This window comes from Papilio machaon, chromosome 8 (genome assembly GCF_912999745.1).
Source record: "Papilio machaon chromosome 8, ilPapMach1.1, whole genome shotgun sequence".
Classification (NCBI taxonomy): Eukaryota; Metazoa; Arthropoda; class Insecta; order Lepidoptera; family Papilionidae; genus Papilio; species Papilio machaon.
This window is the reverse complement of record NC_059993.1, coordinates 4,925,644-5,069,822: the sequence shown is the minus strand read 5'-3', so window position 1 is coordinate 5,069,822 and position 144,179 is coordinate 4,925,644. Positions and strand designations below refer to the sequence as shown.

General features: G+C 32.4%; 5 protein-coding genes across 6 annotated transcripts; 2 read left to right on the top strand and 3 right to left on the bottom strand.

The window, feature by feature from the left end:
* Positions 1-6,491: 6,491 nt before the first annotated feature.
* LOC106717764 (serine protease nudel) lies at positions 6,492-13,437 on the bottom strand. The gene is made up of 20 exons (XM_045679074.1): positions 13,299-13,437; positions 13,051-13,208; positions 12,835-12,962; positions 12,585-12,765; positions 12,160-12,461; positions 11,587-11,885; positions 11,366-11,481; positions 11,119-11,278; positions 10,051-11,026; positions 9,814-9,983; positions 9,621-9,734; positions 9,087-9,264; positions 8,558-8,977; positions 8,275-8,463; positions 8,047-8,197; positions 7,811-7,979; positions 7,526-7,744; positions 7,134-7,365; positions 6,928-7,056; positions 6,492-6,807 (listed from the first exon to the last, which is right to left on the bottom strand). The coding sequence occupies exons 1-20, from the start codon at positions 13,420-13,422 to the stop codon at positions 6,492-6,494; spliced, it is 4,731 nt and encodes a 1,576-aa protein (XP_045535030.1). The 5' UTR covers positions 13,423-13,437.
* Positions 13,438-18,462: 5,025 nt separating this feature from the next.
* Positions 18,463-21,951, top strand: LOC106717753. Its single transcript, XM_045679073.1, has 5 exons — positions 18,463-18,624; positions 19,762-19,955; positions 20,571-20,695; positions 21,007-21,182; positions 21,514-21,951. The coding sequence occupies exons 1-5, from the start codon at positions 18,463-18,465 to the stop codon at positions 21,949-21,951; spliced, it is 1,095 nt and encodes a 364-aa protein (XP_045535029.1).
* Positions 21,952-25,881: 3,930 nt separating this feature from the next.
* LOC106718394 (corticotropin-releasing factor-binding protein) lies at positions 25,882-41,868 on the top strand. The gene is made up of 7 exons (XM_045679004.1): positions 25,882-26,252; positions 33,674-33,776; positions 34,676-34,836; positions 35,282-35,477; positions 36,682-36,857; positions 40,680-40,788; positions 41,662-41,868. Exons 1-7 carry the CDS (start codon positions 26,184-26,186, stop codon positions 41,814-41,816), a joined length of 969 nt encoding a protein of 322 aa, XP_045534960.1. The 5' UTR covers positions 25,882-26,183; the 3' UTR covers positions 41,817-41,868.
* Positions 41,869-46,961: 5,093 nt separating this feature from the next.
* LOC106718777 (acetylcholinesterase) lies at positions 46,962-86,403 on the bottom strand. 2 transcript variants are annotated; one of them, XM_014512951.2, is made up of 7 exons: positions 86,227-86,403; positions 58,595-59,914; positions 55,995-56,137; positions 55,032-55,184; positions 48,229-48,392; positions 47,697-47,854; positions 46,962-47,113 (listed from the first exon to the last, which is right to left on the bottom strand). In XM_014512951.2, the coding sequence occupies exons 2-7, from the start codon at positions 59,778-59,780 to the stop codon at positions 47,001-47,003; spliced, it is 1,917 nt and encodes a 638-aa protein (XP_014368437.2). In that variant the 5' UTR covers positions 59,781-59,914; positions 86,227-86,403; the 3' UTR covers positions 46,962-47,000. The 2 variants fall into 2 exon arrangements, with proteins under 2 accessions (XP_014368437.2, XP_045534991.1); XM_045679035.1 differs by lacking the exon at positions 86,227-86,403 and adding an exon at positions 81,984-82,055.
* An 8,953-nt stretch (positions 86,404-95,356) lies between these two features.
* LOC106718783 lies at positions 95,357-126,475 on the bottom strand. The gene is made up of 7 exons (XM_014512963.2): positions 126,287-126,475; positions 109,619-109,779; positions 107,277-107,468; positions 106,048-106,687; positions 104,841-105,040; positions 104,373-104,459; positions 95,357-96,599 (listed from the first exon to the last, which is right to left on the bottom strand). The coding sequence occupies exons 2-7, from the start codon at positions 109,757-109,759 to the stop codon at positions 95,439-95,441; spliced, it is 2,421 nt and encodes an 806-aa protein (XP_014368449.1). The 5' UTR covers positions 109,760-109,779; positions 126,287-126,475; the 3' UTR covers positions 95,357-95,438.
* Positions 126,476-144,179: the final 17,704 nt, after the last annotated feature.

The following is a 144,179-nucleotide window of genomic DNA, read 5'->3' as shown; positions in this document are numbered from 1 at the left end:
TATATAAATATACGACCACACTGTTATAATAATATTGTTATGTATCACTCAAATGAATTCTGAATACAAATTCAATCTCATAAATATCCTTTAAAAACTTATAAGAAATAGTTTTTAAATATTTATATATTATAAGGTGGCAAACGAGCAAGCGGCCACCTGAACTCGCCGAAATAGCGAGGTGATCGCTGCGTATTGACAATTGCAATTGCAGTGGAGGAGGGGAGGCATAGGAAGGGCAAAATCCTCTTTCAAATCAAAAAGGGACAACGCCACTTCCTCTTTCCATCATTTTATTATAAAACAAGGGGGTTTAGGTAACTTAGACTAAAATTGAGGTCTAATTTTAGTCTAAGTTCGGCACGTACTCTTATCAAACGAAACGTGGAATTGCTTTTACTTCACGCCTGTCTTCTGGTGGTCGTGGTATTTCACCGGTCGACCTGGCCAATTCGTACACCCAACAAATATTGTTATATGTTCTTATTGTTTATATGTAGGTGCGGGATTTACCACTTTTAAAAGTTTAGTAGTAATTTAAAAAATCCATTAGATTTAATCTCAACTTGTATTTGTAAATAGCAAGAAGGAAAGTATTTATCTCATTAAAACAAAACACAAAACTAGTGGAAATACAAAATGACTATGAAAAATATATTTGTCTAATCATCTAAACGATGTTCTATTGTCTAATTTTAAACATAAAATACAGTCATTTTAATTGAAATTTCATTGTACACGAATGAATAGATTTAACATAAAACATTGTTGTAATATCTTAGTCAGTGAAAACAGATTGATGTTAGTTAAGTGCGAGAAAAAAGCTAAAAGGTTTTTTTATATACATAAAACATAATAACTGTAGCTAAAAATAAAAACCATTTTCTTTTATTTTATTGTTTGATGTCTTAAAAACCACAAAAAAAAACTTCTGCTGTTTATAAGTCCTTTTCCACCCTGATCTGATGTTACCAGCAACTTTGAGCGTAAAGACAGTCCATATTATCGGGACCTATCTATCTTTAAACATTTTTTAGTTTATTTATTGGTTTTCGTAAATTACTGTTAATACACTAATTACCTCTATGTTTCGGCTATACTCACTTCTACGAGTAGTATGTACCAACATAAACTAGTTTCAGACCCGGAGTTATTTTGACAGTGATCACTGGAATGGATCTGCGGTATTGGTAAGCCAGTAAACATTTATCCTGATTCAGGCTCACGATGGGTCTGAAACTAGTCGATACAAACTTGAATACATAATAGTTTAGCCGGAATTTTATTTGTTAGTTTCGGTGAAAATTTTCCTGGATACTCGTATCCATGACGTAAGTAAAATTTAGTGAATCAAATAATTTTAAATAACTAGGACCACTTATGATTAAGAAAATTATTAAGTTTCTAAATTGCTACAGACTAATCTGTTACTTCTAATTAAAAAAATGTACCCTAACTTGGTTAGTGGACCCACCAATATTGTCAGTTGAAAAATTATGGTACACAAATTTATATATAACTTAATAAGAAGTCAACCGATATTTATAATATGTGTTTAATAAAAGATATTTATCTTTAACAATTCTACACAACTTGTTATTTTAATTTATGATTATCTTATAAAAAAATATGTAAGTAAGCTTGTAACAATTTGTCTTGCTAGTGTGTTGCACGCAGGGTTTTGTTACATCGAAGACTGCGCAGCTCGTTTAAGCCTTGACTTTTAATTTATCATCAATTAAAAGTTTTTTGTACGTTAAATTCTTATATTATTAAGATGATTTATAATTGCTTAATAATTATCCTGTTTATAACTTATATTTCAGATAACATAAATAATGTCCGAGACCCAGAAATGGCTGACATTTATATATTAACATATATCTATGCATTCGTCCTTAACAAGTATTTGTTGCCTTTAAAATATACAAACATAGAGTATTTATACAACATACAGTGAACAAATAGTATATGTCATAACAGTATTAACGGTCAATAAACGAGCACATAAAGCGCTGCTGTTTTGCATTATATTTGTATAGTTTTGTATTCGATTTATGAAAAATAATATAATAAACCAAAAATTTACAATACTGTTTCAACAGTAAATGTTAGTCAATAGTAATATGTTTTTTCATCATGTCTAGAATAGTACAGTATATTATGTATTATGTATGTGTTATTCACCAATAGCGTGTCGGTGGCACAGAAGTTAAGCACTTGACTTGCAATCTGCAGGTTCTGGGTTCGAATCCCGCCATTTACCAATGTGTTTTTCGATTATCGATTTACATATGTACATTTATCAGACGTTCGCACGGTGAAGGAAAACATCGTGATGCAATCCGCATGTTTGTGTAAATTCCCGGGTGAAAAAGACGGCGACGCGGATCGCCACGCGTCATGTTTCATCTCCCGAAATGGCGAAAAGTGTATTACGGAGGTTCATTTGACCCCACCAAATGGAGTTTCGTGATCTCTGCCTACCCCTTTGGGTTACAGCCGTGAGTTATGTATTCACTAATATTTTATGCTAAAGTGAAAACAAGAAAAGGAAAATTTATTCACCCGGAATCATTCACAAATTAAATGCATTATAAAGAAGTCTTAAGTTCAAAGGGCGCCGCCGCACAATTGAACCTGTGTTTCATTTGGTTGTCGACATAGCACATTACTCACAGCACTGGCTTATTAAAGATATATGTGTCTACTAGATATAACATTATTTATATGTATATTTTCAATTTACCTTGACTAAAACTACAACAACTTCATAATTTTTGTATACTTAAAAAAATAGTTGTGTTTCTACTTGACTAATAAGTCAGATTATTTTTAAAAATCATCAAAGATTTTTAGTTAGTTAAGAATTAATAAGTAATTATATTTAATAAAAAATGTCGGAGCAATGAAAATAATAAAGGAAATCTATATATATAAAAGAAAGTTGTGTTAGTTACACCATTTATAACTCAAAAACGGCTGAATCGATTTGACTGAAAATTGGCGGCAGGTAGCTTAGAACCAGGAAACGGACATAGGATAATTTTTACCCCGTTTTCTATTTTTTTTTATTCTGCGCGGACGGAGTCGCGGGTAAAAGCTAGTTTAATATATACGGAAAAGTAATGTGTATTTATTTTCAATTTTAAAAAGAATTTTTAAAAGTTGTCATGTCTGATCGATTCTTATTTCTTCGAAAGAAACTGAGCAAGCGACTCATTGAAAGGTCAGGGTAGCTTAAACTACACAGTAATTAAAGGTTATTTTTGGCGATAACCATCGGTTAAGCAGTTACCTACAAGAAGCAAAAACTCCGATGATACCACGTCAACAGGCCTCGATATGAAGGACTGCAAAAAGTCAACCCATTTAAAATGATATTTAAAACGAAAAGTATGTACGCGGATTTGCTGACAAGTGTAGATATTTGTGTGTGAGTGTGTGTGTGTGTGATATTATTTATATCGAATTTATTCTCAACACATTCAATTTTACCAATAAGATTAATAATTCCTTAGTAAAATTTAATGTTGCCAGTCGTTTTTGGTATTAAAGTATGACTTTTTTAGTTGAACTGTAATTTTGAAAACAATCCTTGCGGCAAGCTATTGATTGATTTCACTCGGAAGAGCGACGAAACTGATCAATAAATCGCTTTTCCTATCAGAGGAGCCATACCAAGGTAACTTAATATAATTCCCTTTAAGGTGTTATTCATTGTCTGGTATATGTATAAATTACAACAATTTTCAAAGTTACATAAAATGTTTTTTTTTTAAATATTTATTTTGGACTTTTGTTATCAAACATGATGAGGGACTTATTGAACTTGACGTTAAGTGTACGTTTTATAGTGGTCTTTCATACAACAATGTGTTCGTCTTCGTTGAAAACTCACAAAGAAACTGCTTTGTCACCTTTGTGGACAATACCATTTGCCTCGTTTCCAACAATAACAACTCATAAAACCTTAAGTCATTCAAAAAAACAACACTTAACGCAACAAATCAAACAATAATCTTTAATTCAATATTTCCAGGCGAAATAATTGTACTGATTTCTTATGAAATAAATATGATTGTAAAAACGTATTTAAACATTATTTAAAAAAAAACAAAAAATGGGACCCATCTGCAAGCACTTCCTTTCGATCAAAATAATTTTTATCAAAATCGGACCACCAGGGGCGGAGATTCGCAGTAACACACATAAAAAAAAATCAGTCGAATTGATAACCTCCTTCTTTTTGAAGTCGGCTAAAAATAGTTAAAGTCGAAATAATAATATTGAAAAGTTTTATGTCCAACTGCCGCAGCCAGAGTCGTGGAATGGTGACTCATGCTCCTGTAGTGTAAATTTCGTATAATAAAAGACGTGATTATAAAGTTATCATGAGATAATTTATCATTTCTAATATTATTTGAAGTTGTAACAGTGGTAGACACCAGCAACAACAGCATCTGTAGCACGAATGGATGCTCGCCCGGTGTAATACCATGACCCCACAAAAGGCAGGCGTGAAGTGGAAGTAATTCCGCCTTTCGCCTGATGAGTGGATTAGATGGAGAAGGAGATGCATATTAAAGGGAAATATTCTCTTTTTGTGCGTCTCCGACGATTACAGGTAGGCAATAATTGGCAAAAAAAAGTTTAATCTAAGTATGACGAAATATTCGTTGACTGAAATAACAAAGTGCGAACAATAATGCTTAAATTAAAGCATCATGTGTGGCGAGAACCGAAACTCGTCTCACGTTCCGTTATCGGTCAGTGTAAATTAAAAGAAACGAATATAAATACTGATTTATTACCAGTATTACAATGAAGCGCTTATACGACAATTCGCGTGTCAAATTGCTCTGTGAAAAGGCTCATATAACGAATAATTTTATATTCTTTGATCGGTCTTGTATGTAAAAGTTTTTAAATAGAGATGTCATCATCGCTAAAGAACGACCTTTTACTCCGTGTGTAACACTTTGGTAAAATTAACATAATTATCGCCATTTATAATCTATTTTAATGTTTCAAGTTGATTAGGCGGTTCATTATCTCGACCAGACTCTATGGCGTCGAATTTTTGCATTTATAAAAAGTGAGAACTTTATTCCCTATTAGTTTTTGTAAGAGATTACATTTTTTTTCCCCAACAAAGATATTTTTTCTTTTATAATTTCGATCGGTTTTTCTTATTCACAATATAGAGACATTAGATAAATGGATATTTTTAAGTAATCTACTCTATCTACTAATAATAATATTTGTCCTTCGTTCCTCATTATATTGTCTGCTAGTGTTTGCTATTTTAAAAGTCTTGCATAAATACCATGAAAAACAATGACAAGGGTTACAAATTTTGTAATTTTAGTTCAATCCTTTATAACACTTTAATATAAAACAGTAACAATAATGTCGAAGCTTATCTAAAACTTTTTTTTTAATTAAACACTTTATTTTATAAACGCAATAATTTGAATTCTATCGCTATTAAGTTCGATATTTTTTTTTATTCGAGCGAACCAGTTCCATAGTTTGTTTTATCTAATACATTTACAAGAACATTATGGTAATATGTCATTCCTTTTTTGTATATCAATTTTCTAATCTTAGACAAAATGTATGAATCATAAAAGATTTAATGATCATGATGCAAATAAATGAACAACCTAGAGGTGACATTCTTGACCCGTGATAAAACTTTTTGATTTTTATTTTAGTGTGTCTTCACTATATACCTTGTATTACCTCTTAAATATTACGTGAAAATCTAAAAAAATATTCATTCTTTACTTAATTGTCTTACAAATTTTTATTGGATTCCATTGCATTCTATTTTTTAAATATTATTTATAGGTAAATTTAAACGATTTTACAAAAAAAAAAAAAAAAAACTGCGTTATGTGTATATCCAATCATAAAGTAAGTAATTTTTATATTAATGAGCTTTAGGATATTACTGCAGTTTTATAAGGTCCGGCATTGATTTGAAATCCAATTTTTATGTAAATATGCTATGGATCAAAGCAATGGTTATTAAAAATACGAATGTGACTGGCACTGCAATGTGTAACGCTTGGTAACTGTGAATTATAAAATGTCAGATATTACTACGAGTACTAGTGGATAGATGCAAAAAATATTATACCACACAATAAATGAATTATTGTGTTGTTACGAACAAGCTACTAAATAAAATTACAAGCTAAAAATTTAAGTTAAGAAATAAATATTACTTTAAACGCCATCTGTTATATGGAAATCGTAAAGCAATCCGTGTCGAAAACCTTCCTTCACCGTCTGGTTTACTTTAATACTAAAAGATGACAGCATTTACACATACATGAATAATTATGATATTAAATAATAATAAATCAACTTTTGTTAATAAATAACTTTAATCTTTAAAGATGTTGGTTAAACAATTTTATAACTTACATTAAAGTTAAAGTCCAATTACCTAAGTTCCATTAGATATAATATAAATTACTCTAAAGACATTCAATAAAAACTGGAATGCATTCTTCTAAATCATCAATTACTGCTTTAGCTATTGGCGCGTTTGTATTTCTTAGCTTAATCTTTGTTTTATTATTAAAAACTATTTCATTGAAGGAATCCACAACATATTTATTGTGAGGTGTTGTGATCAATTTTTCTGGCATTGAAAGCTGCTTTGCGTGGCCGCTGATAAAGCCTAATTGTCTACAGATAGCTTCGAGATCAGACTTTGTATGTACTTTTGTATTGTAACATTTTGTATACCAAACTCCGTGAGAACGAACAATTACCTTCCCTGTGCCATACCTAAAATGTGAGCAATAATTTTTACATGTACGTATTTTAAAATAAATTAATGAAAATAAATGGCATAAAGCTTAACGATAAGCATGGTGACATATTATCAATATAAAATGAAACACTCACGGTGTACGTGGAGGAGCACTTAAACCAATGCATTTCTTTTCATCTTCCCCGTCAGGACAATCGTTTATCCCATCACAAACCATATCCATAGCGACGCAGCTATCACTTCCCTCGAAATTTCTGCCACACCTATAATATGAAAATGTAGATTTTATCCCAAATATATAGTAAAAAACTTCAAACATCTTTTCACTTGTAAAAATTACCTGAAGCTATTCTTTGCGAAACATTTGCAAAACTTAGGATTCTCATCACTTCTATCGTGACAGTGAAGCACTCCGTCACAAAGTCTTGAAGGCATAACACGTCCCAAATAATCAGCGCAAGTTGTCTCACCTGGCTCATCACTGCCGTCATCACAATCTTTTTTACCGTCTCTAAAATATTCCTTTGGTATGCATTCACCGTTTTGGCATTTCAGTTGATCTGTTGTGCAATCTGAAATTTAAGCAAGAATAACAAATTCGTTTACTTCACCCTAAGTAAACCATATTTTAAAACTAGTAGATGGACAGAAGGTCTGTCTGTCCATTTATGTATCTTCTTCATCGTTGGGACTAATTGTTACTAATTGCATTATTTATGTATAAAACGTTACCGCATCCATTATGAAGAGGATCGAGGGTGCAAGTCTGTTTCTTTTTGTAACACGCTTCATAGGATTCGTCTTTTCCATCTTCGCAGTGTCTTATTCCATCACATATATTTCTTAAATTTATGCATTTCCCTCGTCCACATCGTTGACCATTACAATCTTCGGATAATCCTTTTATTGTTCCGTTGTTTGATTGTTGTAAAGTATCTATTAAGTAATTAACTGATAAATAATAGTACACGATACTTAAATACTCATGCAATATGTAGCTTAATAAATTTTTCCTACCTTTGATAAGTTTAATTTCATTTTTAATGTTCCCAATATCAGTGCCTATTATTGTTTTATTAAGACCGCACTCTCCTCTGCTGTCTACGAAGGAGGCAGCGGGATACCATCCTAAATTTGTGTGACAGCTAATAATTCCTGACCATGGACGTTGTAAATGGACATTTTCCTGCAAAAAAATAATAGTTACGGATCGTTTGTTTGAATAATTATTTGCAAAATATTGTTATGCTTACAGCACAAATAGAGGAATTTGAAGACCGCATGAAGCATCTATTATTCGAGAGGCAGTTATGACTAGTTTCTTTCAAAAAGATGCTTATTGTTTTATTATGAGCGTCTTCACCTATCGCAATACAAACTTTTTGATTATCTTCCGGTATATACCTAAAAGAAAAAAATATTTTGATAAATTTTGTACATATTATAATTAATTCAATTTAAAAATCTTCATTTTTACATACGTTTGTGTTATCGACATTGGTTTTACCATACTTGAATATGTGGCATTCCCGTTCAAATGCAGTATAGTTACTTTCCTTAAATATAAGTCCTTTTTGAAATCGACTCGAAATACTTGTTCATACGGGCCACTTGTTGATGACAATGTTTTATGTGATCCAAGTACCACGGATACAAATTGGCGGCTGAAGCTGTGATCAGAAAAATTAGTTTATAAAGTTTAGAAATTAAGAAAATTATGTAATAATATATATTTTTTTTTACTTTAAAACAAAGAATACTTACATTGTATTCCATAAGCAAGAGTCACTTATAACGACCCAAGAAATATCAACTAAAACACCAGTGCATTTATATACACCATCTACATAAATTTTTGCAATCCAAGGCCACATAATAGTTGTGTTGTGTTCAGTAAATTTTTTCAATGCTTGGTTAGAGTTGAAATTTGTGAAAAGTGATTGATCACAATAGACGTAGACGGTCATGCATGTTTTCGTTACATTTGGTACACATCGTTCCTTTAAAACTTCCGGTTCTTTAATAAACATTTCTGATTTTGCGTCGTCTTCAATATTGGTAGTAAGGTAAGTAAAGTGTATGGGAGATTTGGTATTTCTTTTATTTCTTTTACCGTCTGTTTCTATTGGCATTAATTTATCTTCATTTACATTTAAATATTTTAAGAGATATCTATTTGCAGAACTGTAAATAAATTTTGACTTTTAAATCAAAGGAGCGATTCCAATAACGCCACATAATACCGTCAAAGCTTTATTTAGTTATTTTAGTAATTTGCTATAAAATGTTATACCTGAATCCTAGGTATTGACAAATATCGTTAGCTTTTTGTTCCTGTTGCTGTAATGTTAAATTATCTTCACAAAAAATATGCCAATTGTTTTTGTATCTTACTGATACATATCCGTCTAGTCTTAATTCCGGTCGTCCATCGAAATCGAAAACAATATCTTTACCATTTGATAAAGCAACTAAAATTGGAAAAAATAATAAATATCAGGATATACAACGTTTTAGAATACATATCGCACCACTAGATGAAAACTCAAAAAAAAGATGAAAATTTGGCGTTAATAACCTTTTCGAATTCCCGTATCGAATACCGACACGGCGATAAAACTCATATTATATAACAATACTGCCAACCTTTTAAAAAGTTAATATAGAAATAAGTTAATCCAACACGCTCTAAAAAACATTTATCTTTGATTATTGTTATTTTTCATAAATATTTAGAAATTAGTTTTTCTCCAATTCTGTAAAAACTTATTATTTGAGTTACCGGAGTTTTGATCTAGGGGTGCACTATCTGTAAAGAATGACTTACAGCAATCCTCTTCATCTTCTCCATCAGGGCAGTTCATTTCTCCATTGCAAACAAAGTTGGAAGGCAAACAAAGCTTACTTTTCTTGCAAAAGAATTCATTCTCTTCACAAGCGACTGGAAAAACAAAAAATCTTCGTTTGCCAAGTTATGCATGTTATTTAAAAAATAATGTTTTTATTTATTCCATACTTACAACAATCCACTTCATCTAGCCCATTTAAACAATCGAAATTCCCATCACAAATGAGATTTTTATGCAGGGTGAATAAATAATCAAAACACGTACAATCTTGCTCGTCAGTACCGTCCTCGCAGTCAGCAATGTGATCACAACGCTTATCAAATGATATATTTTGATACATCCTAAAAATAATACATAGGTAATTTTTACAATATCTTACATAATAAAAGACGAAAAATTTATAATTACCTTCTGCACTCAAATTTTGAAGGCACTTCAAAGTTTTTCCTTCTCTTGGCAGAATGTAGTTGCAAGGTTTCTATTCCATTTGTTACTTGACTAGTTTCATTGCTTTCGAATACTAATTCAGTTGCTTCTTCGGGAACAGCACTATTAGCAAATTGAGATGTAGTAAAAGGTTCTGTAATATCTTCTATAAAAACATTTACAGTAGTTGTATACTTTTCACTGATTAAGTTGAAATTAGTAAAGTTGTGATATTGATTCGAAACATTGATTATATGTTTATGTAACGGATCATTTGTGAGAATTACATCTGTAGTGGAATTTAGTTGCGTATTGTTTGTGTTATTGATCTTCATGTCGCTATATGATGTTGCACTATCATTTTCGGTTTTATTCTTCTCTTTCATTTGTGAATAAACTGATTCGAAAATATTTTTTGGTGTATTTATTAATAAAGTATTTGTTTCTAATATTAACTCGGTGGTTTGTGGAATTATCGGATCAAGGGTAGCATATTCATTAGAAGTGGGTTTTATAACTGTTTCCTCGGATGCACTGTCAGTAATCATTTCAATAGTCGATGCATGATTGAAATCAAAGTTCAATTCATTTTTCTCAGAATTACTAATGTCTTGTATTGCCGATAAAGTTGTAGTAGTGTAATTCAATAACCCTTTTTCCGAAATATCGCTACTTATTTCTTCATCTGAAATGGTTGTTATAAAGACGTCAGGATTCTGTTTATTAACTATTTCATTGTTTTCCTGTTCCACGAAGGAAGCGACTTCTTCTTTTTGTGATGTTTCCCGTTTCTTTTCCGGTAGCGTCTTAAGATCACAATTCAATTCATCTTCACCGCTAAGACAGTCTATTATTCCATCACATATTCTTTTTTTTGGTAAGCATTTTGTAATTCCTGATTCGCATCTGAATCCTGGACAGTCATGTTTAGGCTGTATCGATGGTAGATCTTTAGAAACTGTAATATAGTAATTATTAAATTATTGTTTAATGTGACTGTAACGATAACATTATGTTGAAATTGTTTGAGAAAAAGTTATCTGTACTTACAAATATGAAACTTAATCCAATCGACAAAAATGCTAACTCTAGTATAAACGCCAGGTTCATTTTCTCGTGCACAACCGTCTCCATGACTGACTATGCCAGCTACATACCATTGCTTAATATTAATTGGATTTGTACACAGAAGCGGTCCTCCACTGTCACCCTATAAGCATTAATAATAATTAGTTACCAATTTGTAAGAACCACAAAAACATTTATAATTATAAGAAAATATTATTTTATTTCTTACTTGACACGTGTCTTTTCCTCCTTCTTTTAGTCCAGCACAAATTTCTTTACCAGCTTCATCCTGTTTGTGTTTACAATGGCTCCAAATTGGCACTTCTACTTCTCGCAAATGATCAGCTTTAAAAAAATAAAGTAATGGTGTAAAGTTATAAAATATCAATGTTAATATACCTTTCATTTCAAAGCTCATGAAAAACTACATATTACACAATTACGACTTACGATCTAGTCCACGTTCAACAGTAGCTCCCCAACCAATAGCGGTGCATATAGTACCAGGTTTAGGTTCTTCTCTCCAATTAGGGCCTGCTGTTTCGGGTCCTGGCAAGCAAATCGGACGAACCCATCTACTAAATTGAATGGCAGGCCTAACCCGTAATAAGGCGAGGTCGTTTTTCATATCTTCTTGATTATAATTTTGGTTAACAATGACATGAGTTACCCGATGATTTTGTTCTTGCGGCGAGAATGAAAATCGACGAAGCATTCCCACTTGTATTTCGTAATAATGCTGCCAAAATCTAGAACCGAAATCAATATTAAATGTTCCTGACTGATGTTTTTTTTTACATATATATATATGCTGTAGCTTGCTTATTATCTTAAAGGATGAGTTAAAATGTCTATGACTTAAGCGGGAATGTAATTAAATCCCTTCTATCCGTTACTTTGTACAGTGACAAGCACCGCCTGATAATTCACGGAGTGTTACATATTTAAATCTGCATTATGAAGCTATCAAACCCTTACCTACACCTACATATCAAATCATATAATATTAATTTTTGAGCTTACTTATGCACACAATGCGCTGCTGACATTACCCAGTGCTGGTTTAATATGACTCCACCGCAGTGAAACATTCCGTCCCTGTATAAAGCTGCCACCCAAGGCCACGCCGCTGGCTGGCTCGGTATTCCGCCTACAACTCTAACATCTGTTCGTTTTTCTCTACTATTGCTCAATTTCTGTTGGTATTGAGCTTCATCGTTGTTTATACCAACATGTCTTTTGTATCGATTACCAAGAAACATGAAAGGTCTATTAAATGAAAATCTTTTATTACGGCCATATAGATCGCTCTCCATGTCAATATTCTGTAAAAACAGTTAATTTTAGTGTTAACTTTGGTTTTATTTTACTACTTTTATGTTTAAATATATGACAAAATATTAATCATTTCGCATATTTTTTTGCGATGTACATAAAATTATACTCACTTGGTCCAATAACTGGCCGGCTGACGGCATTCTGGTGCCACACAACAAGGTTGCGCATGTGACATAGACCGCAGATGAATTGAAGCATGTCTTGCTCGTATGTATAAAGCCACCAGGTCCAGTATTTATATATTTAATCCTTTTTAAAGGATCTATATCCACTAACTGAAAATAAGGTGGCCTGAAACAACAATCAAAGTAAAAAAAAAATTCTAGGCAATGCAAATTTTTAGGTTAAAATTTTGTAAACCTTATGATTAAACCCGTTTCTCTACGACATGCATCGTGGGCCCACATGTAAGGGTTTTTGCACACTGGATACCAAGTTCCTTTATAATTTCTGTGTAGGAATCCTTCAATATTTGAAACAGGGAATAACTGAAAACAAAGGTTTATTTTATTTTGTCTGTAAGCAGTAGTAGATAGTTGACATAAATACAAAATTTCCTATCTTCATGCTTCATACCGGTTTGTTATGCAGGCTTGGCGTGAGTAAACTGCAGTCAATTTCGTCCTTACGATTAGGGCAGTCGGCAACGTTGTCACATCTTTGTTCTTTTGAAAAGCATTTAATTCGAGATATTTCATTTGGATTTTCGCAGCTAAACATATTCTCTTTGCAACCTTTTAAGCGATGTGTTATGTAATAAGATATTTTGTTGATTATTAATAAAAAGTACATAACTCATTAATTTAATGATTTCAAGGGCTTACCATTACATCCCATTTCATCTTCGCCAAAAGGACAGTCAAAGTATCCGTCGCAAATTCTAGATTTATCAACTCTAGACTTACAACTGCATCGCGCTTCGTCGCTTACATCTGTACAGTCAACCATTCCATCACACAATTTGCTGTTATCAATACATGCTTCACCATTTAAACACGAAGTAGTTCCTGGCGCACAATTTGTATTCGTCGGTAATGAAGCATTGAAAACTTCTGTAGAACTCGGTTCAGATCTGTAATTATATGTTTTCATTTTACAATATGACTATTATTTAAGACAAATAATATTAGTGATGAATCGGACCACAAAATATTTTTCATGTCATGATCAATCTTACTTAGATAGAAACTGCATCGCAATTTCAACGTCTTGTGGATGTAAACCATGCCTTCGTCCTATTTCACCGTGTTTATAAACCGGATGGTTTAGATAAGGACTAACGTATCTGTAACAAGTGGAACAAAACTTGAATAATATATTTTTTATGTAATTAACGTTATTTAGGTATCGATAATTGTCAAACCTTGAGTACTGCAAGGGTTGTGACGCACGATTGAAATCTGAATCGTCATTTACTCCTAAAACATATAAAAAAATATGTTTATTTGATTTTTCTTTAAAATTATCTGTAATAAGATAAACATACCTCCTGGTTGCGGGTAGCTTGTTTTCAAAAGACTTCCTAAAAGACAGCTGGTAATATGTTTATCATGAGGATGATTATTTTGTAGAAGAGATTTGTCATTACCAACAGGTATATGTTCTAATGACTTCTCATGACTTTGGTCTACAGTTTCTCGCTTACTAATTTCTGTTGAACTCGTTTCTATTTTTGATTTACTTTCCTCAATTTTTGTTTTGTCATTTTTAGTTAACTTTTCTAGCTTTTGAATTAAATCTTTGCATACTTCTTTGTGATTTTTTTCATTGCAATGCATATTATGTTCCTTGATTATTCGTCTAGCTTCCCAAATTTTTGACTCGTCGAATGTAACATGCCTTTTGTGACCATTACTTGGCGCCGGTTTTAAAGCCTGCCTCTTTTTACGTTTCCCAGCATTTATTGTTTTGTTTCGAAGCCTGAGATAAATTTCTACGTCATCTTGTATTAATGTTATGTTTGAATTATCTTTCATTTCAGATACCAAAATTATTTCGGACGTTGAAAAGTTCGCTAAATAAAGCAATAAAAATTTAAATTTGTTTATTTATTTATTAAATTATGAGATAAACTCAATATATTAATTTTCCAAATATTTTTATACTTACAGTCACATTGCAACCATTTCAGTATGAAGAAATATGTACAGGTTATCATTATTGATATAACAATTACAGCAATAAACTTTTGTATTGTTGAATAAATGCAACGGTAGTCGATTTTTCGACCTGCGAAATAAGCGTAAAACATCAGTTAATCGTAGTTACATTGTATTCAAATTTCCAGCACACATAATTTAATGAGAAATGTTTTAATATTAGAGATATTTAAATATGTATTCGTTATCACATGTAAAAAGAATAGTAGATTATTAGTAAATTGTTTTGGTCAGTGTTCAAAGCAAGGCATTAATCAATTGAACGAAACTAAATAGAAAAACACGTAACATATTTTATATTTGTTTCAGTAAGTATGTAAACTTAGGTCAGGTGCTAATGTCGTGCGAAAAAAATCGAAATATTTGCATTAAATCATTTAAAAAAATAAGCCCATGACATTTACTACCTCTTTCATTGGACTCCGCTAATTCCATTGGAAGTAATCCGGCTTGAGTATTACTTGGTGTTATCTTATTGTCCTCAACCATATTTAAAGAAAGCCGTAGCCTTTCTCTCCTCCTCTCCTGTAATATAATTTATATTATACACTAAAATATGTCGAAGACGATTAACCATGTAGATACAACATTATTGTTATTAAAGTCCGATGTAGTTCGTTTTAAATTACTTGCAACTTGAAAATTAAGGTTGAAATGTGATTAAATTATATTTAAAATTTACACTATTTTTGTATCGAAACATCTTACTTAATGATTTTAAAACTATTACATTACAGTACAAATAATATGGTATTAGAATCAAATAGAGGCAGCACAATATATAATAATACAGGGTGTCTCTCATTCAGTTATTGACAATGAATTAGAGCAATAACATTCAACATGATGAAGCTCATATCAATAACTTATCGCTTTATCATATCGCATTTTCTTCTAAGAATTGTTCGTACGTTATGACGTAATACACCAACCATTGTTGAAATCCTACTATAACCAGTATAGCAACTAAAAGTCAAATGTATATAAAAAGCGTCATTACACTATAACCATTTTTTTCTAAATATAATTGAAACAATCTAGCAGTACCAGTATTATTTTTATTTGGACATATTCTATATGGATTTAAAATGGTATTGTGGTATTCGTAAAAGCACGCGGCTCGACTTGATCAGATTTTTGGAATAATCGAAAGTTGGAATCTTCAGAGTCACAAAACTTAAAATGATAGTGACAAAGAAAACTACCAACATGTCTTATACTCGTATTACATTTAACCAAACCGTTATATATAAATAGAATTTTTCTAAGAGAAATTAAACTTACTTAATGGTCCAATAGAATTTAACAATTTAATATATTGAAGTACATTGTCAATTGAATTAATAACGGTCACTGCACTGCACAACTTCACTGTAATAACTGATGCGCTTTCGCTAATTGTAACACTACAAAATGCTAAAAGCGCATTGTAAGCGTTTTCGTTAGTTCGCAGTAATAATGCACATTGTATTTGCTGATTAAACCAGAAATATCAAGGTATGCGTACCAGCAATTTAGAAACTAATAAAAAAAATATTTTGTATTTATTTTACATTGAATTACATGTAAATAATAAAGAATTTCACAAACTAATAATCCCGCTCCCCGCATTTCTCATCCCCCGCTCAATGTGATTATTGAACCGGCAAAGGTCAAGATTTTCACGAACTCTTCAAAAGGACTATGCATAAATAGAGCAAGCTATTCAATAATATACGTACCCAATTATTGAACAGATTTACCCTTAAACTGTTTGTGATAAAAATATTAATATTTTAATAAAACAATATAATATAGTTACAGTATAAGAGATGAGTCTCTATTGTGAATATAAACCGTACTTACCGTTGGTTTCCGAGACCAAAATCTCAACACAAATAACAATATGTTTTAAAGGGGGATTTTGTTCTCACAAACACACTATTGTGCATTCAAAATATTGAATTTTTCTACGAAATCAAAATAATATATTTTAATATTACTGGATTTCGAGAATAATCACTGGCTCTAAAATCATGACCCATCGTTTGAAAGGGACCTCTTGAAATGCTTTTAGAATTATAGATGAAAATAGTAGGTCGTTATATTTATAATGTCTCAAAATATCAACAAATTTCATTTAAATTGTCACTTCTTTTGTTTTAATTTCTTCTGTATTTACCCTCACACCGAATGGTTTAATTTTATTAGTAGGGTTTGAATTTTCGCTAATGCTGTAGACAGAAGTGACGCATGGACTTTGAAGAAGAAATAACATAAATTAGAGTTCAGTAGTGCATCAAGAAATACCTACGTATGGTCATCAATTGACACGATTTGCTTCACGGTCACTCGGGCAACGCTATGCTTTCTATATCAATGGCCACCATATAAACAATAAGATTAAATCACGCATTTCATTTATGTGTAAACCTTGTAACAAGTAGTTCCTTGTATTAGCAAAGTTTGTTATAGAACTTAATTTGTTTCAACTTACAACTTTGTTTAATTTAGCGGTAAGTTTAAGTATAATCATAATTAAGGTATTTAACGTATTAAAATACTTATAATAATGAAGATTTTCATTCATTTTAGTTTACATGCTTGCAGTCATTCTATAACGTAATGAGTTTAGTCAGCGAAATTTCAAATCGAAAACTAATACGAGTAGTAGATTAAATGTACATAAGCTTAGTTCATTAATAATTTAAATACTTTCATTTTTATGTATCGTTTTTTTAAGAATTACCATTCAAATATAATTTACTAAGTATAGAGTAACAGTCTCTACCTATATAGGGATGTCAAAGCGTATTCCAATGTTAACAGAAAGCAAATACGCGACGTATTGTTTTCAATTCGTTGGCAAATATTCCAACGTTAAAGATTTAAATAAAGACATTGTTTCTTGAAAAGTAATTCCAGAAAGAACGAATTCATCATTTTAATGGAGTTATAAACTCGACTAGAAATTTTGTTTACAGTAATTATTTATTTTCTTTGAGCTGTAAGGTTGAATGCTGGCTGCTTTGTTCTTTTGATGTGTATCTTTTTAACGCAGATATATTTTTTAATATAGGTCATACTTGTATTTAAAAGAGTTAAATGACCCCTTACATATCTAAATCAGTTGAGCCATTTCAAGCACAGGCGGTTACAATAAAAATGACATACAAATTATCCAACATGCTTAAGTAATAAATAGTTACTCGTGATCATTATCACCCTGCCAGTAGGGAAAATGTTACAGAGAATTAAAATCAGTTACAGAAGCGAAATTTGTTGTTTTATACATAAAATTTCTTTACCACCTCTATATTTAATGAATGTAAGGTACCATACTTTTCATGGATAAAAGAACACTTCACGAAATAAGGTTACAGAATTTTATCGACACCCAACAGTTTCATATCAATATGTGAAAAATGGAATCGTTTCTTCTTACATATGATAGTGGAGTGTTTTTGAATCAAGGGTAAAAGACATTTATCACTTACATTTCAGCTATTGACAGATGAAAACGCTTTATTCTTGTCATCTATAACAATTTATTAAATGAAAAGAAACCCTTTTTCAATATCTAACTGAAGATAATTTTTACTACATCTCCTTCTTAATTGCTCTGGTAATTAGGTATGTCTAATCTTGGTACAGGATTATAACAGTAATATGACCTTAAAAACTATTTAAGTTACATTGAAATGTACATAAGTTATTTAAGTATACATAAAAAGTTATTTACGGTCTAGTATTTATGTTTTTTGATTTTAGCTTGTATCATCGTAGCCTGCTGAGACATGTTCCATAACATATCTTTATGAATTACGTGACAAAATAATATCCATTTAATATGAAACTACATTTTGGTTTGTTTCTGGTGTTAGTTTTATTGGGCAGTTGTTATGGTAACAAAACTGATGATTCCGAAACATATTTAAGCCATTTCATAGCAGATTTATGGCTTGAAGGAACCGATGTTTTAAAAATTATTTGGAGAGATTGTTCTAAAAAGGTACGTAGAGAGAGCTTTGCGTAGAGATTATTAAGAATTTTTTAATGGTTCTTTTGTAGATTTTATGAAAAACAAGTTTTTATAATAGAATAAGTAAGCAGTTCTCGAATTTTGTTATATGATCATGAAAAATGAATAAAAAATTCGTCCTTTGTATTTTCAAACGGTAAGGCGCAAATATTAAAATTCAGAACAAATGTTTTCATATTGGCCTGCTTAATAATATACAAAGTTTGTTAAAGATTTTTACAATTTTTTTGAATTTAGATTTCGTTTTTATAAAATGAAGTTATATAAATTGTACTTTTTATTATGTTGCTGAATTTAATTTTTGTATTACTTTTATCGTTTTGATTAGACAAGATAATTCTTATAGTCTCTTTTATGAGACGTAAATGATGTTTATTTCTGCCATACATACGTTTCGTTTAACTCTAATAATTAACGCTTAGTTATGTAATAATCTACTTGACCAACAACCAACTACTAATCTCAGTACTAATCCTCAACAGAAAGTATTTTTTTAACGTTTATTTTTTTCATAGATAAAATGCTTATTAAAAGCTAAAAAACACATACTTGTATTAATTGTTAATTTGGAATATTGTAAAAACAATTTATAAAAAGGTAATTAAATTCGAATCGAATTCCAATGGTAAGATTTCTGTTCCCCGTCATACAATGATATTTCCCCATCAATCGCTAATAAGAACTCCTAGACTTGTGCGTCATTGCTCAAAAATAACTTAAAATTTTAATCCTAGCAATTGTTTTTAAGGATTCCTTGCGACATCGCTAAGCCGCAACTTCGCTAACTTTGTGAAGACCTTCTCGTTTTCTATTGTACAACTAATTTGGAGTCAACGTGACTTTAATTTAAAAAAAAAAATCCTTCCGAGGAATTTCGAAACCTACTAAAGTCTTAAAGTCTGCTAAGTACTTAATGGAAATTGCCAATTTCATTAAAGTTACTGGTTATAAGTTCATTTTGAAATAGTCAAATATTTTTAAGGTTACCAATATCTGTTCCCATCGTGACCTCTATAACATAAATTTGACTTACAAATTCGGGTCATTATTGATACAGCAATGTTGACTTTGCCTTAGTTAATGTTGAATTATTAATAAATCTTTTAGTTGGTGGATGTAAAAGACGTTGTCGACCGTAAAGAGTACTTTCCCAAATTCCTAAGATGCTTGAAGAGGAAAACCCTAAGGGCTTTAGATTGGTGCCTTAGTTCAGATATCATACCGATAGCCGATGGTGTAAATTTAGTTAGATTTGAATTGGTTGACGGATCTGGAAATACGATGCCCATGAACAGTACCAGGTAAGGGAACTTTTTGGTTATATTCCAAAGATCAGTACCAATATCTGAAGATTATGGTCAACATTATGCTTGTACCATAACCTAAGCGAATGACTTGCTTCCACCAGCAGATATAAGTTACATGCTCATGCAGCACAATATACCCTGACGTTTCTTTGCGAATCGTTGAAACTATAGATTGAGTAATAGATCAATCAACGTAATATCCTAGTCTATTTTGAACGGTATCGTAAATTATTTTCTTTAACTAAATTATCTTTCATAAACAAATTGTATTCACTGTAAGAAACATTAATAAGTTTAGTAAGACACCTTCAGTATGAAGTCATTGACCTACACGTTATGCTTATGTCGCTTATAATGTAGGTTTCATATTAAAGTTGCGCAAACGAGTGCTCCAGTTACACAACTGCGGTGAAACAATGACGGTAGGTATTCAAAACGACCATATAAATAAATCAGTCAATATAAATAATTTTAATCAAGATATTTTTTGTTAAGATCAACATGAAACCAACATTAAACGACAAAAGAGGATTTTCCTCTGATTCGCATTTTGTACTGTTAAATAAATCTATGTATCTATGTAGTAACAACTTTATCTTTTATTTACAGTCCATGGACCGACAAAGAATTAGAAGCAGGGGAATGGCGTACACTTGCTCTTAAACGTATTGCCAAAATACTTCGGACACATGTTGTTAAATTTGATTTTGATGATTCAAATATATTTGATAAAGGTACTCTGATTCATATTAGATAAGTAATCTAATATATAAAATTCTCGTGTCGCGGTGTTTGTGGTTAAACTCCTCCGAAACGGCTTGACCGATTCTCATGAAATTTTGTGAGCATATTCAGTAGGTCTGAGAATCGGCCAAAATCTATTTTTCATACCCCCCCCCCCCCATTTAGATTTTTTTAACTGCGCGCGGACGGAGTCGCGGGGGACAGCTCGTAATCAATATATAAATCTTGAAACTAAAACAGTGACAAATGAATTGTACATTTAAATCATCAAGTTGTATAAGATTTGAATTTTATTTTTTAGTTGAGTCGCGCGGACGGCGTCGTCATCATTTGATGACAATGATGATGTTTGGAATTGTGTCAATTGGAATGGTACTTGTCCCAATGGGATTTCAATTTCTTGCCGTATTAGGAGGCAAAGCCCTCGTTCTAGCAAAAATGGCACTCATACTTGCATCCATTCAGGGATTAAAGAAGGTATTTTTTCTTGATAGCTATATTTAATAACAACTTAACATTAATCTAATAAATAATTGACTAACGAATGAACACATATGCGATCTAACAAAACTAACCCTTAAATAAAAATGTAACATTCTCTTTTAGGTAGACTCTAGTTTTGATGGGTATCATGACAGAGGAAAGGTATGAATTTTCTTATTATCGGTGTTCTATAGCCATTTAATCGTTTAAGCTTATTACAAATAATTTAAAATAATTGAATAAACAAAGAATACACATTAACTAATGGTTTTAGCATTTATTAAACTGTCGCGATGATAACATGTTAACAGATGTTCTGTTCCAGATTTCTTCTAGTCCGCTGAACTATGGATTTTATCACACATATCCCTACGAGCATTACGAAAAGAGAAGCTTGGATAATTGGCCTTTACCAAACATTGTAGCAACAACCGCACAAAAGACAGTGACAAATCAGAGTCCGTGGCCGAATTCTGAATATACAAAGTTAGATGAAATACATCAAAATAAAGAACAGCATAACAGAAAACGTATAAATAATGTCATACAAAATCCAAATAATATTAAAGAAGAAGAACAAAATTCTGCAGCAAAAGTTTTCCCTATTTACCCTGGAAATCTGGCAGGAGAATTTAATTTAGATGCTCCTAATCCTGTCGTAGATTTATCTACCAGGCCAGGGGAGGTGCAAGCGGATTATGCTTTAGAGTTACCGTATAATAGACTTCGTTTTCAAAGTCCCTCTCCTGTCATTTCATCTTGACGTCTTCGTTAGATTATTTCAAGCGTTAATTAATGTTGTTTCTAATATTTATTCATATTTTACTCTAGTGTTATATCCGACTAGACATGTGTTTTATAATATTTATTAAATGTTAATAAAATTAGTCTAGCTTTGCTGGTTTTTTTTAATAAGAAGCAGTGCTTTTTTACATTTTTTATATCATAAGGTGGTAAACGTTTAAACAGCCACCTAGATTCGTTGAAAAAGCGAAGCGACCGCTGCCGATAGACATCTACTATTTCAGATACGTTGCCTACCTTTAGTGGAGGATCAGTAAGAGGATATTTCCCTTTCCTATGCGCTGCCTCCTCTGCCAAATTCACTTTTCCTTCCCATCATTTCCTTAGTCTCGTCAATCTCGTGAACTTAAATTTGGCCTTCTACACGCCTTACTTATCAGAACACTTATCAGAAAAAACGCGGAATTGATTCCACTTCACGCATGTCTTTAGTGTGATCGTAGTATTTCCTAACAGATGTTGTTGTTGAGGGCCCTACCACTGTAAAACTTATGTTATACATCTTATACCGTTCTATATTTTGCCATTTTTCTTACATATTGATCAAATGCATTGCAACAATGACAGAGGAAGCTGAAAAAAACTTAAAAACAAAGGAATACTCATACATCAAATCAATAACAAAGACTATAAAACCAAAGTGCTCAAAGATTATTATAGTCTGGGAGTAAATATAACGTTATCCATTATCGCCGATAGTAATAAAAGACCTAATATTCAAGAAACAGTTTAAACGATCAACTACACGATAGAGGAGAAATCATAAAATTAAGTAACATGGAAAATTAATATCAAGTACTCAAATCCTTAAACGTTATTGCTTAGAATACTAATTGAAGAGAAAATTGTTTGAATTCGTCTTCAGAATCAGCAAAATTATGAATTGACTAATTAACATTAATTCGTCCAGAAATAATTATCTGTTTGCAAAGGCAATAAATTCAATCTACTTTAATAGTAAGCAATTCTCCAAACCTTTAGAATTTTAATAATATTATTTATAGAAACTGTTTGGTCGTTATATAAAATCTAAAACTGTTTTTTTTTTTTATATATAATAACTTATAACTGCAAAACAAATTATGCTTAAAATTTTTTTAGGGATTATTTTCAGAAATTTTGAGAAATTCGTTACTAAAGACTTATAATACTTTACGTTCCAAACGTTATTCAGTTATAGCGAAGTATAAGTTGAGAGACGTCAAAAGAAGACACGTGTAATTTATTCATTATTACTAACTTTCTTAATTTATCCTATTAATATTAGCAAGAAAGTTGTAAAGTTATCCGCACCAAAGTACGTTGCAGTCGCAATTGCAAAGTGAAATCACTTTAACACAAAACTTTATATTAAATTGAGAAAGTTCCATATATACTTTTAAATTAATAAACGTGTTATACGTAGATATATTATTGTAATAACGAGTATAAAATTAAACCCTTGAAAAGGTTACTAAAATATATAATCTAATCAACTAGAGTTAAATCTTACTAATATTATAAATGCGAATGTTTAGATGTATGGATGTTTGTTACAGTCTAGAAGAACACTACCTGTGATCCCAGAAACGGTATCACGGTTTATACGGTTCTTGTTGGATACGTTTAAGGATACGGATACGTTTAATTTATATATTTACCAAATAACTTCACAACAATTCAATACATCTTATTGGAATTTCTCACTTATATAGAACATAGTCACATGAGATACATTTCACTTTTTTTTTTAATTCAGCCCAGATCAAGTCGCGGTCAAAAGCATTACTTACATAAAGACTTTAAAAAAATGTTCTTGATCCCTAATCCCTTGATTCTTGAAGTATAGTAGTTTGTACATTGTGATGTGATGTTGATGTTGTGATGTGAACAGATATGTTGATGGCCTTTGCTAAATGAGTACATTGCATTAACTAGTGTTCAATGACGCGTTATGCAATTAAAATCAAGATGCATCACAAAATTAAAGCGACATAACTACGAACGAATAACATAAATCAAAACAAATCTTATATCCTATAGGTAGTTTAATGACAAACAGATACATAAATATGAAACATTAAAGTTAGAGAGAGAAAATATTTTGAAGATTTTTTCAGACCAGTTTTGACAAAAGATAAAATGATTTTAGAGTAAAATTATCTAAAAGGCGGTTTTATTTTTTTAGTATTCAAAAACGATTAAATCGTATGCTTTTTTAGTTAAGATGTATTTTTAGCCGACTTCAAAAAGAAGAAGGTTATTATTATTAGATTAGATGTAGATTTATTATTATCTATTACAGAACAATAGCATCTTTTTCATTTTAGTAGTTTCTTTTTACCTATAGATAATAGAACCAGAACGTCCGCATGTTAATTATGTGCGCCGAGTTGTGTTGTACGATCTGCGGATTACGCTACCAGAGAGCTTAAAGCTTGCTTTGTTGATTTTCTCGAGCGCACAAACTTTAAAGGACCATTGTTTTGATATTTAAATCAGTAAGTCTGCAATCATTGCTTAAGAAGATATTTAAGTTATAAGAACTATAAAGATTTTATTTTAAAATAGCTTTTGGCCGAGACTCCGGCCGCGCGCAATTAAAAAAAAAAACCTTTAATTAGTAACCTATGTGTTCTTGCATGATCCGGTGAGCCGTTCTGAAATAAACATTCGCATTTATAATATTATAACGAATTACGATCTCTCAAGTACAAAAGTGTTTCTGTGTTCGCCAATTTGCCACGCAAATTCTACCCTTCTACATTAATTAATAAATTATCGATCGCCTGCACTAAGTAAATTGTAATTTATAAGTAATATTTTTTAAACTTGGCAGAATCGTATATTTGTTTTTCATATCGTTTAAATTCTTTTGAAACCTTTAAAATTATTTATTCTATACTAACAATTTGAACAAAATTTTTAATTTTTAAAAGATTTTCCTGTCACTTTTGTTCGTAAAGAAAAATAACATTTCGTATTAAAAATTTCCTCATGTCACAAAGAAAAAGCCGGCACTATATTATTAAAGAAATTTCTAGTTTCCAAACAATGGTCAGGTATTGAATTTTAAGAGACATAAATTTTTGCAAAATTGTATATTAATGAATATTGAATATATTCAATTTTCTAAGTAAATAAAAATTAACCAAACAAACATTGATAGTTTCCGAATCATTTGTATGGGTTATAAAGTATACAGTCTTCTGCTTTTTAATCTGACCTTTAAAGGTTTTATGTGGCCTTTTATAGGAAATAAATCCAGGACTATGAATATATTGGAGTTTTTGTTTATTTACTTTTACTTTATGCATATGTAAATTTATAAAAAATGTTTTTCAATACCAACTTTTTTACTGAACTATACCTGAGTATTTATATAAATTTTTGCTGTCCTGAGGATACAATAATTTATAACTTTACTGTTTCTAAGTTGGTTCGCTACTGGTTACTTTACTATATTACCACGATGAAGTGGTCGAAAAATTAACTGAGACACCTACAAATACATTATCCGGTAATTTTTCCTCCATTACAACAACTAAGGAGAGAAAACTTATTTAAATCCAAACTAACAAAGTTTTTTAATAACTATTTCTAAGAAATATTCTACGATTTAATTATTTATCATACTAGCGGTAAAATTTAATTAGGTTTAGTGGACTTACTTAGTACATATTCAAATCCTTGAAATAACTAATTTGAACTATGAATACAGTTAAAGAATGTATAAACTCCCACATATCTTTAAAGTGAATACAATGGTTATAATTTATCGGTTACATCCAAAATATTTGCTAAATAAATACTAGATAATGGTATTACGTTCACTAGACTAAGAAATGATAACATAGTCACGAACTACTTATGTGAGAGATGTACTAAATTAGTGTGTCCATAAAAAAAATTAGTTTAATTCAACTTAGAAAACAAAGTGCGCAAGAAAATAATTCTTTTTGCAACTACGAGAAACTCGAACTCATTTAAAATGTATAAGCGCGTTAGGAAGTGAAATAAGAACGTGGAAGGAAACGTGAAAGCGCATCAGAGGGTGCGCAGTAACATTTTCTGGGCCTATAAAGGCTCGGGTAAGCCCGCCCCTACTCACAACTTACCCGGACCTCGCCGCAACAGCCCCTACTAGCAACCCTCGACGATTTACGAAACTTTTGCTAACATAGTGGAGTGAAGTTGTCGAACTCTATCAAAATGCGAGTAATACTTTACGCACTGGCGATGGTTGCAGCCTGCGATGTTATAACTGGCCTGTATTTACCGGTAAGTTATTTTGATTAAAGTAATTATCTATCCAAAAATATTCCGATTCTTAAAAAATATTTTATTTTATGTTTTACGAATTATTCGTTTGAACTCTTTTTTTTTTTAATTTATACTTTTGGTTCGTAATTATAACAAAAAAAAAATTATTACTTAATTTAGATTTATAAAAATCTTAACGAAAACTATAAATCCTAACACAGTATTCCACTTAATAAGTCGTTAATTTCCAATTTTTTTTATTAACCACGTATATATACATAATCTTAATGTCAGCAACTCTTGAAACCAAGAGATTACGACTTTTTTATATACAGTTTCGTACCGTTTCACTGATGTGTAATTTTTGATTTTAAGACAAAAGTTGAATTACACTATACTATACTTATTTACAAGACGTTTAAGTACCATTTTATTGTTCCAAATGTTCGAACAAAAAACGCATGTTATATTATTACAATAGGCGTCTTGCTCACAGGATTTAAATATGTTTTTATTTCTAATAATAAAACACACTTCCCGAAAGCGATCAAATATACAACGCATATTTATCGGAACAATATTTGGCAAATTATACACAATGATCGCAATAAAATTTTCATGACACAATGCATAATTTTTTTTATTGTAATCATATCAGCAACATATAAATTCAATCACATCGCTGTAATATTAGAAGCAATAAAATAGGTTTTTTAATTTTAATTTTAAAATTACATTCGTGAATGTGATATTAAATTGAGACAAATTTTTAATATTTTTTTCCTGTAAGTACTAATATTAGATATTTTCTAATAGGTCTAAAAAATTGAATTTATTTAAACCCACGTGGGGCCGACTCCCATGATGTGTTTGGTTTTCGGTTTCATTGACCAACTATTTTCTGATTTATAACTAATGCTTGCCCGTGATTTCGTCAGCTCGGAAATAGAAAAACTACTAAGCAACGTCTTATAGAACAATCAAACCAAACCAAATATCATGATTCTGAGTTTACGGGAAGTGCCCTGTAGGTTTTGGTTCCCTTGAGAGTGACAAAAATTTGCAGCATAAACTGCTATATTTTTGCATTGCGTTGTCTTAGAAGTTTGATTTTATGACACCTCTAAGAGACAGTAGATCTGAGTATTTGGTTATAATTCCAGCTTGATACCTCCACGCGTTTCTGAAAAAAAGATCCTATAAGGGATACGCTTTTTTCCTTTCGAGGTACAAAACCCTAAAAATTGACAATGAGGAAATGGAAGAGTTAAATGCTTCTAATTTTCTTTACTTCGACTTTATGAAATTCTTATTTAGTAATGATATTAAGTTAATAAAACTAATTTAGCTGGTGAAAATGATAACAGAAATCACGTAAAGTAGAAAAAGATCTTTTCTCTTGTGTCTTAAACATATTAAGTCTACAATACGCGCTTAAAACTCAAGTAACAAGCCAACTACCACCAATATGAACATCTGTATTTATTTATAATTATATCTTTTTAATTTTTTCTTTTATGAATTGTAATATAAATGCAATCCGCTCTTAAATCCGCCCATTTTAATGTAGTCAGACCTATGGAATTCATGAAAAAATTTAAATTATAGAAGTATGATAAAATTAAAAACAATTAATTTCTTCCTTTGAGATTTTAACACGTCACAGCTTTTAAATCAGACATTATTGTAAGGTTTGATTAAGACAAACAATTCTAATAAAATGATATACCATAAAGTTGTAGTTACTCTTATATAAACAATATCGCAAAGTAAACAAGATCATATCTCCGCAAGAGATAAAAATTGAATTCTTTCAATGCAATGAACATTAAAAGTACTCTCAACAGTTTTTTTGTTTTCTCCATTTAAATGTTATTATATTTTAAAAAGGGGCTTTTAATATCGTTTTATATTGTAACATATGAAAAATACTAACAATGCATGTTACCTAAGAATACTCGCGAAATAGACACGTTGCGTTTCGTTCGATGCTTTCACAGCAATTATTCAGAGAGCTAGTAGAAAAGACTTTATAACTTGTTGCTGGCCGATGCGAAATAGCATAGAAGAGTTAATCTCTAATTTGATATGTATACTTTGATACTTGTGATTACTATTTTTTAACAAATGATAATTAAATAATTGAAATGAATGAACTAAATAAAAATATTCTTCAGAACTTTTACCCAACTAAAACACATCATATTTAAAAAAATAGTTGAGTAATAATTGCAGGTTTTCGGAGAAATTAAAATAATTAACCGATAAAATTATAAGTCCGTATTTTTTTATATTTTACTATACTTAAACATATTTATAAATACCAATATTTTTTAAATATCGAACATGCTTAATTTAATTACATATGTAAATGTTACTTTCGTCACAGACGTGTTAATTCTCGATAAAGTACAGTAAGTGTTAGCGCCACACTAACCTTCAACTTAATTAACAACTTTTTAATTTAGCTCGTAGCTTAATTATTTTTGGGTTGTATATATAAATACTATCATAAATGTGAGATTAAGTTGTCATCACGTGTTTATATCTCGTTTTATACGTTTCTAACATATATAGTACGCGACTGCCTTATAATGTTCTTGATTACATATATGCCTTATTGACGTGGGGTGTTGCTGTTTTTTTTTGCCTTAATTTCTATGAACGGCTACTACTGATCTTGTCTACTTGAAAAACAAATCATATTATTAAGAGAGAAAAAAATAGAGAATTAAAGAAAAAAAAAATTTTACACTAGTTTTTCGGCTGTGGAAACCCACGGCTAGAAACGATCTTTAATATCGTATAAACCTTAACATACGTAAGTTTCTCAAACTTTGATTAAAAAAGTTTTTTTTAACTACTGCTGTTTTTTTCGAGTTTAACAATTAAAACTTACTTTCCCCTCAAGAAACCTTACAAAATGTTATGAACACAAAACTTGGTGGGAGTCTTAGCTGGTTACTGGTATTCGATGTAAACATCTGCCGAAGAAGGAACGAAAACATTCTGAACTTTGACTGACTTTAATATTAATTTCGAAGTTTACATAATTTTTATTTAACTAGTTAAGAATATTCAGAGAAATTAATATATTTGAATTACAAAATTACATATATTTAGTATACTTGTCTTTTTATAATAATAATCTTACTAATATAATACATACTATGATGTACTACGCTTATTTGTGTGATTTATTTCTAAATTTGGTTTGTACGACCATCTATTTTAAAAGAAAAATAAAGTTTGTAGTCCGAGCTAAATGGAAAACAAAGAAGAATGTTTGTTGTTTCATTAGATTGCTTTTACTATGGACCGAAGCGTATGACGGACATTGATATTTTTATACTAAGGCCCTGTAAAATATAGAAACTTGTAGACGTTTAATACATACTAAAACAACGCTTAGTAACTTTTTCATATAAGGAACGTCCTTAGATCAACAAAGACTGAGTGTGGCAGTTAAATAGTTATTTGTTAAGTTTATTAAAAAAAGATGGTTTCAAAGTTTTAAATATTACATACATGCTTGTCATTTTTGTATATCGTCAAAACCTTAATATTAAAGCAATGTAATATACATTGACGTAAAAATTTCCTTTCATCCCAGCACTTATTTTCAATTTGATAATATTACGAGGGACACAAACTACATTATCAAAGGACTGTATGTTTTAATAAAGTCCCTACTTACCACAAATTATATTTTATTACATTTTAAGCGCCTTTGTTGAAGATAATTATATAGGTATTTTATTTGCACCTTAAATGATTTATTATTTATAATAAATTATTTTAAATATGTGAAATCGTTTCAAATATTTATACTTAAATATCTTTATGTCTTATTTTGCACACTTCTATCTAAGTACATAAAAAGCTAAAAATTTGGGTTTTCCGTTATTTTTATGAGATATGGCACTATGAAAGAAAGATTACCTGATGATAAGTGCTGTCGTATTCAATATTTAAAAACAAATAAATATAACAATATATTATATGTGTCTATTTTAAGGTAATAGCTAACCAAACTTGACAAAAGTTAGGAAACAAATATGTCAAGCGTTATAAGTTAGTTTTAATATAAAATAATAAGAATAACAGCATTTTCCACAGTTAGCGAGCAATCTTAAATTGTTTCCTTTAGAATCTAAGTCTTTTATACGCCCATCACGTATTATGGCGGGATGATTGCGGTCGTTACATTTCAAATCACTCAGCACTCGGAATAAAATCTGATGAAAGGACTTACAGGCTTGATAAAGGCCAGCTTGAGTAAACATATAATCAGCAGCACAAGATCACAATTATTTAATTTTACCCCACGGCCTAACGAGGAAGCATTTTGAAATGTCGACATCTACGCATTTTCGTTGGATGTGTCGATGTATCAATGTGGAAGAGGTGTGTTACGACTATGCCAAATTGAAATCAGTAATATCCGTCTACCTCTCCCGGCTACTCTTATTTGTTATTTCTAAGGATATTTCTTAAACTAATTCGACTTTGTGTCCTTTGATGGCCATATAGGGAGAATATAGTTTATGTTTAACTAGCGGTCGACCGCGACTTAGTTAGCGCAGATATTTTAAAAAGTAGCCGACAATATGCCCGCGTGCATCACCTACCTTCTCGTCAAAATTGGTTCTGTCGTTCCGAAAAATACCCGAAACAAACGCAGCCTTGCAGACTGACTGATCGACAGACAATAATTTTACAAATTGGTTTTTCGTTATCGGTCAACGCAATGTATTCGAATTTCATTTTGTTCAGTATGGATTTGAAGGAATAACACTAAAGAACTGTTTAAGCGACTGCAGTTAATTGTTAGGAACTTCGTTAACTTCTGTGTTGTACTAAGTATTTATTTTTCTAAACTGGAAGGAAATATTTTCCTCGTTTAATACAGTAGTATTGGGGGAGTATTTCATACGTTCGACATGTCACATAATGCTTGTAAAGGTTATTTATGTCCTTTAGCATTGACGGGTGGTCGGCGCAGACCCGTGGGTGTCAGCCTACTTACATCGTCGTAAATATGTCTGAAGCACACCCTAAAGTATGAAACCTCTTAAATGTATTCCTGACATTTATTAACTAAACGTGACTTAGCTATATTGGCTTTTTTATCCAAAAGTGGTATAGTTTCTGCTGAACGATGTGTATAAAGACTATTTCTAAAGTACCTAGACACGTTATTTTATTTACATTACTAGCTGTCGCCTGCGAGTCCGTCCGCGCGCAGTTAAAAAAAAAATGAAAAAAAGATGTTGGCCGATTCTCAGACCTACTAAATATGCTCACAAAATTTCATGAGTATCGGTCAAGCCGTTTCGGAGGAGTACGGTGACGAAAACTGTGACACGAGAATTTTATATATTAGATTATGTGGCAAAGGCACAAGTGGGCACCTGAATTTGCCGAAATGGCCAAGCAACCTCTGCCCATAAACATCCGCAATTTAAGATACATTGCCTACCTTTAATCGACGGAGGAGGAATCGGCCAGAAAATTAATATTTCCTTTTTCTATGCATCCACTCCTTCCTCAAATGTCCATCCTTCCCATAATTTTCTTATAAGAAAATGACGGGAAAGAGGAATAAAATTAGGCCTCCGGAACGCAAATTCATCAGACGAAACGTGGAATAACTTCCACTTCACGCATATCTTCTGTGTGGTCGAGTCGGCCCATTTGAGCAACATATATTGTTGTTTCTGGCGTCTACCACTGTTACCCGCCTGCTTTTTTCTTTCTAAAATAAGATCTTATCATTCAATAATAGACTTAAACTTACTTCGTCTTAATATGAAAGTATATAAATAACATATTTAAAGTTTCTTAGATTAAGATGTTAACTTTTATCAAAATATTATTTGCTTATTTTCCCGTCTACTGAATGTCAGGAAAACGCCGAAAGAATATATAAATAGGCAATCTATTGGTGAGAAGATCGTAATATGATTAGTATGCAATGAAGATAGATCAAGTTGCTTAATACCTAAGCTATACAAAAATGCGTCTAGAAATGTTAGAAAATGACTATAACGAGTCACTGGATGCCTTGGGAATTTGTCACTTATATAATTAGGTTTTGTCTCATATACGTAAATAGTATCATTTTTTATCCATTGGTCATCGTTAGCAATCCTCATTTTACTGTTGGATACAAATAGTTTCAATATCATCGATAGCAACTCTTATTTCTCTTCCTCCATTTTCACCTAAGAGAATACATAGTCACTTGCTCTATTTAAATTTTGCTTCTATTTTCTTCTCTAGAATTCTATAATAATACATCATTAATGCCTTAAAAGCACACAAAATAAAATAGTTTACCTAACAAATTTCTAAAAATTAGTTCACGCGTCATAGTATCACGTATGATGAAGCATAGAAATTATCTAAGTGTACATCCTAAATCGGCCCCGGGTAGGGGATAGGGGGTAAGGGTATTTAATTTTCGAAACTTCTTATTTATTTTTGACGAACAATTTATAGAATTTATAGAAAAATAAAATATGACAGCATAATACTAAGTAAAAATAAAATCTTACAATGGACAAATATTGACAATACAATATTAACACAAAATAAATCCTACATCGTATTTGTTAAGGAAAATCACGTAAACCTGTCAATAACAACATCGTTACGGATAATAATTGAATCAGTATACTCTTTTATTACTACGTTGGAAAGAAAATTGCTAAGACGTTTTCACAAGAGATAATAAATGATAATTACAACGCATCTAGACAATGCCTATATATATCTCATAGATTGAGCTCAAAAAATACAGAAATAATGGAACATAATTCTAACAGTGCATTTTAATATCAGCTAAGCTTTTTTCTAAAGCATTAAGAAGGTAATTTTATAGTAAGCTTGGTACCACCTAAATGTCAAAGTGAAGTGTGTAAGTTTTAAACTTTAGAATAGATTTTATGCAGTAGTTAGAGAATGCTGGAGGTAAATTTACTCGAGAAGTGCTCGTATACCACTCGACTTACCGGAACTGATGAGTTAACGAACTGTCGACTCGTATCTAAATAAGTGACCGTTGAAATTGTTTATAAACTTCCGCTCTAAACAGCATGTTTGCTTACTGAACTTACCACTTGGTACTTCCAATTAAGGCACTTAATGTATGGGTACACTAAATGCAAATTAAGTTATGTATATGTTTTCTTTAATAAAATTATTAATATTGTCTCTTATCATCAATCTAATTCTCTGTGTATAAACGAGATTTATAAAATATATTAGAATATTCTGTTTTAAAATATGTATTTATTTTACAAATACTTAGTACAATCTTCTTATGCTGAGTAAAAACATATGTTATACATAAACACGGCAAAATGATACTGACAAAATATTTAGTATCGTATTGAGATTAAAATACAACATTATGAATAACGTTTTCTTTTCAGGGTATGGACTACCCCGTGATAAACAATGACAAAGAGTTGTCATGGTTCCCGAGAGTACGCCGCATGCCCGAGCCAAATCATCGTGTGATCAACCCCTCTGATGGTAAGCACTTACGTAAAAAATAATAGATGTAACTTGACTAACTTGACTAGTAAATTATTTCAATAAAGAGTATAGATTTTAAATGTGTTAAACTGATCTGACCATAAATTAAAACTAAATTACCTTCTGTTAAGATCAAAAAGTTACAAAAGATTCTTGTCGGACTGTAGCAGTCTGATCTTGTCTTTTCTTTTGTGTCGTTTTCTGCTCCTATGATTTTTAGGTTCTATGTACGTGTTAGTCATGCCTCTCTTGTCAGACCATATGAGTTACATAATGTTTACGTAGTACGTTTGTACTATAAACAACAACATTATGTATATTGACTGTCATTATATGAAAGGTAGACCCTAATATTCAACCTTACAACCAACTCACGAACTACTACTTAAGTACAATGTGAAATAATTAATATTTAAAAATGTTGAATATGTATGTATTACACGTATTCGGTATATCATTTCAATAAGTGCGGGTTTAATATTTGTTTAATCTCTTTACGCTCATGAACATGTATATTAGGGAAGTATCACATTACATATTCAGTTATATGTTTACTCTCCCTAATTTGAGACCGTACCTTCGTCTCCAATTCTGTTAACTATGATAGTGTTCTCATAACTCTGAGTGTAATTTTGGTTAAAGGTCGCTTTAAAATTATGCTAAGCCAGCAAATTTAAAATTTTCCGGGCAGTTTTTTTTTCCATTTTTTATATATACTTATAGTTATTATTTTACAGCCAGTTATTATTTATTTTACCATAAAATAATAAATATTAAATGAAATAAGTAAAAATTAATGATCCTCAATAAATTTACATCTATGTGATTATTACCTATAATTAACTTTAACGTCTGTATTCAATTAGTGCACACTTTAACAGTTTGTTTTTCTTTAGATTGTTTCCTCGTGACATCAGATGAAGGGGAAATATTTTTCAAGTCGGCGTCAGATGAACCTTCTGTGTGCGGTATCTACATGATAGCCGACCCGGACAAGAAGATACAAGTCACTTTCAACTATCTGGACGTACCTTGTGAAAATGGTGGACTGGTTGCGGTAATATTACTTTTATATTTTAATTAAAATTACTCTTTATTTCTTTATATCATACTTACTATCACACCCTCGGTTATTTAGATGTCGTATTCAGAGTCGTTTACTTATTAAGGGTTTAAATTGGTATTCAAAAATAATTTCGGTTTTACAAAGCAAGTGAACACAAAGTCACAACTTGTTGAGGTGAATATAATTCAGTTAATTTCCTCGCAGATTTCAAACGTGTATATCATTTGTGTATATACTTGGGGTAGGCTCCGATCCCCTCGGTGGGGACGTATAGTGAGCTGATGATGATGATGATGATGATGATGATATCATTTATCATTATGCCACCAATCTGTTTTTTTAATCAAAAATAAATTCAATTATGACGACCTCTTTTATCGTTCTAAAGGTCAAAATATGAGTCAATAATAAAATATTAATAGAGTATATATTCCAGTGGGTGGACGGCTGGGAACTCAATGGGCAACTGTGGCCGGCGGACGACTGGAATGATGAGCGCCTTGTGGAGTCCTGTGACAAACGACCGCAGCAAAAGCTGACATCAAGCCAGAACGCCGCACTCATACAGTACAGGGTACCTGCCAAGGGTAAAGGATTCGCCGTCACCGTGCACCACTTGAAGAATTCCAAACGTAAGTATAAGAATATTCAAACTCGTGAAACATAAAAATGGCTACATTCACGTAAACTTAATACGATGTAAGCTTCGACTAAAATCGAGCCCGTCAAGGTTTTATACATATAGGACTAGTTCTAGCCGCTCGCTTTTTTCTCCGCTTACCCTTCGAGTAATTTTAACAAGAGATCTAGTATCAAACAGCCCATAATAATGGTCGACGAACTTATACTTACTTCAGAATTTCTTTTTAGCTTTTCAACTTACAGTATATATAATGTATCTAACCATCATTGGTAATTAAGCACAGCTTAAGAAGATTAAGTTATTTACTAATTTTTGATTACCAAAAACAAATTTACTATTTACCTCCTTTAGTTCATTTGACGCTTTATAAGTACAAATTATTAGTCATTGAGTATAGAATATATTTAGTTTTTGCAGTCTTATTAAATTCGTATGATAGAGTTTGATAAATGTTCAAGTCTATTTATACCTCTTAAAATTAGTCTTTATAAATATATACTTCATATATATACTGGTAAGATTTTAAGTTGTACGATTACAGGATATTAAAATACTCACAATAGCTTTGTACCTTTGATGTTTTAGAAACATGTTTTGTTATATTTTTATATTACTTTCAAGATGAAAACTAATATGTTTCTGAAGGAAACAAAATTCATGCTGTGAATAGATTTTTTGCTCTGTTGATGTTAGCATAGTGTATGTTTCTAATAACTTAGTACGAATGAAAAGGTATAGCAAATTCAATCGCGCGTTAACAATATTTCAATGTTATTTTGGAATGTGTATTCATTTTTCATCTCGTCGCTTCCATGTTTTTACATGGCTACCCTCGAGATAAATTTCACCATCCGATGGCCACTGAAACGATATTTTCTTACCCAACATATTTGAATTACACGATATATTTCAGGAAACAAGTGTTATCTTTATAAATTTATTTTAAACAATATAATTTATTAATTCGTCCATTCTATTTTTTAATCTATTTGGGGTGGGTTAGGGTAGATTTTAGCTTGCCATCAAATTTGCAAATGTTCTATTTCGATTACTGTTAGTATGCTGACGTAAATTGAAAGTACAGCGTTAATTTAATAAATAGACCTACTAACGCATCAGAAAGGAAAAAAGAAGGAGAGAGAAAGAGAGAACATATATATAAAAAAACAGAAAAATAAAAGTTTTTTTTTCAGCTTGCAACATAATGGTATTCGAACCGAACGGTGTGTACACTCTCCGCAATCACGGTGAAGCCGGCAATTGCTCCGTCTTGGCGATAGCACCCTCCACCGTAGGAGTGTTGTCCCTCGATGTTGGACAGACCATTAAGAGTAGCCCGCTGAACCTTGAGACTGGGACTATTCATTTCGTAAGTCCTATTTTTTTATTTACTTAATATATTTGAATTTTACGGTTTTAATTACATTGGTTGCTTGTAACTTCTTTTTGATTTTTACCAAAAATACCTTTATATGATCAACTTTATGACACAGAATAATACTTACATTTTTTTAAAGAAAAATTATGAATTTAATGCAAATGCATGCCTAATACCTTTATCTCTAACTAGCTGTCGCCCGCAACTGCGATCGACCTTAAAAAAATTAACAAGTAGCAGACTATTTTCTATATCTGTGCTAAATTTCATCAACAACCGTTGAGCCGTTCCGGAGATACCTTCAAACAAACATCCATCCATACATTTAAACTTTTACATTTATAATATTAGAAATAATAGCGATGGTAATTCTGTGTAAATTTCCATAATTATTTTCCAACAAATTTTCATTAAGTTCCGCGCATCAACGGGCTTATCCGCCCAATTAATCTTGTTAATTTTGTGGGAAGCGCTACAGTTAATATACAAATTTACAAAATACTTTATGTCAATAACAATTCAATTAGATTTATTTGAACAAAATAATTACTTCGAAACTTTAACTAAACATGTTTATTTTATATGATCTGTATTCCTAATTATTGGTAGAAAACACGGATTATATAATCTTAGCTTACTTCTAACTTAATATTATAAATGCGAATGTTTGTATAGGTGGATGTTTGTTAGAAGGTATCTTCGGAACGGCTTCATGAATTTAGTTAAAATTTGACATAGATGTTAAACATATCCTGGCAGAGCACATAGGCTACTAATTAAGGTTTTTTTAATTCAGCGCGGACGGAGTCGCTGGCGACAACTAGTCAAGAATAGTTTTTGATAGATTTAAAAACGAAGTAAATAAATTCTTTAATTTAATTAAGTTTTTATATTATGTACCTGAAGTAAATATGGTAGTTTAGGTGGAGAGAACTCAAAGTGAACGTTCGTATATATCCATAAAATTTATGATATAATAAAAAAAGCCATGATAAAAGAGCCTTAATCGAGAACAATATTTAAATTCATTGATGTACAATATATGTACGTGATAAACACAAAAATATTTGAGAAAGTATTTATTTGAATCATTTTTTTAAAGCATTAAATCTTTAAACATTTTTAGCGATTTATTTTCAGTCCTTATAAACCAATATATCAATAAATAAGTTAATAAAATTAGTTGACGCAAGCGACCGAGACCTATCGCGGTCGACGTTAAATTTAATAAACCTTTCATGAACCCTTTGCCTTTTAGCTTATCGCTCTTTATTTTATATTCATATAGATTCCACTAAACTAATTGTAGCATCGTTCATTTAATTGAGATTGTACAGAGATCTTCTTAGTATTTTAATCTAGATTATGTTATAGATTATATGTAATGCCTAAATTAAATAAAGGAACTACAAATTCCATATACTGCTATCATTAGATTATTCCAATTTTTTTTAGTTAATTTGTAAAAATTGTGTATTGTGAAATAATGATGTAACTAAATATACAATTAAGCGAAAGAAATATTAAAGTTCCGAAAATATTATTTAATGTACGACTTTAAGTGAAAAGTGTGCAGTTTGACTATGGTTAAAGTAAATACACTTTGGATTGGAACGAAAATTATGAATAACTAGCTTTTACCCGCGACTCCGTCCGCGCGGAATAAAAAAATGCACACAAGATAAAAAAGTTCCTGTGTCCGTCTCCTTGTTCTAAGCTACCTCCCCATCAATTTCAGCTAAATCAGTTCAACCGATCTTGAGTTATAAATAGTGTAACTAACACGACTTTCTTTTATATATATATAAGATTTCCAACCAAAACCATTATAATATTCGTCACACTATCGTGCATGAATTTTTTAAAGTTTCTACGCCATTATAACGCTGAAAGTTGAAGATAAGCTTTGTAATATGTTTGCTTGGAAGTTCAACACCCGCTATCAGCGGCTGCGCTCTGACCTAATTCACACTTTGAATAATATAATGCTTTACAAAAAACGTAAGTGAAATTCTTTAGATAGTTGAGTAAACAACATTCACTCAATTAATTTAAAAATGGATGATGTTTATTTCGTAGATAGAAGTTTACCGTCAATTTCCACTGCTGAAACAACTGTATACAATATATTGTTATCTCTATTTTTACATGTTAAGTATTGCGGTAGTGGAAACCCGCAGTTAGTATCAAACCAAGTACATTTTAATTGTTGATATAGCAAACGCAGTTTTGAGTAGATTTTTAAAATAACTTTTTTCAATCCGATCATAATTTATACCTCTTACGACTATTCCACTCCTATGCTTAATACGTACGAATTTGTGAAATCAACTAGAGTGTAATTAAAGCTGCCAGTTATCACGGCAAAATCTATCCACTTAGCGACCCTCGCCACTTTACTTTGTTCTAAATGTCGTGAACTAGTTAGCTTGCACGACAGATAGCGTCATCTAATGTGGGTGGCTGAACGAACAATAACACTTGCTAAGTTGTAGATTTTAGTTGGAACAAACGAAGCAAATTCGCGCGTTTTGTATTCTCAAAACAATGTATTAAGAACAAAACTTCTTTTGCCATATTTTGACTACACCATCACTTAACATAGAATGGGATCGTGGTCTAGCTAACTTATTAAAAAAATATATAGAACTTGATTTTTAAGTTGTATTTTTTAATTTTAGCTATATTGTATTCCTTATTTCTGTTATGATTTAGTCTTAAGTGAATACTAGAAATAATCAAATAAAATTAGGTAGAGTTTATTGTCTAGACACAAAAATAAGTCTACCAATAAAAAACTCTCTTAAAAATTAACTCGTAGATCATGAGCTCGTATAGATTGAAAAAGAGTCTCAATTTTGATTGATCCCTATGCGTCTGATGTCCCGATGAATATTTATGTGTTTAAATTTGCACTAAAAGCGTTCGTCCCTCGATAACTTCGCATTTTTGTAGTAGCATTTTTAACGTACAAATTAATTTCCCAGCCGTAAAATAAATTTGGTCTCGTATGTATTTAATAAAATTCACACAGCAAAGAAAAGTAAATTTGACTACATTCAGGTGAAAGTTTATCTTTCTGATCTTTGATTAAGGAAAAAGGTAAAACAAAAAGAACCGCGGTGTTTTATAATATACATGTACTTAAATATAATTTATATTTTCTTTATCATTAACATTTCTTTGAAAATAATTCAATATTTCTTCTTAATATAACATGTCACTTTGGCTTTAACTTTGTGATTACCGGGTGTTTATTCTTTATTACTTTAGCTTCATTTCGTTTGATACTTATAATTATTTATAAGTAATTTTGTGAGCGTTTCTTAAGAAAAAGCTTTTCTGATTCGAAATCATTGTCCCAATTCTAAAGTTATATCAATATTATTGACGTTTCATTTAGGTTCCAGCACGGTAAGTACATGAGGCAATAATTTTCGGAGAATGTTAACTGGAGAGAAGAACTTTCCACGATCCAATATGCTATTGCTCACAACACAGGTAATAAATGAACTTTCCACGATCCAATATGCTATTGCTCACAACACAGATTATATGATATTTTAATAATGACTGTAACTGAATGTAATGTCCTCAGATAAGGTTGGCTTCGTTCCAAAATATGTACTTTCTCAAAACCAAACTCTCATTAGGAAAATAACGAACATAAATGGTAACCGACAACCTTAATATGGTATCTAAAATGACATTATTTACGTTTCCGTTTTAAAATTAAATCGTTGGTAATTTGAAAAAACTAAGTAATAATTTGTTTATTTTATTGGGTAATTAATTTGCAAATTACTTGTTTAGTGCAAGAAGCGGGGTCTAACTGACTACGTGGACATCGGCGGCTCTTCCGGCCTCGACTACACGAACATGGAGGTGATCGATAGTATCTGCGGACTCGACTCTGTTGCAGGTAAAGTACACTAAGCCACGTTTTTGCACTGTTTAGCAAAACCACCAGTATTGTTGCCTTAGTTTCTTTAAGAAGAATGAGGTTCATGGGATATTTTTAATTAAAGTGTACCAAATTTATATATAATCTATAAACTTATAAATTCCCCGCCCCCAAGTTTACAAATCCTAGATAGTACATAATCAAGATAGATTTTTGTACTTAATACCTAATTTGTTCCATGTTTCCATGGTATGAAATTTGAATCGACAGTCTGAAGAGTCATCTACAAAGTAATTTTAAATCTTTACGGACTGATGCTTGAACTAAGGATCTGTCGGGATCAACTTGATAAGGCAGATGTCAATAGACGTGATGACGTGTACGATGATTGATGATAAAAATCCTACACAGCTGCAAAATTGCTTTTCTTTGTGATACTTATTGGTTGGTCGTCAAAAGAGTTAATACAGAGTTAAGTTAAAACATTTTTTTATATCCGCTTTACTTCAATTTCATTGAATTGTGGTAAAATTCAATTTACTTATAAAAACATTCTTTATAGAAAACTGAAAGTTAAGTTTCAAAGTGTCCACTTCTTTTAAAGATAAGATTTAATATTTTTTCTTCGCTTCGAGGAATAAATGTGATTAATTTAATATTCTATTACACATTTTCATAACGAATTAACTATATTTATATTTTTACATACATGGTAAAAAACATTAATAATTTACCTTGTATGATATTATCTCGATAGATAAACGAAGATTTTCTTGTTGCAAATAACCGATATATCCGAATGCAAACAATAGTTCCCGAATTACAATAGGAGTTGAGTACATTATCAAAAGAATATCGGATATTGATCGTAACATACGACTTACGTTACAGGTCAACTACCCGCTTTCATCGTCTGCGAGAGTACCGTCGTCCGTTTGGTGTCCAGTGGCCTGTACAAAAACTCCGTGACAATCGCCTTTAGTCCTTTGGTCCTTGAACATATCGAAGACGCCGATATGATCTGCGTTCCAAGCGTAAAAAAATAAAATTTTATTAAAAGCTCTCTGTACACAGTTTCATAATACGAAATGTAACGTAACAATGGTTCCGTGTACTGATGTAATTTTAGGCTTTCGTGTGGTTTTAATGTCTTGATGTAGTAAATAAAAAAAATAAAAAAAAAAACATATGAAATACATAAAAAACATATAAATTATTATTATTATAGTAACTCAGTGCATTTCGATATGACTTTTATAACAAAAATAATGACAGTTATCTAAGTTTTCGTTAATGTTTTTTTTAATATGTGTAACTGTACGAGTACGTAAATTAATCTTCAGCTCGACGTATACGTGTATTTCTAGTCAAAATATTTATGTGAACATCTGTACTAAGATAACCCGAACCAATAAATATAATCTTTACTCTTCCTATTGATGTTTTATTTCATGAAACCTCTTCTGAATTCCCAGAGTATAATTTTTGTATGAAGCGAAAGTAGTTTTTACAGAGTCACATAACATAGACAAATATGGATATTGTTTGGTTTTCATCGAAGCAAGTTTCATTTATCTTTATTAAAGAAAGTAATATGTGTGAGTATTATTTAAATAAGAAATAATCCTCTATTGGTATTAACAGATACAATTTCAAAATGGCGACTTTTAATGGAGACAACAAACGACATCTTGTAGTAAAAAATCTTAACCACAAAATACTACAGCTTAGACACTACTTAAAATAACGCTAGATGGCAGCAGTTTAAAGAAAGTATTCAACCATTTTCGGTAATTTTCCTTAGATTTAAAAATATCGGGTGCAATTTTGAAATAGAAAGGTAATGAGAAAGTGAAACGAACAATTTCATTTACAATTTTATTCAGGATAGAGATAATAATAATAAATATTTAAAGCAAATTATCAACTAATGTCTAACAATATTTGGATAAAAATATTCCTTTTTCAACAGATAAACAAACTTTACTGGGACTGTACAAACGAATTTAAAAAATGACTTATTTCTGTTCGGTTATCTATTAATTTAATATTTTATTTCTATTTAGAAACAACGTGTAAACTATGGGTATCAAGTTGTATTTCAAAGCATGCCTTCAAATTTATATACGGCGCGACATTCAAAGTATTAAACGATTCCTTTCATAAAAGTTAATGTATTCATTTTCCATTTACTGCCAATAGAAAATACACAATTCTCTAAAACACCTATTTATCGATATGTTTCGTTTGATCGCGAAAAAAGCTTGCCCTTACTCTAAGAAGTGATCGGTTACAACACCATTTGGATACAAAATATAAAACGGATATATTGTCCAATGTCAAACGCATTTCTGTTTTTTTTAATCTCAATAAGGTAAAATGAATAAGTGCACACCGATATACATTATTTAGCACCTAATTTAAAGCAGTGTCTACATTTTACGTTCAAATTTCGCACATCATACTGCAAGCGTTTCACAAATAACATTGAACAATTACTTTTCTAACGAAGTTCGAGTTATACGCTCTACTGCATTATACACCTAATGTATAGTGCTTTCATACATTCAAACTTTACAGCTGCTCAGAATTTCTCACGAAGCGCTGCGAACAAATGCGTGAGCTTGGCTGCTTTTTTCCAGTGGGCTCTCATCGAATAGACCTGCATATACTTGCTCACAGCTAACTACGAGCATCCGTAAAGTTTGAATTATATAATACAGATTAGACAAATATATTTTACTAATAAGTATTTATTGTGTAACATTTATTAATTAATAATTTACTATTACTGTAACATTTAGTTATTCTGAGTATGCAGATATAAATCTTGAATTTCAGCTATGCAGTTTCTTAACAACGCTCTGTTTGTGTTCAAAATAAAATTTACAGCTTAAATTTAATTAACAATATTAGACATTTATACAAATAATCTAATATCGATCACATTCAATCTATGTATTTAAATTATTCTAAACACTAATCTATATATTATGGCATAGTATATTAAAATCAGCTTTTCTAACTGTTATTATTTTTATTTTACAACATAAAAATTTAAACGTTACAGGAAAAATCATGGATCCGTTTAGATATTAAATTGTTAACACTCGTTAGGCCAGTATTAAAGAAAATACGAAAACGAGAACATTTAAGTCATTCAAGCTCAAATGAAAAATATAAAGCCAAGCGGTCTGTTGTAGTATTGTCTATTTTTTTTTTAAAAGATGATTGTTAACATTTTTTTGAGATCTCATTACAAGATTCGACAGTTCTAGAAATGTGAATAAATAATATCCCTTGTCGATTTGGAACTTTTTTGTCGGAAATACAATAGTAATTAAATTCCTAAAGTAATGTTAGTAACATATTACGATATCAATTGTCTTCTTTTGTTTTCTTATAATAAATGTATTTCGATTAAAATTTCTCAAATTTAATCAATCAACAACATTTCAATCAAATTAGTTTTTTTACTGTGTCAGTTATATCTCATAGTTTGAGCTTCGGTTAAATTTTAATTCTAAATTAAGTTCATTCAACATTAACTTAAGATTTTTAACTTTACCTATGGCTTACTATACCTTACTCGTATATTTTCTACTAAATTAATACTTGAAAATACTTATAAAAACGTTAATCAAAGCATTTCAATTATAAACATTTAATGCAGTGAATATTTCAACAAAAGATGCATTTATTATATTAATTTAACAACATTGAGATAATTCAAATAAACTAACGTAGCATTCACAACTACAAAATAAATACAACAGAACACTATTCAATAAAGTGTTAATATTAGGATTACCTTAACGAATATTTTTTACATGTCACTTTAGGCTAATTAAAGCTATCCCATACAACTTCTCAAATTGTGCTAAATCCAATGAAGCTAGTGTTTGTGCAGTACCTACATTACATAATGGCTAATTCGCAGACATACTATGCTAACCATCAGTTGTTTTTGTGAAGTTGTTAATATGTTATAGTGGATTTCGACTGGTATGTCATAAGTGCTATGACATTGAAACATATTGATGTCTCCGTTTTTACAATGAGAATGATAGGAACGACACTGTGCTTTCACACAAATGTTTCGAAGATGGAAACACTTAGTTGGGACTTTCTCGTTATTCGATACCTCGGATTTGCATATATCATGGCTTTGGTTTGTTCGTTATATCGCTCTTGGATAGTAATTGACAATCTCATCAATATTAAAATATATATATAGTCATAAGACGATTTTTACATAAAGCAAATTGCTTGCAACATTACATACAACCTAGATGGGAATAATCAATCAATGAATTAAATCTTACAATTTATTTATGTAAAGGACCAAGTCAAAAGTCAACATTAATAAAGTTGTAAAAGTTAAAGTAAAGTTACATTACTATGCGATAGCCGTTTGTCCACCAAAGTCGTCACCGTCACATCAACGAGAACGAGTTGACGGTGCCGAGGTAGCGACGATACATTTACTATAGCGACTTGTCCACCGCACACTCGTCACCCGGCGCCGTCATCCCGGCCGCCGATATTTTGTGTAGATCGACGCTACCGCTTGAACGGTGCAGAGATTATGACAGGCCGATGTATCAGCATTACAAAACAGTAGTAAACGAACAAGTATATCTCCACCTCGCCGGCGCCGTCACGTTTACTTTGTCGTGTACGGTTTTTTTATTTTTATTATTAGTGTGTATATTTAAGGATGATTAGTTTGACAAGAAATCACTGAACCACCGAGATTGTCGATGTGGACAAACGACCGTCGTCACGTCATTTTGATATCGGACAGAAATCAGCTCGTGACGGTGCCAGTCACGGTGTTAATGGACAAACGGCCAATGGCTAATAATATTCAAGTTTAGAACAATGTTTTTGTAGATGAAGTTATAACGTTTACGTAACGATTTATTGGAATATATTGAAACAAATTTATAATTTGAAATTAGTGCGCATAAGTGTCTTTCGTGTATACATAAATTAGTCGAAAATTCTTCATAAATTCTTACATTAATATTCAATACTCCTATTACACATAGCTTTTACTTACATACATGCATAGAAAAATCCTATTTAGTGTTCAAAATTTCGTGAACTATTCATAAGAAGGGATTATTTACAAAATATATATAATATTATATTTGATCATAGTCATAAGAATGTGGATTTCATAAGAATTTCAAGTGGTACGATATAGCGCCCTAATCACAAACAGTCATAATATACATATATACTGGTAAAAATTTCCTAAAATCTAAATACTTTCTTTATAATATATAATTCTAAAGTCACTATTTTAAAGATATGTATCGTTTGCTATAAGCAGAGGCACACATTGATATGTATTGTGATTCACGTCAAACAGTCGATTCTAACAACGCAGTACCAAACAAAGCCGACCTACAAACATTTGTCTAACTTACACAAAAACTACACATCAAATACTCAATATATACTGATACAATGCATTAAAATAGATAGACATTCAATAAAAATAAATCAGATCTCATAGGTCAACATTATAAATAAGGTATAAAGAATATTCGAAGACAGTTTGAAGACGAGAAAGTAAAGTAAAAATGAAGGGACTTCTAAAGGTTTCCGTATAGGAACATAGTGAAAGCAATTTTCATAGTTACAAAGAATAGCTCGCATTTCACCTTTAATACAAAGAGATGGAACATCTCTTTATTTGCAAACAATCTTTATTTAAACAAAACTTATGTGGTCAATCCGATTCTATTCAGAGGTATGTATATATTTCTGTACCAATTCAGATGTCCTTCAAACAGTTTCCACTCCTTACGTAATATTACACCAAAACATTGATTCGACTTTCTAAAATCGTTTTACGAACGTCTCTTTCCATATCAGTCTCACTATCTTGTACACTTTACACTGTCACCAAAACTTAGCATATGCAAACCAATTAAATAAACAATGCAACTTATCTTATAAAAATATATGAATTATAAAACATCGAGGTGGCAATCATTAACGTTAAACTACGAAGTACTAAAGAAAACACAATTGCCCGTCGTACTAAATAAGCGACTAACTTAGCAAAACGCAACGGGACGAAATCAGTAGTTGAAGCTATTGGGCTTCTGCACAATTTATCAAGCGTTATGAATTGGTCGCTAGATCAAATAGTCGCGTTTGTCGTTCAACTAAGAGACTCTAATCTCGACAGGTTTATTTATTGTGTTTTGTATTTAAAGTGCGGCGGTAGTGGCTAGCGTTGTTAGCAACACTATTGGCAGGGTTGTATCAGCCACGCTGCTGTAGGGACCCGTCACTGCCCCGTCACAGGGCACGTGCTCTAGCTCTGAAAACAAAATACATTGATACTTGAACACACTTGTTACTTGCTCACTTCATGATTAATTATTGCCAGCGAAGAAAACAGACAAATACACGATAGAGATAGCTTATTATAACAGGTACATTGCGCCTATAGGATTAGCTTGTTAATCAGAAGACCTGCCAAAAATGTTTACAACCCTTAAAGGATATAATGGTAAAAGGATATAAAGGTTACATAACGTCACTTAAAACGAATGTATGAGGTAATCTGACTGTAGAATTTTTGCTTGTCTTTTTATAGCAAAAGATGGCAAAAGCAAGCGGCCACTTGAATTGGCCAAAATAGTAAAAATGGTGGGAAGGGGAAGAGAACCAAAAGTAGGCCTCCGTCACGCACATTTCTCAACCGAAACACGGAATTACTTCCATTTCACCACTGTATGGTACCACTGTATTACACCGGTCGAGCCTACCCATTCATGCAAAAGATTTTTCGAGGTCTGCCTCTGTTATTATAGTACTATTAGAATTGTGAAAGAACTTCTGACCATACTGAACTTAAAGACAGTTATATGATCTTCTATCAAAGAAAACAATTATGTTACCGTTAAGTTTGTTCAGGAAGTCGTTCCAAAATGCGCAAGCAGAGGCACGTGGGCCGCGAGGACCTGCTGGGCCGCTGCTGCCGTCAGCTGTGTACGTGTAATAGTGCGGCGACGACCTCGAGTACAAAGGCCACTTCTCATCGGGCTTGTGGGGCTTTCTGCAATGAAAAATTATGTTTTTATGATAGAAGTACATCTAAGAGATTTACGAGATTTTAAGTTTCCTTCCTATCTATACCTCAAGTAGTCTACATGAATCCCTCATTTGGGTCTTTAGGTTTGTTTGTTTGTTTGTAAGCGAAGACGAGGAGTAAGAAATGAGTAACGGAGAGGTAAGGCAAGTTTGTAATTTTCTCATAAAATCTGTAAGTCCTCGTTTCCGGGAAGACTATTAGTCATGTGTCTTTTATTGTGAGCATATGGATTTTTTAATTACAACGAAACTGGAGTCAACGAAATTCAAACAGTTTATATAATTATACAGTTATAATCATTGCTGAGCATGTTATATTTGTATTCTCCATAATCTTACCCAGTTAAAGCGAATCTGGTGAAAGACTGCATAATGTGAGTGGCCAGGTCTCGCTCACGAGTGTGGTACTGTAGGGACATATTCAGGGGATGACCGAACACGTATTCCATCTCGTCTCCGTGCATTACGCCCATCCATTCACCCCACAGACTGGTGCTTGTGCGCTGGAAGTATAAACAAATGTTAATTAAGCAATTGCTAAACAGTTGCTTATGCTTTCCCAGAAGTAACTATTTAAAGTAACCATAATACCGAGCCAAAAGTTACCTCCGTATGAGGCTACGTTGACTAATTTTGTATTTAAATTTCGAATCATGTGTGTCTATGAGTTTAAATATAAAGTTTAATAATTACGAAACATTGCCAAGCGTAAGTTGAGAATTTTACCATCAATATTAAGTCAGTCATAATTCAACATTCGTCTTTTTGAAATCTGCTATGAAATATTTTTCTTTACTTGTTTGCTTTTATTATTATTTTATGTTTTATATAATAAAGTTTTTAAACCCGGACATTAAGAAAACCATTTGTTACACGAGTTTTTAATAATACATGGAAAGGGGCTGCTGGTATGCTGTGTGATCTAAAAACATACGGTTATAGTATATGACGGGGCTAAAGGTCAACACTCATATTAAATGTAACATTTGTACCTTCATATTGTTGCGACCTACGGTTTTAAACGTGTCATTGACCTTTTACACTTCTAACCTTTTCCATTTAATTTGTTTTTGTCAATTTGATTAAAGATTTTTCCACATATACTCCTGTAGATAGATTATAGGATTAATATTACAGAAGGAATAGGAATTATAGAAGACTATTATATAGATCAGTTGCTCTATAAAAAATTGTCTTTTTCACGCGTTACTTTAATAACACTGATAATAATGACACACTTGACAAAAATATACAGTAGACTAAATAAAAGCACAGTTTATAACTTAAATAAAACCTAACATAGTAATCAATTTTTGAACTGCTGTAAATGTATATAATTTTAGAAACACAATTACTGAACTGTGTACGAACTGTCGTACACCAACAAAATGATGTAATTAAGCTGATTAGGACAATACATTGGTTGACCTTGAACCGTTTATAGCGTACTACGTATACTAATTTTGATGTCACGTTTAAAATTTATTATGATGGACAAGAGTATAAGAGCAGAAATAATATCTTATTAAAACACTTCGGATATATGTAAACTAATACTCAAGGAAACATTAAGTAATGGCTCAAAAACCAGATTATCTCATGTACCAAAGGATGGAAAGGACATCATGGAACTTCAACAATCAAGAAGGGTAGCTGTTAAATTAGTCTCCCTATAGACTTAATGAATTTAAAACGGGGATAATGCTGAAAGCGGTATGTCTTTTGACAAGTAGAAAGATATTAAATGGGACGGTCTTCGTTGGTTTTTTAATTATAATGTAATTTCGCAGTCAACCAACATATCACACGAGTCCCCCTACGTTTAATTGTACTAACCAAACTTTCTTTTGTGAATATTTATGAATGTTGTATTCACATGTCAAATTAATTAGTGTGTAAAATAACAGGTAATCTTAAAAATGTCACATTGTTGTGAAGAAATAATAATTAAGAATTATTGTTAATTTAGTCTAGATTGAGGCGGATTCTAGGAGAATTTACTTTGTTGTTCATGTTTAATTTCCTCATATGACTGTTTTTAAATGAAGTCATAATTCAATAACAAAACAGTCGGTTGGCGACGTAAATGGAACGGCGACGGGTCACAACTCGAAATAGCCAGCTGTTAATCTGTGACCTTTGACTTCGGCTCGGCTGCGGCTAGTGCGACCCATACCTAATTTATTAAAACTGCTCGCAGCCATTCCTTAACGACAACCATCGGGACTGTCCCCATAAATTCTTTTTTTATTTCCATATGTAACCTTTTTATTATCATGTCCTTATTTTCTGTTTTTTTGTATTTTTGGGACTGCAGGCGTTTATTATATCTTGGTCTGAATAAAACCTAATATTTCAAATTTAATATCATCATAATAATCATCAGCTCATAAACGTCCTCACTAATGGAGCCTACCCTAGGTCAGGGGTGACTAGGCCAAATTCAATATATAATAACTAAAATGTCGTTAGGATTTTTTATTTTTATTTTAGGAAAGAAGAACACAAGTGATTAAATTGCTATTATAATTGATTATGAAGGCTATGATAATCTATGTTCTTATAAGAAAGTTGTTCTGTCGCTAAGATAAACAAGATGGGAAAGGATATGAAATACATACTGTTATGACAATTTATTGTATATTTCGTTTGTTCTGCTCTACCACCATTAAACCCTGTGGTTGAAGGTCCAAAACAACGAACACGCTTACATAACCGCAGAAAACAGTTTGATGTTATGAGCAAAATGTAGCGAGGCTGTAATTTTGTTTGCATATTCAAAGTTTAGCAAATTTCCGTACTAATAAAATACCGCTCCACTAGCTTCGATCAAATTTGGAACAACGTCGTAGGTACGGCAAAAGTTCACGTGTGGATGTGAAAATTGTTTCAACTTAATATTCACTATCCGATATTTGATTTAAGAGGTCTACGTATTAGTAAGAACTCGCATGGTTTTATGCCAGAAATTACTAATAGTCTGTCATTCCTATCATTATTTTTTTAAAACTGAAATAACAATATGTTTCTGAACGGGTGTTTTATCAATATAGACACATGGTTACTTAATACGTCCGACAAACAAAGCAGAAACAATACATTTTTATAGCTTAAGTTAAATTTATATATCCTTTCTATATTGCTTATTTAAAATTACATAGATTGTTTGTGGTAACAGTACCTTGCTTTATTTATAACCACAATTCTCTACCAAGACGTAAGTCTGTTGCAATTGTATTTAGATATTGTTGCAACATGACATAGTTGTATGATTTGTTACTTGTAGTGCGACACTGAATTATGATGCTAGATCTCATTTCCGAACTTGCAGTGGGTTTGACATTTCTTTGTGCTTACAAGTACGAAGAGAAATTCACATAAAACGCATTAAATTTCCAAGATCAACAACTTTGAAAAATAATATCGCAGGTTTCCTATAATATATCTACTAAGCAGTTAAAATCTAATAACAATAAAGCAATTTGCTAATCTTGTTTGTACAATCATTAAAGGTATTTGAACACTTCACATCAAAAATTCTTTAATTCTTCAGATTGTAAATTGAAAAAAAAAATAGCCCAAAAATAAATGTTTTTAAAATAAAAACTATTTGCACAGATTAAATTAAGTAAATTACGCTGAATTATGATTAAAAACTTAAGTAGAAGAACTTAAAATCATCGTCTAGAAAGTTCAACAGTTTATTTTTCACATTAAAATCGCTCTTCGAGTTTGTAAGAAAATGACGAACGTTTTATTATTTAATGCCTTACAAAATGTTCCCAACCGTCAGTTAAGCTTGTTTGGACACTCGTGACCCATAAACTGCCGACAATGCTCGTCTGTCAAACGTTATTCCAGCGACAAATCGTCGTCTTCGCCGCCCCGGACAACTTTTTTTGATTTATTATCAGACTTCCATTTATTTCTTTTCTTACTTTTTCACATTTTAGAACTTCTGTTAAAACACTAATAATGTCTTTTAAAGCTGGCGTCGTTTATGTTAAATACTTCGAATTTACTTTCCTTTTTTTGTGTTTTATTCGAGATACAAATTTGTAATGAATTACTTTTTAAACGTTAAACGGTAAGACCAGTCGGAGTTAGTGTGTGTTTCAGCCTGAGAGAACATAGGTTTAAGACATTTCCCAAATCGCTGGTAATTTTTCTTTTTCTTTAGTATAAACAAAAGCACACAGAAACATGGTTAAATATGATAAAACAACTGTCTAATTAGAATTACCGAATAGTAAAAGTTTCGTTAAACTATGGCCAAATGTAGTGAACATACATTATTTGATTTATCCGTTCAGAAAAAATCTATTGCAGAATGTACGTCTAGTCGAAAGATGCTTCTCACGCTCTTCGTTCTTCCATCTAGCCGTATCAGTGGTTCTTTTCACGAGCAATAATATTCTGCCCCGTTTAAAAGCAAAATGTTTGTATGTTGACCATAAAATTATCATCATTGTTTTTCTTCTTGGTACAAGAAAGTCATATAATATTAGCTGTCGCCCGCGACTCCGTCCGCGTGCAGTTAAAAAAAACGAAATGGGGGGGTATGAAAAATAGATGTTGGCCGATTCTCAGACCTACCGAATCTGCTCACAAAATTTCATGAGAATCGGTCAAGCCGTTTCGGAGGAGTTTAACCACAAGCACGGGAATTTTATATATTAGAATTCCAACAAATTATAATCCGGTTAAGTTTAGCGTTGAATATTTGATGAGTGCGCCCGACATTACCGGCTCACAAACGGCCTACACACAATACCCCTCACATGGATACCTGTCAATAAGACTTAGATAACTTCAATTGTTTTCGGTTGTGTTATGGGTTGGTTAGTTGTTTCTGGTTGTCGCCAGCAATGATTGTTTTGATTCATTTGTATTCATTTTGTCAATATATTTCGAATATCTATGCCTGGTTGTAAATTTTAAACTATTGTTTATGCAATTTCATAATACTTTATATATATTTTTGTAGCTTTAGATATTTAATGTTGTTAACAATTGGACAATTAACTGTAATCTAACAAACAGATAACATTTGTGACATCATAATATAGTAATCGCGGCGCAAAGCTGATATGTACGTCCATAAGTCGAGAAATGTAAGACGATAGAATTAAAATAAAATATTTAACAACATGTAGAAGACACGCTAATATCAATTTAAAATCTTACAATGGAAATATGATGTTAAAATTGACTCCATATACAATAAGGGAACAAGCTTGAGTGGCTATTCTTAAAGAATTGAATCACAAAAGAAGCAAAAATATTCAAGGGTAGAGAGATGTATGGACACAATAGCGGCGCAAGTTTGCTTCGGCGGCAACAGAGTTTGCTAAGACATAGTGCACAAGATATTCAAATGTCTTTAAAACTTTAGAATCTCATTATTTAAAAAAATGCAATTAAATTCATTTACTTTTTTCAATAAGGTAATAATAATGATTTTTTTTTAATTCTATACGTTTAATGTTCAAGAAGATTTGTGTAAAAGATACATTAGATACAACCAAAAGCGTAATTGTGTACGTAAGTGTACGTAAGTGTACGTAAGTGTATACCAAGAAAATATACTTAGTAAAATTAATTGAGAAATAACAAACAATTACTAAAATCATAAATATATTTATAAATTCCATTATAACATTGAACGATAATTTATTTCATGGATAACAGTTCGCAATATAATGACGATGGCTATTTTATATTTTCTATTGTAATAAAGTATGGTTGAAAGGGAATCTACAAAGTATTGCAAATGACAAGAATAAATTAACAATATTTAATTGACACGTGTAATAAGAATTAGTGTATGTTCAGACAGTGTTATTGACGCTTATTTCGATAAAGCTTGTCAATAAATCAGAAAACTCGACAAATTTAGAAGTTAATCACATCGAAACTAATTCAAGGATAAATCGTTGGAGTTACATAAAAGCCTAATAAATCAAAAACGAATATAAATAGAAAGTTTAAGAACCAGTAACGACGTAGATTTGACGATCAGTCCCACAAAATTATGCCAACATTGTTAAAAGTTTCCTCGTTACTAGCTTGTACTCTAACAACACACACTTAATACATCTAGGCAACGTAACATTTCAACAGAGCCATAGACCGTTTTCATAGTATCCTTAATAAGACCCCTACTGGTATATTGAATATGCTGTGCACTTTTGCACGGATTTCACAAAATGTTTCTCCGCCCTTTTTGCTTCGACGGAATTCAGCCTTTGAGTTCGCAGCGCCAAAGCAAAAAGTGAATGTTGCAGGCATGCTCTCTACGAGGGCCCTTGCGTTTGGTTCGTTAGCCAAATTAACGTGTTAGCCCGGAACCGGTTTCAACTTTGAAGAGCGTCTTCCTCACAGAAATGACTTCGAATTTTTTTAACCTATATCTGAATTTGACTTATTAAATGTTGTTATTTTAAAATTATTTCGATCATTTTGATTGTTCAAAATGAAGAGTTAGTAAGATGCGTTTCTGAATTTATTAAAATTTTATCTGTCCTTCAGTCTATGTATTTTAAATTGTTATATAACGAGACTTGGTATATTTTTTAAATTCTTATCTAAACCGATATTTTATTTCGGATTTTTTATAATATTTACAATAATAAATTCTAATTAATAAATTCAACTTAGTTTAAAAAATACCATATCCATTCGAATCTGCATAAATAGGACTTTTGTTCTTTCCTATCAACTTCACTTGCAGCATTATTCGTTCCCTAGAAAATGGAAATTGTATTTTCCAGCCCACGTCTCATAATGCTGCCGCCGCAATATCTTGCGGTTCTGTTTCTAAGAGTAGTTCCCTCGAGAAATTAACTTTAATTAAGTATTCTTCTTCAAAGGATTGCATTTGAGTTTGATCCTTTTGAAAAGACTTAATAATTGCATTGTTTACGAATAAATGTGCTTATTTTCTAATATATACCTCTACAATTATTTTATTAGTCTATTCAATTACCGTGCTTTGGTGATAGGTCACACTTCAGTTTTTAGAAAATCTTACTAAATTAAAATCAGAATAGAAATCTTACTATCTTTTTCAATCATAGCAGGACTGAAAGACATCGGAACTTTTAAACTTAGTACCAATAATTTAAAATATCAATACTCACATGCGTAAAGTAGTAATAATAGACCTCGACACCAGCGTCCGCAAGGATTTCAGCGAAGTAGTTAGTGGGACAGACAAAAAAGTAATCACCCACCACATCTGCAATCATCTTCTGGTTCAAATAGCCATCAGTAATTTCTTCCCAATCCGTATACTAAAAGTGAAAACAATAATTTTTATGACAATCAAGTTTTACATATTTTTAATTTTAAACATAATCATAATGTGACAATTCAATCAGTAGTGTTAATGAACGGACGATTTATGTACAATTATTTTTATCGTACATGCTTCATACTAACCATTGTAGTCGTCCACACACACTAATTACGTTCTTGTCCCTCAGGGGTCATTCTATTTGATTTATTATCTACGGTAATATATAAGTCGAAGTGTAAATTACAATACTTTAAAATGATTCCCAAATATTGGTCTGTTTCATTATTAAGTGTTAAGTAATACTCAGAAATATACTAGTTTTCTTTGTCAGACTAGATTTAGTTGAAAAAACAGGAATCACACATTACACCTTAACTGGTCATTTCAAATGGAACATCCTCTTTACTCAGAACAAGAACACAAATTACCGCACGCAAACCTAAATTGCGCATATTCTGCGAAATTAAAATTGACAGAACAGATTGTTTGTTCATTTGTTGAGGATAGAATTGTATTCATTTAACCTAAGCTGTCGCCTATATTAACATGAATTGATCACACAATTTATGGTATCTCACGAGTTGACAATTTATCATAAATGTTTTCTGAAATTTTAATTAAATAAATAATGGCATACATAATTACCAACTTTGCTGGTTTGTAAATTATTTAAAATAATATCAGTCACAAAAAATTACTCTTACAAAGTAAGCTTTACAAATAATAAAGTGTGGATTCAGGTTACAAGTATAAAAAGTAATTAATAACAATAATTATTATTAATTAAAAAATTAAAGATACTTACTTGAAAAACAATTGCTTCTCTCTTAATTTTCGAGAATTCTTTGAAAATTGTATCGACAATTTCAAGAAACTTTTCTCGTTGCAGAAAACTTGGGCCGTCTTTTTCAAAGTAATCCAAGAAATCGTAGAGTAAGAAATATGTGCCTGTAATAAATATATACATACATCTAAGTCTCATTACGGTGACAATTTAAACAATACCTATGACAATTAACACCATTTTTTTAATTAATAAAGAATAGATAGACGAATCGAATATTCTTAACGATGTGGATTCATTAAAAATCAACCCATAAATAAATTAAAACTTCCCTGATGGTGGCATAAAATGATACATTTTTACATAAAACGAAACTTTATATAAAAATGGTTTTACCTAATTAAATAATGTTATTTTTATTCCAACAAATACGAGTACCATGAGTAAAACAAGTAATGAAAAATGAAAAAATGAAAATGAAAATCTTTATTATTGCACACTAAGTTTACAATATTCAATGTTGCCTTGGCTCCTTAACTAGTGAAAACTGTATTTAAGGAGCAAAGGACTTCCCTTATGTGAAATTACATTGTAATGTAACACTCGTTCGGAAATTTCCGTTACGATAATCCATAGGATTAAAACTTTAATAAAAATGGATTAAAAATACAGGAATAAAGTCCATTAAAACAAATACCTACTGCTCTACCAATAACAGAGACGTTACATTTCATTGGCTATTCGTGTGTTTAACACGTTGGTGAAAACTAAGACAGCTTCGTCAGATAAAAAACATCCTTACGTTTTTATCGGAAAACCCATTACCTATATGCGATAAAATAATATAATTCTTATTTTATTAAGAAAACTATTGCTTATTTATTTGCGACTGAATAAAACATCTAGAAAGGATAAAATGTTTTTTCATCCGTGTAAAACAAGTCGAGTTAAATTCTTCAAATATAACAAATGCACAAAGCCAACGAGGCTACAAAAGCAAAGCAAACATTTGCACATCTGTACCGGGCGCCAAGGCAACGTTTGACACTTAGATCTTTTATGCAACATAATTTATCTACATATAAAAAATGCATCTCATTATGTGTACAATCCGCATGCAGTGAAGGTGAAGAGCTCTCTGACAAGTCGGTTCATTAAAATTATATCACGCCTTTAGTTATTCACAATGCTATAATTTGCAAATGTTCGCCAAGGTCATGGCGGGACTATGGAATGTTCGACACGACATTAATCGTTTGCAATTATATATTAATACGGAATCTTTTGTTTTTATGTCACTATATCCCTCTAACCATTTGATACATCAGCTACAACGGAAATCGTAATGACGAGTTCAATTTAACATAGAGTACAGGCGGAGAGACGCGGAGATCGGATATCCGTCGCAAATAACACGCAGTTCCTTTTTAACATTGATATTTTGCCGCAACGATTGATTTACATTAGAAAAGATTCGTGGTAAATAAGATAAGTAAAGTAGGGCATTCAACAATTTAAAATAATAAGATTCAGGTGCCGGCGGTGCCCGCTTTCGAGAAGTTGCTCTTATCAGGCTGGGCAAGCAGGGTGGCGCCAGGGTGGGAGGATGGTCGTGGGGTGTGCGTGGCAACACCGGGCAGGGGATGGGTGTCGGAGGCCTGAGCTACGTGGGCGAGTCTGTAGTACCGGGTAGTACGACTATCCACAGCGTGTTATTGTTGTGTCTACACGGGTGTGCGCAGGCGTGCTCCCCGCGCTCCGGCCGCGCCGCACCTCGCAGCGCCGCACTTACACCTGTGCGCCGCACTGTACACCTCCGACACTCAAACGACCTCGAACTTCTCGACCGATATCGGTAGATGTTGTTTTCAAATTATCCTAGTCATCTTATTATTAAAGCGTGTACCGGTGGAGTAAAATTCTAGATCACTCTAAGAATTGTCTTTGAAACTTTGATTATAAGTTAGCATCAAACAAGAGCAATTCTTGCAAATGTTTAAAAAAGTAATTTTAAGAGTAGTGAATAAAGAAAAAAATAAGTTCACTGCTATTTTATCCAAAAACAAATAAAAAACCTTACGAACTTCGAAAGCGTAGGAAATTTGCGGACACAAATAAAGCACTCTACCTAATGACTGGATAAATCTATATTAATTATACGGAGAAAAGATTTGTTTTGTTTGTAACGATTGTAGACTGAAATTACCCGAGTGAATGTTATTTTATGTATGCGGTTTTTTTATATATATGCTCTGTGACATAATCCTTTCGTAAACAAGATTTAATTCACATTAATGTTAACTCTAAATCAGGTTTCGATTAAGGGGACACTCTGAAACATGACCTTGACAGTTGTGTTTCGTATTGAATTATTCTTATCGTTTTATTTCCCTCTTAAACCGTTAGAAGTCTAATTTTACATAGTTCTTAATAACGCAAAAGTAACAGCGTGGGTAAATTGTACAAATGGGCGTTATACTGATTTGCTCTTGTAGGCAAGAGTAAAAAGGCATTGGAACCTCACATAAAATAAGGCTCGTAAATATTTGTTATTTCTCTAACAGGTCGTCATGAAATAACATTGTTATCATAAATAAAGCAATTATTCTAGACAAGCTTACCTTCATCTTGATTACTGCCAAGTAAAACTTCGGTATTATGAAAATTCCCTTCTTTTATCATCGTATCTGGATCTTTCGGAAGAAATACGCCATCAACTGTCGGCGCTGACGGGAAACCTAGTATACCAGTGTAAGAATTCCATTGTTGCACAGATATTGTCTTAGCATCCACACCGCGCATGCAGTCCATCACAAGACTCGGGTCCACAGCTAATAGGCTGCTGTTACAATTGCAGTCGTCTACCAAAACTTTGCCTATACCTTGTGCTCGCTCGCCCGTCATCCAACTCCAAGGGGCATTTAAAGTTCCAGATTGCAGAATTCCTCTTTTAAACAATCCCTTCATTTCAGGCGAAAGCATGTGCAGACTAACGCTACCTCCCCCTGCCGATTCACCGAACAATGTTATCAATTCGGGATCTCCACCAAACGCACGAGCGTTGTCTTTAATCCAACGAATCGCCAACTGTTGATCCCACAAGCCCATGTTACCTGGAGCTTCTTCACTACCAGGTGAAAAATATTTATTTAAGTATAAAAATCCAAAAGCGCCGACCCTGTATTGCATAGAAGCCACTATGACATCACTAGAAGAAGCCATTATATCGGCTTTGTAGAGGTCAAGCGTAGCCGTGCCGCTCATGTAACCACCGCCGTAAATCCAGACAAGTATTGGTACTTTCGGCCTTTCTGTTAGCGGCTTATCTTGATGATGGCGTACACGTAAATGTTGCGGCACCCAGATGTTGAGATATAAACAGTCCTCTGATATGTTTGTATTAGGATTCCACATTTCCTCGCCCTCGAATCCTGGAAAATATTCGTATCTCTCTTGGTAGCAACTGTTGGGCATGGCAGTAGCTTCTAGAACTCCGTGCCAGGGATCAATGGGTACCGGCTTTCGGAACCTCAAGGGACCCAGTGGTGGTTTCGCGAACGGTATACCAGTAAATATATGCACTTCGCGACCCATTACTGTTTTGGCGTAACCTTTTACTAGGCCGCTTTTAGTTTCGACGATGAGCGGGTCATTATGAAAGTTCTTTGGAGGTGCGCTGGTTGTGGGCGTGGTTTGCGTTGTCGAGGTGGTAGTGTCGTGGTGGTTTGCCCACGATCTGCTCCAGGCGCTCGATACAAACAAAAGCAATAACAACTTTGTGTACACGATTTTATCGTGGCCACTCATATTGACAAACTATATTTCGGAGTGACAATTTAATGATAGAAGAGAGAATTTAATCTAAAGTAATCAGCGAGTTTAATCAGTAATTGTTTCAAACACATTTCTTTTTTCCCTGTATTCTTATTGCTGATGATTTTCTGAAACAAGCAGAATTTGAATATTAGCTCATTTGAATCATTTACATACGTTTGATGGCGGTGAGACGAATAGACACAATCGGTCGGAGGTAGATGGAAACGCTTCTGTATTACAAATTGCATTTTCGAATTTCAACATTCTTATTTTTCATTTAAAATATGAAATCCAAAAAGGAACGAAATAAGGACATAATATAAACGCTCACAGCTTAAATAAAACAGAAAAAAAAAATTAAACTTTCGTGAGACATTATTGTTAAACAACTATTAGCAAAAATACGATTAATTAATTATAGGTGCACCATGTTCCTCAAATAAAATTGAATACATGCATTTTAAAGGTGCAAAAGTCAGTTTATTTCTTGAGAGCAGCGCTACTCTTGCATTTCTTATGAGCATTCAACGTCATAAAATTGTTGAAAATATATTTCCTAAACCCAGAAATAATTGAAATAGTAGTGTCATACGAACTAAAAGATACGCTTTCATTTTAACAAAAAAAAAATATCTTTATTGACTTTCTTCTCATTGTGGAAATGTCAAAGAACACTTTTATCGCTTCGAAATACGATACCACCACTGTAAATATCGGCTTACAATTTTTACTAGTACATTCTCTTTTTATTGGCCGTCTTGTGTTTATATAGCTAGAAAAATAAATGATAAAACCAAAAATGGTAAAACTAAGAATGAGCATGTTGCGACTTTTTACCAGCTTTTTTCTACGCCTTTCTTAAAAATTTACTTAATAACTTTCATTATATAGACATGCTATAAATAGGGAAAAATTTTGTGCAGTTTCACGGCAAATCAAAAACTTTATTGATTGTCAAAAAGCGCACGAAGTCGGGCAAAAAAATAATATTAACTACATTCAACTGTAACATTTTAATCAACATTGATGGTAGTTTTAGATTAACGTCCAATGATAAAGCTTAACTTAACAAAGCCGAAGTACATCGACTTCGTTCAATCAATCACAATGAAGTTTTTCAGCCTTAATGAGTTTGTTTTAAACTTGAATATACACTTGGTCTTAACAATGTTCCCTAAAATATAATTTTATGTACTTTTTGACTTAGGTTAAGTCTTTTTGAAAATGATTATTTATTTGCGCGAAGAATTATTTTGGGACTTTATTTTTCAATATGTGTTTTGTACAATATATTATTAAGGAGAGATCGTTTGAGTCCTAAAAGTTGGAGGGTCGAATCCCGGCTTTTGACCGAAGGCAATCGTTATTTCATCGACAGACGTTATCGTCCGCTGGGGACACATAACATTGTTTTCGAGCTTACAGCTTACGAGTGGAGACGAATAAATATTGAATTAAGGTTCTGCGCGAAACACGTAAAGGTGTACATGCTTTGAATGCAAAATGTGTCTTCGACAACTTTTACATTGCAACCAAACTTAAGTCAAAGATGAAAGATGAACTTCTACGAATTTACATTTAATTAATGAGTATCTTCAAATTTACATCTATCTTTACACCTTATAAAGCACATGTGGAAAATTGACAACTACAAAAAATGGCATATTTTCCAGGCCCAAAATTCATATCGCCAAATTTCAAAGAATTTTTAATTTCATATCTGAATGTTCTTTCAAAGTCATATATACATAGTCATATATACACATAGTTCTTGATATTTGTGAGATTTATTGCGAAAATAAATTTCAAAACCTAAGTATTTCTGTGATGATATTAGAATGCTTTTAAATTAAAAGATAACAGAATATGTTATCTAATCGTCTAAAAGCAACATTTTAGTTTTATTCAATTTGCTCCAGGCTTTTACGAGGGATTTATTTTTTTGAAAATACATATATATTAAATGTATAATATTTCAAAATATTAGATTTCTTTATTTTAAAATATATTTATTGTGCTGCTGCACTTTTTTGTTACCTAGCACTCCACTGTAGTGACATTTGTATTAGAATAACAAGATTTGTATAAATATCTCCAGCAAGCTTAAAACTTACAAGGTCATGGAATGGAGAATAAATACAAGAGAGGTTATTTTCTTCATCATCTTCTTACCGTCCTTTCTTCATGAAAAGGGGTAGAGCACTAGAACTAGACATTCAATACTTTAGTCGTTAGACGTAGAAATTCTTATCTGAATTAAACTAATGTTTACACATATTATTTTTAAGTTATTTATTAATTAAATTGTACTATATTAGAAATGTTACATAAACTCAAACCCTTCTCAATTCACACTCATAAAAAAACACATAACCTACACATATGTATTTATTCGACTTACGGTACTTTAAAAGTAATTACAAACAATCCAGAAGAGCTATTATAATATTAAAAGATTCTAGAAAGATTAATGTATTCGGAACATGTTCGGAATAGTAAAGCATATCAAAGCACCGTTTGGCAGGATCGACGGCGGGATCCCCGGGGAGCAGACTTCGTTGCAAATTAACTTAAGGTCGCTCTGTATGCAGACTGTCGTGCCGTCTAACGATGTCCCAGACCCTGCGGAACTCGAATCGCTACCAACTTTACGAAATAGTCTTCTAACAAATTTATACATAGCGGGCATGAGTATGTTATGTACGCTATGCTCTTGAGCCCGCTACAATATTCTAATTAGAATTTTGATTATTAAAGTTCGCTTTGACGGTAATCAGATGATCTACGAGTATAGGCGGTATAAGTTATGTAAAAAATACATTCAACCATTATATCGTTTTAAAGTATATGATATACAAATCGTTCACAATAATGGGGAGTTTAAATAGTAATTTCGTGAATTTCCATTGTTGAAAGACTTATTTAAAGATCAATCTTATTTTATAAAAAACAGAGTTAAAGCATGGTTTTGTACAGGAGTTTCGATAGAACTCATAGTTAAATTCTACAATATGATACTTAAAATAACCAGACGTATTAGTTTCGTAATAAAAACACATAGTAAAATTTTGAACCAATCTTTCACCACTAGAAAGCTACAATATGCAGGAGTGGCGAGTTTCTTCGCCAGGATCGATCAAAGATTAAAAAATAACGACTTTATTACTACAGTGATCAGTTTTGCGATAACCCACATTTTATTAGTGATTAAAAAGCAATCAACATTATATAGGGGTTGCTTAATGTTATATTGGTCTAAGATACGATCAAACATTACATTTGACTGTCTTCCTCATGAAACGTGTAAGATCTACAATTCCAAGATCAATTATGATTCTAAGATCTATATTCTATTACAATAAAGAACTGTTTTCGCATTTTTATTCCTGTAAAATTGTTTTCCAAACCAATACGATTTAGGGTCCTTCAAGAAGCAAGTATAGGTACTATTTCCTGTTGTAGATCACCTAAATTACAAATAATAGAATATGTAGGTATAATATACTATTGTGAAGTTTAAATAAAGATAGGTTATCTAACATCAGTCGCACCGAACCGGGTCATTAGGGAAGCTACCAATCAACCATATGTTACGTATGGATTTTGAAACAAACGTTATTTTTAACTTATTTTAAATAAATTGTTCTCAGTGATCTTTACTTCAAAATTATTTTATTAATAATAATTAGTGCTGGGAAGTTGATTAGAAGAATAGATATGATTTTCAGATATTAGCTCATTGATGGACTGGCAATGTTGGGAATATATATGAATCACTAAACATCCGATAGGTAGTAGAGTCCGCATCAGAATTAGCTGATGCAAGTGTCCCGCTCGATTGGTGCAATAAGACCGACGGAGGTGCCGGAGGTCGGGCTTTGCTGGCCATGGTAGTTAGGCAACGCATCTCCTAACTTTTAAGTAATTGTAATGTCTAAGAGCAGTGGTGACTACGCTATTTTAGAGAAATCAAGTGGCCGCAAAAAAATTGTAGACTAAAGAAGTGGAATTATGTGATTAGTTACAACAACTTCTTATAAAAAAAGATAAATATGAAATATCAATTAAAAATATTAACACAAACACATTGGCTGTGTTAAAACGCCATCATCTAATTATTTACGTCGCGCTTGTCAAGAGAAGAGAAAACAGCAGATAAAAGTCGCCTAAGATGGCTAGGTGAGGGCTTGAGGAGGCATCGAGGGTGCCGGCGGGGTGTCAGGGGCGGTGCGGGGTGGCGGAGGGAGGCCGAGGGAGGCCGGCGCGCGCCGCTCGATAAATCGATGTGGGTGATACAATGCTATGCGACGGACGGCCTTGAGCGCTGCAGCCTGCAAGACACACCTCCGTCCTACTCGCAAGTTCAATGCCAAATCGTTGTCTTCCCCCAAACACGTCCTAAACCACTAAATATGTAACAAGCACACCATTTGGGAATACATACTTTGATCCTGTGAAGTATTTGCTATTAAATATTTAACTAAAATTTGTTGAAAAAAGTAAAATATATTGAAACAATTATTATCTATCTATTACTAGCCGATGGAAAGACCTAATTGATAGCTAGCAGCTAAGTGTAGCTTAGTGAATAATTGAGGTCACCTTAGCAACTCAGTAAGCACAGTTCACATAGTGTGGTTCTCTCGAAGTCTAATATTAGGTGCCTTAAAGGAAACATTAAAAATTTAAAGTCAAATCGAAGAAACCTACCTAACATACCAAACATATTAAACTCCAAACTCAAAGCAAATACCACAGTTTTTTTGGTTTAACGGCTTCTAAAAATATGGTATTTGGTAAAATGATTAAAAAATAAAAAATCCATATACATATATACCCTCAAGGTCCAGTCCAAGACTTATTTTAAGAAGGCAAAAAGTCGTCTAGACCTAGACGTAATATGTCGTTTGTGTTTCAAAAACCCAGTTTCAGACAGTAGATTACATAAAGCTATTCCAAAAGTCATCAACATCTATTATACACAAATGATGAAAATTAATTAACTAGTATTACAAGAAACAAGATCGTCGAATTGCTTTAATATTACAAATTCAATTCAATTGTTAGAAGCAACAGCATTACATAAAAACCGTCAGGAACAAGATGTTCTGTTTGTTTTCAAAAGTACACTGCACACAGAGCCTGTCAACATAAATGAATACATATTTAATCTCCCTCCTCAAGTCTTAGGGACGTAACATAAAATATCTGTAGGATGCTGGTTTCACATATTTACAAGTTTTTATATGAATATATACAAAATATAAAGTAATTTAAAATTGTTTAATAGTGTGCAGGATACTCATGTCATCATAAGTCGAAATAATAAGAGATTGGCGATAATCTCCCTAGAATCTTCTCTTTGGTGTGGTCGAAAGATTGGGTCATTGGCAAAATTATATTTGCCTAAGTGTAAGCCTACCTATGTACATTTATTTCAGTAACTTTTTCTAATCTTTTATCTATTTAATGGTTAGTAACTATTACGAGTCCTACTTATAAAACTAGAGTTCGATTTTTATCAATAGCCGTATAAAACTTCCAACAATTTAAATGGAAGCGTCCCTCATATTTAGGAGTAAGTAAAGCTCAAGGGCTCTTCAATATTCCTGACAAGGTTGAAATTCATTAAGCTGTACTCAAGAAATTTATAAGCTCTTTATAAAATTATAAAATAATACCTGGTATTAAGGAAAATTGATATTCGTTTGTTATATGTATGTGAGTTGAGATAATTCATATTAAAAAACTTAATTAACATTAAAGTTCGCACTTCATTTACACTTCACATAATAATTAAGACTTTAATCAGATAGATTCCTCGAAAAAGTTGTGATTACCGTCTTAAAATATAGATATGATAGATTGAAAAATACACAATAAATGACAGTTTAATACAAAATATAAAGCTGATGGGTTTCTTTGAAAGGATTCATATCTCAAGATTTATCTTTGAAAAAATATTTTTGAATTTTCGCGGTTGTACAACGCAGTCAGTAACAAACGCTAAACTTATAAAGTTAGAAATATAACAATAATTGATTACTCTCGGATGATTACATAAGTTTTATGAAAGTAATGAAGATAGACGACTAAAATTTTCTTCATATAGTTAAGTCAGTGAGTGTGGAACTTCTGTTTGCTTAAATTATTATGACAAAGTTATAATTATGTAGTTGTAAGTAAAATCTAGGTATGATGTTAATATGAAGCTTTAACATCGTATACCGATTAGTAGACAATGATAAACAGACGAGCACTTTGCCTAGATGTATCCGGGTCACAGGTGATATGTGATGTATGTTGACAATGTACGCAGATTGTACCCTATCCATTTTTAATGGGGTACGTTCATGGGAAATTCTAACACAAGCCGAGGCAACCCAATTTTGCCGAGCCAAGCAATATATACGTATATTAACAAAAACTAGAATGTATGTTCGATAGTAACCATCACTATCTTACTATACGTCCCCACCGAAGGGCTTGAAGCATACACCTTAAGGGTGACTAGGCCATAGTCAACCACACTGGCCAAGTGCGGTTTGGTTGATTTCACACATATATTCGAATTTCTTCTCTGATATGTTCAAGTTGCATCACGATGTTTTCCTATGTTTTCATCGTAAGAATGGCGGATAAATGTACAAATGTATGAAAATCGAAAATCGTGAAATACATTGTTACATGGACAATCGAATTCTAGACCTGCAGATTACAAGTCAAGTGCTTAACCCCTGAGCCACCGACGTTCGATAGTAATGGTATGTAAATTTAGTGAGTAACTAAATTCATGAAATAGTATTTGATTTGAGCGTTTGGGTGATGTTGGTCTAAAACTCTGAAGAGATTAGTAATAATGTGGCAAGTCAAAAAGTCGATAGCAGAAGTAACAGAATCTGATCCAAAAGTCGACGATGTTATATTGTAATTCCTTCAATGATAGTTAAGAAATCTACAGTCTTTTTCTTATTTTCTACTCCTTCCTTCCTTCCTTCATCTTAAAGATTCAGAATACACCAAACTTAGCAAAATCTCTTGTCTCTTGTAAATGAAGTAAAGCAAATTTCAAACTCTATCTCTTTTTTCTGTTGTAAAATCCCTGACTCCAAGTTGTAATATCGTTTCTATATACCTATCGACACTACTTGACAAAGAAATTTAAGCCGTTTATTTTTTTCCCGAGCGACATTTGACCTACATCCCGCGTGACTCAAAGCGGTAATGAAATCAGAGACGAAGAGCATGTTGACCTTCAAATCTCTGTTTATTCAATTGTATACAGATAAGCCGCAGAAAAAAAAATTAAAAGTTTTGTTTGCAGTAAGTTTTAAGTAAAATAGTAAAGGTCGTTGAAAAGACATAGGGAGTGGCATACCAAAACCGAAGTGGACATCTAATGAAATCGTCGTCTCTCATATCTAGATGCCAAATGCTAATCCGAAATCATAATCACAGTCACGGTTCTCTTATCCATGTAGCCGTATGGTAAGAATGTAAGGAGGTGTAATCAAGACCCGTTGAAGCAATGAGTTCCATCCATTTAGTACATTCCTAGATGCAGCGATCGGCGGTTCGCAAAGACCACAAGTGAGCGCAAGCAGTCACTGATTGCACTTCTAATTTTCCGTGCTCCACTGGTTAATATTCACCAAATTCTACATCATTTGCACAGCTTATCCACAACTATTCACAAAAGACGATATAAATACTGTACTTATGACGACTTGTACACACATTTACTTATTACCCATTAAACAACCTCTCTCTATGTTATGGTTAGCTGTAAGAGAACTCTTTTAGAGTTAAGCTCTCCAGTACATCACTGCATTTCTTATGTAATGTCACAAAAATTATATGTGTATATACAAAGTTTAAATAAATTAAAAATAAATAAAATAGTCATAGTGTTTTAAAACTTTTAAGCCTATAACATGTTGTTCTTTTACTTAACAACAAAATAAAACACAGTAGACTAAATAATGAATAATTCATTCTCAAATCCTACCCACCCTACCCATTTAAAAGCCACAGATGTTGTAGTATTGATAAACCTAAACAAACAATCTAATACAAAGTTCACTTCATTCTTATTCTGATCGCATATTAACGGAATATTGTTGGTAATGAATTATTGATCAAAATCAACTTCTCCAATGGTACAGGATCAATACTATTATGGACACAAATGATTGTTTATTCTGAAAGTGTTCCTTCACAATACTATATATCATTAAAGGAAAGGAATTAGCAAAGGATTTAATTCCAAATCCCTTGATGTTAGTTTAACCTTTAAAGTACAGTAGAAAAAAAAAACTGCATGTAATAAAGATGACACAAACTGTGGAATATACGTGCACATTTGGACTCGAGTGATACTAAACACGTGAACACTTTGTATTCTTATCTCAAACAAAACTTGTCCAAACGCTCTAACAGTTTTATGGTGCATGTACAGAAACTAAAACTTAGTAACTGTCTATTTCGAAAACCATTATAGTTTGGACTGGTTTTTCAGTAATAAAATGAAACGACTAATCTCAGTGTTTTAATACAATTTTTGGAGTGCATAGACATTATAACAAGTATTCATGTTTTTTAGATTTTCACCTACGAATGAAGCATTATTTTTACATTTCTTTGTTAGGAACATAGCGAAGAATAACACTATTTATCTTCGTCAGTATTCAGGGACATAATGTATTACTTGTTTTTTTAAAAGAAGAATATATCGAATGTAATAGTTCATTTTATTCCACATAATCGGTGTTTCTTTAAAATATGAGTATATTTATTGAAGTATTATAATACGTAGTACTTTATTTTTAATTTATTCAATACTCCAGGTTAATGTTAACAAAATGGAATGCTCTATAAACATAGTTTCGAATAATTTATGTAAATTATTTATAACACGAGTTATTTACAGAGCTTTAACTCTCATGTAGGAATTTAACCGACATTCGTAAAGCATTTCACGATTTAATTAAGCCATAAAAAACGTTTCCGTTGCTATTCCAAAGACCTTGGTAATGTGAATTCAAAATAAATTAACATATTATTAACCCCCATTGCAGAAATAATTTTCTTTAATAATTATTATTACATCTTTACTAGCGATTGGCCCCGACTCCGTACTACGAGTAGTAGCACTTAATTAATAATCGAAATCAAAAACTGTCCTGTCTTTACAAATATTTTGTTCATCAAATCAGTTGTTTATTAGTTTCAGATTTTATCTTGGAAATGTATCGTGGGATTAAATTTTTACACACTTTCAAACAGAAACTTTGTTATTATAAAAGTTAGATTAACTGAAAGATATAGACAAAGTACTAAGATTGAAATACAATTAGTGACAATTCTGAAACCCGATCCAGAAGTAAAAAGGTGGAATTTTATACATTGTTAGTGCACAATTGTGTACAGGCTTTTAGAGCGGAGTGTAATCCTATACAAAAACGCGGTGGATTAGTGGAATTGTTAAGTTAATTCCACTTTTAAAATGTTGTATTTATTCAATTGTTTACCTCGTAATCAAGTTACAATTATATTCCTGTTTAACTAATTTAAAGCACAAAGTATTAACTTTATATAGTATTAAATTCCACAAAAAAACGAGTTAGATTCTTAGTTTAAAACATACCGAATTGGAGAGTATTCTCCGATGTACGTACCCACGGTAAGGAGATGTAAAATCTAGAGTACATTGAATCGATTGGTCGCTCAGAGGAAGAAATTTTATAGGAGAAATTGAGTGAAGTATAAATAGCTTACGTCCAGCTATAATATATTCTATTGTTCCAAGCTGCATTGAATAGAGTATTCAGAGTATGTAAGCCTGCGCAAATCTTTAATATACTCTCAATTCCGTAACTAGGTTAGGTAAATGCATTATAATATATTATGTACCACTTGGGGTGTATATGACTGAAATAAATATTTGAAATTATATTTTTAAACACTTTAGTTATTTTTATGGCTTACTTTTTTAGCCATTTGTGAGTAATAAAAATCGCAAACCATATTTTACATGGTTTAATTTTTCTGCAAATATATTTTGTATCCAAATCCATACTCTTTGTTTTAATTGATAATGAGTATGGATACAAATGGATTGAATGGATTGTTTCCTTTTTAAATTATTAAACATACTATTTAAATTTCAAATTGAAAACTTTTCGACATCAAAGCAATTTGATCATATTTTTGCTACCCTTGCTATTTTGATACATGATCGACAAATAATCAATAACTAAATTGGAATGTGAAAATGTAAACTACATTTTAATTTGATCGCGTCGCGTCGCTGCCAAAAGTCTCTCATCCACAATTGTTCCATCAATTTCGGAATTTTCATTTTATTTGGCTACATAACAGAACTATGTTTATTTTAGTATTTCAAACGTACACTTTGTCGAGTGTACTGTAGACTCAACGTATTTTGCTTATATTTTGTTAAATTTTTTACGTGAAAATATCTTTTTTTAATTATAATAACAGATAAGATGTAACTAAAACATGGCAGATAAGTAATAAACAAAAGAATTACTTTAGAATTTATTCACTGTGATGTCCAAGTATTACTGTTCCGGAGAAGATCCGGTGGGCTTGAGTCAAACTAAATTATGATAGCTCACTAGCGTCAGCCTGTCAGTGTCAAAAAACGTCTTAGATCCTTGTTTTATTGTAAATGGCATATTTATTCTGTTTTGTTATTTTCTATGACTATGTAGGGTTTTCATGTTATCTGAAAAAATACATGCGATAGCCTCTCTCACCGGGTCAGATTGACGATAAGATTTGTTTATTTTAGGGCTTTAAAAATAATATTTTAGACTTTTTATTTTTTTATCTGTGGTGCCAGATTTTACGGCAGTTTCATAGAGTAGAATATCTTCTACTATAATAAAAATGAATAGCTTTATAGGTCTGTTTTTATTTGTCTAGTTTCCCATACTTCTAATAAAGACGGAGTTAATATATGAAAATAGTTCTAACCTTGTTTTTATTTATAACGTTTATTCTTGGTAGAGATGTCCTTAAAGCCACGGACTTGCATGGCAATGTTACAAGGCTAATAGCTGGATCTAAGGTCACGAAAGCGTTAAATTTTATCTGCGATAACGGATAAATCAAAAAGTCTTTTACCATTACATCGTTGATATTAAAATGTAATTTTTTTGTAAAAAAAATAGCGTTTACAAATTTTGAATGGTGTAGACAATAGTAATCGTAATTCAGAAGAATTAGAAAATATAAATGCCAAAATGTAGTTGTTGAAATGAAGTGAAGGTTGTTGAACAGCTAAGGAAGCAACGTTTAAGTGTGCCTAGAAGTTAAAAACCAACTAAAAAGATTTGTCGTTATAACAATCAAGATGTTATTGAAATTTCATATTAAAAGATTAAATAAGTAGAAATTTCGTTCTACCGAAATGAATCCGTCAGTAAATTAAACGTATTCATTTTCAAATACGACACGAGACGAGAAACAGTTCCGAAGAAATTTCTGAATATAATATGTTTTCCCAGATTGGGATCGCATATGATAGTCAGATGACCGATTCAATTCCATTACGACTCAATCAAATGGTCGCACCCTTAACCATTAGGCTATTGCACTTAAATTGAAAAGTGATCAAGCCTTTTGTATATCGTCACATACTGCTAGTGAAAAAGGTAGTAAGTTGTTCGGATATTATCTATTTGAGGCACATATACAACTAAGACCACAAAGAACATTACAGATAATTACATCTATTACTTGATTTGAATTTAAGTATTATGTTTTTTTTTTTGCCACAACTTTTGCCTGCTGTTGCTTAATAAATTTCACGATTTTAAACGTATCATTCATTAAGTATTGTAACTTTTTAATCTATTTGTAAATCGAGCATAATTATTAAAATTGATGTTAAGTAAGCACGCAACATCCGTAGTGTGTATTACGTGAATTACAACGCCGCATAGCAATATACAATAATTGTTACTAACTTACTACAATCAAATTTGATAGCGCAGTCGAAGGTTAATATTCAAATTTATATTATGTTCACAAGCTTATTTATTTAGTCAGTATAAAGAGCTTTTTTTATAGATTTGTTGTTTATTAATTTAATTGAACACTTAACAAGTTCCATACCACAAGTTTTCAAATCGGTGGAACAAAATGTTTAAACGCAACTGTTCTAATTATTGCATTTACTGAAGTTTTATTTCAAATTGTTGTTATCATTATTTATCTATGCATAAATACGAGTATCTCATTCTGTTATATTAATATCCTAGTTCGGTTTCACGGATTGACTTATGCAAATGGAAACAGTGCAGGTTGGAATGAGTAGCATTGAGTCACGCCACTGTCACAGTATAGTAACGGTCTTTATTCGAACAAAACCTCGTCCTCTTTCGTGGATATCTTTGTTTTTATCGCTTCTGTTATAAGTGGAGCTCCAGACTTAACTAATCAAATGTTTTATTATAGTAACGTGTAATGAACTTTCAAAATATCGGCGTTGAGTTTGTTACACGCTACCGACATTCTTAAAACTTGGTTTGTTTTTAAATTGGCATAGTTTTGAAGAACCTTCATAGAGGATTTAATGTTTTATTATTTACCGATTTAATAATAGGAATGTGACGGTGAATAAACAACTGATGTAATGTACAAATAAATTAATATATTATTATTTTATAATATAAGTTAGTGTGAGTACAAATTGGCAAAAACAATCCTTTGAGACCCCTCGTATAAGTGTCAATATTTATAATTACCAGTGGTACCTTAATTTATATATCAGTGTGGATTGTAAGTACCTAAACAGTATGATATTTTTTGGTATGTTACAATGCTCTCTATTAATATGAAGTGTATCTTTAGTATGTGGTTCGCTGAATCGTAATAAAAAAGACATTATTTGATAACTCTATCATTAATTTCTAGTAACCTTGATACCAAAGCAGTTTTTATGTACTATGTGGGTACAGATATTATATGTGACTTCATCTATTTAGTATTTATTGGTATATACTTTAATGTTACCTACTTTTTGTGTGTAGTATCTCTTTTATTTGTCACCACACTTTATATGAGAAAAGTTTTATTAGCTTTTCAACTTTTCAGAATTATTTTGAAGAGAAAAATAAATCCCCGGAAGTTATTCCAAATAACAAGTTGAACAAAAGCTTATTCTCAAATAAGTTGAACCTAAAATTAAAATCAAATAAAGTAATGTAGTAAATGAGATTTTTTTTAAGTCATAAGCTGGCAAACGAGCAAGCGACCACCTGATTTGTTAAAATAGCAAAGCGACCGCTGCCCATAGACATCCGCAATTGAAAATGTGTTGCCTACCATAAATCGATGGAGGAGGGACGTACAGAATAAGATGATCTTTTCTTGAGTTGATTTATTTTTTGTTAATAAAATTTTGTGACTGCATTTAAAATCTAAAAACAATGATTTGACATTTATTAGTGAAGTTATGTGAGAATTAATACGTAAATTAGTGAGCTATTTTATATGTTAATGCTTTTGTCATAAGGCATTATGGTTGTCATTTAAAACAACAAGAAATGTTTTCTTTTTATCGTTGGACGACATTAGTCGACCCTGTTGAAAAAAGGCGTGAGCTGTGAAAATAATGTGCTCATTTTTCGACCTTTGATAAAATCTATTTATTTGCGTGCGTATTATCTGCAAGCAAAGCATTTTTACGACTTTCTGCTTTCACATTTTTACAGTTTGTATTTCGATGTTGAACAAACAATTTGATACTAAGATATTTTTATGGTTATTTTGTGACGTGACTATTTAATATCTAGACATCAATTAGATTCTACTTTGAAAGCAGTAAATATTACTAATATTATAAATGCGAAAGTTTAGATGGATGGATGTTTGAAGGTATCTACAGAACGGCTCAACGGATCTCGCTGAAATTTGGCATAGATGTAGATCAGAGTTTGAAAGAACGCATAGGCTACTAATTAAGTTTTTTTTCTGCGGACGGAGTCGCAGGCGATAGCTAGTTCAACATAAGACCAAGGTTAGTAGAGGTATAGTCAAATACTTGCTGTGTTTTCAGTGCCGAAGCAGAAGTATTGATTGACTATCTAAAATATTTTAGTTCGGTATATAAATAGGAACCAAACGTTTTTCACGACATTCATTATGTAGTTTATTAAAACTTACATCATAAACAACTTGATTCATAAATAAATGGTAAATATAAATAGAGGTTTAAAAATATCCACCCTCAACTCTATACGCTTTACTTCCCACAAAAGCAAGCGATGCGAAATAAGAGATTTTATTTTCAGATCATATATATTTAGAAGCGTTATAAGTCTATAAATATTTTGCAATTACCCATTTTCAAAGGCCAAAAGAATAAATAATATCTATGAGACATCTAAGGTATCAGATAAATTAAAAGTGACATCGTTACTGTTGACTGTTACGTGCGAGTCAGGTTTATTCGAAATAAAATGTTATGACACCCGCGGGACGGAATCGTAGCGCAAAGAGGAAAACTCTACACATATACGACCTTCTAAATAGAAACAAAGATGTCTTTCAAGATTATTCTTTCAAAGAGAAGCTAACATAAAAAGAAGTGTACACTAGTTTACTAACAATATAGTTATATGTAATATACCAAAGACGCAAACATAACAACAGGATAAGGTGACAACCTGATGAAGAAAATTTGTATTTATTATTCAGTAGAGCGAAGTTAGATCAATAAATCTAGTAGACTTTAACTAGATTGATTTCGGACTGGAATTGGTAACATGATTCTGTTAAAATAATGTCACCAATAGATTTCATTTCGACCAATAGCATACGATTATTACATATATAGTCATTTTACCTTTGTATTGACTGTTGAATAATTTAGTAGTAGTCAAATATTTGACGAGTCACGATAGAATCAGAAATTTATAATACATTAAAACTATATATCATTTATTATTTTTATTTTTATAATAAAGGATGGTTAAGAAGCCAAAGACCACGTAATGTTATTGCCTTTTTTGTACTTAAAAAGTACCTAAAAGACTATTTGTATGCTATATTAAAGAGTGAGCAATAGATTCGAGAAATATGGTAATAAAATAAAAGAGTAGGTAGAGATTATAAGGTGTAAAATTATGTATATTTAACAATGACTACACCTAAATAATAGCTGTGAATACACCTTTCACTAAATTTATTCTAAGAAACTTTGAAGGAAACTCTTCAATATACAACCTTTTCCAATATTTAAGGACGGGTCCGAGCTTAACTTTCTAATTTTGGAAATCAACTTGTGACATTTCAAGCTTTCCTTGGTGTCAATCATTTGAGGTTTATTTTAAAATGAGATTGACTAGTAACAATTCGTAATAATTATTTTAAACAAACAAACACACGAAACACAACTTTATTTATGAAAAACTAACTGCTGGCCGCGACTCCGTCCGCGTGGATTTAAAAAAAAACATAATAAGTAGCCTGTGTGTTATTCCACACTATCATCTACAATTATGTCAAATTTCATCGAAATCCGTTGTGCCACTCTGGAGATACCTTCAAACAAACATCCATCCATTCATCCATCCATCTATCCATCCAAACATTCACAGTTATAATATTAGTAAGATGGAAATGACAAAGAAGTAACTAATAACTATGAAATGGCTAAAATATAAATAATATTATTTTCAGTATATGGCAATTCTACTTATATTAATACAGTATATTATATTAATACGAGAAACAAAAACTATAACTAATTTGAAAAAAATACGCAATTGGAATTAAAAAAATATACAATGCCGAATTCTACTATAAGGGACCACTAGTAATAAAAACACTGTAAAATGGTAAAATGCTAACAAATTTATTTAAGTAAAGTATCCTGCCAGTGCCCTAAAATTGTGTTCTGAGCAGAGACACGTGCGAAGTTAAGAGCCGCCAAAATATCTAAAACTTCTGTTCACAAACACATCTACGGTTTATTATTTTAATCATACTTTCCATATGCTAGAGTACGCAATATTATCGCCAACAAAAATTGTTTTTGATGTGAAACATCTATAGGCTCACTTGTGAAAATGAAAATGAAAATGAAAATGATTTGAAAATGAAAATGATTTATTGGCTTAACAATACATTGTACAAATTTAAACAAGTGTTGGGAATTCCATTTAAGTATCCGGTAGGTACTTGTGATAGGAAGTCCCGCTCTTCCATGTAACTACATTATGATGGTAACTTAACCTGTACAATCTAACAATTATACAAAAACAAAATATATAATGAAATAAGTAATGTGTGCGAGAGTATGTGCGTTGAGTGTATATGAGAGTAAATTTCGTGTGTGTGTGTGTGTGTGTGTGTGTGTGTGTGTGTGTGTGTGTGTGTGTGTGTGTGAAAGTTTGTACCTATGTGTCAGTGTAATAAGGCGCAGATTTCATATTGTTGGTATTGTTTGAATCAACATTTCAGTCTCATCATAAGTTTTAGTCATCAACCAGTCAGTTACAGTCTTTTTGCATTTTGAGAATTTAAGGGGGTAAATGTTAATTTCTTTGTTTATTAAATTGTATAAATAAGAGGATAGTCGTGGGTATTGTCTAGCAGCAAAAGTAGAATTTACTTTGATAACATTTACTACATTTCTTCTTCTTTTTTTATCTATCTTTGGGTCATATTTGAATGATTTATGAAATTTTAATATAGTTTGTAAGATAAATAATTTTCTGACAGTCAGAACTTCAGCAATTGTATAAAGGTTTTCTGTTGGAAATCTATACGGTTTAAAATAAATAACTTTTAGGAGGGATCTTTGTGACCTTTCAACTTCCAAGAATTTAACCTTGGATGCTCCACCCCAGATAGGTAAGCAGTACGTTATAACTGATTGGGCAAGTGAAGTGTAAATCTGTCGTAAAATATCTTTTGGGGCTACATGTCTTAAGGTCTTAAAGGTCCACATAAGTTTCCGCAACCTGCACAAGATAAGTTCTATATGATCATGCCAAGAAAGGCGCTGGTCAACCATCACACCAAGATATTTAATACGCTTTACTTTGTCAATGGCTGTGCATGTACATGTGTGGTTATTTAAATCTGAACACTTATGAATTTTTATTGCAAAATTGTCTGGCGGTTGGGTTCTGTCATATTTGGTAAAGCAGACGTAGCTTGTTTTTTTAGTGTTTAAAGTTAACAAGTTAGAGTCCAACCAGCCTGCTATCCGCTTTAGCTCACATTCAGCATTTGTCCGCACACTATCCCACGTTTTACCGTAAAAAACTAGAGCCGTGTCATCTGCGTAGGAGAAAATGTGTCCATTATGAACCTTGATATTGCAAAGATGATTTATGTATAGGAGGAATAAAGTTGGACCGAGTACACTACCCTGGGGAACCCCATAGGTGATGGTCTCCGATGAACTAATGAAATCACCTATTTTTACCTTCTGTTTACGATTAGTCAAGTAGTCATTGAAAAGACTAAGAGGTTGGCCTCTAATGCCAATCTCCTCCAGCCTGTGCAATAGTATGGAGACAGAAACAGAATCGAAAGCGTTTTTTAAGTCTAGGAAGACACCCAGACATTTGTCACCATTGTCTACTTTGTTAGTAACAAGAGAAACTAGTTGCAAGATAGCGTCCTCTGTGGACATGCCTTGCCTAAACCCAAATTGTGATGACGATATGATATTGTTCTTACTAAGGTAATTTACTAGTCTAAAATTAATAATTTTTTCTAATATTTTTGAAAGGGGCGTTAGAACTGATATTGGTCTGTAATTTGTTATAACCGTCTTATCTCCACTCTTGTGCACAGGGGTGACTATAGCTTCCTTTAATGCAGAAGGAAAAATACCCTGCTCAAAGCATAGATTGACCAGGTAGGTAATGATTGGGACAATAAATTCATGTGCTTCTTTAAGAAAAGCAGTAGGTATGTCATCCGAGCCAGAGGCACTAGTTGACTTTAAACTCATCAGAACTTTGCGCACCTCCTGATCATCGGTATTAAGAAGAACAAACGATGTAGTGGGTTGGGTTGAATTTTGAATTTGTTTATTAGTTGCTTGTGGTGAATGTTGTAGTGAAATAGCATTAGCCAATTTTTCACCAACCATAACAAAATGATTATTTACTCTAGATACTACCTCATAAGGGTTTTTTGCCATTTCCAATAACTCAACGTTTTGTGTCTTAGCTAGTCTCCGATTAGTAACTTCATTAATAGCCTTCCATAGCTTCTTAGAATCTTTACGTGCTGCAAGTAATTTTTCTCGTTCGTATTTACGCTTAATTTTTTTAATTAAACAGTTGCAATAGTTTCTATACCTTTTAAATGTAATTTTAAGGATATCGTTATGTGGGTCAAGTTTCAGCTTTTTTTGGATTAAGTTTCTGTTACGAATACATCGCAGTAAACCAATAGTCATCCATGGTTTTAGCATTTGATTTTTTAAAGGTATTATTTTTTTAATAGTGTGGATCTTGAGACATTCTTGTATAGTTTTTATTAAGGTATCTGTAAGTAAGTTTGGATTTTTTAGACTTAACAGTTCAGGTAGATTATGTTCCAAATGATCAAGTGCATTTTTTGTATTTAAGGTCATTCTAGTTTTAGTTTTAATTAATTTATTAGAATGTATTTTATTAGTTATTTTTAAAATGTTCATGAAGTGGTCGGTAACAGTGGTATTAGCAATAGCAATAGTTGCCGTGTAATTTTCGGGTTGCAGCTTTAGGATGACATGGTCAAGACAGCTTGGACCTCTAGTTGGAAGTGAGTGTCCTGGCAAAAGTCCATGCATGGCAAGCATGTTTAGATAACCTAGTCTGTTTAAGCGCTCGTGTGATTTTTCTTCTACTCTATAGATTAAGTTGATGTTTATATCACCAACGATGATTACATTTTTGTTATTTTTAATATTTTCTAAATATACGTCCAGTGACAAAATAAAGTCATTTGCATTAGCAATAGAAGGAGAGCGATAAATAGCAAGGATAGTAACGTGAGGTAAGCTAATTTGTAAACAAGACGCGTGCGTTAAGTTTACTTCAGTAACAGTAGCCCTATGGTTGTTTTTGAGAAACGCAACCACCCCATCTGCTTGGTTGAGATGAACTGTTGTCGCATATGTATTATAATAAGGTATATGGGGTATATTCTTGTCAGTTCTCAGCCAACATTCACTGAGAATGATTAAATCTATTTCAAACTTAAAAAGGGCTAGATTTAATTGCAAATCATCAAAATTAGTGTAGACACTTCTGATGTTTTGGCAAATAATAGTAAAATCATTTTGTGTTACATTTAACAGACTAGAAATGTTTTCGATGTTATCAACATGTACATTTGCAATTTCTAAGTTGTCTACTTCATTAATGTTGTTGAGAAGATCAATAATTGGTGTCTAAGAAAAACAAACACAGTGTAACTAGAGAGTATAGCATTTTAAATACAGTGCAATTTCCAATAACTGACTGAGTTTTATGTGTGAATGTGACTGAATTTGTATGTAAGTGAAGGTAGTAGTGTAGTGAAAAATTGTTATTGCGATATATGAAAGTATGCGCGAACATATTAAGATATAAGGTATATGATAATCTTGTGAAGAAAGGCGATGCGTCATCATAGCTGTATAAGTCTAGTCATATTAAATTCATGAGACTATTCACTTGAGCTTCATTTTTTATTATTATAATTCGTGAGTTCTCATCTTTCCGGACGTATACTCTTCCGTAAGCAGTCCAGCAAAATTTATACTGCTTTGTCCTTGCCAGGTCGCGAGCCAGGAAGTGTAGCCGTGCACCTTTTGCCGTCAGTTGTTCACATGTAAAGATTGGTGTGTCCCTGTTGACAGTTATGCCTAGGTGTTTGGCACATAGCTTTTCTTTGTGTCTTGTGTTGTAGGATTTTGCCATCTTAAGGAAATCCGCTTTTTGAATAGAGGATGACATTTCCACTATGATCGGTTGATTTTTTGCTTCTACTTTCTTATTCTTTGCTCGAATACGGTAGATATCTTTTATGTCGTGCTTCTCTACTTTACAACCAATAGTTTCTGATAAGTGACCAACCATTTTAATGAGGTCCTCTTTAGATTCTTGAGGCATATGTGGCACATTTTTTATTTCAACATTCATTTTGCGATTTTCTCTTTGGAGATCCTCTATTTTGTCTTCTAGGATAGTGATGTAATCTTTATCCTTTTTAGCTTGAATCTCCATTAAGTCAATTTTATTTTTTAATTCTTCATGTTGCGCCGATAGGCAGGCTATAGATTTTTCAATATTGTTGTTTGATGTTTTGATTTCAGAAAGAGTAGGAAGAATCTTTTTAATGTCGCTACTCTGCGCCGCCAACATTGAAGATATCATTTTCTTTACTTCTTCTCTGAAGGCGTTAAAATCAACCTCGCAATCCGGTTCTCTAGCTCTTTTAGTCCTTTGAGAGACATATACAGGTGATAGAAATTCTTGCGTAATATTCGACTCCGAAACAGATCTACTACTATTTAATGCCGACTCCATTTTTTATAACAGCTACGTCGGAGCGTGGCCCGGCGCGTCGAATATTTACTTCAAAGTCCAACACACAACAGACTTAATTTCAAATTAAAATTTTCTGGTCAATCAATCTCAATAAAATCTTATAAACAAAAAGTCCGCACACGTTGGATTAGAACGCGGTGCAGCACGGCGCTAAGCGAAGTTAAGTCCACAGTCTTCAAGTTAGGCCAAACCGTACAGTTACAATATCAGTGAATTTTTAAGTTGTTATTAAGATTTATGATTTTAAAGTTATGAAGCGGGTAGTTATTTTACAAATGGCGAATGTCATTTGCAACTTCACTTATATAGTCACTAAAAATATTGTCTGATAAAATAGATATCACACTGTTTTTACACCACATTTATTACACTTACTATAGTTTGTGTATGTTTTACTTATGATATTATCAAAGTTAGCACACAGGGTCACTTTAAACCGCGCAAAAGTATATTTTATTTACGGAGCACTGTATAACACGTCTACTCTCATCGCGGTGGCGGGGGAAGAGGACTTGTAAACCCCTTGGAAGGAGGAGGAAGGAGAACTTGTAAACCGAATTGTTGGCGTGGCGACGTTTGCCGTGGCGACGGGTCGCCACGCTTTACTGAGGTATACATATATACATATTTTATTTTAATAATACTATCTTTTATGCATATTACTTGTACACACACGATGTTTCACATCTGTCAGGCGTCCCAAGACGGCTCACATTTTTTTTACATGTTACTCACTAAATTACCTGTTGTAATGAGACAGGTTCACCACTTGAACATAACTTGTTTGCAATTTTAGGTCGTTGTCCATCGTCAATAGACAACTTGTATGGTGTGTTACATAATACTTCCGTTGAAACCGTTTCTTTGATAAATTGATTTAGTATTGCGAAATCATTTTAGCGAGAATTTTAAATTATATTATTATTGTTACCGACTTTATCCAATTTTGAAAATAATCCTCGTTACTCAGTTAAGAATAACATCTAGGTTTTTTTTATATAATAGAAGGGGGCAAACGAGCAGCGGGAACACCAAGGTGTTCATCGACGCGACGCCCACGGACATTTGCAATACCAGAGGAATCGCAGATGCGTTGCCGGCCTTTTGTTGCTCCAAAACGTATTATGTGGTCATTGTTTTTGTCTCCGTTTTTTCTGGTCTGTTGTATTAATTTAACAAACCAGAATATATTCTCGTCGGATTCAATTAGAACCCTGGAGTTTCTAGCTCAGAATCATAGTGCCAATAGTCAAACAAACTAAACACATAATTTTTCCTAAGTGTAAATACTTTGCTAAAAGCTTAAACAGCCGTAAATCAAATTAGTCCAAGTCATAGCTGAATTTATGATCTTGTTAAATATTTTGATTAGTAGCAAGAATTACGGGAGCAAAATAACGGTCGTAGAATTTTTCTTTCCACACAGACGGAGTTAGAATGACTTTTACAGTACGAGCCTCTCACGCAAATAAGGCCGAGGATGAAAAGGCTCATAAAAGTCGTAAATCATTCTTAATTCTACGTCAGAGTCACACTCGCGGCCCTCCATCCGTGAACTGAATGTTGATCTGCCTTTATACAGCGCCCGATTTTTTTCCACTATTAAAAAGCGTATTACCGTAAACCTTGTCTGAATAATGTTTCCACGCTAAGTAAAGGCTGTAATAACGAGCCTGTGCTTATAATTCTGCTGAAATATACACTTTTATACACTCCACTGCTTCTAATAATAATGTTTAAACTAGCGTTTTACCACAATATAGTCAAACAAGGATATCTAGCACAATGAGAGAGGCACTGCTATCGCGATTAGTTTTATCAGAAAATTATTGTATTTAATATGTTTTTTGTACCGGAATTTTGAACAACGGAAACACACGATTGAACGGAGACATCAATACAAGGAATATTCATTTTTAGTTAGTTAAAATTGTGAAACTGTTATCGTAGCTATAGATAAGTTTTATCAATATTTATCTCAAATGAAATAAGAAAACATGTAACGTCTCATTAGATTGAATGGTTTTTGTGTATCTACAGAAGAATTTCAAAAGGAGATTAAGGGGTAAAGCTACAGTAATTCGCATAGAGCTGAAAATTGATAGGAATGTTCGGACCAACATATGTGAAACTTGAAAAGTCCCCATCGATCCCGCATTTTGAACAAAAACTCAAGGTCAAAGGTGCTAACAATGGGCTTTTCGCAAATTTCGGCGAAATGGTAAGTTTTGTCTAAAAATAATTATTTTATCCGAGCAGTAGATCATAATATTACCGAAAAACCTGTACGCACTTCTTTTAATCTTTTAGTCAGCGTTTCTAAGATATTACAATTCAAACAGTTGAAATTAGTTCAGTCATTTTACACATAAAAAGGTACCTAGAATAATAACTTATTGTTATTATATCTTACTAGCTGTCTAGGTATGTGTTGACTTAGGATCGTGTAACACGTGTGTTTACATTAAATTAAGTAGGTAAGTAATAGGTAGTATTTATAAATATTTATATAGTTCAGCTCGCAATTATCGTAAGGTGTCCGACTTTAAAAGTCCCTAACATATTTAGCAAAAATACATGTATAATCACTTATGATACAAGAATCACATTAGTATTTAAGTATAAAAAAGAAATTAAGAAAATTCAGAAGTTTTCGTTTAAAAATTTAAGAAAAGAAAACAATTTCTATTAATATATGAAATTAATTGTAAGTTCACGAAGTATTGTAGAGGATTCAATCTTTTCACTTTGATTATTTTATCTATTCGCCGTACGTAATAATAGCGCAAGGGCAGAATGACTATAAACAAACTGCGTGTGTCTACAGAGTAGCAATAAAAGCCAGTATTGCAATGGGTGCGGTCGCATTAGTTAAACTGATCTATCAATATGTGAGCATTTGTAAGTTAAACTTACAATGACGACAATCAACAGGTGAATATGATTAAATACAGGTATCATCTTGAGTTTTCGCTAGTTCGTAGTATAAAAACTTATTCTAATGTCCTTTTTTATTTAGGAGTGCCAGGGGGATCGTTATATGTATACATTTGTACAATTGTTTCAGCAGTGGCAACCTACAGTCATCTAATGTAACTCTTAACTCTTAACCATAGCATTGTTGATATTAGTACATACTCAATAAATAATCAAGATCAAATATCGTTTCAGATTTTAGATACTATGTTAATGTGACTCATTTAAATAACATAAAGTTAATCCGAGGCCCCCTAATTTAATAGCACCCTCATTTAAAACTGAACTAATTATCATCCACAGGCAACAAAGAAAAAAGTTTATTTTACAGAAAAATAATATTGAACAAAAGATACCGAACTTAATTTCATATTCCGAATCTCTTTGTTAACATAATTAACTAGATAATATAATTAATTCATGAAAAATTGGGGTCGTCCTAATAAATGACAAGTGACTCGGTTGGTCCACGTACGTAAGAGTAATAATAGTTTGGTAAAATCAATACAGTAGTCTGATATTGACATTTTCAGTAGTTAGCATTAATTGGATGGCGATGTCAAACACAAATGGAAAGATTTCAATTAAACTGTTAAGCGAACTTTCGCCGAACTTCTGTTTACATTCGTTATTCAATATTTAAGCTTTACTTGATGCGCCTATATCGATTTGTGGTAATTACACCAGGGGGCGGGCATGTTGATGCAAACGGACCTCTTTTTATACACGTTTTTCTTTTTTATCATTCTAAAATGTATAAGTTGTAAATGTATATTCCTTCTTTTGTGTGCTTTTTACTTTTGCCATTTTATTTATTTATCACTGACTGAACCCGGTATAAATTGCAACGCCATATCGCCACTCTGTAAATATTTGTAAGTAAGTTAATAATAAATTAAATAAACGCTGATATCTATTGCCCAACTGGGTAGAGGAAGATAATTTTACTATTGCTAAATTTCCACTCAAAATTCAGTAGGTCGGATTTTTATCACCCTGTGATAAAAATATCCCTTTCCGCCTCTCACTGAATAGAATAGAATGTAGAATAGTGCAATAGAAATTTTATCTTATGCAACAGGCAATTGTATTCTTTTTTCAATCAGCCCTTTATTATGCCATTCCCACCATCCCACGATCTTTAATTTTAGTCACGTTTCTTTACAGGCTCACATTTCTACTAAAACCTTATTTCTTTTTATTCAGAGTCACGCCTAACACACTTCTCAAGAACTGTATCTCTACATTGTTAATTTAAATAACTGGCTTGTTCTACCAAACGTAGTTAACATGGAATTAGAAAATCCGTACAATGTTTTCGAAGGTCTAAAATTTTTATGAGTGGTAGTTGGGGGTGATAATACAAATTGCAAATAAGCTATCTAAAGGGAACTATCAATTCTAATCAATCTACCTTACTCGTGTGTGCTCAGTTAGACTAAACAGACCAAATTTTACGTTAATAATTAATTAAATCAGTTAATTTCGTTTTTATTTTATATTAATTTAAAATCTTAAAACGCAAACATTGTTTACGATCTGAAAGTTCAAGTTTTAAGACATTTAGTATTGATTAAAAGTTATGTTGAAATGTCGGTTATCTAAATTTTTCAAAATTAACAGAATTTAAAAATTGACATAACGTAATTTCAAATGATATGGTTATGTTCATGTAATCTGTAATTCTTCTTATTAAAATGATTATTTAAAAATTTATTTATCTTTAAGCTTCATTAAAAAATAATGTAAGTTGTTGAGAGGAAATCTAGAGGTAGATATGAAATGATTACAATCAACAGCTAGCCGATGCATCTGACATCGGTCGCGCGCCGAGCGACGTTCTGCCTCGAGGCAAAATCTAATAGGGAAGTACCTACTATGCCGATATTATCGATACCTACGTCTTTCTTCTTTTTTATAACGATATTTATTTATCTCATTTATAATACTAATAAAACATATTATATTTACTGAATAAAATTACTATTCAACATTTCTAATCACGATTAATGCTAACAAAGTTAATTTAATGGATCAATAAATGTTAACATATTATGGCTAAACTAAGTACATGTAGTAATTTATTGGAATCAATAATATCTTAAATGTAAAAAACACTTAAATATAAACTCAGCTCCTAAAATTCGAACCAACGACCATGATTTTCCATAAAACATACTTGTCAAATTTTATCAAGTTGCAATTAAATTTGTAATCTTACATAGCAAATTTACTAGTGGAGTTAAGTGAAAATTCAATTATCGCGATTGCAACTTTGCAACCTGCAACATTGAAGATGAAAAGTCTGAAGAATATTATAGTCGGATTTAAAATTAATAGAACAATAAATAATAGATGACGTAACAATTGAATGCGAACATAAATATGAATGTGCATCCCTAGCTGCATCTCATCTGCAGCTGTGAAACGGCCTGCCCTCTGTTCGGCGCGAGATTTAATTGAATTATTTGAATGAATCCGATGCTTCCGCCGCCCCGGCCCGACTGTACGCGGCCGTCGGCTGACTAGCCAGGAAATCCCAATTACCATCTTACAAATAAAATATTTATTATAAAAGTTTATTAAACCCTTATTTAAAACAATAGATACTTATTAAAATAAAACTAAATGGCAGTACAAAATTACAATTTTAAAATTGCATTATTCATGGAATGTGGTAACAATAATTTAATAAGTTTAATGAAAAAGAAATAAAATAATATCATATCATAACAATTCACTAGATAAAATATTAAGAAGATTGTCAAAAAAAATTCTAACGTATTTATTAATGTAAGAAAATGTAAACGCCAACATAATGATATAATAACAAAGTCAGAACAAAAATTATAATTCAACTATAATATATAAAAAACAGTACTTACCTTTTGAATAACAAACAACAGGTGCCAATTTCGACGATGACCTTGAATTAATAGTTTATAAAGCAGAGGAGTGCAAACGGCACTAAAAGTATAGATGTTGGCTTATACACACGCGTATCGTATATGTATATAGTGAGGAGTGACCGGGAGAGGCCGCGGGATGTGTAGCCGGCAACGTCCCTGAGCAGACTGAAGCTAAAGTCGGTCGGTGGCTTGCCTTTAGTGTTGCCACTCTGGCATATTATTTACCATGTCTTTGAAAATACACATTTTAATGTGTTATAATGTTTGTGCCACTTGAGGAAATTTTCCATTGTCTCAAGTGGTTATTATAATTAAAATAAGTACATTGTTATTCAATTTGAGACTCCTTGTTAATTTTGTTATATTGTTGTTAATATTGTTTGTAAATATGTAAGAAATCGAATAATGAATTCTTATAATATAAGATAAAGTTTTAACTTAATCGATAAGTTTCGAAAATTTTACCTTAAAGACGGGAAATTTTCAAAGCACAACATACGCACTTGAATGATCACTCCTCCCTATTGGTATCGTGCCTGGGGCACACTACACGATGTACCGTTACAAGGTACGTATTCAAAACCGATCTTTTTACACTGTACTCATACATCGCTTCTTTTGTTTCTTACTCAATACGCGAAAAGTTTCAAAAAGCAGTAATGTACAGTTTAATTTAATAGAATACTGTTTAAACTTTGACGATGTTATTACGTATCCACAGTTTCCGTAGAGTAACACCTCAAAACGATTAAATAATTGCAGATTCGTGGTTTTGACGTGGTTCAACGAAATTGGGGCATTTGGAGGTTCGCTTGATTACATTAAAAGCAACGCAGTAATAATGAAGTAGCTTTTTATAAAGTTGATAACAATTTGCAATATTAACGAACCCGAAATTTAAACTGTAGAGCAATAGGAAAACGTAGTCAAATAAAGTGAGCTACGTGTCGTAGCACAATAGTTTCCTTCGTCGTAGCGTATTCTACTGTTAAGCTTTTACGTATTTACTTTTACATCTACAATGTGTAGATTAAAGTTATGGATAGGTAAGTTGTTAACAAGGTCAAAGAATATTACCGATGAATATAATCCAAAGGCAAACAAATACAAAACTATAATCAAAACTTCAAATTCAAAAACTTTGATAAGGAATAATTTTATAAAAAAAATAATAATATGCGTAGTTCTTTAACGATTTTTTTAAATATTTAAGGTCAATCTACGAATGGAAACGGACATATGTTTCGGTGTGTTATTTACTACAAAAAGGTCTTATTGATTAATTACGAATGCGGAATTAAAGTGTTCTACTTAACCATGGGCTTCACCTTTACAAAAACTTATTGTTAACTCTATTTTATTCAAAGGGATGACAAATGTTTTTGTAAAAGTGTTTCGGTGCGCGTACGGTTTATATATTACAAAAAAATAGTTAATAGATTAGATTAATTTCCTTGTTTTGCCAATTCAAGTTAAATTTTGTTTAAATATGTTGTTAAAACAATTTACTTTACAATTGCAATCATTGATCGACTACGATATATTACGAAAATAGCAAATGGAAAATCATACGTTACCCCTGGGTTATAGTGACTTCGAGGCTCATCTGGTACCGCAGTATCCACGCTATGCTTAGTATTCAAGGCGATCCAACACCCTAGATCACGTTCCGAGATCAGCGCGACGGGAAATATTTGAATGGAGATGAAATCATAACGCCCTAGAATTATTCACGCTCTTCTATGCAAAGTATTATTTAAATTTTACCAAGTATTTTGATTGATATTCCTAATGCCACATTTGATGGCGTATGATTATTGTCTGAATTTTATAAAATGAAGTTTTGTATCGGAGTTTCAAGCTGCAAAATTATTACTGACTTCATAGTATAGAGCTGTGTGGGATGGAAAAATAATTGTAAATGTAATTCGCTTTCTCTCGCTCTCTCTCTCTCTTTTGATAACCAGTGTCTGACATAAAAACTTGAGAGGTGTCAAGGGACACCCGGATGGAACGAAGTTCCTTTCGATTAATTAGTGAAGGAACCAATGTTTATTCTATGAATAAAAAACTTAAGTCTTCACAAGAAGTACATTTTATTTCTATGAATTTTCTTTATATATTGTCACGTAGTTGCCATAGTGAAGTAGCGCTTATTCGTCGTTAACACACTTACTATAGCAAAAAGTGTCGTGACAACTTTTCGTAAGAATTTGTTCCGTCTAGCCCCCTTTCACAGCGCGCGATAAGGAACTTCGTTCCAAAAAATAATTAAATAGGCGACAGAAATAAAACCTTTAGAAACAAAGTGCTAATGGAAACTCTACTTGTAAAGTCAGGTTCTTGAAATTGTTACCTGCCAGTCTAAAGCAAGGTTTAAAATATTCCGTCACACTGTAGCGCTCCTCGATACATATTTTATTAAGCTCAGTTAAGAGCTGAACCATGAATACTTACTACAGATTTAAAAGTAATATTATAGTACGTTTTACCAAAGATTGTAGGTGGTTTCAAAGTAGACAAAGACTGAAGAAAGTATGGATGGATTGTGTGAAAGTAGATATGTGTAATAAGGGAGGGAATTCAGATATGACGTTTGGTAAGTACATAATGTGCCAAACCTCTATAGGGGAAATAGCAGGTTGATAATGATAATGATTAGTTTTACCAAAGATTTAAAATATTTAGCCCCATTTGGATAATCTAAATCTAAATCTTGTAACTCTACTTTTGACATAATCTACTGTCTAGGCATTTTCGAATAAGTTACAATTACTGTCACGTTCACACTTCATTGAACAAGGAATTCATTAAAATTCATCGTTTTATTTTATTTGAGATGCGTTTACTTATTAATATATTTTCTTAGTGTATGTACATGACTCCAATTGTGATAAAAGGCATTATATGAAAGCCTTTTTTGCACACTTCGAGCTTAAAGTAAATGTGATGAAATAAAACACTTATTATTAATGAAACAAATATATTTCATTACGAAATTAATTACCCAACAAATCCATTTTCAACACGTTTTCAAACCATTTTCAATAAGGTATAATAGGAAAATGTGCTTTTTTTTAAAGTGCCAAATATTCAAATAACACGTTAAAAATATGGTTACTGATTTGAATGAGATCATTGTTATATTAAAAAGCACAAATATTAAAATTATGGACAGCATTCACCATCCGGACTGAGCACAGTAACCATATTTTCGCAGTAAAAATTTATGCCTAATGGTAACACTACAACACACACATTTATTGCACATTTAGAAATTTCGTAAAGTGTTTTTGTCTTTTTTTTACTTAAATTTAGAGATCCAAGACATTTACTATAATTTTGCACATCAATATTTAATGAAACAATATACACAATAGCATTTTATCTAGAATGTGGCGTAATACACATCCAAAATATGGAACTATATCTAAGTTAGTTTGGACAATGGACAAGATATATTAAATAAAATGGACTGTTCTCTGGTAAAAAAAAATAATTCCAAACACCTATCCGCCAAATTAAAAATCTTGAAATACCTATATATATAAAAGTTAATTTAATAAGAATATCGTGTTAAAACTATAAAACAGGTCTATGTTTAACAGTAATAATTATCTGAATATACCAGTAAAAAAAATATATTATATCATATAACAGTATGTACTATAACCTAGATTTATGGTTAAAAAACATCCGAAGATTTGAGTATAAATGAAAATATTCTTTGACAAGGACCATTCAAAACTGTGACTGGAAAAATATTAACTCACAAATATTTAAAATTCTTCAGCGTATCAAATTCAACATGGTAAGTTGTACATTTATCAATAGCAATCGAAGTTAAAACTTCAAGTCATCTTTATTACCTAGGAATAATGCTACGTATAAAACAAGTCAACACATAAATATAAGCAACTAAGACAAGAGCCGAAACCGATTAAATATTATCTACCTAAAAGTACTTGCTTTATCGACGATAGAGGTCGCACTAACTGAAATCAAAGTTAAAAACAACCTCCACATCAACATGTAATATTAAATATACAATTTCAAATTTTTCACAAATAAATGAATTTAGAAACCAGTAGTGTTAAACATCCTTACATAATAGAATACTTTGGTTTCTAAGAGACACAATTGACCCGGCGATTCAGTACAGAATTCTGGAAACGAAGAAATGAAGCCGCCAGTTAATCAAATCTCTGATAATGTGTACCATAATGCAGGATGAATTACATCAATTAACTATGAAGCATCAATAAATAAAAGGTCTCTGGAGAACAGTTTCTATCACATATCATTACACATTGTAGCACCACGCGGTTAATAGACCCATCTACTTTAACTACACTTACCACTATTCATTGTTGTATATTGACAAGTATAAAAATCAATACATCTGAAAAATAATTTAAGATCGGTATATAAAACATTATGTATAAGTTATGTTTAAAAATTAAATAAACTCTCTTATTGTTTTATGTATTTCACTATTGAAACTGTTTTTGGCTTTTAAAAACGTTTAAAATCAACACCTATATGTAGATATTACATATTGACTGAGAAACATCTGGCCTATCTTACTTCTACCCGAAAATCAGTCTCCGTTCGTTCGTCGTTTGCTTTCGTTGATGTGCCGCCCTCTTACGTCACGTGGTATCTAACTTATTATAATATCACAATCGCCGTAACCAAGAAACATTGTTCGAAACGTATCAGAATAGCCCCGATCTCTGACCGAGATTGTGTTATCGTTTATTTGCTTCCTTGATCTTTCAGAGTCATTGTGTCCTTATTGAGCAGAATATAAATATATTAAAACATATCGTTCCGAAAACGCCACATTATTTTAATTTATTTTATCTTAACCGATAGATCCTAAGGAATGAATAAAAAATAAAATTACGGCTTATCGGAAATTATCTAGATATATAAATTAAACGTGAATTAATTACCAATAAATAACTCCAAAACCAATCTAAATTATAATAAATAGAAATTAAATTTAATTACTACTAATTTCAAACGCACGCGCTTTTTAATGGCATTTAACTCTGAATTTAAAATATTCTTGATAACACATATTTTTCACAAACGACAAAGTTATCGATAACACAACAAAGTTTACGTAAACGTTCTTAACTAACCCTCTAACCCCCCTTCTTGGTACACCACTTCGCAATTGACTCGCAGTAATAAAATAAACACAAAAAATTATATATAATGATAATTACCTATATATGTACCTATACATATCCGTTAAAATGAATTACCAAGTCTAACAGCAAATAGTCGTCAGCTGCTATAAATTATAAAAGAAAGTGTCCGGCTTTTATACATTTCGTTAGAATTAATAAAAAGTATTAAAATCTATTTTAAATTTCAATTCCAATGAAATTAATCAATAATAATGAAAAATTGGAACCAAAGATATGACAATCACCCAGACAAAAGAAACTGAAAGTATTTTTATAAACAAAGAATTCTTAATTTACATTACAATTAAAAGAAAACAAAGATAGTTTCCGTTTCAGTCGAATTAGCTATTTTCGTATTCTTTGTAGACATTGAAAATCTATTTTTGTATTCTCTTTTATAAGTAAATAAAAAAAAAAAACATTTAGAAGCCGGACACAAAGCAAATAAAACCGTAACGTAAAATACATTTACGAAATGGACGGAGATATATTCACAAACGTTCAATGACGTCACGTAATTGTGCGCATTTCTCACGTTCAATACGCATGTCTCCCAGTCTCGTCCTGCTGTTGCACCGAGCAAATTGTAATTACAACACTCCAAAATAATAATATTTAAAAATTATAACAATCAAAATAATGCCCATAAACTCAGTCATCGGTAAATGATAAATATTAAAGGATCACTTCATGGTTCATTATGGGTAACATTTCAATGTATCAAGGTAAAATTTTTGAACATATTTCTATTTAATTTGAAATCTGAACAGCTTTTCTGTGAAGTGGTATAATTGGAACTATAGAACGACAAATTATTCATTACATTATCTACCCTTGGTGGGAAAAAGTGAAACTAAAATTGACGTCTTGTCATGTCTTGTCACGTGCGTCATTTTCTGGGCGACTGTGCTATAACAGCTCCACCTCGCCATGCCAGAAAACTTTGTCTTCTAGTAAAATCGTCCATTTATTCTTAAAACATTGATTTATTGTACATTGTTGAAATGAAATGTTACCCACACCCATGGTATAATGTTCAGATGTCAGTGTTGCCTCAATCGCGTGCGAAGTGAAAACGAATTTTGAAATATTATATCACAATTAATCTGATTAACACACGCCTATTTACAGAACATATGGTGTGCTCGAAAAATTTCAAAATTGAATTTGAAAATTATATAAAAACTGTTACAATATACATTAAGAGAACATATAAAGACCACACCAATATTTATATGCTACGAGAATTCAAAATAATGAACCACTCAAAGGTACCTCAATCTCAATACATAGTAATAAGAATTGAAAGAAAATAAAAATTAGCTAATGAGGAATGTACGCCTCGACTACTTTAATATAGAATTTGAGGTTCTTTCTTTGAGTGGTTTATAACCTTAAATCAATAAGACACTAATTTACACCACAACATCGAGTAACTACCGCTGATATAATTATAAAAACAGTCAACATCAAGTTCTGAATAATTATTATTTATAATATAAATTTGACATAGTGGCAAAATATCTACATATACACAATTCCAATGTCGCTACTACATTGTTCATTTCGATGGTATTGTTGTATAAATTGTATAGGGGCTCGATAATTTTATCATTTTCTTTGTGGTTCTATTTTTTTTTTATCTGGGTCTGTCGTACTTAGGAGTCAGTCGATACACTTTATGCCCGATTAAAATACTCACTCTATATTGCATTTTGAGTATTTTACTTGTAAAAAAAATAACAAAAATTCAGAGTATTGCTTTTCGTTTATACTAAAAGTTTCGACTACCTAAATATAATCCTTATAATATATCCCTCTGGCAATGTTTTTATTTATTACATATATTATTAATAAAATTTATATTCTGGCGTAGGCGATGTAACAAATAACTTAATTGTAAACGGAATAATAGAAATGGCGAAACATCGATCCGCACAAATGTTCTGATTAAATAAATAACATCTATCGTTATGACTTAGGCTATTTCGTTGTTCATCAATATATCAAATATATTGTTGAATGTTTACTATAAATATGGACAATATAATGACACGGAAATATACTAAGCAGATAACTTGGGAACAATTTATTAAACGAACCAGACGGATAAGGAATTTAAACATCGTTCATTCAAATGTGAGTGAAGGAAAAAGAACACAAACCGAATATGATTACATAGTCATCATATTTGGTTAGGTTAGGTTAGGTCACCTATTTAACATGACCAGACTCTTTGAGAATAAGAGGACAGAGATAGTAAATGTTTTTGAAATTTGACACAAATAAGGTACTAATGAATTTGAAAGTAATACATTAATCTTTTCTATTTCTCACTTCTTCGATTATATAAAAATTTAAATCGCAAATAAAAAGTGTTTTATAAAATTGTTCCCAAGTTAGTACCTTTAAAACTCGTGTTTATATAATGTGTTTTTTATCATAAAAAAACTGTTATAACTATTGTATTTAATACATTAATCGGAACAACACTAGCTCGCGTAATATGGACTTACATATTTACATATAAGAATAATTAATCATCTTATATATTACTTTAATTGACCTTGTAATTTATTTGTCTTTGAGACATTTACATATATTGCAATAAAGTAGTATTTCTATTGTTTAAAGTATATAAAAATGTAAATTATGAGAACATTATAACATAGAGATAGCCTTTATTTTACGGAATAACAAACAATAAAAATTGTTTTTGATAACTGACTGTTAAATAAAAAATGGTTTTCAAAAAATAAACTATAAAATAAATAGATTTTTACTTCAAAAAGTTCTGAAATTTCGTGTTAATTGTTTGCAAATTTTTTTTTATTTTTTAAATTTCATAATTTATGGAAACGTGAGAAAAAAGAATAACAAGACTTTCTACTATCGTTTAAAATGTGTCCCACAATTTACAGTCATACAAATAATATCACAATAATGGCAGTATCAGTATTTTAAAGAATATCGGAGCAATGCAAGGACGCGAGCTAGTGTTAGTACTTTAATATAGATTAGGATTGACAGTTTGCCTGAAATTATACACTTATTTAACCTGTAGTTTTCGATCAAAGGGATCAAGAATATTTCAAATGTCCATGAACTCTGCAAATGTTGCTGTAACAATGAAACCTAAAACAAAATGTGTAAAAACAATTCTACACAATTAGTTTATCTACATCAAGTGTTTATTTTTATGAGGTACGCGTTTTGGCACAGAGAGATTTCTTAAATCTATTATTCATTTATATCTAAAAGTTAAATAATATTAAAAATTACGTTACATAAAACATTTTTTCGATGTTCTAAATCTTGTTGACTGGTCTTAATCGTATGAATCACAGCTTTTTTTGCATTCTCCTACTAACCTATCGACACCACTACAATTTTCCTAGGCTCCCTTTAATGGAATGAGTTATCAATCTTATTATAACGTATTGTGTGCATACAAATATATGGCAAATTAACTTCTTTACAACTTATCAAAAAGATCCTCGGGGCCCCTGACTCAATTCTATTAAATAAAATTGCCGCAAACAAATCTTAGACAGACGCAAGGTAACTCAATTTATATCAATTATAGATATTAAATAAATTAAAAGCTTTATGTAACCTAAATAAAAAAAAAAACAATAATGCAAAACGTCTTCAAGAAAGCAATGACTTAACGCAATCGCTGTACCATAATTTGACAATCGTATGCATAATTTATCAGGAGGTAACGAATTCCTCTTTCTCATATATTTCCTATGGAATAAATATCCGAAAATTATTATATAAACTATACGATCACCTTAGAAAATAAAAAGTTATGTAGACTTCTAATTAGACCTTCTTAGATATATCCACAATAATGTAGTAAACTTTAAAAAACTCTTTACAAAAAATATTAAAATTTGCCGTTACAATAGTATGACTCGGTCATTAACTATAGAGGTATGAAAAGATGGAAAAGGGGACGGCGCTAGCGGGAGGAGAGAGAAGTTAGCGGGCGTTGTGCACGTGCGTGGTTAGGTGCTTTGAGAGGTAGTCGGCGCGCGCGAAGCACTTCCCGCAAGCCTCGCAGTGGTACGGCCGCTCGCCCGTGTGAATGCGCAAGTGCCGCGTCAGGTCGCTCTTGCCACCGAACGCGCGTCCGCAGAACAGGCACACGAATGGCCGCTCGCCCGTGTGCTTGCGCACGTGCAGCTTCAGATTCTCCTTGGAGCGCACGCATTTGCCGCAGAAGGGGCATGCGAACCGCCGTTCACGGTCTCGCTGCCGCTCGTCGTTCTGCAAGAAGCCGAGGATGCCGGAGTGCGAGCTCGAGCTCTCCAGCCTGTTGCTATCCGTGCGCGACTCGCTCTCGGAGCTGTCCGCCATCGAGCTGATGCTAGCGAACGACACGGGCACGCGTCTCCTTTCGCTCACGGGCGTATCGGCGTCCCTTTTGTTTTCGCTCTCTGCGCTCGAATTTCTGCAATCGGTGGAGTCATCGACCGTTACGATGGAGTCGGTCGGCCCGTTAGAGTCGACGGTGCTATCTTGCTCGGCGTCGCCGATCACCTCGATGGGCGGTGTTCGGTTCGCTTCGGGTCGATTTCTCGTCTTTATCGACAGATCCATTTCCCCGCACCGGCCGAAGACCTCGTTGGTGCTGGTTACCTGATCAATACCCTCGACGGGCTCCGTATTTTTTGTGTGAAGTCTTTCCAAGGTATGGTTAAGGCGATGTTTTTTGAACGACTTCAGGTATCGAAACTGCATGCCGCAGACGTCGCAGGTGAACAGCTTGTCGGCGGGCAGCCGCGCTCGGTGGTTTTGCTCCCTGTGTTTGACGTACGCGGATCTATACCTGTAGCTCTGGCCGCACTGCTCGCACACGAAGGGCTTGTCGTCGCAGGCGGCCTGCGAGGCGTGCTGCAGCGCGGCGTGACGCTCGAGTAGCCAGGCAGAAGGGAAAGAGGCGAGGCAGACGCCGCAACGGCGCCGCTCGGCGTGAAGCAGATGCCGGCTCTGGTACGCCATGCAGTCGTCGCTGAGGTAGCGGCGCAAGCGGCAGGCCTGCAGCGCCAGCAGCGGCGACCACAGAGGCAGCGCCGTAGGGCTCCGAGGCGGGATTGGGCTCGGAATGCTGGGCGACCCGCAGGTCATGTCCAAACACATCTGTAAAGAAATAGTTAAATTAATAAGAACAACTTATGCAAAGTAATTTTACAAGATTGACCACTGTCTTAATGGATGCTAAATAAATATCTCCATTTTAAAGGTCACATTGCATGCTCGTTTATAAATCTTTGCATACACCCACACTTTACTCGAAGATACTTACTCTGACAAATATTAAATTTAGCAGCAATACTACGTACTTATTATCATTAAAAATACGTACCTCTATTTTTCTTGAATAGGTTCTTAGAGTAGGTATTGTAAATAAAATCACGTTTCTTTAATGATTGTAGAGCTTTTATTTGTCAAAATTGTATTTTTACAGCTATGATATGCTTATATTTGTTTCAAAAGTTACAATGATCAACAGCTATGGGTCTTTACAAACTGTTGCACAATTGACGAACTTTACACTGATTTGATCCACGATCGTTATCTGATATACTGCATCTAACATTCAACAAAACCGTAACGCTCTCCGTCACAACATTATGAACTATTAATAATGTTAAGGCAAAACAGATTTATCTAATCTAAAATGTCAACAACGAATATTAAATGAAACAGCTTAAAGAGAAATAATATCACCGCCATTATAGCGGTGGATGATGGTGGTTAAGCTCTATAAATAAAGTTGGCCTACGTTATTTGAACTTGTGCTGATATTCTTAAAAAAGCATTATACACAAATAAGAACATGTTACTTTAATCCAGAAAATAATATTTTACGAAACAAGAGAAAATCATTTATCAACATATTTGACGTATGCGATCTGAGTTGTATATTATGACGATACGAATGATGGTTCGGAAAGTTTTAATCTAAATAAATTATAATAAACAAATTACAATTAATAAACAAATTGTACCAACATACAATAATTAATAAACCTACAGGAACTTAGAAAAATTGCAATATAAGTTCTATATTTAGGTATGCCACTTAAAATAGTAAGAAAATCACAACGAACCAGTGTTCGCTTTCGCGTTCTGGTTCCCGGCGCCATCTCATGGGTGAAACTTAACAATACTATCTAAGAATATACAAATAAAAAGTCTATTGTCCTATGATTGGTCATGAAAATAAGTTAACTGATTTGTTTGTTAACCACACTTTTACATGTCAAGTTTGGAATGCGCAAGCTGCGGAGGTGCCCAGAGGCTTTTGATTTAAAAACGTCGGGTTGTCGACACTGATTAAAACTGCGCGCCCCATTCTCACCTTTCCATCAAATCAAACGAATCGCTTGACTAATTGATAGAAAAATACCTATGTTAGCCACATTAGACCAAATTTATTAAAACTTGTTAGGAATACCAAAAGCATTCACACAAATTGATTGCATGCCATAAGAGATGTAGTTATTTTAGTGGTGAGCGGAACAAAGTTGGTGCGCCGCAACTTTTTAAATTAAAAAAACCTACACAATGTTGAAAAACAATTTAATACCAAAATAAAGCAAGTCACATATCATAACGCAACTTACAATTTTCACCATAAAATTGCATTTTTGCCGCTAATAGATCATCCCCTACGTAAACTATGTATATTTCGTGAATTTGCAGCCTTTATATAAGTCTTGTACAGGCAAGAGGCACTCTAAATATAAAACTGTGGTCACAATTTATGATATAAAAACGAATCTAAGTCTTAACTATTTCAACTCATCAAATATTTCGTGCTAATTTTTCTCCTTAATATTTATCATGCTCAGTAGATATCTGAAAAAAATATATCTACAATAATTTGATATATATATATTTTATTTTACTTTTTAATAGATAGATCTATTTTTGTGCTAATGGCGTGTCAACTTCGCAGGGACGTGGCAACGAGTAGAAAAATGTTAAAATTTGAATAACTGCACTTAGGGTTGATGTAACAATATTGTTGGTGTTTGTCACAGTACAATTACACTAACAACTTCTCACTTCACCTAAATATATACATGTCCATTCATAGAAATATAATTATAACAATATCATTATCATTTAATCAATAAATAGTACCTCTGAAAGTTTAGGAAACAAAATATTTTAAACTGCATTCTGCTCTATTATAAAAAACTATGTCGATAAAAAACGTCGTACAAATTTGTTAATTCGCATCTTCATTTTTCATTTATTTTATTGCTATTATTTTTTATATGTAAATTGTAAATATACAATCTTTCTTAAAACAAGAAGAGGAACATTAATAAAGGTTATCGCTAATAAAGACTGGTAACATTCGGCGCCGGAAAATAAAAACAGTGCAGCTTTTCAAATAGAAACATTCACAAACAGTTGTATCTTTCTTACATATGCTTATTGATTCAAATAATTGTATTTGTACCGTGCTTAAGCAGATTGCTTCTAACCGTTGTGTCTCTTTTTGAATTACGCGTAATGAAACAGTTGTCTCCTTACTAACGCGTTAATACAAAACACTAATTCCAGGAAGTAGCGCATCTACTAATCTATTTACTAACTATTCTCCAAATACTCGATACAAATTTATTTATTCTGATTCTGAATTAATTTACGGTTTATGTTTACTGCAATAAAAAATTTTGTTCTACGAACATTAAATATAAAACTGTATTGCTCTTCGCATTCATTTAAATATCAGTGTTGCTATATAAAAAAAAATCTGTGTTGCCAGCGGCTTAACATATTATAGACCTTTATCTGTATGGAATGTTTACGACTGTTCTGACATTAAATTCATGGTGTCAAGTGCTCTGTCAACTCCGTAAACAATAAAATGAAATAAAAATATAAACCTTTCATATATAAATACTGCACTTGTTATAATCTAATTACATTACCACGTGCAATTGGAAGAATCGTCTAAAAACTACCGCGGCGATTAATTTTAACTACCCTTTTTTTGTTATCATATGTATCATCATACATTTTTTTGTAAATTGCTAAGGTATCTCCGACTTTTGCATATAAAAGCATTTCTTTAACAGCAAAGAGGATAATTTTGATAGAGTTAACGATATCGGTGGAATTCGAAATTATAATAGACCTTAAAAAGTAACGTCAGATGTTAAGTGCATTAACAATCCGAAACGACGTCGACTTATCATTTATAAACATAATGTTTACAAGAGAATCACTAATCAAAATAAAAATGCTTAGAAATTTTTCGCTACTGACTAAGTCTAAATCTTAAACAAATGAGATCTGTGGGCAATAGCGTATCCACTTTTTTATTTAATTTACTGCCTTGCTATAGAAGTCCGAAAATAATGATGATTTTTTTTTAAATAATCTAAATTTATCAAATCAAAGCACAGCTTCTAATTGTACTATTAAATAAATAATTTTTATTATAAAACACCGACATCCTTCACCCTTAATTTCCTAAAATTTCAAATCACAATCTGAGATCGATATTTACTCGCCCAGATGTTGCTACTTATTTAAAAAATATTTATCACAGATTTTTCTAAATTACCATAATACTTTTGACTGATTATTAAATTCAGAATTACTTTCTATAATAACAAACAACTATTAGAAGCCCCATTACCAATATCAATTTAACCGTAACTTCCACAATTACCATATTTCGTCACTTATACGTTTTAAAATAATTTTAAAAACACTATCAAACAATCAAATGATATGTCGTCTCCTATAAATATTATGAAGGATCAATTATATCTAAAGACTAGGAAGAACCGTTTAATACTTCACAGCTGAATGATATTGGATCATTAAAATGTCTACATATACTCTCAAGGCAGAGTTACCTTAGCAATTTATAAAAATTACCCCAACGCGAAACATCGCACAACATCGCAACCCCGCCAAACGGATTACTGCATTCTACTTTTTTGCTCTGTCATGCAGTGTTGCCAACTCTACCAAAGTTAATGTATATTCTATTTGCTACTCAAATAACTTTAATGAAAACATAAAAAAAAATATTTTAAAAAACAAAAATTGTAAATTTCAATAAAACAAATTATGTAATTGGTAAAAATTACCAATTTTTGTTATAATATCTACCTAAAAAGTAAAATTTGAGTTAGCAACACTTCAATCACACTTAAAATGTCAGCCGAACGTGCCGCCATCTTGCCAATTCCTCTATCGATGCCAAATCAAAGCTTCATTAAGGAAATATTGGTTGTACGTCAAATGTAATACTGCTTACGGTCAATGATACTTTTTAAAGTCTCAGGACCACATGCAGTATAGTTCAACTTAAATTTGTGTCTAGTAAATTAACATTCATACAATATCCCTGTATTTAACTCTGTCTTATTTATTGAACACAGTATTTGTGAAGTTTCAAATGCTTATGTGTATTTCTATATGTCGGCGCTAAACAATAATATCTATATGTTAGGGTAAATGTCATAGTATACGTACTGATGTATATTCATCGCTTAATTTATTTACTGCTCATTTAAATTGAATTATGAATGAATAAAATAATATTAAAGTATGTAACCTAAGCATTATTGAAAAGAGATGACAATATTGTGTTGTATATATTGTCAATTTCAGTACAGAATTTTTACAGAACCAAATACGTTCAAATACGCTTTTTTGACAGTCAATTCAATGACATTTACCGTAACATATTAACATATAGAAATGAAAACAAATAAATATGGGTAATCTTTACAAATAACTATGTGAATACGGATATATAGCATTTGAAACATTCTACAAAAATAACAATTGAACCTGGTTTCACAGTATCAAAATAGACAAGAAATTCTTAATTACTTGAATGCTGACACTATGCCTTTAAATTTCCTACTCAAAAATAAGTCATACTTATTTAAGGTGTTGTCATAATAAAATGTAAAACATTTGGAAAATTCATTTTCGCATTAATTGAATAGGAATAAAAGGCATAGAGAGTTAAGAAAACAGAAAGGGTGCTTAAAGCTTTGATTCCCATGATCACACATCCCACAACCCTCCCCATGTATTCAATTACAGAGCTAAAGAAGCGGTAATAATCTAATAAATTTCCTAAAAATCCGATAATATGTATCAAACTATATCGTATTTACATTTTATATGTCATAATATTGCTTTTGTTACCTCAGGGGAGCGTGCGTCAATATACTCGAAAGACATAAAATTACTCAAAACCTCAAATTCCTAAATGTTAACGATTCACTAACTATATACTGAGTGCGATATTCGTATAGACTCTAACAATAATTAAAGCACTCAAGATCAATCTTCAATTTCGTTTATAAAATCATTTCTGAGGGTAGTACTAATAAATATGCAAGATTCTAAAGATTAATGACGCTTCTAAACCGAGACAATATTTTACAATTTATTTTAATTTCGAAAGCCTATTTAATTGCATACTAAATATTAACGAAAATTTTAATCACGATGCAATCATGTTAGTCAATTTGTAATCAGTAAACTTAAATAAGCAAGCTGCATTAAATCTCTTTTAAAATAATTTTACTTCGCTACCTAACTTTGGCTATGCCATCTAAGGTACTCATTATTTGTTGAGTCAAAATGTATCATCTAATGCGTAAAATAAGCACCTAATATTCAAAACTATAAAAGAAATAAGCAAAGAAAAAAAAAACCAATAACGCTCTCCTTTAACTAAAACGAAGAATCAACAACTTTGTGTGTCAATTATCTATTAGTGAAATATCAAATATTATTCATATCATTCAGATCACAGTTGCGGCGTTTTAATCACATTCTTAACTAATTTACAACATATTGTCCATCATTTGTTCAATCAACTCTCACCATTGACTATTTCCATAACAACTACAAAGCGAGGCGTTCTCACACGTCAGCGCCCCGTCTCCTGTGCACTCCCATACTCATTGATGGGGGCTCTCTTCCTCCGTATCTACTGGACTCGGTGAGAGGAACTTCCGAGCGTATTTTGGATAATGTGTCTTCTCGTGCGCCTTAAGAATGGTCGATCTCGAAAATGTCTTGCCGCATAAAACACAACGAAAAGGCCGTTCCCCTAAAATGAAATAAGCCAATGATTAATCTAAAAACAAAGGTAATAAATGAGAAAACAATAACGTTTAAATATTGAAAGAAACTTACCTGTATGCACTCTACAATGATCTTTCATGTGATGCCTTAATTTAAACGCTTTCCCGCAAAATTCACATTTAAACGGCCTGTCGCCCGTGTGCACCGGCAAGTGCGCGATGAGAGAAGACACGTCAGGAAAACTCTTGCCGCAGAACTTGCAAAGCACCACATTTCCCGGCTCCACGGGGCCGATGTCGAGGTCTATAGGCGTCTCCTCCGCGGGCATGGTCATGTATGTGGGCTCACTGAACTGCCCGATCATCGGCAAGCCCATGGGTCTGCCCAGTATCGCGTCTCGATACTTTAGCGACTCCAATGTATGCGTCGTCAGTATATGCCTGGCCAATTTGTTCTGGTGAGGGAACGCCGCGCCACAGTGTATGCAAGGATACCCTCTCTCCCCTTCATCGATTCGCCCCCTACCGGACCCTTCGTACTCCTGCAACCACAAAAAGAACATCAACTTCTTTTTCTCTGGTTCGATTCGTAAACGGACCAAAGGGTGTGCATTGTCTCTACCACTACTTTCTAAATTGAGATGCAGTCTCGTTATATTCTTAGGATTTTACTATCTAAATAAGAAGTTGACGCTCATTTTTGCCCAATATCTGTGCAGGAGTGACCCGGGATCCGGCTACGCGTAAGGCCTTGTTGTTTAGCAACGCGCGAGCGTACTGAATCACTGATTCGTACATACGTATGCACCAATGGCCAAATATCAAATAAAATAAAACTGCCCAAAATATATATCAAACAAAATGAATGGATATAAAAACGATGGCCAACAAAATGAAGGTCAACTTCTTGACAGCAAGGCATAGTACTCGATCGTCAAATCTAGCGCGGCACATCGACAAGCATGCATTGCAACGCGGGCGAAGCACTCGGAAAGTAAGTACACATCGAAACCCACATCCTTCGTTTATTATAAAATATATTAAATAGACAATTAACTTTTGATGAAATCCAGAAATACAACAATGTTAAATTCATGATTATTGGTAATAATCAATTGATCTGGCGTTAATTAGCCGAAATAATTATTTCAATGAATCTCAAAGAAATCTCTCAATGAATTAACTTGTTTTTAATAAGATATGAATTACAGACAATTTTCTTTGAGTAACTACACACTAACAGTATATAGTGTGTTTATTAAACCTTTTTTTCTTTTCTACATTATTTTATTATCATACTATATCTGTACTAGAAATTTTTAACAGTTTCTTGTAAATTGAACTCTAAAATAAATTCATTTTATTCATATCAACAAACAAATTTTTGGTTAGAATTGCTTTAACACAATTTAATAGTTTAATCTGTTGTTTGTAATTAGACGTTGACATAATGTCAATCTTTTTCAATTACTTTCCATACTGGGCTTAAAATAAATATTCCACAATAAATTCATGCAATGTGACCACAATTTCCTAAACCATTTAAAGCCTAAATTAAACTAAAAATGTACAGCATGCAAACTAACAGGATATACAGAAATACATAAGTAATCACAATAAACATACATGTTACATAAGAAAGAATACTTCTATACATATTGAACATATTGAAGAACACAATAACAAAAATGTGTACCACATAATTTTTGAATTAACATCTAATAACATATAAAAATGTTTTTGTGTTATTTATTGTGATTACTATTATATAAATATATAAATATTTACAATTCTACATTACATACATAAGCATTATACATACCGTTTCATGTGGCATCCGGTATTCCGTTGATGCTTCACCTAACTTGTCTTCATTACTCCGATCCCAATCTATTTCCTTTTTCAGGGACTGTAATTGATGAAAAATTATATAATTTAGTACAATACATTGATTACTCTTTTATAACAATAATAAAATGATTGAAAGAAATAACAATGTCGACTGTTGACTAAACTGTATAGATTGCCTTCCCTTTTTTTATTTCATTAGTATATAACATTTGAAAATAACTTAAAGTGTCTTAATATTTTTGTTACAAATGTTTGTATTGGATAAATTTTCACCTTTTTTTTGCACCTCTTAAATATTATATCAACTTAATTTGATATAAACACAAGCCACAGCACAGAATTGTAATGCATGAATTAAAGCTTGTTTTTAACAATTATATTCTTCACCTTACTTAAAAACAAGTAATAAAAAACAAGTATAAAGAATTTGAAGACTAACTAGTGGCACTTGTTGAACTGGTGGCAACCCTGATGGACCAGCAATGGGTTCATTTCTTGGACTTGGCAGCGATGCGTGCGAGGGATGGGGAAGCCCAGGATGTGGCAAGGCGTTCAGAACACTCAGTCTTTGTTCCACAGGCGAATAGCGTGGCCCAAGCGCACTGCCGCTACTGTGACTGTTAATCGTCATATTAATACCTGAAAATACAGAGAATAGTTCATTCAATTCAAAATTTTGCTTAATAACGTGATTTTTTAATTTAAATATAATAGTACGTGTTACCGCTTACATGGTTAATTCAAGTTATACCGAGTCCAATATGACTTTTTAAATTCAAAATGAAATTTAAGCCACTCATTTCATTGATCAATTTTTTGCAACCGTACTTTGCTCTAACAAAAAATGCATGTTAAGACAAATTTCAATTATTATTATTATAAAAGATAAAAAATATCAATCAATCAATCTCTTGAAAAATATCTTGTGCAAAACAAAACAACAGGAACACTATCAAACACGTCAAACCGTCACTGTCAGAATGTTATGTCACCGTCCCTTCCACAGCGGACGGAGGTCAAAGTATAAGTGAGGTCAAGATTAAAACTTTTACACGTTACCCTCCATCCTGTTAAAACCTTTTTTTGGTTTCTTATTTTTCAAACTAAACAAACAAAAACGGCTACATTCAAGTATTAATCCGGTGCCAACACCATTAAGGGAGGGTAGCAGTTTTTTTTAAGTTTATAATAATGACACACGAAAATTTTAATGGCTTCTTTTATGCAGTTATTATTTATAGCTTTACCAAAAAAGAAGAAACCCTTGGCATGTTACGGAAAATTTAGGGACTAAATAGTCTGTGAAAAAAATCCTTATAATGGCAGCACCAATTTGAATAGAAATATAAATTCGTTGCCATGGCATTGACATTGTCGATTATCGTCGAGTTGTCAAAGTATTTTAATGTAGTTGGGTGTGATTTTTGTGTTAGCGATAATTTGATGTGTTAATTTGCTGAAAAAATATTTAAAGCTGCGGAGAAAAAAACGCACTGGCGATTAACGTATGTTAAGTTTTAAGTACTCGATTTGATTTTTAAAAACATTAGTACATTAGATATATTGAAGTAGTTTTGCGATATCAATGGCGATTGTAGCACCCTCATAAAAATTTGTTTTATTTTTGGTTAGGCGTAAAAACATACCTATATTATCACCATTCGATCGGATGGATATTGTGTCATCTTCGGTAGAGGGTGGACGTATTGGCTCGTCCGGTGGTTCGTCTTTCGGTATTGACGGATGTATTGGTGTTGGCGCTTCGATTGATGTTTCTGACCTAAATCTACGAACCGATAATAAAGGAGATATTCTAGGAGGTGAGGCATCTGTAACTTCTCGCGGATCTCGCGGATCCCGCGTGTCCCGAAGATCTCTTGGGTCACGTATATCCCTTAAGTCACGCGGCTCACGGTTTTCTCGGGAATCTCTTAGTTCCCTAGATTCCCGTAAGTCCCGAGTTTCTCTTAAATCTCGTAGGTCACGTGGTTCTCTTAGCTCACGCTCACGTTCTCGTTGTTCTCTATCTCTTTGTAAGTCCCGTCCTTCTCTATTCTCCCTCATGTGAATCTCCCTGCCGTCACGGGATTCTTTGCATTCTCTCTCGCGCAATTCTTTGGATTCCCGCCTTTCTTCTTTTTCTCGTATTTCTCTATCCTCTAACCTCTCATGCGGTTCCGTGCATTCTCGCATGTCTTGGGGTTGACTCTCCTCCATCGGTTCTTGTACGTTTCGCGTGTCGATGCCCGCTGCGCTTAAAGTGGTCATTTCAGCTAATCCTTTCACCTGAAATAAAGAACAACTATGAATTAATTTCCAATATTTAAAGTGAAATTAGTAAAATGCGCTTCAGAAAATAATAAGTGACCTTATTTAAAAGGAGGTAGTTGATTTAATTATTGTTAACCAATCGTAATATTAAAATAAAAGCTTTTCATATAATACGGTTCAGCTATAAAGAAAACTTTAATGAATAAAATAAAAGAGCGATTTGAGCCGACGACATAATCAAGATAACCACTCATCAAGCAAAGCCTCGCCGCCAAGAGACTTTGATCGTGTCCCGGCGTGGTGCTTGGTGAAGCCTTAAGGTGGTTGAATATGAACAGTTGCGAAATTAAAAAGAAATATATTGTTCTTACCACGGACGAGATTTTTTAGACAAAGTAAAATGTTGGTGTTTTGGAATAGTCTTTCGCCAGCAATTTTTTCAAACCACTACTTTATGTATTTCAAAAAGAGAACTATCCTTTCTTCAAAGACAGCAATGCATTTTCGGCGTCCATGATCGTTGACTCATAAGAAGTTATTTACTGCTCGTTTACGGACAAATTAAAAAAGGGGTAGCGATTGCCTTAATGTGGGCAGTAATTACCTGAAGGCTTTCAGCAGTCTTAAGGAGAGCTGGCAGTTGACAGTACTGGACGTTAACCTCGCCCTTGTACATGAAGTCGACGAGCGTGCGTAGTTCCTCCAAGCCGACGTCCTTCAGGATCACGATAGGATGACGCGACGGATGGTCTACAAACAGCGATCGGAAGTACGATGAGCACGCAGACAGTACTACCTGAAATTATATTTAGTTAATCTTTAATTTTACACAACAATTTTCACTCAAATTTATGTCAAACAATTAATTAAAACGCTACGCTGATTTAGCAATTAATTTGAATTACGTGTATTTTTTTTTCTGATGTTTTCCACTGCTGAAACATCCGGCAATAATCCGGCAATTGAAGAAATGTCCATAAAATGAAATGATGAGTATACGCCAAGGCCTACCCCATGAACATCTCTACCAATATGTAGAGATGTTTTTGTTTGATCCAACACCTCCGGAACTACTTTTTTTTTACATGTTTGATATTTTAACTCACCTACATGCCAAGCTTTTATCAGCTTCTTCGAAAAAATATCCAATTAATAGACGTCAATTATGTAGTCCGTATTGTTAAAAGCAGGCGGTCAATGATTTAAAAAAAATCACAACCCTTTCTATAATGGCAAACCAGTAAAGCATAACTTTCTCAACTGAATATAGTAACGTAAAATTACAGCCTTTCAAATTGAATAGAAATATCAACGTTTATTGAGTTGAAATACAAAAAAAAATACGTAACGAATCAAGTTTTATAGACCTTTAAAAACTGTTTTAAATAAGAAATCATTTATATTCTAACGTCTAACGATATTCAATTTCCTACGAGCCATGATATTACAAGATATTTTTTTTTTTAATCTTTTAGGTGACGATAGTAATATCGTCTAATCGTGTGACTGTGACGTGTTTATTTTTTTTAAAAAAGAACAAAATTTTATTAAATTTGATATTTTGCTCTAGATTTAAGATTTAAAAGTGACACTATGGATGTGCCACGATCACACCAAATCTTACTAATATTAAAAGTTTGTTAGAAGATATCTCCAGAACGACTTAACTTTGATTTTTGTCTGAAATTTTGAATAGATATGCTTGCTGTAGACACACTACTAATTATTATTATTTTTTTCAATTTCACGCGGATGGAGTCGCTGGCAAAAACTAGTAATTAATGTGAATAACAAAATAACCCAGATACATACGGGTTACAAGAGTTGGGGATTTGTTTTTGTTAATTACCTGCAACCGCCTATAAATGAAAAATCCAAAATATGGCGAAATGTTGCATTGTTCTTTCAGTTGAGATCAGGTTAATTGGACGGAAATGCTTGCTTTTCATCTTACGCCCCAATTTAACAAACAGCTAACAATTAAACCCTACCTAGAAACTTATTTGTATCATCAATGTTGTCATTATTATTATTCGTACTTATACCTTAGTAATATTATCAATGCGAATATTTGGATGGATGGATGGATGTTTGTTAGAAGGTATATCCAGAAAGGCTGCATGGATCTCGCTGAAATTTTGTATAGATGTAGAAAATAGCCTGGAAGAGCACATAGGCTACTAATAAAGTTTTTAAATGACGTGCGGACGGAGTCGCGGGCGACAGCTAGTTATTTATAAATACTTTGACATTACTATTTATTCTTCTTTCGAAATGTATTAATATAGGAAAACGTGAAAAAAAGTAATTTAACGGATTACCATAGCTAAGCTTCCAAAACAGAATTATTATAATTGTTATATCTGTTTTTGAAATTATTTTTTAATTCTTATTTTATCAATGAAGTTTAACATATTTATGAATATGGACTCACATTTACAAATAGACAATGAATTCCGTTAGATTTTAATTGGTTATTACCGTTAGAACTAGACTAAAGACAGATGTTAAAGAAACAGACCAATAGCAGCTATTTCAAATTAGTAATGATGTTATTTAAAAATATTAGTAGACAAATAACGAGCATAAGAAAGATTGCAAGATACAAAGATTTTTAAAATTATATAACAATACATATCTATAACAACTTTTTATTGATTAAAAAAAGGATTCGGAATGAATTGGTAAGCTTTAAATTTGGCTTGGCAAACATTCTTATAGTGTTGCAAAAAATTGCAAAACCTTTTCTGAAGAAAAAATAGGCTACTAATGCACCGCACGCGACTGCCACTTCGGATGAAAGACACTTATAGCAATAATCGTGCGACTAGCCAGGCTAATGGATAAAGGGTTTTAAATATGTACACACCGTCTTTCTTGAAATTAAATTACTCGGCTCGTTTAAGAAAGGGTAATAAAGAAAGCAAAGTAATAATAAATTCGAACCTTATGAGCCCGTATGGAGGCACCTTCGGAACACGCGAGCGTGACGTCCACCAAACTCTCGTCGTGCAGCAACTGGCTGAATACTCCCAGCAGGTTGCTCTGATGATTGTTCCACCTCAGGCAATAGTGCTCACTTCCCATGTCTGAGCTAGCTCCCGCCGCTGCACAAAACAACGAACGATATCAATATTTATTTATTTTTACCATATAATATAAAAACTTATCCTCATAAAACGTATAGTATGATCTAACTATTGGATTATATGTTTTCCATGTGATAAATATACTCTTACATAATATTTGTGTATCCACACACCATCGTCTAAACTAAAACAAGAACTAATTATACATACAGAAATGGTTAATATGAGAACTCTTTCCTTTAAAAATAAGCAGTAACTTCCTTAAGCTTTACTAATAATGAGCAATCATTGATACCATTTTTAGCGATTTATAATAATAATATTTAAACCATAACTTATTGATCTTAGCGAATTCACAAATAGAATATTTAAAATATGTATATTGAGAAAAATATAAAAATCTAAAATTTTCTTCGTAACCATGGTTACAAAAGTTAAAATTGTTTATTCTCAGTCAACAACTACTTTAACAAAATTTTCATACATATTGACTTCCATCGAACTCTAGATTTTATATGACAGTGATTTTAGTAAAGGATATACTATATACAACACAGTTAAAACTTATTAGTACTTTTTCAAAATTCTATTTATTTCTAAAGTATTACAACCGGCTTGATAGCTTGTAAGAAAGCTAATGAAATTTGCTATTAAATTATATTTGTATATAGCAATTTTAAAAGTGTAATGCTATGTCTATATTTTCCATTTTTAATATGATATTACTTTAATAGATGTAGGGATGTTTGTTGGCAGGTAACTGTAAAACGACTGAACAGATCTGTATGTTTAAAAAAAAACTTACCAACGTATTGCACTTAGGCTACTTTCATCCTGATAAATGTACGTTACCCATGCGATAGGGTTGTTTTTTCATATAATTATCTAAGAACGCAACGAAATATTCAGGTTTTTTTATGCCGATGTAGTCGGGGGCAATAGTTACTTTTTTAATAACAACATAAAACATACCTAGATAATCTGCAATCTCGGAGGCAAAATACTAAAATAAATACATGAATCATAAGATAGTGCAGTTGTTGTGGGCTCACGACTCCTACTCAGTTCTAATTCGCTTCACTTTATTTATGCAGTGTTCAGATTGCTTTACATATTTCCTTACGACTATGATGTCTATACGTTTCCAGATCCTGGGCTATTTCTCACAACTGTAAATAGACATAAAGCGCAAACATATAAAACATTCGTTGAGATAGAGTGAAAAGATATGTGATTAAAGATTGGTGAATAATTAAAGTTAATTTGAATTTAATAAATCTAATTTTTCAATTTCCGGTTGGCCCTAAATTTTGTAGATTATGTTTATTGATTGATAGATGACATACCTAAGTTCTTGTTTGCTATAATACTCATAACAAATCGCTTAAATATTAACATAAAAATTGAGTTAATAATAAAAATATAATTAGATCATTTGTCAGCTATGGACGTTTTTTGCCAGTTTGTGTAGGCAACACACAAACACAAGCGAAGATTCAACGAATAGGCATATCCTTGAGTGATACGTTAGCGTGAGTTATAAACATTATTTTTGTTACGTGTTTCTATTACGTTTTTTTCATAATATAGCACAAAACATTACATTCAGCCACATCTTATCAATAAAACGCTTAGACTTACTTCCTGTTAATTGCTTACCTAACCACTTATAATATCGATTAGCGCCATTTGTCGTTTTTATTCGGGCAAACATCCAGTACGAGCCGTTATAATTATTGCTTCTAGATTCGGCTAGCGGCTAGCCAATGTATCTTATCTATATATGCACGTATATAAAATATGGCTAATGCATTGACCTTCAAACTTCGCCGTTTCACAGATAAGAGACTATAAAATATGCGAATGCTCAAAATATGTGTGTAAATTAGTTTTTTTTTTACAAATAATGCATTAAGAAATGCATTTATGTATGCAACTTTATTTCTTGTTTAGTAGTAATATTTATTCGAAAACGAAATGTATAATTTGTTAAATGTCTAACATAATTAATAACACTAGTTAAGTAGTCACTTTCAATGAAGTCTGCATGAATTATTATTTTTTATTAATTTTCCATATTATTTGTATTGCCTCGGTGCCTGGACGATAAAACTGTTTGCGTATAACATAAAGTAAAACATGCTAGACTAGGGACAGCAAACCAACTTCACGCGACACAATATTTTGAGCAGATCACTGATTACAAAATTCATTATGCACCTTGAAAAAAGTGTAAAATAGACATGTTGTAGAAATACTTTATCTCTGCTTATCCACGTTAGTGTGAGAACTTAGGCGTAAATGTTTAAGTGTTATAAAGTATACATAAACAGGTTTCATTTCACTTCACTAAAATATATTTAGCGTAATAAAGTGGCTGCGTCGATACCTAGATATGATTTATATTCTATGATTACTGTTTCGCTCCTCCGTGCGAGAAGATAAATATAGTCGCGACTATACTATTCAAATGTAGTGTGCGCACACGCACGCGTGCGGCCGCGACGCAGTCAAGATCAAGGGCGCGCGATTGCGCAAGAGTTGGCTGTCGCACCGCGCTGCAGCGGCTGTGATGTCATCGCGCCGTCTGCCTCTGCCCCCCACTCCCCCCCTACACACACACTTCGACATACAATGCCCGTTTCAGAAAGGCCGCGAATGCGGAACGGTCTATTTTTAATTTTTGACCGCATGAATTTCTAGTGGCCTTAGCACATCGTCTAGGTCTAGGATATTAGCATAACATTTAAATATAATTCATTTACTTAGGTAATTTATATTTTACTAATTCATTGTCATATCTTCATCAAATTTTAAATTTTCTTCAAAAATATTACATGGCTTTTTTGCGTGCTAAATAAACACGGTATCTTATTTGATGAACGTTAGAACGATTCTCGGAAACGGCCGACTGGAAAAACTTTAATTTCAACTTCACGAACTTCTTTTTTATTAAAATAGCACAGTCATAATGCCTACAAACAACTATAAATGTAACCTTGTCGTTGGGGATTCACCATTGCGCTGATCAATTCTGATCGTATCGATGCTAGCCTAGTTCAAATCCGTGCCGCAGCTGCTATCAGATTTAAACGTTTTATCTTCGGCCGTGCCTAATTAAAACGCAGTAAAAACGCTCAATGTTCTTGCAAATATACTTAAATATATTTTTTTCTAACGATAAATACGCGTGAATACCGATTTCTTCTGTTCAACGAGAATGACGCGATATTGCTCATTGTAACTACACACATTATTGACCTTCACAGCTATAGTAAAGCATGCACTTTGTATTAAGGGAGCGAACATAATAATCGGCGGATGCGGAGACATCCATCCTAGAACATTTATTACCAGACGACACGAGTCTCACTTGCCACGAAAAACATTTTATAGCAATTTTTTGTACCGGAATTATATTAAAACCCATGTAAAAATAAAACCACAAGTTGATACTGTGAGTCATTTACATGGTTAGCCATGATATACAATTGTTAGTTTGTCAATACAGAGGCTATTCTGAAGTAGACGAATGTTTACAAAAACTCTGATAAAGATATTCCATTCATTGATCATCGATTACAGTATTCAACAACTTGTTAAAAAAAACTTATGGCTACGAAAATATGGTGCTATAAATTTAGAGTAAAGAACCCAGAGCTTTATATCCTGAGATATTACATGATAAGAAGAGAGTATTTTTGTACATGTGTGGAAAAACTAATATGAGAAAGTTCCTATTATGTTAGAAAATTTTGGTATATACAAAAAGCTGAGCTTGTATATTCGGTCAGCGTGAAAATAAATAATTATTTTATGTGCTAATAATAAATGTTAAAATAAGCAACATTTAACAGAAAACCTTTAACTAACGAATACTTCGTCACGTGATAGTAATTAATTTGTTGTCACCTTAATTTAAATATTTTTGTCAAGTTGGTATGATGGATTAAATAAAAGAGTATTTACACAAGTGTTTCAAACGTTCGCAAGGCAGTTGGACGGCGATACAACTTCCCCATTAGTTTTGCAATGCTATATGGAATTGGTCTTATTCTACACGCGCTGATCTGCGCGCGCTGCGTGGGGATCAAGGTCGTGCGAAATAACGCACATATTACATACGCTGGCGATATCTTTGAACAGTTGCCTGCCGATTGGCGTGCTACGTAACGACGGCTGGACATCCGGTCGCGCCTAAAATGTACATGGGAATCATAGCTCGCTAAATAGGGTTTGAGATGCGTTTACGTTGAGACTGATTGGATATAGTTAGAGTCGATTTATTAATATAGCTATCACGTGTACCGATTAGAGTATGTAAAGAATATGACGAATTACGAAATAAACAAACACGGAACTGATGGCTAGCGATGAAAACTAAGGTTTTCCGTTTCCTCTTTCACGTAAAGATAAACCTTCAAGATTAAGAAATTTAATTTGAGATTAAGAAAAATAATAACGTAAGTTTAGCTATGATAAATTATAATATAGAAGTCGTAAAAATTCTAACACTAGAATATTGGTGAGTCTGCATACGAGAGTATAACATAATATGCAGCCGTTACTTCAATGGGAGACATTGCACGACATGCAAGAAAAAATTGCCTACGAAGTTCTTGGGTGTAAATAAAACGTATTACCCAGCAATTTACCATATCCTTATAATGATCATGTTTTCAAGAATGAAATGATCAAGAAATTTCCTCTTGTAATTGATAATTATTATAGATTAGACAGTAACGTTGCTCGTACGGATAAAACATAAATTCATTACATGGATTTAAATATTATTCAAGAAGTGCTGACATATTTATCTTGTCCTTCTTGTTTGAAAATAACACCATAGATTCTTGGATTTGAATTAATTTCTCTCCGATTTCAGGTAATATATCCTAGTATCGAGCATCGGTAACTCAGGGGTTAAGCACTTGACTTGTAATCTACACGTCCTGGGTTTGAATCCCGTCATGTTCCTATGTATTCTTCGATTTACATAAGTACATTTATCTGAAATTCTTACGATGAAGGAAAACATCGTGATGCAACCGGCACTGAGCCAGCCTAGTCACCCCTAACTTAGGATAGGCTCCGAGCCCCTCAGTGGGGACGTATAGTGAACTAAGAACGATGATCCTACTTTTGCCGAAAGTGAAGGGTATGGAATTGCAAATAGGTAAGTGATAGAAAAGCTTTGCTCCAAACATAATTAATAAATTCCAACTCAAGTAAGTTGTAATTTGATTTTACATTTCTAATCAATTTTTTATGTCTTATTTTCTCTAAAATGTATAACACAATTTGTACGTAACACTAATGAATTAACCAACAGACCGTGTAGCTTGAAATAAATTATGTATCATTGAATCAATGTTAATTAAAAGTCTAACATAGTATATTTTCTTCATTCACTTGATGAATATTAGCTAGTTTTTAGTTATCTTTAGAAGGTCTTAAAAGAGGCAAATGCTTACATACTATACTCCTACTCTCACTGCTAAATTTAATATTAACATTCATTTGATTTTGAAATTTGTCTTAAAAGTTAACTTACGGTTAAAGAATATTTTATCAATTGAAGCAACATGGGTACCGCATACACAATTTTTCTTCGAATTGTCAGGCAACTGATGACGCATTGAGTTTTATTATAATTATTATTATTAATAATGCATTAATTATAACGCAGATTGCCGTTCAGCGGTACTGTGGTTACAAACATTCATACATCCAAACTTTCTCATTTAAGATATTTTTTTTTTGAGATGGTGAAACTTTGACTGGATAAAGTAATACATAATTTATGTGATAATAGGACGGACCCATGCGGCGGATGGGCCACATCCCTATTGTAATATGACTCTAGCGGTAATGTGGCCCCGCCCATATTTTAATTTCACCCGGATTACTAGCTGATAGGCGTCAACAAAACGTAAAAGTTTGCATCATTTATTATCAGCGAGCAACTTTTGTTTGCATATAAAACCTTACTGCTTTAAAAGATGTTTTATTTGCAAGTTCAAACTACAGGACTTGAAAGTCAGTTAAAAAGTTTTAAGCCTTACATATTTAATTCCTATACAAATTTTCAAATACCTGCATATAAAACATAATTTTAAAGTAAATTTATTGTTACTATTTTAAATTAATGGGACTAATAATAAGAGATTGATTTTAGATATAGCTATGTATATGAAAAAAACAAAACTTAACTGATTAAAGTAAAATAATATTTTACAACCACAAAATCACATCAATAGTTCTTTATTTTTGTTTTCAGTGACATGATAAAGTATATGCAATCAAATCTTTTATTACTTATCCTTTTAAGTAATATTTTCATATTTATCATCATCAGCTCAGTATACGTCCCCACTGAGGGGCTTGGAGCCAACCCTAAGTTAGGGGTGACTAGGCCATAGTAAACCACGTTGGCCCGCACAGTTGCATCACGATGTTTTCCTACACATATTAAAAAATATACATATTATGTAAATCGAATATCGAAAAACACATTGATACATGTTGGGATTCGAACCTAGGACTTGCAGATTACAAGTCAAGTGCTTAAACCCTGACCCATCAACGCTCTGTTTCTGCCTGTTTTATTAGCCGACTTCAAAAAGAAGGAGGTTATTGATATAAATTTATATAATGTACATCTTTTGACTTTTTATTTGAAATTTATATAACGACTAATACGTTAATGCTATAACGCATTGTTTGAATTTATATGCAATTCTTTAATTAATAGCAATTTTATTACAAAGCGATGTAAGCGAAACGGAGGTCATCTCGAGGCTATTAGTGTAATATTTTACGAAAATGTACAATGTCTAACACAAAAGTTACAGACATCCTATTATCATAATTTGCTAGATTTTTTTTACAGATTTGGCAATTGATAATCTACTAACGTCTTATTTATTGTGTAGCAATGTGCCATTTTATTATGGTGAAAAGAAAAATTGTGATGAGACCTGCACACATCTGTGAGGAAATTCAAAGATGTTTTAGACAACCAATCCGTAGTATGTTGATTAAGGCATAGAGACCCAGTCAAACAAGAAAGTTGATTCGAGTCCCTCGGTAAGGATGTAGACGAATATTCCTAATGCAAAACAACGTGAAATATTTACACACTGTAGAGGAGGGTGCCGAAAATCTTTCTTAATGAACATACTACTGAAAATAAATTATACCACAAGACGAGAAAGTTGCGCCAAAACAGTTATCTGATAAAAATATATCTAAACTGCTTGGACTAACTCGACTACTAGGTGATCTATATTTTATTGATAAGCTTTACTAAATGTAATTGCTGATTGGAATTCCTGTAAGATTACTTAAATATTTTATAAGTGCGAATCAAACCGGTTTGTCTGTTTGAAAAAGAGGCATGTTGTTATCACTCCTGTCACACTTAGCCAAAAAAAAGAATTTGAATCTGGTTGTACCATAGCGCCACCACATGAAAGCAAATGAAAACGGAACGCAGAGGTGGCTCAGTACTAGATTTTTCTTACATTATATCTTGTAAGCTACCGTCTGGAGTCGCCGAAATTACGAAGCGATCTCTGACCATAGACATCCGTAATGCGTTGCCTAACTTTTAAAGACGGAGGAGAGGACGCACAGAATGAGATAATTCCCCTTCCTATGCGCCCCCACCTAAGCCAAATACACTGTTGTTTCCTATCAATTCCTTGTAAAAAAGGATGACAAGGTAACGTGGACTAAAATTAGACTTACGGGTTCCACCAGTGTTAACTTGTTGATTATGCTTCCCGTAGAGAGCCTGTCTCCTTAACGTCTAAAATTTTAATATCAAACGTTGCTTCGCTCCGGATCTGGTTATACACTATAACGGATATAACTTCGTCTGCAGCTCACTGTTGTACTTAGCATACGGGGAAGCCCAAGGATTTAATCTTCTCTTTATGACTTAAAAATTACGTATTGACGTAATAGGCTTTTGTAAAAAAAAGATTAATTAGTTTCTTCAGATAATATTAAAAAAGATAAAGAAGAAAATATGTACCAGAGTAAAGAATATCACAATATACAGAAATAATTAAGTGCTTTTTGTTTATTTTCTGGTTTCTATTCTTCTCCCCCATACCACATTCCTGAATCTATCACTGTTATACTGCTTATTGAGGTGCAGCGGTTCGAATGCAGTTATATATAAAATGCATTAAGGGTAAACATACATATGTACTAGCAGGCCTCACTTATTCCGGTGACAGAGATCGCGCGGGTGGAGCATATGTCATGCGCCTACGCTGAATTTTTGCTTCGAAACAACGCCTATCATCGTTCAACATCGATGCAATAAATTCAGTATTATTGTTCGGAAAACCATGTCACTGTATCGACGGTGACAACTAAAGGAAGCATGTGATTTATGTTATTTATCAATAGTGAGATTACGGTAAAAAGTAAATTTTACAAACTGTATGTTAAACTCACTCACGGGCCGCGACCGTGAAATAATACAATTCCAAATCACCCTGAAGAAGAGCTCCAGATGGGCTCGAAACAAGTCGGTGCCGACACCGGCCAATGTACGCGAGTGTGAGCTGTTTTACATTTAGTTTTTAATAATGTCCCACGAATGTGTCTATGTAAACAATTTAATTGTATGCAATTTTGTAAGGGATACAAGTTTTCACGAGACCTTTTTATTTCAAAGACTTATACTGTAAATAGTTTACAGTTAAGTATTGAAATATCTAGAATGTTGTTTGGAAACTTCAAAAATCATAGTAACAATGTGTTTTTCGATATACATATGTAAATTTATCTGGACCAGCTTCGCTGACTTTGACCATATCACCCCTTACGTATGTACGTAACGTATACGGAGACGTATATTGAGCTGATGATGGTGAGTTAAAAGTCTAAGTTAGTGATTCTTAGAATGGAGGGGGTATACGATGACGGAAAATAAATTGTAGAATTACAAGTTGAAGAAGAAATATACGAGCACGAGGAAAAAAAATTAGGAATGTCTGGTTTCAGTAAATAAATTGTTTCATTCCAATGCCCTTATTAGACAAACAAAAGGAACACCTTTTAGTAAATTCAAAATATACTAAAATGTATTTAAACTACATGTATTTCTTAAATACGTAATACCACTTTGCAAATTTCATAAATTCATTTATTACGAACCAGGATATGCCTGTCTGTTTAAAAAAAAAAAACTATGAATATATTATAATTTATAACATAAAAACTGTTTAATCGCTATGCTTCGTCTGTCTGGATGTGAATATTTAGGTTTAGTTTTTTTAATTATTTTTGACCATACGCATCAAACCAGTTTACCTGTTTACCAGTGCTTTAAGCCGCGGAATCTTCAATTCTAAATTTAAATAGTTCGCAAAGTCGTAATAAAAATAGAAGTCAACTATTCTTTGACTGATAATTTATTAACCATAATTTGTGTTTTTACTCACTACATACTTGTTGTCACCTGCTACCTTATCTCTAATAAATATTTTTGAGGTGTACGTAATATTGTTTTTTACAAATACAGATGAGTGAGGATTTGTGACACTCGTATGTAAATCTATATACAAAGGGTTAATGGATTTTCCTTTTGTCATTCAATACTAAAGTATTTGGTACCGGCCATAATTTTTGGATTCACTTAACACTCCTTTAGTAATATCTACCTACTACACCTACAACTAATACATACAAGCTTTCTAAGTTTGCATACCCGTGGCATTAGTTATTTGTGACGTTATTTGTTTTGTCCATAACAAATTTCGGCATGTTATATTTTCTATTACAGTCAAAACCGTTTATAGCGACATCGTTTAGAACAACATACCGGTTAAATTGACCAAAATCAAAGGTCCTGGCTGAATGTTATTACATATCTTTCCTATTAATACCTGTCACCGGTTGTTACAACTATCGGTTTTTACGACTCAATATGAGTAGTCCCTTCGATGTCGTTATAACAGATTTTGACTGTATATGTTTAATTTTAAGCGGACTCAAATTACAAACATTTCCAAAGCTACAGCAAACAACATATAGGTTGGTACTTTTTAACCAATTCAAGTTAAAAGAAAAATAATAAAAACAAATTAGTGTAGCAGCTAATGCACAAATGGTCCTGTTTAAAGACTCAACAACTGTTGAATTTGAACGGGTATTATTCGTGGCCATGTTTCTGATTAGGTTTATACAACTTTCCTACCCCACTTAAATTCCAGTGACCCAAATTGGGAAAACCCTATCCGGGGAAAATATCGAAACTTCTATGGGCTGTGCACCTCATGATTAGCACCTGTGATTTTTTGTAGCAGTGATTTGATTCTTTACTTACCAAAATATAAAAGCATTTTTTAAGTTTACTATCTCCTGTATTAAAATAAAAATTGAGATGCATTTCACATTTATGATATGACTAGCTGTCGCCCGCGATTCCGTCCGCGTGGAAATAATAAAGAAACTTAAAATAACTTCTAGAAAACATCGATCCATCCATCAAATCTACACATTTACATTTTCAATATTAGTAAGATTAGATACAAATGAAAACCACTGTTAGAGCCTTAATGTTTACCGAAGCGCTGTTCATTTTAAAAATTACCGAGTACCACAACTCATGGGGATTTCCAAAAGACATATACACAAAAACTGCCAATTGAAATGGAGGTCATTGTGCCTAATAGTTCGTTCTATACTAAACGTTCACTTGCCACAGGTACTTCACTCGAGTTGGAAATCACTTTTTTAAATACCATTTCGACTAATGATGATTACAGCCGCCGAAAATTTTCTCCTTTAGTAATATTAATTTTATTTTTCTGTAATATTACATAAATAAAGTATATAACATACACCAATAACATAAATTGACAATATGCGTACATATATTTTTACTTCTAAATTATAATTTATTGTACATTGTCAAATAAAATAACTAGTCATGAAACAATAATGACATGCAATACATGAAATAAAACTTAAATTTTTTTAATGTTGAGGTAGGTACTTAATTGATGTTAAAACAAATGTACTATTTTATTAAAAATAAATTTGCGTTTTTATCTCGTTAATTACAACTTTTAATTTCTATATTTCAACACGTATCAAAAGCTTTAAGAGACATCAACGCGTGCTTTTTTTGTAACACTAACATAATAAAATCTTAATTTTTAAATATTTTTGTAACCTTATTATTGAAGAAGAAAATTAACACAAATATATGTTTTAATTCTAAATACAAAATAAATATCATTACTAAAGTTAAATATGACTGTCGTAAGACCAGAGCGCGACTGTTTCAAAACTCAAGCAAATCGATTTGTAAGATACACGGAAGTAACTGTATCATCACTCGTTTTTTCGGCGTCTACCGATTTTTTTTAAAGGACTTCCAAGAACTGCTCTAACTTTTTCTACATTTAGTTACAGTCAGCTATTTTTTAATGAATCATAAAAATTGGCAACATTATCGGTTTTTATTTATGTGACATATTTTGATTGGCGTTTGGTGTGTTTGAATTTCTATTAAACACAGACAGAAGCAAGTAACTGTAACATTATTGGTTTTTTTTACAACCATCTAACGATTTCTATTCACGGGACTTCCAAGAACTATTCCAACTTTTTTAGACATTTAGTTACAGTTTTATTTTTAACTAGCAGTTGCCCGCGTCTTCGTTCGTGCAGAATTAAATTAATCTATTAATAAATATAACCTACTAGCTTTTACCCGCGACTCCGTCCGCGCGGAATAAAAAATAGAAAACGGGGTAAAAATTATCCTATGTCCGTTTCCTTCCTAGTTCTAAGCTACCTGCCTAACAATTTTCAGTCAAATCGATTCAACCGTTGTTGAGTTATAAATAGTGTAACTAACACGACTTTCTTTTATATATATAGATGTCACAGGGAGATAGTGTAGCTTTACCTTTTAAATGGATATAGTGTAGTTTAGGAGCCAAATAAACAAACAATCAAATCTTTCCTCTTTATAATATTAGCGTAGATGAGTTATGAAAACAAAAAATGGCAACACTATCAGTTAGTATTGAAGTGACATATTTTTTACCGGTATTTGGAGATTTAAATTTATATTTTTAATGCAACATTCACTGATCATGTAATCGATTAATGTCGTAAATCAATTCTAAGACTTTATTGTGGTCTCTAAAGGACCGCAAACGGAACGTCTAAATTGGTTTATCACATTTTTATCGATGCGCTAATTAAGTATCTAGGCATTATGCATACGCTCAAGGGTAAAGTCTGCGTCCGGGCACATGCCCGTGCGACTATTGAGGCGGTGCGATGTGTGCGTTAGCTCACACGGCCATTACATAACCTAGGCGACTATTGTGAGCTAGGTGCATGTGTGTTTGTGTGCTACGGATGAGTGCGTGCCCGTCGCCGACGGCTGACTTTTTCGATTGCAGATACGTAGTTGCTATGCCCGAAATATATAAGCGGATGAAATTCGCGTCAACGGTACGCATTCTACGGCACGCTTCTTGTAAACTGAACTCTAAAATGTAAGATCAAATATCTCATTACTTTCAAGATTTAATGTAGTGTAAAACTATATAAAGAGTAAAGAAAAGTAACTGTGTTTTATAATATTATCCTTTTTTATTTCATTTTGGAATAACAACAATAATGTACGGTGACAAGTAACCCTTGAAAAACTATCTGTCCGTGTGTATAATCTATTTGAAAGGGTGTTTCTGTTAGCGCGCGACGGTCTGTTCACAACATATTTGTTTTCGTTAAGCTTTCCTGTCTCACGGCTCTATTATTGTATGCCACTATCCAGCCTAGTAAATTGCAAAAATAGTTATTCAATATTTCTATATAAATATAATTTGTTTTATGGTTGTTTCATTTTTTTTATCTGTCTTAAATGTTCTTAAATGAGTTTTAATTATTTCAGAAGTTACACCGTTTGGCCTAAAAAAGGTATCCGGGCTAAACATGTTTTTAACAGAAGAAAATCTGTTAACACTAAGAAGTGATTTTAAAATTCCATCTAGCGCCATTATTCCAAGGATAAGGTATTCATTAACAATTATTTTGTATGTTTATCTATAACTAGTAAAACTAACTAAACTTAAACTAGTAAGTAGTAAAACGTTACATTTATCAGAAATTTTACATTAAAAATGTATTTGTCATATTAAAATTCGAATTGTTATAGTTATTTATAATAATACTATTAATTATTAAATTATTAGAAACTGCAGTATTTTTTAGATTATCCGAAAATATAAAGACGATTCATTTTACTGACGCGAAATTTCAGCACACGCAATTATTTAAGCGACTGGTGAATTATGCGAAAACGTTATCTGTAACACACTCGAACGCTATCAGATAGGCTGTGTAATGCAACTGATAACCTTGAGTATGTAAGGGACATCGTATTATCAGCGGAGGAATATTATGTTTTCAATTTAGAAAAAAAAAATCTATTTTTTATGCCTCGAACAAATTACAAGTCGAGAAACTGGCGAGTGCTAATGCTGATAAGATGTCTGTACATATTCGCGAATCATTGAGGTAGCATGTGATATCTGCCGTACTTTTGCCGTGCGGTTGATTACGATGTGAGGTAGGTCAGCGTTAAATAACAAAAATAACTGTTATCGTTTGAATTCTTTCGAAGCGCGAGAGGCGAATATTTTTAAAGAATTTACTTGTTTTGTCGCTGCGCAAAATTTATGACATCACTATTAGCACGTCTGGATATAATGCGCATGTATTCTTAAACAATATGTAAAATATATTTAAATTACTTGAATTTTCAAAACTCCATATTATCGTTAATCTTTCAGTCATGTGATTTGTCTTGATCTTTTTGTTGTAGGTGATATATTCCACTCAAAAAATCGTTTTTTTTTTTTAATTGTAACAAGTTTTGCGCCAGTTTTCCGTCGGATTTTAAATTAGAATTCGCCAAAAGAAGACTAAATGTAGCGCCAAAACTGGTTTATATCTGATATAACACATTTGACATTTATTGACCTATTTCAATATAAAACTACTCCATTTATTGAAATCAAGCCGGAAGTCTCTTCTATATTATTTATTTACTAATTATTTCTTAAAGCAATAGCGGCTAAATAAAATAACAAATTAATAATTAAACAAACAAACTTAAAAGTGTACATAATGTTGCAATGTTCAAGCTTTAAAATTGTTAGAGTCGACTTTGTGCAACTCGATAACTGAATTTATTTAAAAAGTAAATCAATGTTTAAAAAGTAAGGTTAACTGATGTACTGAAAGTAATTACATGATTACTTAAATAATAACTTAGCGTATATTCAATTAATTCTCTGTCGATTAAAGGTAGACAACTCATTTGCAAATGTCTATGGGCAGCGGTCGCTTTGCTATTTAGGCGAATTTAGATGGCAGCTTCTCGGTTGCAACTTGTACCTACTAAAAAAATCTCATAATAAACCTACAATAAACAATTCCCTTACTGACCACTAAATAAAAACTGCAGTAAATTAAAATTATTAAAGAAGTATTTGTTTGCAATTAAATTTTATTTATTTGATTTAACGATTAGTACTTACTGGCCAAGAAGTATTGTTTGGCATGTTCTATGCACGTGAAAACATCGTGTGTTACTGCCAAAATAAATAATATTGTTCTCCTTATTTTCTATACAAAAAAAACAAAGATAACAGTATATTTTTGGACATGAACTTTAGCAGAGTATTATCACGATTAATGCATTTATTTTTTTTTAATCCGTCGTTTAAATAAAGGAACCGGCACTGTTATCTGTCTTTGGACACAACAGTTAGTTGAATGATTTTTAATTTTTAATAAAAAAAAATTAAGTTTTCTTTTCCTTCTTTTTTATTAAATGTAGTATCCTGTAATAATAAAACTTAGGTAATAAGGTGTTTTTACTAACAAAATGTGAGATTTTCCTAATAAAGTTTATAATTATTATTTATCTTATATATTATATTCCTCAAGTTTTAAATTAAGCATTTAGATCAGTGAGAAAAGCGAGATTTTAAATTAATTAATTAAAGTAGCTTTTAATGTTTATTTGTAAAGTCTAGATTCCGACTCACTGTCTTTATCTTTAATCTTACGTAGAATATGACAGTAAATGAAACTCGGCCTAACTAAAAATCCTTCTCTAAAGTTGAAGACGCATGGTGTTTCACACTTTCAGGATTTCTTTGGGACATTGGCTAGATCACAGTTCGAGGTAAACATCTTAATTAGAAAAAAATAAAAGCGCACTGTACAAACACCGTAAGTCTTTGCTTTTGTTTTGCTCACGCCCAGTTTTCCAGCTGTAGTGTAATCAAAGCTGTATGAAACATTTTACTGTTACTTAATACGTGAAAGAATCCTTAATTACATAGAACTAATACTTATCAATTTGCTTATAAACTAAAGTAATTGTAATCAAAATAATGTCGCCGGCAATCTTTTTTCTTTGTATAATCGTAAAAACATATTAAAATTTTTTTAGAACTTAATTAGTGTTACTGATTTATTTGCATGAACTTTAAATCAATTAAAATTATAGTATACTAACCTAACCTAACGAATATTGTCTTTTAATAGGTTTTCAGGTTTGTTGCTAAAGTATTTAATGTTCCATCAAAGTTTAATATCTAAAAATTTTATTTACTAACCAAAATGTGTTATATTGTTATATACTCTACTTACCCTTTAAAAATGGGATTAACCTTTAAAAATATAATTTTAAGAGAAGACGTATAACTTTAAGTTAGCTTTGTAAACTTCCGAACTTCGAATACCGAACTTTTTGTTCAAAGCACGTGGACGGGCTTTACGTCGGGAAACTTCCACAACATGTTATTGTTTAGAAGTTTTTATTTAGCAGAAGAATTAGACATACGAGATGTAAATCACATCTTAATTTAGTACACATTTTCCAGCGGCGCAAGTTAAAATAAATAAAATTTTAATTATTATAGCGATATATGAACCGAACGTAATATAAATTGAGTGTAAAAAAACCACTTTACTTTTCATTCATGATATTAATTTTTTATCACATACTTTTTATAATTTTTACGATGATAAAGTTTAGTATGTATGCAATAGTTGACAATTCAATTGTATGTAGACAAAGTGCACGCAGTACATAAGTGAACAGACAAGGCGCGAAAAATAAATTAACGCCTTCTACGACAGCAGTATAGACATAAAACCAAACGGACGCCTTCGTTCGGTTCCTGAAAGTGCTACACCAGTTTCCATTTTTCTACGGCTAATCATTAAGAACACTGGGTATTTGCAACCTGCGATTTTTTGCAAACATGTTTTGCAGTACGTCTTCTTCATTTAAAATAATATATATGTATTTATATTGAGTCATAAATATTTTCCGCGTAGTGCGGACGTACCTAGTGCGTTTCGGTGAGCGGAAGGGTGCGCGTACGGCGGGGGTGCCGGCGCCGCGGTTCGGACGGCGGCCGGCGCACAAACACTCACACTTAAATATTCATCTAACCTTGATGCGAATCGGCGCACTCCGGGTTCCATCCGACGACGGTCGTCAGTACCGAGGGGTCGAAGGGCTCGCTCGAGGAGTGGATGCTGGCGGCAAAGCTGGCACTGGGTCGGAAGGCGCGGGCGTCGTGTCGAGGCAGCGCATGGGCGCGCCGCCACCGGGCACCGGCGGACCGGCGGTGGCGTGTGGTCGCGGGGCTGCGGGCTGCGGCGCGGCGGCCGCGCTACATGTCACACTGCGGCGTGCTCACCGACTCGCAGTGGCGTCGCCGGTCGCCGTCCTACTGTCTGCCTGACGGCCGGGACGGCGGCGCGCGTTGCACCGCCCCGCTGCACCGCCCGCCCCCCCACAATGAGCCCCCCTCGCCCCCCGTCGCCCCCTCGCGCCCCTGCCTCCTCCCGCCGCACGCCACCCGCCCCGCCTCGAAGAATTTTCCGCATCGGGCGGGAAAAATCGATTGTGCAGCGAGCCCCGAATAATTTCGGCAAGACGCACGGCGCCCTTGCTGCACTCGCGGCGGCCGGCGTCGGCGGTCGAGCGAACCGCTCCGCTCCGCTCCGCACCGCGCCACGTCGCGCACCACTCGCCACCACATCTACTCTCAAATTAATATAAGCCGGAACAATAATAATTTCATTACATCTTTGTTTTTTTTTTATAAGAGAAGGGGGCAAACGAGCAGCTGGAACACCAAGGTGTTCATCGACGCTCATGGACATCTGCAATACCAGAGGAATCGCAGATGCGTTGCCGGCCTTTAATATTAACATTATAAGTTTTGTCTACTTGTTTACAATTGCCTCGACTACAACTATACAAACGCAATAATTCATTATTAAACGTCCAAATAAATGTAAACCGTTAAAGTTACATTATTGCAGGAACTCTCGTACATCCAAACAATTACAAACATACCAAATGTTGATAATTACATACATACAATTGTACATAAAATAAAATAATTTACTATTACTATATTATTTCTACTATGTTATTACTTATATTATTTCAAACATACACTAAAATTGTAAAATGTAAATATTGACTTAAATTAAATAATTATTTAATGTAATTAACAAAATTTCTGAAATATTTGAAAAGCGTTATTTGTAAGAAATATAGAGATTTTTCAATTTACATATACAAGGAGAGAGTCCATACAACCACGCACTACACACGTCACCATATATTCTAAATAAATTTGCCTATAGATTCAAATATAAGTGGAACAATCTTTTTGGTACCGGGAAGGAAATTTTCTAAGGATACTCAGGATTCTAATAGAAAATCAAATGCATGTACTCGTATTTACTAATAATAATGAGTGGCTAATAATCTTTGAGTAGTAAGAATAAGGGTTTGCACTTTACTCTTGAGAATTTTATTTAAGTCAATCACACGCCTATTGATTTATAGCGGGACTCTGTCCAATATTCCTACTGTGAAAAATAAATGCAACATCTCGGAATCATTATAGACTTATAAAATAATTTTAGGTCAATATAAAGTTAAAGTATTGCTCCTACGCCGGTGCGCGATTCAACGTAAGCATATTTTCAATTCTGAGAATATTACATCAATGTCCAACAGTTAGCGGGTGTAGAGTTTCCTATTTATAGGTAACGTACTCGAACTTGTCATTTTGTACTATTCCACTGCCTATTTGATAAGGAGTATTTTAAAACTAGAGCTCGGTGGCTCAAGTGACACTGAAGCTCAAGTACTTGAGTTGCAATCTGCAGATCCTGGGTTCGAATCCCACCATGTACCAATGTGTTTTTCGATTTACATATGTACATTTATCTGACGTTCTTACAGTGAAAGAAAGCTTATTTATTTGCTGCGGTGGAGACGTATAGTGAGCTGATGATGATGATGCTGAAACAAATAAGAGCTAATAACCAATGTGTGAACTTTTGATACATAAGTATATATTCGTGTGAAATATGCCTGAAAATTCACAAACAACTTGTCTGTAAACATGTTTTATTTTAACTATCTAATTTCTAAAGCAATACTGTATATCTCATATAAGTGTCTTTCTAAGATAAGTAAATAAAATTAATAAATAAATAGATGTAAATAGATCAGAGTAATTACTTAATAAAACATCAGCTCATTCGTCAGTGACTTTAGTAATATCAAAACGTAAATTCCGTCTAATCGAAATGTCTATGGCCTTTGTGCGCCATAACTAGATCCATTTGATGAAATGCGGTCGAAGCCCTTTCTTTATGAATCGAGGTCTATGCACTTGCGTTGTTGAACCAAAAACTAAGCTACTTATCGTCGTCGTTTGTTGAACTCACCTTCCATATATGCATTATTTGCTTTTACTTTAATAGTATACTCAGATATTTCAATCGATACTAACATGAGTTTATACTCGGGTTAATGAATTTGATATATTAAATAGTTCGACTAAATGTTTCGTAGTATTTTATAAAATCCTAAAATTATATACCTAATCTCGTTGCAATAATATTTACAATCTTAAAAATGTGCAGAAAGTTAATGCCGTTTCCATCTAATCCAAATAATTTAAACATTACTCTTTTAGATGTTAATTACATGTAATAAAGCTTTGTAAAAAAGTTCCAAAAGCTCGCTTATTTTAATCCTTTTTTACACCGACCTCAAGTTATGCGCGGTGAAAGGAACTCTCTCGCTCTCCACAACTTGAATCAACGTGCTTTTTCTTAGCACAGCACTTTTAGGTCAGCGTCTGAAGGTCTAAAATGCATTCATAAATAATAGGATTCTATCAAGATAGAAATTACAAAATTGGAATAATGACTAGACAAATTTAATAAAATGAGACTCAAATACGCATGTAGCATATTTTCCTTGAAGGTGCATGTTATTTATTTTGTTAATGTTTCTTCATGAATATGTGTACATATTTATGGCAGTGTCTACATATGTGTAATATTTTATTCATATTTTTGATAACGATGTAACTCATTTACTTTAAAACTTGACTGGTTTGTCATGTTGTGATAATTGTAGCGATATTGTTAAGGTTGATTACTTTGGTAAAGTTTTTAGGTGCAAAGTTCGATGGCGGGCGATCCGATGCGCGAAGTCGCGTCGCGTCGGTGCCTAGTGCAAGTCAGCTCACTTCCAAGAAATGTGTAGACGTGAGCCTCGGACGCGACTAAGGGATTTATTTTCTGTTAACTCTAGCGTAATCTATTTGGGGAGAAGTTTAAAATATATCGTTTTATATTTTTTTGTAAAAGTACGCGTAAATTGGAAAAAATCCTACAAAATCAAAATAAGGTAATAGCTATTCCTTTCAGAAAAATGTCTCTTTTCCTAAACAATTTAACAACAACAGAAAACTTCTAATAGTTTTTAGTCATATTTAATTTTTAAATTAATATAATCTAATGCTATTTTATAGTATTATAAAAGTTCTAAGTCGTTTCAGACAAATCTCAGTAACCCACACAAAAAACCACAGACATGTATTAACACATTATTAGCACACATCTAAAAGCCGCGTAGACGGTTCACACTAACGCAATCGTGTGTAATCGATGCAATACACAATGCACACATACAATAATAAATGAATAGGTAGTGAAAAAAAAATAATTAAAAAAAAAAAGAAACCTGACTATCCCTTTATCCCTCGATCCATTTATCGGGTCTGATATAGTATGCATACCCGCTAAAACATTATTATTATTAATCGTAACAACTAAGTAAATGTAAAGAAAAAATGTATGAAAGTGGAGTCGGGGAATTCAAAAATAGTCGCTTCAGTTCAAACGCTGCACCGCGCGCCTTACGGAATCATTTTTTGTAGGCCGTCTAGTTCTTGGCATGTTAGGCAGCGCGTTTTTTTTCTGCTAGCCAGTCGCTTCGTGACCTCGACTGACATTAAAAATGGTTATGCCTCATGCATTTATACAACTTTTTTGCTGAAACGTGTTAGGTATATGACATACCACAAAATCACAGATATCAATGTGTTTTTTCTTATATTTTTAATAATTATTATCGTAGATAAACGAGAATTTAATTATTTTTAGACATTTTTTTTTCTAAATCACTAAAGACCGAAATAACCGTAGTTATAAATACTTTAACTTCTTGTTTTGCTATCCTACTATAATTAAACGGTACTACGACTGACCCTGTTTTTTTTTAATTAAAAATTACATATGTGTTTAATTTTATGCATATTACGTCGCCAAATTGTTATTGTCCTTGGAGTCTAGGTTCACACTCCGTTGGTTATAGATACGATCTCCAACAATAATAGAAAAAAGATTTTATGTGAGCTTAAAAACTTTAGAAACGAGTTGATGTTTCAACTAGCGGAGAAACAGGCATAGATTATGGATTTCCTTTAAGTGTGGTACTACTCTCAATGCTCCCTTCCTCAGTATCTCACCAATTTGGTGGTTATAAATATTTTTTTTGCCACTTTTGTTAAAATGTCAACAATCATTATTGAGGGCTATTTAAGCCCTATCCAATAAGAGTGTGAGTGGCGCAGTTGTTAAGCATATAACTGGACCGGACCGTAATTTACAGGTACGATACGATCCCTCTCATTTACCAATGTGAGACCCTGTCATAACTTTTTTTTTTATTATACATTTTTTTGTTTTTCAAAATAATTGATTTTCTTCTTTTACTTGTGTTTTCTGTGTGTTAGTGATTACGATTTTATTTTTCGTACTTAAATGTTTTTTTTTGTTGTGTTGGGGGCTACACACGACATAGATGCGGCGACGTGAAGCTAATCGCGCGAAAAGTCGCCTCACCAACTCACTATCCGCTGCACATTCTATTCAATTTGTTCTCCTTTCATATGTGCAATATTTACTACCTACAAGTCATTTTTTTTTCATAAGCGCACTAGGAGTTGCGGGCGACAGCTAGTAGGTTACATATCTATGCCCTAGACATTTGTAATGTATTTTAAATACTTTATGAGCATCTAATTTAATTGAACTTTTCAAATTGAGATGTCGTCGAGGATTTAGCGAACTTTGTGTGAAGGTAAATTTATACCAAAACATGTCGCTTAACTTCAGACAATAAATTAATAGTCTACTAAAACAGAGGCAAATATTTTACAAGATAAACTATTAAAAAATATATAACGATCAGAAGTTATAATAGGAATGGGATTATTATGTATAAAAATTAGTAAAATATATTTGAATATATAATTTAGATTTAGCCAAGATTTTTCGAGGTTAATCTTATTTTTACATTAATTTAAATTCAAGAACAAAAATCTAAAACATTGATGTAAATGCATCTGATGTTATCTGTCAATTAACTCTAGAAAGTAAACGAGTTTATGCAAAAACAGCTATTTGGATGTTAACTATTGTTAGCTTTTGCCAAATAACTATTGTATCTCTATTAAATCGTAGAAAATATGTTATTTTTAGTTGTCAATTTTCTACAATAGAATTAATAAGGTAGAATGCAAACCGGACTTAAGTGGGTTTTCTCAATCATAGTTTCATATGTAGTTCAATGATACATAAAATATGCTTAAATATTTATTCGACTACAGTGACGTGATTGTTTTAATAAATATTTTGATTTATGTTTTGTCAAAGAGACGTAAGGGATAATAGTAGGTTGAAGAGGATAGTGGATTGAAGGAATAATAGATTGAAGGGAATGCAAATTTCCGTACAGTTCTGGGATAAGATAAGGTACGAGTATTTTAACAATAGATGCATTAAAATAATGCAACAAAGACTAAGCTTTACAGTTCAATGTGAACTTTACAAATAAAAACTGATATACCAATAAAGAGTGTAACGATTTCACAACAATCTGTTTATAACAAAAACAAATGGAAATTCCTATTTTAAAGTAGTGAAGAAAGTAGAAAGCAATTAAAAAAACTGTTTATAAAACCAGACATAAGCATCTATGCCTTCGATATATTTTTATTGTGTTTTCTTCGGCTCCTTTTTTAGATACAAGGCCAGACTGACTTCTACGGTCATCGAACTTAAGTTTCGATGTCTGTGCGACACGCCGAAAAAAAGGACACCATTTGAAAGGTTTAGTTTTGAACAATACTTTATGCACGTCTATTGTGTTAAATGAAAGTACTATTTATTCTAACAGTTAACTGTGTACAGATTTCGTGGTAAAAGTTAGAGAGGTAAAATAAAGAAGTAATAATTAAGGTGAGAAAAAATAATATGTACTTTATTTGTATCGTTATCGATTGCCAATCATTTACAAATACAGAACCTAATTTTCATAATTTTTCTCTAAATCTTATAATTTCAAAATATTAAATCATTTTCATTCACATTTTCTCACATAAATATTTATTTATATTCCGCGGTCGGCCATCTTATCTCGTTTTAGAAAACTTGGGACTTTGTCGGGAGAAAATACGAATGGAGTTAAGAACGAGGTCCAGGTATCAAACTTAGGTAACGGTTGCTTTAGAAGTTACGGGGGCCCAAAGTAGTGAAAAAATCAAACAATTTACATCATTTCAGCAAAGCCTGACTTCTCATAGACTTACATAGACAAGGCTTACTTTTCACAAATCATACTAATATTATAAATGCGAATGTTTAGGTGGATGGATGGATGTTTGTTTGAAGGTATCTCCGAAACGGCTCAACGGATCTTGATGAAATTTGGCACAGATGTAGAACATAGTGGAAGAACACTTAGGCTACTTAATAAGTTATTTTTTAATTCCACGCGAACGGAATCGCGGGTAACAGCAACTTTTTCATGATTATAAATATTTAAAATACTAAATATTCGAAAAAAAAACTTTTTAAATTAAACAATAGCTTTTGTAAATTTTGCCAGTATTAAAACAAATGTAAAATAGTACATAAACACCGATGCGTTTGTATAGAGAGTATTTTAGGTGGTTTAGCTAAGCCTTTGAATGTATTGAAGTGGGTCGCCAGACGCATTAGCGTGAATACCAAAAAAACCGACTATTCAAGTTTATATAGCTATGCCTCTGTTTGTTAGATAATTTCGTGAATAGTCTAGACGTATCCATAATAAATTATACGCGGCTGCATTAATTGCAGAACGAGTTTTTATAATTTGAAATTAACGCTTAATATCCAGTATTAGCTATTTTTACATTAACTAAATATATTAATATGTTCTGATAATATCGCATTTTAAAGTTACGACACGGCATTTAAATATCTGAAATTTGTTATAAATATGTATCTACGAATTTGTTAATACAATTATAAATCTGTTTTACAAGGACAGTGCATTATGACCGTTGATACGAGTAAATAACCAAGTAACTGTCAGTTTTCACTACCGCCACATTATGAATAAAACATTTTTTTTTGTTTTTGTACAATTCTAATAAACATACGACCGGGAGGTGCGTCACCTCACCTTGTTATACATATGATAAGACTTGGTTTTCATTGTAGTATTCGAAAAAAGAACTAATATTCAAAAAAATATATAGAAGAAGTTATAGTTATATAATATTATAATAAACTTAACTTTTCTAATTTAAATAAAAAACATGCTTGTCTTTTTCTTTGTCTAAAAAATCGTTGGTTTTTCTTTATCAAGTTTGTGATATTTTTGATGTTAAGCATATTGATTTAAACTCGAGGAAAACGTTTTTATTTAAAAGTGGCAATCGCTTTATGATGTAATCAAAAGATCATTATGGAATATTTGATAACACGTGATGAATATTTGATTTTATAGTTGTTTATCAATGCATTAGTATAAATTAATTCTTAGATTAATTATGCTTACGAATTTGTTACAGATTGAATAAAAAATAATTCATTAATGCTTTTTGCAAGAAAATATTTAAATTATTTGACGAATAGATGACAGAAGTCATCATACACTACAATGGTTCGAATAAGAAAAGAACTGTTTGTTTGAAAAATTATTTGCTATATAGTCTTTCGTTTCTCAGGATAATGAAAGAGTATCAGAGGTAAACATTAGAATTACAAGGTAAAAAGTGTCTTTTGCAAAATTGACAATAGTAAAAAATCTAATAAACCCAATTAACAAAAACACCCCCGATAAGAAGAACTGCAACCGACGATATTTGTTTGAAATTGAAACAAGACGAGGAAAGTATCTGTAAAATAGCTGTCGCCAGGGACTCCGTCGGCGTGGAATTAAAAAAAAAACTTAAATAGTAGCCTATGTGTTCTTCCAGACTATTTTCTACATCTATGCCAAATTTCAGCGAGATCTGATAAGCTGTTCTGGAGATACTTAATAACAAACATCTATCCATCCATGCATCTATACATCTAATTATCCAGACTTCGTCGAATACATTAGCGAAAGTTCAATGTTGCATCCATTGCTATTGTTCATTACAAGCGCGCTATGCCTAAGATGCCTATGCCTAAGACTCGATACCTGAAGGTGCCGACGAGCCGTGGCCGCGGTTGGCTGTTATAACGATGATTTCGAAGTGCTTCAATTAGTATCCTTTCCTAGAGAGTCACAGAAGTGTATTTTGTCAGGCTAGTTTTTTTTTTTTAATAGATTTTTATCAATATTTGGTGGTAACCTTGAGATTTTTTACGTACATTTTGAACCTTTAAACCACGGACACCTGACATCAGGTCAAGTTTTTGTTAAGCTCCTATTGAGTGATGGGAATATTATTGAGTCCAAGCTTGGCTTTAAATCAAATAGCTAATTTTAATAACCACACATTCGCTGCAATTCATTTTGTGCTGCGCGCCAGCGTACCCCCTTCACTCCCCTCGCCTTTGAACGTGTACAAAAAACGATCACAAGGCGGGTTGACGTTGTCTATTGGACCAAAAGTTTCAATACCTGTCCAAGTAAAACCTATCCACAAGTGCGTGTACCAAGTAGTACCAAGACGATACCTTGGGCAATGTGAAGCGCCGGCATAAAACGCACATAATACCGGCTGACGAACCATGTGTCACCTTGGCCTTGCAAACGTCGTGATCGTGCTATCAAAGTCACACGCATGCTCTGACTAATAGTTAGCTAGTCGTATTAAAGTTGCTCTTTATTTAAACATTATTTTACATCATATAAATAGTAATGGATTTAGAATAACAATTAACTTCATACAAACAGACGTAGACAGAAGTAAAAAATCGAAGGAGTCTGTGCACTTGCCATAAAAATGCTGCGTTCATACACAAAAACAATGCACACGAACAACATTAATTATTCAAGTTATACAGCAGTTAACAGCTACAAAAAATTGTTTTTAAATAAGCTCACTCGACGTTGTTTAAATATTAGAAAAGTTATTTTTGATGTTGTGTTAGTCAGGGTCACGAAAAATTATTAATGATTAAAATGCTGCAAAATGTTAGAATTTCATAATGAAAAACAAACTGAAAGAGTTTTCATTTTTGACTGATATAATTGATGTATGTTTAGAAAGTTAAATTAGTAGTAGTAGTAATAGTAGTAGTACTACGAGATACTAGCTTAGGCCATTCAAATTTCTCTTTCAAGTGCCCAATAATTCATAATTCATGAGACCGTGCATTTTACGATCTATGACACTTCGTTAAAGTGCACTGACCGCTAATCTTCCATGAAATAAGAATACTCAACACGATGAAATCACAAAAATTGATAATGTCAGACTACTTATGAAACTGTTTCACTTCATTAAATATAATACAATTTCTTAAATCTCTAGACATTATAAATTTTTTGACTACGATCTCAATACACAAGCATATTCTCTGCATACAAATTTAGATATGCCTGCTGGTAAAAAATTATTGAAAAGCATAAATTTTTTTTGCTAGTTTAACCTTTGAGTTTATTTTACCTTTCTTGAACAAGCCCTTACGATGTTTAGGATAACACACGTCACTTATTCAAATTCAAAGATAAATAACAATGCAATTGCGTGTTCATATAATTTTTATTTCAATAAAAATATTGCTCTGTCCTTATCCCAATCGCGTAGGGTCGGTGCACCAGGTTTTGATCCTCCAGATCGATCTCTTTTCCGTCATCTCTTATTGCTCTTGTGCTACTTTCAGAGTTCCACTAAAATACTCGTTTCGTATCTTACCCATTAGTGTTACCCCACACTACCCTCTTAACATTCACATTTCCGCCACATGTATCCTCTTTTCATCTGTTCATACATAATGAGTAGCCCTACGATGGATTTCCCCATTATTTTAAGGGGAATTTGTGGTTGGCTCAACATCTTCGCGTACTGCATTGATCTTCGCTGCGCCGGAGACGAAGCCGGGGTAGTTGCTGGAGTGCCCCCGACTACACTAAAATCCAGTGGCGCAGCCAGGGCGCCTTCATCGTCCGCGTCATCAACACCAACAGGGAGTGGAAGCTCTCCTCCGACTTGCTTGGGGTTAGCGGGGATTAATCCCTCGCCTATATCTCTCGCAACCAGGTGTTGCACTTGCAGTGAAAACTTGAATAGCATAATAAAAATTAGATTTTACAAATATGTAATTGTAACAGAATATTACATAAAAAAACTAATTGCATTGATTATAGGAAACTTAACCTTGTCGTAACTAAAAGAAAAATAACAAGAGTTACATGGAAATGACGTGTTTTTGTTTAAATTAGCTATTTTCACATTCGTACCAAGAGATATCTTTGTGATTTTTATTAGACAAAAGAAAGCTATTTTTACAGAAATCTTACAAAACGATTAGATAGACTTTTGAATATATCAGCCTTTTATATTTGAAATATTGTCTCCGGCAACTTAGATATTGTTTAATATGAGCGTCCATGAATCGTGTGACGTCACGAGCGAAAAAGCGGGAAACAAAATGCAAAACTGCAAACATGTGAGCAGCTCGTATGGAAAACGAAAGTCTTTCGACGCGAAGTTTCATTCAGCTGAGTGGAAGTTGGTTTGGTCGCGGGCGCGCGTCGCTGGCAACCAGCTCGAGCTGCCTCGTCAATGCAATATAAACTTAATGGCATTGGGATAAAGTCGATTATGTATTGATCGAAAAGTAATAGAAATAAGCTTTTAATATTATTATAACTAAGTTATCACGTCTCTTATTTTGCTGTAGTAAACACAGATAAGACGCACTTTCTGCAGATCCAAAAGCTTGAAAATTGTTAAAGAATGTAACAAATCAATAAATTTTGCTAATGTCAAGTGAATTCCATCATAATTAGCTACGCAACATACGGTTAGTGTCTACCGTCAAACAGCCTCCTAACACCTTCTTCTACTTCTTCACCAATTTCATCAAGCAAATGAAAACCTCCTTAGATTATAACTTACTTATTTAACATTACTTTCATGAATAAACATGATTTAAATTAGTTCTTAATACTTATGGTTTTGGGTCCAGTTGTATACTCATTAATATCATTGTAACAAAAAAAAGTATTCGACGAAATATCAAGCCGTCGGCAATTTAGTAGCCAGATATCCTTTTCAACTGACCTTCAACATTAGATGAAGTGCAAAAAAAAATTATAACATGTGTTCTCTACCTGGTTTCTAAACAGCCTAGACATTGCTTATAAAACCAGTTTTTTGTCCGTGCATTGTTTTTGAGGTGCGGTTGTGCGTGAGTGCGTTAATATAATATTTTTTATACTCTCATATGGAATGATTTTTCATATTTGTTAAAACAATAATTACAAAGTTATAAGCATAATATGTTTTGTATTACGCATTGCTATGTAAATTAATTAATGTATTATTTTTAGAAATAATCTATTTGAATGTAAATGCTTTAGTTAAAGTTGTGAGATTGTGGAATACATAACATTTGTATGATAACCACGAACCTCAGACATCAGTGACAAAACGGAACCTTTGTACAGATATTAAATACTAGCTGTGGCCCGTGACTCTGTCCGCTTGGAATTTTAAATTTACTTTATAAGTAGCCTATGTGTTCTTCCAGACTATGTTCTACATGTAAGACAAATTTAATCGAAATCCGTTCAGCGGTCCATCCATCTAAACATTCGCATTTATGATATTAGTATAATTTACTTGCAGTAGACATCCATACTTTGTAGTTTTTTATTAATATAGTAATTATTATCTTGTAGATAGAAAAAGGCTCTTAAAATATAACATAATTTTAAATGAATAAAAAACAAAATATATGTACGTTTCCGATAATTGAGTCCACCGAAAGTTGAAAACTTTTACTGCTAAGATGTCATCTATCTTAACCAACAATCTATTGTTATCGAAGGTGCCGTTACTTCAGTTTGTTTGTAGTAGAAGTAAATATTTATGTTTTAAATACTACATGCCAGATATTAAAGTATCGTTTTAAATAAAACATACTTTACAGTCTATTGATTAAATTTAAGTGGTAACAACAATAAAATAGAGAAGACTGACAAGGACGACACAGTTGATGATAAAAAATAGTTAATAATATTTGATGTAAATGAAAACAATTTCGCTATGGTATGGCATGCGCGTATCCATTCGGAACTAGGGTAGGGACGGCGAGTGCGTTTTCAATGTCACGAAATGGGGCTAGTGATATATAATTTACTTATACATAGGATACATAAATGTACATAGAGTGGGCACATAGTACTATTTCTATGAGCGCACCCCACCGATTGTAATCTGGGTGAGGGGCGAGCGGTTGGAACGCGCGGACCAATCGCTGTGCTCTCGTGACCAGAAAAGGGGGAGGAGTTTCGCACCCCTAGTTTTCTAGGGGTTAGTGTGCTTCCGCGGCCAACCTAGTTTGCCGTCAGCCACCCCGCGCGCTCCCTTACCCCGCATCAACTAATTTAGGGTTGATCAATCGGTGCCGTCGGCCTTACGTAACGTGAGACGAAAACCCGACGAAGATGCCGCACGCTGCTTTACCTTTACCTTTAATATTACGAGTACTGTCGCCAACTTACGTAACATCTGCACACATTACAATAATGTATCATATCCAACGTAAAACTTGGTTTTGTGATTAATTTTTGTGAACGAATCCTTTAGCAAATACCACACAAATATGTAATTGGAATTAATCAATTTTTATGCAATGTTTATAAAAAATTTGATAATATTATGATACAAAACTGAAATAGACATTCTGTTATGTTTTGGAGTGCTAGGAGGGAAAATTATGCATACATTACTTTGTTTTCAAAGAACCCATAACAGATGGCGCTCCTTGTCTCGTCCTACGAGGAGGAAAAATTGAACATTAAATTGTTTAATTTTTCCTCCTTTCAATAGTAGTAATATTTTAGCGTAAAAGTTTTATACGACTGGTTTATACTTATTTGACAATTTTACTTTTTTAGTTATACTATTTTAAAACGTCAATTCTGAAATAGCTTATTTATTAGCCAGCCACTGGAGCTTTTAATTGAAGACAAAATGACAACATTCAAGCATTTAAATAGAAATTATTTTTTGAAATTTAATTAATTTTCTAATGTAATCTTCTAAATATTTTTCTTCGTTACTTTTTCTCAGGTGAGGTAGGGGCTTGTAGCTAGTTAGCATATAAATGTATTACAATATTGATAGGTGAATCTAAAATGTCAGATGATAAAAAAAAATATTTTGTTATCAATTGGAACACCGGTTTGTACAAGACATATCGATCAAGGCATTTGTGTGGGTGATAGAACATTTAAATTAATTAATAAAAAAAATCAGTGACATAATGTTTTGTGAACTGTCGGTAAAAGTGATCGAAACAACATAAAGAAAATAATATAGATATAGATATTGTAAGAAAATTTACAGATGTCTTGATCTTCTTGAGGTACTTCTCCGAATATATAGACTCCATGATTTTGTTTATCTCTTGCGAGGCGAAATAGATGTCTTGATAGATAACTATATTTTTGAAGTTGAGTGTTTTTTTTTAAATACAAGCTATAGCGGTAGAATAAGCCCTTGTTTACAATAGTTTCATTACAATAATTTACACTAATTCCAAACTTTTAACATTTAATTGCGAAAAATGTAATACGACGTTACAGATGCATTCTTAGAAATTACTCGAAACGTGACATGACACGTGAGACTTGGCTACCTACAAGCGTACAGTATTCAACGCTGACAACACGTTTCTCTATATGGGTGGTCAAAAGCATGGGAACATAATTTGTCTCGTAATATTTTAATCAGAATTTAATAGCATTTATATGCATTAAATTATACAAAATTTTGTGAGACATTATCATTAACTAATATAGAACTACTCACGTACATTTGTCCCGCATCAACACCGGACAAATGTACGTGAGTGATTTAGCCGTTTTCTATATAACTTACATATATGCATTATAATTTTGCTAACTCAAGTCATAAATCTTGAAACGTAAATAGAAATAGCACACACTTTGAAATTTGATCTCTGAATTCCCTTAAATTCAGAGGCGGCCTCTCTTTGTTCAGCGTACAATCAAGCATATAATAATTTTGTTGTTTAACAGCCTATCAAATTACATTTATATCTAACCATAAATTTTGCTGCCCTAGTTGTTTATTCGATTTAACTATGACAACACGTAATACTGAGAAATTGAAAAAAATTGCGAGCGATTAATATAAAACATGTTAAAATTTCTATAACAGCAAACGAATTCAGAGAATTAAACTCAAAACAAAATGAAATTGCATCATAGTATGCTAATATGTAATTGATAATAATAAAAGGAGAAACCAACACATGCTTTTTATTTGAAGACCATAATAATGTCGATGATGCATTCTTTCTAAAGGACTTCTTAATTCTATTACGAACCTCAGATGAAATATGAAATGCAAAAATATTTTCCCCAAATTTAAGAGGATTAATCCCGATTTTTTTTCCCCAAAGAAGTTTTCGCAAGCTGGGCATTAAGTAAATATTGAATGAGCAAGCAGAGTATATAAATATAGTTAGTATTATTTCATCCAACAACGATTCTACAAGTGCGATAACTTGGGTTAATTTTCGCTGCATAGATTTAATCTGTTGATAAAAAAATATTGTTATTGACAGTCATAAAAATCTAAATTATAAATTTATGAAAGAAATTTAAATAACCAGATAATTCTGCATTAAAATACTGAAATCGAAACATTTTGATTTCGATTTTAATCTATTTAAAGTTTGATGTAGAATTTATTCATCATTAAAAAATTTAAATAACTTAAAACTAGCAAGAGATGTTCAATCGAAATGCATTTACTATAAGAGCGGGAGACCAATTGAAACAATAAAATTACGAAGATTATAATATTATCTATTATCTAACCTATTAATTTTATAAATACGACAGTTTGGATAGATGGATAAATGTTTATTATCACGCATCTCCAGAACAGCTAAACGGATCTAGCTGAAATTTATTACAGATATAGAACATAGTCTGGAAGAACACATAGACTACAAATGAAGTATTCTTTATTTCCTTTCAGTTTGAATGTTTCCCCGGGACAAACTATTAAATTTCTTTTCTATAAATTACATTAGCCAATTACATTTCATCTTTGTATTTAATTTAAAGTAAACTTAACCTGGAAGTTTTGATGAAATTTCGTTTTCATCTCAAGGTTGACGTAGTTTGCGTTTGATCCGTAGGTTTAGGAACGTATTTAATGCTATTATTACAGTCTCAGTATCAGTATCGGGAGATAGCGAAGATCGTGACGCGGCAACTGCGACGCGCCTTATCGCCGCATCGGCTTCGTGGCTATCGTAAATAATGTGCAACTTTTCCCGCCACGCCCCCACCGCTGGGGAACAGCAGAGCCATGCAGTGGCCCATGCGGTACTGGCACATTTGTGTTACCAGGTTACATATCTAGTTTTAAATCAACTTGTGGTATTTATCTATGATAAAAATTTGTATTTTCTTCCATTGACACCTTAAGTGATAAAGGGAGGTGAGAATGAAATCACATTTCCGGAGCAGAAATTGTAATATACTATCTCTTAATTTTTCTTTTCCTGATTTTAATTCCTTAAATACCAGTAAAAAATTCACTCATTTAAATTAAATGACTTTCATCGTAAATGATATCATTTTTAATGCGTTAAGCAAAAAAATTGATGTCTAAAATTTAACTTAAGTCTAGCATTCATGCAAATTTAAAAAAAAAGTAGTCGAAACTGTCTGCGTTGTGGCCATTAGACGCATAAATTAGTTCATTTTACATCAAGGTGCAGACAAACATTTTGAGGTAAATGACCCACATGGCGTGTCGCATTTCCTTAGAGTTGGCGAACACCCATCAAATACTAGACGAAAACAGAAACTACTTACCTACTCATTATAAAAAACATTTTATTTAAAATAAAATAAAAACTTGCATGCAACAATCAGATCTAGAGAAATGTAGAATAGGTTGGTAAAATAAGAGAAGAAAAGATGAATGTGGTATCCGTTTTTAGTAAACCAGATTTAACAATATATAATGCAGAAGTAAAAATCATATTTACTTATGCTTTGATTCAGCTTGAAACCCTTTTCTATTTAGGGTGCAACAATTATGACAACCGCTTAGCTGTTATTAAATTCTTTGAATGCTTTTTTGTACAATTTTATGAAACTTGTGTTCACATCTTATAAAATTCTTCACAATAAATTATTTCAAGCTATTGTTATATATCTTGTTAATAAACTATCATCAAGAAATTTTTGAATTAAAAAAAAAATCATCACTTTTTTGCCCACGAAATTTGCTCTAGCATCCAAAAAATTAATGTTTTTTTCCATCCAGTGGTTAAATATTGCATTTTTTATGAGATATTAAATTATTTATAAATCGTTTAATTATATTTGACTATAACATTTACGGAACCGGTATAGCAGGAACTCACTCAATCCACTCCACATAGACATTAAACTTTCTAATGCCTTTTTTTCTATTAGTGTTTTTATTAGACCGGCTGCGTTTGAATGCGGCAGAATCGCAGTCACTAGACTCTTGAAAATTTTGCATAGATAAAATTTGAATAATAATCCGTCTGCTCCATGTAATATATAGTTTATTTAAACCCTAACTGTATATACTCTTACCGTTATTTTTGTTGACAGTCGACTACGCGCACTTTAGTGCTTTGTTATCGGTCATTAATCACAACTATGACGTCATTTTATTTTGCATTTTATAGTTTTTGTTATATCATATATATATAGGTCATATCTATCCCAAACTCTAATTTTGTTTATCTTCTTTACCTTTCTTCTGATAAGTTCTATGACAAACCATTAATTTATCTACAATGCTTCTTGTTATTGTCGCCTTTAACTATCTTGGGTTTAATAAGTTCATCGAAATGGGAATACCCAGTTTTTTTTTTTTTTTATATTGAAATTTCGGCAATAATTAGTCGAGTAGAAGTCTCTACGGATGCCGTGGTCGCGCTTTGCGAAAGCAGCGCACTCTATCGCACTCGCAGCCGCCGCGTTTGTTTTTGACTGAAAACGGTGCACGCGCACTTCGTGCTAGACGTTGGGCCATTAAAAATGTTGATTGCAGTATTTTCCATTAATGCATTCATTGTCCATCTAGTGATGGTTACAAAGATTTTCTAAGCATTACAGAATTTCTAGGAAAGAAGTTAATCTATTCTCATTACTTTTATAATTTTAATGAATAACATACATATTTTTTTTGCTGTCAGTATGGTGTTGTGCTGAAATTTTACAAGATTTTGTAAATTAATTCTTATTGCGGAATTATTTTTCGCAGTCTAATCAATCAACTTTTGCTTTGTCATTGTATATGCAAACCTGATATTTCTATAAAATGTAAAATATAAACACTATCTTTCATCGTAACATATTGAAAATTAAAAGCTGAAAAACCTTTATTTCTCTAGAACGTTCTATTATATTTTCTCCGTTCTATTATACCAAATTTTATACAGCTCTGCGATTCGCAATGTCCTTAATGTTTCCAAAGTAACTTATC

Bases quoted from the DNA above. Each gene is read 5' to 3' on its own strand.
- LOC106717764 (XM_045679074.1), bottom strand. From the start codon at position 13,422: ATGGTTGACTGTACAGATGTAAGCGACGAAGCGCGATGCAGTTGTAAG. The intron at 8,978-9,086 runs GTATAACATTTT...ATTTATTTACAG, and splicing joins TGTCAATACCTAGGATTCAG to TTCTGCAAATAGATATCTCT. The intron at 6,808-6,927 runs GTGAGTGTTTCA...CTCACATTTTAG, and splicing joins AGTGCTCCTCCACGTACACC to GTATGGCACAGGGAAGGTAA.
- LOC106717753 (XM_045679073.1), top strand. From the start codon at position 18,463: ATGAAACTACATTTTGGTTTGTTTCTGGTGTTAGTTTTATTGGGCAGT. The intron at 19,956-20,570 runs GTAAGGGAACTT...TTTTATTTACAG, and splicing joins ATGCCCATGAACAGTACCAG to TCCATGGACCGACAAAGAAT. The intron at 20,696-21,006 runs GTACTCTGATTC...TTTATTTTTTAG, and splicing joins TTCAAATATATTTGATAAAG to TTGAGTCGCGCGGACGGCGT.
- LOC106718394 (XM_045679004.1), top strand. From the start codon at position 26,184: ATGCGAGTAATACTTTACGCACTGGCGATGGTTGCAGCCTGCGATGTT. The intron at 33,777-34,675 runs GTAAGCACTTAC...GTTTTTCTTTAG, and splicing joins TGTGATCAACCCCTCTGATG to ATTGTTTCCTCGTGACATCA. The intron at 40,789-41,661 runs GTAAAGTACACT...CTTACGTTACAG, and splicing joins CGGACTCGACTCTGTTGCAG to GTCAACTACCCGCTTTCATC.
- LOC106718777 (XM_014512951.2), bottom strand. From the start codon at position 59,780: ATGAGTGGCCACGATAAAATCGTGTACACAAAGTTGTTATTGCTTTTG. The intron at 55,185-55,994 runs GTAAGTATCTTT...TTTCACTTTTAG, and splicing joins GAGAAGCAATTGTTTTTCAA to TATACGGATTGGGAAGAAAT. The intron at 48,393-55,031 runs GTGAGTATTGAT...TTATACTTCCAG, and splicing joins ATTATTACTACTTTACGCAT to CGCACAAGCACCAGTCTGTG.
- LOC106718783 (XM_014512963.2), bottom strand. From the start codon at position 109,759: ATGGGAAGTGAGCACTATTGCCTGAGGTGGAACAATCATCAGAGCAAC. The intron at 107,469-109,618 runs GTTCGAATTTAT...ATATAATTTCAG, and splicing joins CCTCCATACGGGCTCATAAG to GTAGTACTGTCTGCGTGCTC. The intron at 105,041-106,047 runs GTATGTTTTTAC...CTGTATTTTCAG, and splicing joins ATCGAATGGTGATAATATAG to GTATTAATATGACGATTAAC.